This window comes from Squalius cephalus, assembly GCF_949319135.1.
Source record: "Squalius cephalus genome assembly, chromosome: 24".
Taxonomy (NCBI): domain Eukaryota; kingdom Metazoa; phylum Chordata; class Actinopteri; order Cypriniformes; family Leuciscidae; genus Squalius; species Squalius cephalus.
The window spans coordinates 19,397,568-19,498,782 of NC_137145.1; the positions used below are offsets into that span (position 1 = coordinate 19,397,568).

Consider the following 101,215-nt stretch of genomic DNA (forward strand, 5'->3'; position numbering starts at 1 on the left):
TTTACAATCCCTTTGGGAATGAAGCTCAACTCATTAGCATAAACAAACATTCACCATTATGTCCATTCAGACACCGGCTGTCATTTCAGGTCTTCTCTTTTCATACAATCAAGATGCTATAATAATTGATTATAATAAAAGTTGACACTTTATTTTACAGTATGTTACACGTGCTGTCAATTATGCATAATTACATGCAACAATCCCTAAACCAAACCCTATTGCAATTAAAAAAATATCCTTTAGTATTATTATTGCATCTTGATTATACATGAACTGAAAGATTTTCCACTATTCCTTCGTGAGAGTTCATGACACAAACTGACTTCATGCAATCATAATTTCACAGTCTTAATTTTGTATAATTCTGTTAGATGTGAACTTAATGTATACTATATAACAACAATGTACATAATCAAGATGGAATCATAGTAGTGGTATTGACTAAGACATACACTTTTTCCCTTAAAATAATAATATAAAAAGACTCTACAAGTACATGCAGTTTTGAAGAAGAGAGTTCAAATTACACAAACTGACTTCATAAATTCATAATTTCTCAGTTCCAAATCTGTATAATTTTCTGTCACACTACACTTACAGCCTGTGAACTTAATTTACCTCTGTTATGAATTTCTCATATTTCTAGGCATATCTCAATATGCACCTGTTCTCACTCCTCAATATTATGAGTGTTACCAAAACTTAAGGTCAACTTGAAACGAACTGAATAACCTTTAAATAATTTGGCCTCTTTTCTTGCTGCAATTTAATATAGTGAAAAAAGATTAATTGCAACAGATCAACTGACATTCCTCCAGCAATATACTCACATGCTGCGCTCTCTTAAAAAGGATATAGCCTGTCTTTACTTATTTATATGCAGTACCAATTCATTCTACGAACCCTTTGCAAGCAGTCAGGATCTCAGCAAGTTATCAGAGGAGCGTCTGGATCTGCTAGATGTATATGTGATGCAGTTTCTGTATTCCTGTGAATCAAATAGTCATTGAATAAGGTTTGTTATCATCAGAAACAGACGGACTGTCATTCTCCAACCCTATTTAATCAGCCAAGCCACAGGATACCAGGACCCGGATGCCCCATACTGGGAGCCAATCTTTTCCAGCTTTAGCTCTACAAAACTCGGCAAGGAGAATATTGACATGGAAGTAACTATATTTGGATTTATAGAGGCAGTTTCACAGACTTCCGCAAGTCTGGCTCTTGACCAAAGAGTTACAATAGAGTCGCACTGCAAAGTTCTTCACAGTCTTGAAATAAACTTCACGTAAGTATGCAAGGAAATTATGCCTCAAGATATTCATAGCTGTTCATCTGTTCATATTTCACTCAACATAATCAACATGACGACGCACTTACAGTACAGAGGCAGCTCTGCATGAAAAGTGAATAAAAATAAACGAATATAACAGAATGTTAATTCACACCGCTCAGACTATATTTTATGTCCTACAATATACCATATGCATACTTGACACAAGGTGATTTAGAAAAGACCCAAGGCAGCTCTGAAAAGAATAATTACAATGAGCCATATGGCGACCGGTTCTACACCTCGGCGAACACTTTCACAAAGGCATTTTCTCTGCTGGAAAATGGAGAGACAGCAAGAGATTTTTCCAATAAATATGTTTCATGAAGGTCTGACCTGAATTCACTGCTGCGGTAGCAACATACCTGACAGCTTTTAAGAATGATTGACATAATCACACTTAGCTGTCTCAGTCAATCAAACGATCTGTCTGGAGACATCATACTAAGTGGTACAATTCAAGCTTTTTGTTCCTGTTTCTAATTTGGTCTCTTTGCTTATGAAGTCAGGAGGTATGTCAAGATCAATGGAATGGATTTGGCTGGAACGTTATTACGTTTTAAGGCAAGTGTGCTAGATATTCACCAGGATTATCATATTTAACTAAAACTATTTTTAAAATAAAGAAATAAAGGTACATTATGTAACTTTTGGCCATCTAGCGGTTAAAAAAAACTGCATGCATTGCGAAAAATACATTGTTTTGGTTGTGCTTTGGCTCTGCGTGACTGTGTGGATGAATATGGTTATTAAACATTCAATATTGGCTTAGGAGATTGTAGCTGCGTCCCAAATCAGAGGCTGCATCCTTCGAAGGCAGCATTTGAAGGCAGATTGTGTGACAGTGGCGCGACGAAGGCTGTCCCAATTCGAAGGCTCCTTCAAATGCGACAAGAACAATCCTCCGTAGGCTAGACCATCCGACTAAACCACGCTCGGTCCGACCTTCGCAGCCTTTGAAGTCCACGTCTTTCATCTCCTTCTTCCACATCCTTCAAAGCCAATCCAATGTTGATTCTTGTTTTATTACGAGCTCTGTCGCGTTCTCTTTTTCTCAACAGACTCTCCTCTGTTTCAGTGATTTTAAACAGACGATTCCCAGGAGGTTTGAGATTTAGCCTGCATGGTCCATGTCAACCTTTCTCGCTAACTAACCTATGCCCCTCCCACACCATACACACGTCAAAGTAGACGGAGCAACTTCTCTCTATATACAGATATGACGAGACACGCACGGGAGAGCAATGGAAACACATACACCTAGTACAGGGGAAGGAAGAAATAAAAAAATAAATAAAAATAATGGAGAAAGGCAGAGATGAACACAGGATGGATATGACAGTATAACGTCTCTGTTACGTCTTCGAGTAGTAAGTGGGTGTGGTTACCAACATGCTGGCCACAATTTCTCCAGCACTTGTCTGAGCAGGATGGATTCCATTTTGCAATTATCTGTGGAGTTCGAAAAAAATCTGGTTATTATCTTCCATTTGAATTTCCTCCATTATCTGTGGAGTTCGAAAAAATCTGGTTATTATCTTCCATTTGAATTTCCTCCATTATCTGTGGAGTTCGAAAAAATCTGGTATTATCTTCCATTTGAATTCCCTCCAGACATTAGAGTTGGTCACGAGATGTACCTTTCCACAAGCTTCCTCCCAAGTTTCAAGAGGGACTGTTTCATTAATTTCGGCCTCCCATTTTCCCTTGATCTTTAATGTGTTGTTTGAATTCTTCCTCCCATACTTGAAGCTATGAGCTTCCCATACTTGAGAATTAGCTTTTTTAAATATGGAATTGTTGTCTCAGGTTGTGTTAGGAAAAGTAGGGCATCATCGGTGTATAACGACAACTTATGTTCCTCTCCTTCAATTACAATTCCCTTAATTGCACAGTCGTCCAACAAGGGCGACAATGGACATCCTTGTCTGCATCCACATTCTAGAGTAAAGCGTCCAGATCTACAACCGTTAACTCTCACTGAGGCGAGTGGATTTGTGTAGAGTGTTTGAACCCACTTTATGAAATTGGGGTCAAATTTAAACCCTTTAAGAGTTTGGATCAGATACTGCCAAGATACCCAATCAAATGCCTTATGAGCATCAAGTGATAAGCATACTGCCTTTGTAGATTTTGTATAGCTCATAATATTTAACGCTCTACGAAGGTTATCTCCATATCTCTCTGGGATAAATCCGGTTTGGTCCGGATGTATAATTTGACTAATTACTTTATTTATTTATTTTTATTTAATTAAATTAATTTTGCCAGAATATTATCATCAGAGCAAGTATCAGAATTTTCAGTGATTTGCAGAAATCTGCAAAGGATTCTGCAATTTCATCAGGCTTATATTTATTTTTTGCACGATGTTTGAAGATCTTTGCTTTCTTAATCTAATTGCTAACAATCTGCTAGCTCTATTGCCATGTTCATAATATTTTTGGTTAATAAATCTTAGATTGCCTTTGATTTTATCAGCGATTAAGCTATTGTATTCTCTTCACGCATCCTTTATTTTATTTAGTAGTTATGGGTTTGAGGTTTGTTTATTTTGTTTCTTTACATTTTTAATAGTATGTTCTAATTCTTGTTGTTTAGCTACTCTCTCTCTTTTCTTGGCACTTGTGAATGAAATAATCCAACCTCTGAGATATGTTTTTGCACAATCCCATACTATGAGTGGTGATACCTCTGTAGAGTCAAAATACTTAGATATAATTGAAGTTCTGTTGTGACAAAGGAAATAAATCCTTTATCATTAGGGAGCGAGGCATTTCATCTCCATTGTTTGGAAGTTTGTCTATGTCCTATGCTCCACAGTAGTTCCACTGGTGAATGGTCCAAAATTGTCATTTGTAATATATATCTTCATATCTACTATTCTATATAGCTCTTCTTTGGGAGTGAAAAAATAATCTATCCTAGAATAAGATGCATGTCTATAAGAGTAAAATGTAAAATCTCTACAATTTGGACATTGACTTCTCCACACATCTACAAGTCCAAATTCAGAAGACTGGTATTTTAACATCTTACCCATTCGGGAGAGTGAAGTAGTAGAGCTGGGTTGTCTATCCAAATGTTGTAATATAATACAATTGAATCTCCTCCCATTAAAGGGATACTTCACCTCTGGGAAGATGAATGTGTATTTAAAATAGGTCATTTAAGTATAAGAAATGTGAAGTAATTTTTTTATTTGGAGCTTTCTAGACTGAGAAAACCCAGAAAATGTATTTTTGGCTTATGTGGATGAAAGACAACAACTCCCAGAATGCACTTGCATCGCTGCCTTAGGAGGCCACGCCTACCGGTAAGGGAGCGCAGTTGAAAACAAACAACAAGGCTAGCCTACGTGATGAGTTTGCCAGGGATTTAGAGATAGCCCAAAATGTCCGGGATTCGGCTTTTGCGTTCTACAGTCGCCATTCATTCATTATGTTTACTGTGGCGAGCAGGACGAGGCTGACGGCCGCGGGAGAACGGCGCGAGCCCGGTGGCGTCATTACTGAGACGCGTCGGGTCTCGCATCTCTCACGGAGGAGCGGGAATTTTCTTAGCAATGGTAAAACGCACATCAACCGATCACTTGTTAAGCGTTCATGTAAACACTACATTCAGATTCACCAATCGGAATGAATTCAGTTAGATTGAAACAAAAGCTGTGCATGTAAACAATGAATGGCGACCGCAGAACGCAAAAGCTGAATCCCGTAACGTTACATTTTGAACGATCTCGACGGCCGGGCAAGTCCGGGAAAAGGAGGATGGTAACTTACTCAGCTTTCTCCTACTATTCAGCTTTCTCCACAGAACAAGAGCCTGATAGCTTAGGCCCTGTTTACACGAGAACGCTCGCGGGTGAAAACGTAAAAATATTTTATCAGATGTGCCTTTCGTTTAGACGGCGACGGCGTTTTTGGGGCTTAAAAACGCAAAAAAGTGAAACCACCCTCCAGAGTGGAAATCTTAAAAACGCTCCACCGTCGCGTTCCCGTCTAAACGGTAAAAACGCAAAAGTCTGCTAGACAGTGAAGGCACCGACCAGTACTTCACATTGCCACCTAGCCGCCTGGAGAGCACACTAACTTACATTGAATTTCACACACTTTTGCGTCACCATATGCACGCAGATTTCCCCCACATAACGCTCGTCTAAATGCAGAATAAAAAGTGATCACTTTTGCGTTTTCTCTTCAGATCGTTTCCGTGTAAACGTAGCCTTAGCTTCCAAAGAAAGACGGCTGATACTGTGTACATTCTGTGAGTGAGATCCAACCCTCTATGGGCGGGCTGAAAACATGCGGAACAACGCCTTCTACTGGCTGTAGTCTTTAGCCTCTGGCCAGAAAATCCTCGAATGACGATTTTTGCGTCATCGGAGGATTTTTTCCAGACAAAAAATACATAAATCTCTCCTCTCAGGGGGATATGAGGGTGGAAAGCATGGTATTTCGAAAATACTACAGGTTTTCTACTAATACAAAGCTTAATGCTAAATCCTGAAGTATCCCTTTAATAATATTCCAGCGCTATACTTTGAAATTACATTAAAAAACTTTTTTAATAAAAGCAGGCCTGTCCTCATTTGGTGCATACACGTTCATAAGTGAAACATTAATGCCATCTATGGAGCCATTTACTAAAATTAATCTTCCCTCTGTGTCCTTATGAGTCTTTGCTAAGGTAAAATTTACCTGCCAATGTATTAGGATAGACACTCCTTTCTTTCTCCCATGATGAATGAGAGGAAAAGCACACTTTATCTGCCCATGAACTCTTTAATTTCTCATGTTCTGCGTCAGAGAGATGAGTTTCTTGCAAGAAAGCTATTTGACAGTTAGTTTGTTTTAGCTGATGCAGAATCATTTTTCTCTTCATAAGAGTATGAAGGCCCTTAACATTATAGCTTATAACCTTTATAGATCGGGTCCACAACGCGCTTACACTCTGCTTATTACACACACAGGGACACACAGCAGCACACAAACTAGCCAAATACTAAAAGATTACAAAGATTACAATGTAAAAGATTATTATAGTGTAAAACTAAGATATGGTGGAATCCGGCTTGTCCCGTAGATGGTCTGCATGCTCGCTTTAACCTCGCGCATGAGCAGATCCGTTTCCTCTCTGGAGACGCGTTCAGTCTTTCTGCTTGCAAATTCTGCCATGTAAATAGCGAATCCGCCATGACGCGAACACAACTGGCTTTTAAAGGGAATGGGAGACGAGACTCGGATTGGTTTATTGCACGTTAAGCCCAAAACACACCCATTACTCATTAAGAGAATAGGGACTACCCTTTTAGACCATGAGAGATCATTTTTCCCGTTGTTAAACTAGCAAAAGTGGATTCGGACACGCCCTAAGTGCTTTAGACCATGCGCTTAGATCATTAAAACAGGGTCCAAAATATTAAAGAACTTTAACTTTAAAAATGAATTAAAAAAAAACTATATAGAAACTACTAAAAACTAATTTATTATTTATTATCTTAATGATACTAAAGTAACACTGCTATTTACTAGCATAACTGTATAATCTGCTCAGTTAGAGAATACACTAAAGTGCACATAAAAATAAAACAAATTGCTTTTTATGTTAGTCAGATAGTCTTTTCCTGTCTAAGTGGGCAGTTCATGGCCAAAAGAAGCCGTAAAGTGGACTAAACTATGCCTTAGGTCTAAAGTCTGGCTGCGCAGAACTTTTCTTGGATATGACCCAACACAATGTCGCCACAGTAATTTATTCTGCACGGGATCGATATATGAATGGCCAGAGGGAAAGAAACAACTTCCTGAACACCTTGATTGCTATCTCTTTTTTTCCTGATGCAGGCAGAAAGAACCACTCTAGAACTACTTACAGTCTGCCTATGAATGATGTGTCACAATGTGATTGGATAATCAGTAAGGGCTATAGGGCACAGAGAAGAAATGGCAAATGGTCACTTTAGTGACATATTGCATTTAGGTCAACATGACCGCAAAAGGCCAGGGTCAGAACAGATCAAATCTCACATAAGAATTTGTGAAATGAAACTGAAGTCAATGCGTCATCTCACAGGAAGGATCTCTGAAGGAGATGATCTTTGAAACTTGAAAATAATGCAGCATTTTAAAGGGATAGTTCACCCAAAAACAAAAACTCTGTGCACTCGCATCATGTTGTTCCAAACACGTACAGTATAACTTTAGTTTTTTTGCAGGACAACAAAAATACATTTTTGAAGACGATTTTTTATTCTCTTATCCATGGAATAACAATGAGGACACCAAAGGAAAGGAACCAAAAGTTCCACTAAAAACACTACTAAATTAGACTTTATTTACTGATTCTCAGTGAACAGAGACTATAAAGGGATAGTTCCCCCAAAAATGAAAATTCTGTCATTATTTACTCACCCTCATGTTGTTCCAACCTTGTTCTAAATTTCTTTCTTCTGCTGAACATAAAAGAAGATATTTTGAAGAATATGGGTAACCAAACAGTTAATGAGCCCCATTGACTTCCATAGTATGGTAAAGAAAAAAAAAAATACTATGGAAGTCAATGGGGTCCATTAACTGTTTGGTTATCAACATTCTTCAAAATATCTTCTGTGTTCAGCAGAAGAAAGAAATTCATAGAGGTTTGGAACAACTTGAGGGTGAGTAGATGATGACAGAATTTACATTTTTGGGTGAACTATCCCTTTATTTCATACTATTCCTCTTGGAAAACCTTGACTTCAGAAGACTTGAAATACAATATAACAGTTCATATGGAACATTTTAAGATACTTTTATGACTTTTTTTGCATCATTTGTGAAGATTGAAAGCTTCAGTCCCCATTTATTGTAATTGCACAGAAAATATCGATCAGCACAGAATGTGTCCTTTTTGTGTTTCACTGAAGAAAGTCAAAGTGGTTTAACAACGTGAGGGTGAGTAAATATTGACTGAATTTTTATATTTGGGTGATGTAGTGCAATATGCATGTGTGAATACGAGAAATGGTAAAGTATTCCTTTCACAATTAATCTTTTTAGATGGTGTTTCTGGCACACGTTTGAAGGAGAGGTCTTTAGTCATTTTGTGTGTGGTTAATTATTAATGTTATATACAAGTCATGCATACTAATTATGAGTGCCATTTTACACTGAATTTAGAAAAAGATGGACTAGAAGAAGTGGAAAACTGTTTGAGAGAAATGCAGTATGCATGTTTTTTTTTTGACACATCTCTGCTTTTCACCTCAGCTGTGATTAATGCAGCATGTGGCATTGCTGGAAGCTTTAGATAATGATGGAGGCTGTGCACCTTATGTTCAGTACACACGCTATTGTGACCGCCTGTAACCTGTCAGGATTTCACAGTCCACTCAATCACTAAAAGAGAGTTCACAAATAGAAAAAAGTGCATATCTTGCTGCTCAATGGAAGAAGAAAAAAATAGAGAGAAAAATAAAGCGATTTGGCTTCCACAGCTCACAACATTCAGATGAAACATTGTGATCAGAATTGTCAATAATGGCAATAACTCTTCCTTTATTCCTTTCCTTAAATATCAGAATTTCCTTCAGAGGCTTATATATATATTATATATTTAATATATATTATATATGCATTGCTTTCAAGTTTTTTAATTCAGAAAAAAAGGAGGCTATTTGTGAAAGTGCAGCACATCCTAGTGGATTTAGAGGAACTCAACTCACTTTTGGCTTTGTACTATCTACACACCAACAAAACAATATATCTTTTGTTGTCTTTAATCAATATATAAATCCACATACATGAAATAAAACACATAATTTGATAAAGTAACAAAAATGCAAGTACAAATTGTTTCCAAAAACATAATAGGGTTGCAAACAATTGGAACAATCCTCATTTTCTACAAAGAAAAGGACCTTTCTTTGTACAGTCTTGTTTGAATAGGCTTTGATTAAAAAGCTAAAAGATAACAATTAATTACATATAGACATATTTGCAAAGATACCATATTCAATGAATTTTCTCAGTTGGCAGTAGATGCAAAGACATTTCATACTGGCAGAAAATTAAGACTAGTGGAATTTATGTCAGTGCAATTACTGTATAGTGTTTTCTAGCATTCTGACCAATAAAAGGATATAAAGTAGAATTGAATTGCTCTGAAATGTTTTGATTATTAAAATAAATTGGAGCTGTGAAATGTTTGGTTAAACTGTAAACAGTTTAGCTCTGTTCGTTAATGTAACTTTGTATAGGCAGACTCATTAGCGGCCAGACTACAGGGCACAGTGATACGTAATTAACTCATGTGACATGCAGTGAACTTAATCATTTCTTCAGTTGCACTCTGAAAGAGAATCCGTTTATTAGGTTCCTCCATATATGAGGTAGGTACGAGTGGGTGGAGTATGGACCAACGATTGTCAATAAAACTGAAGTTTCTGCCAAAGCATTACTCCAATCACATTTAAATGCATCTCCAATTTGCTTGACAACTTGAAGGTATAGCTAAAAATTATACTTTTTTTAGCATCCTGTTTCACATGATAAAATATTCCTATAACCGTGCATAAAAGGGCTTTGATGAGGTTTCTAAATCATAATGTGCTCTTACTGTCAAAATAGGAATTAAAGAACAATCAAACGGCACTCCAAAAATCAAATTTGAAAGGTGCTCATTGTAACAGCTTTAACATTTTTATTTCAAATTCAGTTTCATCAGCAACAGCAGGGTGCAGAGAGCAATGTCCTGTATTATTTATTTCCCCTTTGATTTGCAACTCCAGCACATACTATAAGATTTTTAGACTACAGTTCTCTTCACTGAGGTCTGGCCCATCCATCAGATAATGTAATTTCCATTAGTTGGACAGATGAGTGTGCGTTCTTAGGTTCCAGTGTGCTTGAGTGGTCCTGAGACGTCCAATTAATTGTGACACCCAGTGTCCCCTTTTATTCTGACCATTAAGATCTGTGTTGAGGGGAACCATGCTGTGTCCAATCCAGATTCGAGAACATACAAACATTTGGCTACAGTTTTGACAAACAAATCGAAACATTTTAAGTGTATCAACACAATTTCAGACTCCTTAAGAGTCTAGGGGCTAAAATGAAAAGAGTGCAGGCTGATCAGCGTGAATGGTGTACCTACTATTAGTAATCAGAAAAGCACAGTGTCGGGCTCTGGGTTTGGGAATGATGTGAAGCTCTTCCGAATCTCATGAGAAAGGAGTGATTCTTGCTCACAGTGAGGAGGAAGAATACTGGGAAGTTCAAAGACTGGAACAGATTCCGTCAAACCAGCCGGAGGGTAGAGACCTTGGGTCAAAAAGACAATTGAGATGAATGAAACTAGAAAGAGCAAGCTGCCTTGAATGCATTTAAGTTCAGATTTTTTGAACTGGTCTTCATAATTTGACTTTCACAGTCAAAAAGAGCTGCATTATTTCCAAGGTACAGTTATGCTGTATTATATTATTTGTCCTTATATTTCCTTATATTATATTATTAGGATTAGCATTCATATACCATTGTATTTGCATGGTACCCCAAGGTATGTTAAAGAACACCATGGTAGTGCCATGGTACATGCCGACAAAACCATGGTATTGCCAATGTAACATGTCTAACAAAAATGTAGTTAGTGAAGGAACAACTTTTTGCTGAGTTACAAAATACAAAGCAAGCTCTCTCTTAAATTTCTCTTACTTTTTTGTTTCAGGTCTAAATCTGGCCTGCCATCATCTTTGGTAGTTCTGCCCAGCTTCCCTTGACCTTGAAGATCTCTTCGTAGACCTGCCTTGCTCATTGACACTTTGGGGTCCACAGGATGCATTTGGACGTAAGTAGAGTCCCACTCATAAATCTCATCCACAGAGCCTCTTCTAGATCTAAAGTCAGAAGATAAAGTAATGTGCGATGTCGTTGAGTCTAATGTGACACATGGATTCCCTTACATAAATCCACAGGGGCATTGGGACATGTATATGGTACCATGTCAAAAAACATATTATTACTATTGAAACCCCCCCCCATGGTATTACCATGGTCTTGTGTTCAAAAAAACTTTTATCATTGCAGATGCCCATGGTACTTTTTGTAAGAGAATTAACCATAATAATCTATTTAAATCCTTCAAAACCACTTTTAAGATAAATATATAAAGAAAGACAAAGAAAAGCCAGTATTACCTTTCAGGCCCCTGTAGAGCTGCCTCATCTCTGTCACTGTCCTCTGTGGTCTCTGGTGAGCTGGTGAGAGGGGGGCTGAGAGAAAACTGCCTGCTGTTAGGGGCATCCATGCTGCCTCTTCCACTGCTTTGGCTTGCATAACTTCTATAACTCCCCTCGGTCTCTGAACTCTTCCTGTATCTGTTAATTTCTACATCCACCTCCTGGCCATTTACAACTTCCTCCCCTCTTTCCACCTCTTGGCTCTGGCTCTGTCTTCCAGATGGCAAGGCTGACAGAGAGGGGCCATAAGACAGAGGCCAGCTAGAACCTCCTGGAGATAATAAAGCAGTATGGGTGCTATGTCCTGACACTAGGTTTTTGCTGGATTGTGAGTCATTGATTGAGCCATCATGGGATTTAGAGGCCTGAAGATGGTGATCTTGCGTTTGACTTTCTGAAGGCACAGATGAATCTGTTTGTAATTTGGGACTACTTTTAGGCTTATCTGCCACAGAGTTGGGTCTGCACGGAAAGGGGGACATTGTAGAATCTCGATTAAGTGTCAGCGAATCTACCCAGGCATCAGGGGTCAAAAAATGGTCCTTGAATAATTTAGAGTCTAAACTATGCATACTCTTGTGCCGATTCCAATTGTTTGGCCCAGGACTCTTTGTCTTCCTTGGCATTGTTCCAGAGACATTCATTGTAGATACAGTTTTGCTTGACCAATTGTTCAACTTCTCCTGTTTTCTTGTTCTCACATGTCCTGACTCTTCTGATCTGTCCTTTTCAAGCTCTGATAACCTGGGTCTGTCATAGTCTAGAGTCTCATAACTGTGGTCCAAGCCCAGTATAGACCTTGAATAAGGAGACTGGCTCTCAAGATCAGGTCCATCCACACTCATCTCTGAATAATCAGTAATTGGAATCATCTGTCTAGTGCTTCTTTCTATGGCCCGCTCCTGCTGATCATCTAAGGATGAACTAAAATATGTGTCAAAATATTGTTGACTTCTACTAGAGGTCCTATGGGCTCTATGTTCTACAGCAGTTTGGGTCTTTTCCAAATTGTAGTTTAAGGGTTCATCCTTTACACGACCAAAACTTGAATCAACAGGCGTCCTGCTTCGTCTTCGGTCCCATGTTTGAGATTTTTGGCGTTCCCCTCTGTCTAGACTTCGAGACCGTTGGTAGTTGGATCTCTGGATGGAATGATAACCTTGTTGATTCTGCCTATACTTGCTATCCTTTCCATAAGAGGTATGTAGGGGCACCAAGCTTGCAGAAGAAATCCTGTGTCTTTCTTCCCATGGAATGCAAGAGGCAGCTCTTCCCTTCAACATGCTGGTTTTCTCAGATAAAATGCCTTGTCTTATGGCTTGGTAGTTAATCTGAGGTGTTGAAGTTTCTTGAGTTTTCCAGATTTTTCCATACTCATCATCTGTCTCATTATCAGATGGATTTCGATCAAAAGTGAACTTGCGCAGTTCTCTTTCAAGCTCCTCTCTCTCACGAGCCAAAGTCAAACAGCGACTTAGGTTTCCTTGTTCCCTCTCATGCTCCATCTGCAAAACGAGGGTACTGGCCGCAGAGTGGTTGGTACCTTGTTTCAGGGACCGCTGACCCAGAGTACTTTCTGAATGGGGATAGAGAAAAGAGCCACTGCTATCTGACGAAAGACTTGTCTGGTCTGGTCCATTCAAGATCTCTTGCTCCTGAATGGGCATGTACTGGCCATTTAACGAAAGGTGCTTAGCCATAGCTCGTGTTCTGCTGGAAGAAGGAATATCTGATCTAAAAGGTGGAAGATCCACCGAAAGGACAAAGGGTGGCTTTTTTCTTTCATCTATGTAGGATCTCAAAGACTGTGATTTCTGGATTCTGAAGCTCCTGTTTCCATCTGATGACCGATGGGAGTTTTGACTTGGGTTTCTCTTAATCTGAGAACTGACAATGTTGTCATCTTCAAGAGCATGCACAATAAAGCGTCCATCTGGGCCTCTGTGGATGAAATCCACAGAGGACACAGGGGCAAGCGATGCCCGTTGGAAGTGGCTCTCAGGGAGGGAATGGTGGGATGGAGGGTTAGCTTGAGGCAGGAGATGTTGGCGCTGGGCATGACAATCACTGCGACTGGACTTGTCTAGAGAGGAGTGATTGGAAGAGGAGGAAGTGGAGGAGAGTGGAGGAGCTGGTAGGAGCCTTTGCTTCAGGGTGTTGTCAGGGCTGCTAAGGTCACGGATAAGAATTTAGTACATTCTACAATGAATGGAAACATTTTGGACAAAGAAAAAAGGTTTTGAGAGGTGATGGTGGTGCACTTACTTTACAGATGGGTTGTCTTTTATTGCAGGAGGGAGATCTGATAAGGGAACCAATTTTACAATGGAATGAGTGTCAGGATAATTGAACATGCAGGAAAGGTAATTTCAGGAGTGAGAGCATCCTCTAAGGAGGATACATTGAGGCAGACTTTAAAAACAGTTCTAAGCGGTTCAAAGTGTTGTTTCTTTACCCTTGATATTCTGCCTGCGCCTTCGGCCCCTTTTGTGAAAAATGAAACAAACTATTGCCAGGGTCAGGATAAGAGCAAGGCAAAGGAGTCCCACTCCACCCATGACACCAGCCATTAGCCTATCAGGAAAGTCTAGGAGGCGGGAACTGGCTGGGTGCATATTCATTCCTGTGGAGCCCAAAGAAAGTGTTACATTTAATGGTTGGATGGGTTTAAAGAGTTCCAGGTTTTCTTGAAAATAGTTTGTGTAAATAGTGTTGTGTAAATTGCAATTATTAAATTCTAACAATTTCTTTAGAAAATATTACAGACCAGGGAACAAAACATGGGAATGTATGAAGCACTGACCGATGGTGGAGACACTGATTGATGGACTGGGCATGCTCAGCTGATCTCCATGCTGAGAAAGAAGCCTCAGTTCATACTTGCAGTCCTTCAGAGAGTAATACACCATGAGGAAATGACAAAATAAGAATGAAAGAAATAGAAGGAAGGGTTGCATTTATCAAAAATGACAAGCTGACTGATTCATGAAAATGTCTTTGAGAATATTTACCTTACATAACCCCTGAAGAAAGATCTGACTCTCAACTGGGCTAATATCCTCTTTCAGATTAACCCATTCCCCACCCTCAAGACGTGACTGTATGATAAAACTGTCAATGGGTGGAGACGGGGACTGGGGTGCTGACCACCACAGAAGAATTCCCTCTGTACTCATATTGACTGAGAGATTTGTAGGGGGTTCCAGCTTGGCCACAACAGGAAGTGTATCTGTAGAAAAATATTAAATAAGGGAGAGATTGAAATGAATAGCTTGTTTTTATTCAAATATCCACAGTGCGTAACATAAACACAGATGGTGAATTAATTTAAGTCGCCATGAGGTAGACAAACCACAGACTAATTGTTTTAAAGATGAATAAAATCAAAAATAGATTTTTTTGGCTTTTATACCATATCTATTAGCTTTGATTAAACTAATGTACTCCTAAAAGTTGACTAAATTAATAAAAAATTAGGAGGTATTCATATTCAAATTTACAGGCTTTCTCTTCTTTCTTTAAACAATATTTGTCCAACAAAATGCCATCCCCCTAATGCCACATGCCACCTAATAGCAACATAATTTAGCAAATCATGGTCATGAAAAGTAGGCTGGTAAACTAATTTCATAGGGTTTTTAGAGTTTCTTATGCACAGCTAATGTTTACCCATAGTTGTGATGGTGGTGATCTCACTGAAGGGTCCAGTGCCAATTTTATTTTGAGCCATGACACTGAACTGGTATTCAGTGGCAGGAAGAAGATTGGTGACCAACAGACTATTTTCAGTAGAGAGGTCTGAGAAAGACAACCACTCTTGCTTTTCCTCTATCCTTACTGCTGACACCTGCTTATACCTGGAAAAAGAATGTTCTTATGAGTTTTTAAAAACTGACTTATGAAGTCAGTAACCATCCAGTGAAAACTTGGCTACTAACTTAGCTAAAAAAAAACATATCAGAAGCATGGAATTATCTCAACTATTTTTACAGTACAAACAAATAGCAATGTATCATGACAAAATGCTACATTACTTTTTTTTTCTTTTTGACTTTGTATTGTGCATGCAGCTTTGCAACTTTGCATTGTATAAATGTATCAGACAAATACTGCTCTTATTACAATATTATCTGAAAGACTACATTTCAAAATTGCTTCCCAACATTTACAATGAAAAACAGACACCAACCAGACAGTGAATTTCTGGGTATATCCTCCATCAAAGCCAGCCACCCAGGAGACATTGGCCTGGTTAATTCCTGGGATCACAGATACTGACGACACTGCATGAGGACTTGTACCTGTGAAACAGAACGATGAGCAGAAAACAAGATATGTGTGACATGAAGAGTGACAAATGTGTGACACATGACAACAACTAATCAGCTACAAGGCAAGATTCCCTTTAGGGCTTTTACTTGTCTGAAATGTAAAGCTTTGTATGCCTCTTAACCATGTAATAATTCCTGTGTTTTAATATTTCTTGTGATGTAAACACTTTATTTTTTTTAACAATTAGAAGAAGTCTGTGAGTAATTATTGCTGTTACAGTAAACATCGCACGAACATAAGAATGGCCTAAGGGTTGCATGTGGTAGTGCTGACCCAGATGCTTCTAGACTTACCAAGCACAAAGACCATTGTTCTGATGGATACAGTAGCCACTCGGTTGGTGGAGCTGCACTCCCACTCCCCCTGGTGGTCTTTACTGAGAGGATGTAAAATGAGGGAGCCATTCGCTGCTACAGTGAACAGTGAACGAGATGCTGCACCAACCTAAGAAATCAAGCATATAATAAGATTAAACACCCATTTTAATTGAAAATGATTTCCAGCTGTAATGGGGTGCAGTATAATATTTTGAGAAAATTTCAATTCTCAGTTTTTGTGCATATGATTAATGCTATGATTTTACATGTTAATCAACACAGTTTCATATAAGCAATTGTAATATATTGATGCTGAACATATACCTTTTAACATGACAAATGTTTTGGGTTAAATAAGTGTTTAGCTCAGTCAACAACATCTGTGGTTTGTTGATAAACACACAGTATTTCTACTGATTAGAAATGATCACATATGTACTTATTTTACTTTAATTACACATATAATATAAATAACTGAAAAAGGGTAACATTTGTTTACCATAAATACAGTTCTTTTGTGTGTGATAAAAAAATATGTTATCATATCTTCACTCTGATAGGCGATGACCATGGGATTTGTGCTAGAGAAGATTGTATTGACATTCACCTTTTTCCAGCTGACTTTTGGAGCAGGGCTACCATCCATCTGGCATGGAATAACAAGCATTCTCCCCACATCCTGTCTGTACTCCTTACGAGGTGAAACTTTAAATGACGGAGGATCCTAAAAGATAAAACACAAAGTTTAAGCCTCCTAAATTATAGCTCAAAAACTCACACTGACCATATTTAATTTTATTTCCATAGCATTCCACCACTGTTTTTGTACAACAATGTAAGACAGCTGTCTAATTTGTATTTGTACAATTATATATATATATATATATATACATATATATAAACACTAGATTTAAATAAAAACGTGTTTTGACCAATTTATAAGCCTTTCTATTTTCACTTATAAAGTGAAATTTTATGACAACCAACTAGTGAGGAAATTTTACTGGTCCTCACTAGTTGGTTGTGGTTAGGACCACAATATTTCACTACATAAGGGAGGACATTCGGCCCTCACAAGTATAGCCATTCCTGTACACACACACACACACAAACAAACAAACGTGTGAGTGGTTCAGGTATACCCTACATTATGGGGATAAAATGTCAAAGATGGTGATAGCTATTTGAAAATAGAAAAAATGACAACACTCTGTAAAGCCCCACCTGTAGTATAACAGTGCTGGGCTTAGACTGGCCCATTGTCCCAAAGCTATTGTAGGGTGTACACGCGTATACACCTGCAGCGTCATCATTAGCTGTTGCTATGACGATAGAGCCTTCTGAGGTCAGTGTCCATCCAGGATACTGTTGAAAGAGTATCACAGAGTATTTTTTTTATATAATGTTCTGGAGAGATGTGAGGTCTTTCTAAAGTGCGTCATCAAGAGAGGGGTAAGTGTAAGCACAGCATGGTGTCACCTAATCAAAATCAATAATGTCAAGCATTAGTAGTTCTGAGAGAAAAAGCACTTTGCGAAGCACTTAGAAGTAGCAGTGTGCTTATACAAATGTACATATAAAAGGTTAAAAAGTTTTTTTTATGTATAGTGAAAAAAGCAACTAACAGTTACTCACCATGTCTAAATCGAGCGGTTTGCCATCTTTGATCCAGTCTACATGTGATAATGGTGGTTCAGCTCTGACGGGGCACGCAATGACACCCCTCAAGCCAGTGGGGAGGAAGGTCAGATTGGGCATCTGCGTCACCTGTGCTGGGTCTGTTAAACAAGAACAGTTATCAATAAGAATTACTATAGGGTCATATGTACCCAAGTATTCATATATATATATATATATATATATATATATATATATATATATATATATATATATATATATTAATTTATATATATTTTATATATATTATTTTTAAGAATGTGGTTGGTAAGATTGATTAATGCTTTTGAAAGAAGCACCAAGGAGGCACGTGGTTGTGGTTTAAATTAAATTTTAGTTTTCATTTTCATTTTCATTTTGCACAAAATATTGCACATATGGTATGTGAAATGAAGATGAAAATTCAAATTCAACAACATCACCTGGATGTGCTACATCTCATGTATACATCATTTTGAACATAATCGTTGAAATCAGTGTACTTTATAGTTAAATTAGGGTTAAACTAGTGTAGGAAATCTTATACAAGTGCAGGCAAATCCACATTCATTATTCTCATTTTGCAGCATGATATGTGAAACACTTACGCTGCACAGTGAGTATGGCTGAGGCAGAGGGGGACACATGAAGTCCATTAGTGGGCATGCAGGTGTAGTTCCCTGAATCCTCTGGAGTCAAACGTGATATGAGTAGTGTACCGTCCACTATGATCTTAACACGAGACTTCAGAGACCTAAAACAAACACACAGATGAATAGTACATAAGCTACCTGTTTCCGTAAATATTAAGAGGAATGTTGACAGCTTTAGAACAGAGCTCACTCAATGTGGTGAATGTCTTCTCCTTGTCTTTGCCACACATAGGTCATGTTGGGTGGGTCAGCCTCAGCCTGACACTTCAACTTGGCATCCTGGGACATGTTGAGAACAGTGTCGGTTGGGGGGATTACGATCACCGGAGGGCCTGTTGTTAGAAAAATACATAACATCCCATAATGCGATATGTAAAAAAAAAATACTTTCACCTGCTTCTCCTTGTGAAAAAAGTACACTTTAGCATGCTTTTAAAAAGAGTCTTTAATATTGAAATAATAAACTTTAAAAAATATATACTTAAGTGTGAACTGAATGTAATGTTTTCAGACAATAAATTGCATGTTATTTAGAATTAAATTAAAATGTATGACCCACTAATGTAGGATTTACGTATATCTCTATATGTAATTCAATAATTACTTCTATTGACTTTGAAATATGGTTAAATTATACTGCTGAATGTACTAACAAGCATCTATGGTGAACTAAAAGATGCCATTTCTATTGAAATTATTACTTTATGTAATTAAATAGATTTGTAATTACACGTGATGAAGTTGTAATTGGTTACACTTTATTTTAAGGTGTCAGTGTTACAGTGTAATTATATATTTAAGTACTGAGTAATATTAAGCAACTACATGTACTTACTATAGGGTTAGGGTAGGATTAGGATTTGGTTGAGGGTTAGTTGCATGTAATTATGCATAATTTACTGTTATTACTATGGTAAGTACATGTAGCATATGTGTTACCTTGTAATTTAGTACTTGTATTTGTATTAGTATTTAAAATATATTAACGTTAAACACACTACAGTTAAAATTATAATCAAATACTTTACATGTGCTTTATTATGTTAGTCAACATATCCCAATAAATGTACTCCTGTAAGGCATTTCTGATTTGGCATTATTTGAAAAGTGGAAATGTGATTAAGTGTGTTAAGAAAGTCATAAGAGTGTACTTTCTTTAAGTACATTTAAGTGGCCTTTTATTTCTTTATTATTATATTATCTACAAGTACAGTTTTTTTTTTTTTTTTAAATATATACTTTAAGATTTGAAGTACACTACAAGTGCACATTCAATACAAATAAGCATTCGGCAAACTTGCATTACTGCATTACTTTTTTAAGCATATGTTTTATCACTTAATTTACTGGTAATTAAACCCATGACTTGGCACCATACTACACTCTTTGAGCTACAGACCCTTGTGACAGAGAAGTGCACTTAAATGTAATATAATGCAACGGCACCACTAGATGGCGCCATTCATTTAGAAAAGCTTATAGTTGACATTTACAACATACTGGCATGAGCCAAGGGGCTTAGAAACCATTACAACTAAGGAGAAACTAACCCCCTTCCTTTTTTTTTGGAAAATAGTCATATTTTTAAATGCCCCAAACAAACCTCTGCCAATCAGTTACATGGCAGTCGATCAAATAAATGTACGATCTGTAAGAAGTAATCCTATCATGGCTTGCGTTCACGTACCTGATTTCCTCCAAATCAGTTCCTATTACTGGGCAAATGTTACGCCACCTAATCAGTATTAATATTAACGATAAAGATTGATGACAAAGATTTATTCTGGTCTACCCAACACTTTTCAGATTGTTCAAATCAAACATCAATGCTGACTTACCAATGACTTTGACCTTTGTGATGTGAATTACATTTCCTTCAGTGTTGGAGGCGTGACACTGATACTGGCCTGATGTTTCTCTGCTTACAGCCTGGAAAGATACACTTCCATTCATGATCTGTAGGATTAAAATGAGAGATATGAGAGAGTTTGTGAAAGCCTGGAAGAGAGTGTAATCGTACTCTAGATTTGATCCATTGCATTTGGGAATTTAAGCCAATGAAATCAAAATGTAGGTTTTGTGGTTCTTAATCCATGTCCGTTAAAAAAGGTCAAAGTGAATATAGTTTTAAAAGTTGACAAAACAAACTTCTTTCTTTTCCAGGAAAATAGATGACAAATGCAGATGACTCATGTTGTTTGCAGGGGTGTATACATGTTTGTCCAATCAACTGCACTTTAGAATGAGCAATAGCAAGTAGCGAATTATAATTTTTTTCAGGCTGTTATGTGAAGTAAAGGTTATAGGCAATTTCTAAAAAAAAAAAAGGACAGGCATTTTCATATGTCCCCACCCCAGCTTTCAGTAGGAAATACATCAACACAGGGAAGAAAACTGCATTCATGTCAACCTTTTTCATGGACATTTTTAAGTGCAAAGTCAGTAGATGTGATCATACTAACTAGTTATAAATTCCCACCTTTACTTTGTTTTGAGGTTTTATTGGTCCTCCATCTTTAGACCAGGTTATTGTAGGCCGTGGATTCCCCCGGGCAGCACACTTCAGGGTTACTGATCTTCCTACAAATACTTCAATGGCAGGAGGTGAGGTTTCCGTAAGCACAGGAGGTGCTAGACATGAAAGTAAGCAAAGGAAAAAGTCACAATCATTCAAAGGATGGCAAAGATTGATTAACGATCAAATGTGATGCTATGAAGAGCGAATATATTCTCCATGAGAGAATATCTTAAAATGTAATTAATTCCTGTGATCAGAGGTGAATTTTCAGCATCATTACTCCAGTCTTCAGTGGCACATGATCCTACAGAAATAATTCTAATATTCTGAGTTGATGCTCAAGAAACATTTCTTATTAGTATCAATGTTAAAATCAGTTGTGCTTCCAATTATTATTATTTTTTTTTGTAGAAACCATGATCATTTTTTTCGGGATTCTTTGATCAATAGAAAGTTAAAAACAAAATGATTTATTTAAAAATAGAAATCTGCTGTAACATTCTAAATATGTTAAATATTTTAAGAAGAAAATAAATTACCCCTTTTTATTAGCAGTTTGTAGCTAAGTACTAATTCAAAATGCTAATCTGAATAAACTAATTCAAATGATGAGTAGCTTGTAGCTTTGAAAGGTTTTAAAGTACTGTCCTCAGCGCTAGTCGTACTTTATCAACTTTTTCTTTTTTTGCTTTAACGAAAGGCACAGTGGAGTCAAGCCAGGCCTGCAAGATGCTCTTTCTGCTTGGCGTCCTGTGGCTCAAACAATTGACAAGTTGAAAACCGAGCCGAATATGAGCACGGGCCTCAGGTGGCTTGTTTAATCTGGCCAACACCGCGTCTGAGTGTCAGAGAACGACCTTAAGGTGTGGCGACAGAGAACGAGCTGCTTCTGGAACAGGTGCACAGAGCACTGTCTGTAACAGGTGCATGAAAACAGGCTGGGTTGTGTATTCATTCATTGTTCACTGTATGTTTGAATGAAGTCATGGGATGAGCATAATGGCATTGTGTCACTGGTCTGACATAAAGAGAAATGCTTTGATGGTTCAGATTCAGACTGCTTGTAAAATTGGATATCCTTTCTTACAATAAATAATTCAGCCCTTCTCATTGGATATGGTGAGTCTCACCTGTAACGAAGAGTAGAGTCCAGCTCCCGTTGCTTCCAGCCTCATCTGTGGTTTTGTCTAGCTGGAGGATCCGGCACTCATACCAGCCTTCATCCTCTGGTAAAAGCCCCGTAATCTGCAGTGATGTTCCCCTGATGAGTGACACTCGACCTGGGCATGATCAGGAGAGGGAAGGGTCGGAGAACCAATGACAAACTTGTTGTTGCAGACACATTTTCTACAATTCACAATTCACAAATATTATTTCAATTATCAACAAGCTACAAGGAAAGCTAAATATAAAATTACAATTAAAAACAAAATTAAAGTGATTGCATTTGTGCATTACTGTTTGATTTTTTTTTTTTTAATGAGTATTATTAGTTTTTATATTATTATTATTATTAGTTATATTAAAAATAAATTGAAATTAAGTTTGCAATAAAAAAAAAAATTAAATACACTTGCTATTTTGAGTTTGTACAAAAATGCAAAGCGTATACGCTGAAGATATAATATTATACACTATTTTAATAATTCAGCAAGCTAGAAAACAAGCTAAATATAAAATAGGTACATTTAAACTGAGTACATTTTAATGATGTTTATATCTGAGTATTATTAGTTTTTATGTTAGTATTATTTTTATTCATATTCATTATAAGTAAAAGTAAATTTAAATTAAGTTCACAATTTTATTATCAATTTAAATGAAACATGTAACATACACTTAGTATTTGTGAGTTTGTACAAAACAAATGCAACGCGTATATATTCTGTAGTAGACACATGTAAATGCTTTTGCTTTTAACTAAAAGTTTGAATATTTTATTATTTTGTTGTAGTCCATTTAAATTGTTTACAATTTAATTTTCAATTTAAATATATATATATATACAGTGGTGGTCAAAATTGATGGCACCCCTGATAAATATGATAAAAAATGGCTGTAAAAAATAAATCTGCATTGTTTATCCTTTTGATCTTTCCTTCAAAAAAATCGCAAAAATCTAACCTTTCATTGAAGTAAAAGAATTGAAATTGGGGGGTAAATCACATTATGAAATAAATGTTTTTCTCCAAAACACGCTGGCCATAATTGTTGGCACCCCTAGAATTTTTTATGAGAAAAATATCTCTGAAGTATATTCCCATTAATATTTACCTTTTTTAGCACACCAGGGTGACTAGGAACATGAAATTGTCCAGCTATGACTTCTTGTTTCACAGGAGTTTATATATGAGGAAACACAAAGGCCAAATCCCCTGAATCATCAATCACAATGAGGAAAACCAAAGAATATAGTTCTGATGTGCAGCAAAAGATTGTTGAGCATCACAAAATAGAAAGTGGCTGTAAGAAAATATCTAAAGAATTGAAAATCCCCATTTTGACCATCAGGGCAATAATTAAGAAGTTATAATCAACTAAAGATGTTACGAATCTGCCAGGAAGTGGACGTGTGTCTATATTGTCTTAATGGACGGTGAGGAGGAAAGTTTGAGTGGCCAAAGACTCTTCAAGGATCACAGATGGAGAATTGCAGAGATTAGTTGAGTCTTGGGGGTCAGAAAGCCTAAAAAAATTTTTATCAAACAACCCCTACATCCCCACATGTTGTTTGGGAGGGTTTCAAGAAAAATCCTCCTCGCTCCTCCAAAAATAAACTCCAGCATATTCAGTTGTCAGACACGACTGGATCTTCAAAAGGGACCAGATTCTGTGGTCAGATGAAACAAAAAAAATGGGCTTTTTGGCAGCAAACCCAGCAGATGTGTTTGGTGCAAACAGGGATGAAGAGTACCCCATGCCTACGTTTAAATATATTGCTGGATCTTATATGTTGTGGGCCTCTTTATTTGCTGGAGGTCCTGGACATCTTGTTCAGATACATGGTATTGTGGATTCTAGCAAATACAAACAGATAAAAAATCAAAACCTGACAGCCTCTGCTAGAAATCTTATAATGGGCCGTGGCTGGATCTTCCATCAGGACAACGGTCCAAAACAAACATCAAAATCAACACAAAAATGGGTAACTGAGCACAAAATGAAGCTTCTGCCATGACCGTCCCAGTTCCCTGACCTGATGAGTGGGCTGAACTGAAGAGAAGAAGCACCAACATGAACTTCTGAATCTGAAGGATCTGGAGAGATTCTGTATGGACGAATGGTCTCTGATCTCTGGTCAGGTGTTCTCCAAACTCATCAGGCATTATAGAAGAAAACTCAGAGCTGTTATCTTGGCAAAAGGAGGTTGCAAAAAGTATTTAATAACAGGGTGCCAACAATTATGGCCAGCGTGTTTTGGAGATAAACATTTATTTTATAATGTGATTTACCCCCACTTTCAATTCTTTTACTTCAATGAAAGGTTAGATTTTTGTTAATTTTTTGAATGAAAGATCAAAAGGATAAACAATGCAGATTTATTTTTTTACAGCCATTTTTTATCATATTTATCAGGGGTGCCATCAATTTCGACCACCACTGTATATATATATATATATATATATATATATATATATATATATATATATATATATACAACAATTAAAAACAGAAGTCATTGAGAGTTTGAACAAATGAAGTATATTGGTTTCAGACTTAAGATTTTTAAATTAAATCAAATTTATTTCAATAAAATATAATAGTTTTACAGAAATTTTAATTTAAATGTATTCTAATAAATTAATTAAAAATCTAAAATACCCATTGAACATTTAAGTGTTTAATATATCATCTATTTCAGTTGCACAAGGCTCAGATAGACTGAGTGTTTAATCTAGATCATTTTAGTTTGAAACTCTATCTCTCAGTTGCCAGGTGACTGCGCCCCATAGCGACGGTGTTTGCTGACTCACCCCTCCCTCCCTCCTCTTTCTTCTCTCTCTCTTTATCTCGCTTTCATTCAACCAAATGAGCTTTTCAAAGACTCGTTTGTTTCTCAAAGTCTATAGTCATTTAAAGAGACCAGCGGTCAAAATCTTCACCACAGAAGCCACATCAAAGATAAAACTGACTTAAACTGAAAATCCATCATCTGCAAACACGTGTGCGGTGGTGTACAGCTATGAGGTATTTATGAAAACAGGCGGTGACAGCGATCATTAACTGAGCTCCCAAGAGGAGAGACTGTGGAAACAGAACTGGGCATGAGATAACAGCTGAGAGCATCATCGTCCATCCGCGCCTGTTTATTTTACCCGCATGGAAGACAGAGGTCACAGAAAAAGGGACACGGACACCATCCCAAGGGATTTGGGATATATAACCTGTTCCTGTCCAGCCCAAACACCCACAATCCGGCCCTAAAAAGCTGCCACGGTACCTGCTGCCAGTGGTGTGGATTTGAATTTAGTTGCTGTGGTGACAGGGATTAAAATTAGTTCGGGGGCGGAGCTTAGGAGGAGTTTAAATTCTCAAGTTACTCGATACTACTGAAAAAAAAAGCTGAGGAGAAAGTAAACTGTTGTTGAAACTCAAAATTTAAGACAACAATATGACGAAAAACAGCTATAATAGTATGTAATTCCAAAGATGCCAAAATAATAAATAAATACATAAAAATATATATATAATAACATATTTATTGATAATAAAATTGATAATAACATATTTATATGTTCTTTTTTATTTCTACATATATTTATGTATTTATTTATTTATTATTTTGGCAGCTTCCATATAGTAGCAGGGAAATCACAAATGGAAAGACAAAATAACTTGAATGAGATCATTTTAGTATCTCCCTATTTCTCCAAGAGAGCAAAGAGGTTAGATGGAGAGCAAACTGAGACGTCTGTTGAAGTCTCTTGCTTCACAGATTTGTCTCCTGAGAAAAAGATCCCGGGTAAACACTCCTTCTCTCTTGAGTTTCTGAAGAGATCTCAATAATGTCTCACACTCAGATTTGCAAAACTTTGCATTCGAAAAAAGATTTCAATATGAACTCCTCAGATTCTTTCCAGATCAAATGATCAGTTATGCTATCCATATATATGTTATAGCGCGCTACACTTTTTAATGTCAATTTATGTCATTTTTATTTCTCCTAAGCAACTAATGAGGGTTAATCTGATATTTACATAAAAAGAGAAAAGGCAATCTCTATGGGTAAAATAACCTTAGAGAGCACAGAGTTTATGCCCATTTATGAATAATAAAAACAGGACTGGGAAGTATCTTTTAACAACCATCTACTATATATATTCATTGCATTACAAAAAATATCATCTGTGTGTTTTCACCTGTTTCCTGGTTCAGCAAAGATTCATTTGAAGTTTCACATGCAAGTATTAACTCACTTGTTTACTTATGACTTACTAACCATTTACCACTGAGCAGATCACAGCCGAACAAACACACTCTCGTTGCTTAGTCGACGCAGAGTCAAATCTCAGGAGAAACTAATATTAGACTTGGAGCAACATATGCTGTCATTTGTATCTATATGCTTTATCATCTGAAACCAATGTTAGAACAGGTTTATGCTGTAGAAATACAATTATTTTAATGTTTAAAAAGGAATGCGCTGGAAGTATGACCTTTAAAAAAGTCTATTTGAGTAACACTAGTCACCACTTCCACCTATTCAAATTTAAAAAGGATTGCTAGTTGCAGGTTTAATTCAACCAGTCTAATGACTTGAGGCTATGAAACTTGGAGTCTAAATCCTATCCGCTGCCTTGTATCCCAGAGACATTGTGTCACCTCTTGGCACAGGTTTTCCAGGTAGGGACTCTCCAGTTTCAGCTCAGGAAAGCAAGGGTCGGGTTTCACAGTATAGTCATCGTCTGTTTTCTTTTTATTGTGTTTCAAGACACTGTTATCTTTTGAAATTTGAATCATCATGACAGGCTACTGGGAAGCTGCTTGGTTTGATCCGACCAATGGGCTTTGAAAGTAGCGTGCTGCTCATTAGGAAGGTTTCTGAATGCTAGTAGACGAGGGGGATGGGTGGTCATTTGGAATAGAGAGCCTCACTCTTCACTGCAATCTGTAGATCTCGTCTACTTTGTGAAGTAATCTTATGATATCACAAATTCCACCACTGCAAGAAGCCAACGCAATTTTAGGTTTCTAGAAAGATGAGTGTTTTGCTGAGTGTGACAATTTTACACACACACGAGACACTATCCCAGCCAACAAAAACATGTTCTAAGAACGCTTTGCTAAGGTCTGTTATTTCTGTTCTCTGAACGTTTAAAACGTCTTGTTTTTTCTTGGTTATACGCACATTAAGGGAACATTCCATTTTATCATTCTGCAAACATTATGGGAACGTTACATTTGAACGTTCTCTGAACATTCTGTAACATTTAAAAGATGTTAGATGAATGTCCAACTAAATGCTCCATGAATGATGTATAAATAATGATTTTGTGCTTAAGATTTGAGAACATTATTAAAGACCAGATAACTTTCTATTAACGTTACTGGAAGAACGTTTGTTTAGAACTTTGGGAGAACTTTGCAGGAATGATCTCTGTTAGCTGGGATATAGCCTAAGGCAATGAAATTCACACCAAGCTCACCCTTCACCTCTTCCCATGCTTCCCTTCAACCCCACCTGCGGTTTGGCACCGCTCAAAAAGTCCCGGCTTTACACCTTTTGTTTCTTTTCTTTGTTGCACATCACATATAGCGACATTTGTGACGCCCTCTAACCTTTATCCAGCTGTTGGTATACATGAAGCCATTCATTCCCGCCTTTAGTTTACTTGAACAAATGTGAATAAATTGATATTCAGTGGCGTTCAGTCTCATATGAGCTACAAAACAATAAAACATGCTAAAAATGTGTAGCCGGTAAGCCAATAGCTTGTTTTTTGTTGTTGCTTAAAATTAGATACAATTTGCTTACAAATCATTGCTTGTCACACAAGAAAATTTATTTGAAACAAATCTCTTTGTAATCCATTGCTTGTCACATAATTGATTGTCGCAAGAGCAAATTCATGTATCAAAACTACTGCTTGTTAAATTTGCTTATTGTCACAGTCACGTTCAGTTTGTTTTGTTTTCATTCAGTCACATGTGTTTCCTTTGTCTAGTTTCCCGCCACTTTTTAGTTGTCATGGTTACTGATATGATTAGTCCTCTTAGTTCAGCTGTGTCTCCTTATTAACCTTGTTTGTACCACTACTTAAGCTCCTTTGGTCCCTTTGTCCCATTGTCGGTTGTTGTCTGTGCACTAGCACTCTGTTTTTCGTATTGGCTTGTTATTCTCAGTTCATAACAAATCTTATGTTCTTTTATGGCCCCGTTTACACGTACATGGTTATTTTGAAAAACGGAGACATTTCCCTTCGTTTGTGCTCTTCGTCTACGCGCAAACGAAGAATTCACCTCTGAAAACGATTCTTTCTAAAAACTCTGGCCAGAGTGGAGATTTTGGAAAACTTCTTTAGCACGTTTGCATGTAAACTGAGAAAAACTGAGTTTTAGGCAGCCGATGTCACAGTATGCGACAGAACTTACACTTGCATCAAAAGTGCGACCAGAAAGAGGAAGTGATTGGTTGCTGTTGTTGCTGTTTTCGAAATTCTGATTGGCTAACGTGGGCTTGAGCTTCTTGTTACACTGCCACCTACAGGTTTGGCATGCTCTTAACGGCATATATAGACGGGTTCGTGTAAACGAAAACTGTTCTGAAAACTGACAGGTGTGCACAATGTTATTTTTGAAAACGGTGAAATGAGAGGGTGAAATGAAAATAGCCGGCCACCTGTAAACGTAGCCTATAATCATATTCGTCTTCTGTGGATCTAAGCATTACACTTATAAAGCGTTGCAAATTCATTTAAAAGATGTTGTGTGTTGTACATGTAAACAAATCTCTGCATGAACTGTTACATGTCGCACAAGTAAACAAATTTACTTACAAACTGTTGCTTGTCGCACAAATAAAAAATCACTTATAAACTGTTGCTTGTCGCAAAAGTAAACAAAATCACTTATAAACTGTTGATTATTGTACAAATAAAAAATCACTTATGAACTGTTGCTTGTCATACAAGTACACAAATTTACTTATGAATTGTTGCTTTTCACACATGTAAACTAATTCACAATTCTTTATACATTAGCATATAATCCATCGCTTGTTGCATAGGTAAATTAATTTGGTTATAAACCAAGTTATAAGTTGACTTTTTCAGTTTTTGCTGATGCTCAATAAGTTTGCATTCCATCGCCCGGGCAACATCGCGATGAACAGGTGCAATGCTGTCTTCGAGAATTTGTTTAATTGCAAAGGGACACGCTGCATTCATGCATAAACTGCAGGGTTGAACCTGGCTGTGTGGAAGGTGAGTACTAATCCAAACACAGAAACTTGCAGTGTTACCGAGGCAGCCTCTGTCTTTCTATGTTACAGCCATTGTCTTTTTAAGAACAGGGGGAAAAAAGGTATTTTCAGCCATTGAAAGACTTTTCCCTGTAGACACCCTTTGTATTCCAGCTCCCAAAGACACAATAGGGACTTCTGCAATGAGAGGGGGAGAAACTAGCAGGTCCCACAGAGCACACAAAAGAGCAGAGTTACTGTAAGATGAGACACGCTATGACCGAAGTGGCACTCAGGAATACAAATTACGAAAGAAGTGAGAGATACCGCATTGTGGATAGTAGGATGTGGTTTACAATACAGCAAGTCCGGTTCAGCAGCCGTTTCGAAATGAAGTGCCATTTTTAACTTTTCAACGATATTTAACCACTGTTCCATACCTGTCCCAACTCAGAGGTCTTAACCTTTTTGATTAACAACATGGAAATGAAAATCTAACCTCAAAATGTCAATAAAATCAGTTGAACTGATATTCAATTAATTATAGAAATTAATCCGAGTCCAGTAGATATATTTATATACATTTTTGTACAATAAGACTTCTAGGGCCAGATTTACTAAACTGGGCAAATTAGCGTGAGAGCACAATTCCAAAACAGCGCCGATGGGAGTGGAAAGTTCTGCGCGTGATCTACTGACGGCACGCAAATTAAAGAACACAGACGCAGCCAGACCATTTCCATGATGAACACAATCTACCAGTTAGCGTCTGGTTTAAGACATGCTTTTTTGGGGGGTGTTAAATAATGGTGCAAATACCAGTTCATTGATGAGCGCAAACCTTAGTAAATCACCTTGCATGATTCATTTAAATACTCTCCTCCCATAAATTCTGCGTCTGACTGGGAAACTCCTACAAATGCATATGCCATGAGGTCAGCTGCAAAAAAAAACCCTGTCCACACCTTTTCATCGCTAATTTTTCACTGCGTGTCTTTAGTTAATCCTGACAGTAGTTTTTAATGCCGAAAGAGGACCATAGAGTATTTAAGGTGTCTATCACTAGCAAAGCATAGTGACTATCCTAAGACAACATGTTAAAACATGCTAGCAACATGCTAATTCATGTTAGCAATGTGATCAAACATGCAAGCAATGTGTTAAAACTAGTGTGGTCAATCAATTAAAAAATTAGCAAATTAATCGCACATTGTCTCACAGTTACAGTATAATTGAAAGCTATAATTTTTTAACATTTATTAGGCTTTAAATAATATAACATTTTTTTAAGTGAACTTAAAACAATCTTCACATAAACCCATTACAATAAATTTCACATTTACCAGCCCTCCAATATATCAGGGCAAATTTTTTTCTATTGACCCAGTCAGACCAGTTCAGATATTTACTTACCCAGTCAAAATGCACTAAAAGTTATTGTTTTCATTGTTTTTGACCCATGTAACCTTGTAAATAGTGCTTTAAGATTTTCAGGCAGGTCTAACAGGTAGGATATATACAGAAATTGAATAAAACTATCAAACACTTCACCGTCTTCACTGCATAAATTATAAATTAAATATAGATTAATCCTGATAGGTTTATTAGGCTGCTGTCACTTTATGACCTGAAGCACATGATGTGGATCTGACGCACATCCTATTTTCTCACAATTATTAGCATACATTTAACCCGTTTAACTGTGCTTGCGGGGATACATTTTTGCATAATTATGTGTTTTTGTCCATTCAACCGCTGCCTGAAGCTTTCTGTGCACACGAGTATGTGTGTGTTTCACACAGATAGGAGATTCACAGACGTGCACCAGTGGTAACGCACTGCGTTCTCTTTTGCGTCTTGTCGTGAATAGTTTAAAAGCATTTGCTTGAATAGAGTGTGATCATACTGTAACACCAGCCAAAGGGGGGAAAAAACTGATTCTGCGTTAATTGCGTAAAATATTTTTAACTTGTTAAACTAAAAAAAAATGATCGCGCGTTGACACGACAATTTTGACAGCACTAGTTAAAACATGCTAGCGACATGATAAAACATGTTAGCAATGTTTTAATTGATGCTAGCAACATACTAAAACATGCTAATTCATGTTAGTAACTTTCTAAAACATGCAATCAAAATGTAAAATAATGCTAGACACATGCTGAGACATGCTAACAACATGATAAGTCTGACTTTCAGACAAGGCTTTGTCAAGCCACCAACATCAATATATATCTTTATATCTCATTATTTGGACTTTTCTTCTCAAAATTACGAAAAGAAAAATCTGTATTATGAGCAACTGTGAGGAAAAAAGTTGCAATTACCCTTTTATTTTCTTTTACAAGCTTAGAAATATTTTTGATGCATGGTTGCAAAAATTCCAACCTTTTTCAAGTGCCTAAGGTTGCTGAACCCTGCAATAAGCTCACAGTGTTGAGGCACTTACCCTCATAGCTGGGATGCACTCGAAGATTGTTCACTCCAAAGTGCATGAGGATGGGGATATCGTAGTCCTGACGCACCCACTCTATGACGTGCTGAGGGGCAGTGCTGCCCTTGTCCGGGGCTGGTAGACTGCATGTCAACACAGCAGTGTCCCCTTTCTTGGCACGGACGTGGGCTTCAGCTGCACTTGTGTGAACTAAAATGAGAAATGTTTTATAAAATGTTTTTTTTCAATGAAATGAATGTACTATATTTTATTTCAGTGATGTTTATATTTAATATTTTGTATTTTTAGGGGATTTTATGGTACTAAATTATATTTACGCTGTATTTACAATACATTTATTCACTTTTTAAGAATAGACCTGAAAATTAAATTTGTACCCGTCATAAATCTTTAATGCTTTAGAGCACAGACTGAAGTTTGATCTCTTTTTAAAGACAACACTTTGCAGATTATTACTGAAGTGAAAAAAGTTTTTAAAAAGTGAACATAAAAAAGTTGCAGAATTTTACATTTTTTGTTATGGAGAATGCACAAAAATACTATTTTCAGAAGGAGATTTTTAGAAGGAACTTTACTTTATTTGTTAAATATATATATATATATATATATATATATATATATACATATATGTGTGTGTGTGTGTGTGTGTGTGTGTGTGTGTGTGTGTGTGTGTGTGTGTGTATGTGATCATGTAAGGGATTAATAAATGGACAATATCTTATGCTCTACTGTTTTTCCTATTCTGTACTGTCACAGAAAACCAATAAACCAACTATTTTATGATATCTATATTTTCCAAAACACGTTTTACTATAAAACTGCAAGAAAATCAAAGCCATAAATCAAAACAAGTTGTGTTCCATATTTGATTTTATTTGGCCACAGTACCAAAAGTTTTCACTATATGAAATTTGTCTCCCATTAATTTCCAATGCGGCCATTTTTGACCGCGAGGAGTACAAGTGTGACTATTTTATTCAGGCCCATTTAACCTTTTTGAATCATGTCCATGATTTTTGTTTTGTGTGTGTGTGTGTGTGTGTGTGTGTGTGTGTGTGTGTGTGTGTGTGTGTGTGTGTGTGTGTGTGTGTGTGTGTGTGTGTGTGTTTACATACTAAGTGTCAAAACCTTTACCAAGTTTCGTACCACTCCGATGAAGTAAAAATTTCTAAAATAGAAAATGACCAAAGAACACCAGAGGTTTAAACCAGTGACTTTTATCCTGCATGTTTGTGCGTATATCAGTTGTAAAGTTGTTACTGTAAAATACTCACTGAATAGGGACAGTACTGCAACAATGACTTCCAACAGAGGAAGATTCTTCAGTAGCATGATGGGTATTCATACAGATTCACATACCTGCAAAGCATCAAACATACAAGATCAGACAACAGGCAAACCACAGTGAAAGGAAAGCATACAGTATGTCACAAAAATAACCACACCTCTTTTGCTATGCCTGTTTCTATAATCTCAGAGCACACAGGAGGATTATGGGATCTTATGTACGGATTATATTGTAACCACAGTAAGTTAGCGCAACAAAACATCTGCATTGAACTAATTAATACAGTACATGAATAAACTTAAACTGTAAAATGAGATCCAATGACTCAATCTCCAGCACGACATGTGATGCCTTCAACTCAAGAGAGATTAAATACACTGTAACTACTGAAACAGCCTCTCGTTTATTACCAATCTATGCAAAATTAATAATTTGCATTATAATGTAATTCCACTCAAAAGCCTTTTCTTTAAAAATATTATTTATGTCATAAATATATCAATCGGACTGTGGCAACAATTGAGCAGATGGAGCTAAAAACCACTTTGAATCTTTGAAACTATTCGGCAATCTTAATGAATTTATTAATGAATTAAAGTAAATGTATAGTTATAATACATTTTTGACACATTCTTTTTTTTATCTGATGATTTGTAAACATGCAAATGCATGTCACACAGCAGGAAACTGGTGTCACTGCTTGACACGTCATGTCAACTTATATATATATATATATATATATACATACACAACTGCAGCCGAATGTCACAGAGTCATCAGTCTAACATTGCGGTCTTTGGTAAATCATTAACACATCAGGAAGCATTAGGTCTTTAGCCGCTGTAAATACTAAAGCGTGTGATTCGTACGAAGGGTAAAGCTAGCTCTCCACTTAGCTCACTGTGAGCCTGTGCTACGCACCAGCGCACAATGCAAACTCCCGCTCATTACCCCCCGTGTGCAATGAGCGAGAGCCATTCTTAAAGACTGCTGAATGGGGTCCAAAGACAATCCCACAGGTCACACGTTTCTCACCGCACACTCAGCTACCAGTCTGTTCACTATTCAGCGTCTATTCAGCGATTCAGAAACCTTGTGGTACAAAAATCTGAGAACTTGAGTAATTAAGTAGTATGTTTTTGTGCATTGTAAAATGTACCGCAGAAGAAGCAAAGCTCTATGGGATGCTGATAAACCAGTTCTTCTCTGACAAAAGCTGGTAGGTCAGCGCTCTTCTATGGTTTGCTGCCTTCTAAGGGTAGACACCCAGCTAACAGGGAACGGTTCTCACAACTTAGGCTAATGTCCTAGCAAGGTTCTCTCAAAGTTATGAACGTTCTTCTAGTAATGTTAATAGAACATTTGTTCAAAGTTATCTGGCCTTTAATATCATTCTCAAAACATAAGCGCAAATGTTGTTCATGGGACGTTTTTTCTGAAATATTTTAGTTGAACGTTCATCTAAGATATTTGTCTAAATATTAAATACATGTTGCTACTTACTACTTGTTTCAGAACGTTCAGAAACGTTCCCATAATGTTTGAAAAATGATAAAATGGAACATTCCCATTCATGTTTTCTCTAAGGTTCACATAACCAAGAAAATACTTTTTTTAAATATCGTTTTGAACATTCAGAAAACACTTTGAAATACCGTTTTCATATCTTCATGGGAGCATTAGCAACACCTTCTAAGAACATATTTTTGTTAGCTGGGCAACACCATCCCAGCTAGATCAAAGTCCTACATAAATTACCAAGCACACAAAAGCTGTCTTTTTGATTTACTGTTTTACTGTAGTTTCAATAACCAACAGTAAAATTCTATTTATTAACCTTTGGGGGCAAGGGTTAGAGTACTTGGCCATTAAAAATAACCAGGAAACAAACGTTGTATTATACTGTTTTATGTCTATAAAGACACCAAACTGGGACCATATTGTGGGTTATGCTAATTCCAGGCACTGAAAGAGTTGAGTCGTCCTTTCATTCTTGGCTTTTACAAAGGACGGGTTAAACTCAAGTCACAAATTTCTCTCAGTCAATAAATCTGGCTGTGTTGTGAAGGAACTGGGCCAAATCGAGCGTGAAAGCTAAATATAGTCCACTCATTCTAAGCTTAACCTTAATGTGAAAGGATCAGCAGTCATTCGATTATTCATATCTGACCTATTCTGCATACAAGTAAATGAAGATGACAATAACACTCAGAAATTTAGTTTAATCAAGTTGGCTGTAAATATGTTATAACGTCAGATAAAGGAGTGTTAGGCTAAATTTGTATTGTATGACTGGGGTCAATTTGATCTTAAGTCAACAAGAAATCAAAATGGACACTTTTGTAACTTGTTTTCCAGTCTAATTGTGTAAAGTTTATTGGTCTAAGTTATTACAAATTAATAACACAAGTGTTTTTTTTATGGGTTTTTGGTTAAATTACTGAAATAAGGTTTGTGGTGAGCACAAGTTCAAGATATTTTCACACTTTATTCTACAACATAAAAATACATCAGTAATACCTCTTTGTTTTGTTTTTTTAAAGCTTTTACTTGTCTTGTAAAATAAGGCTGATGAGTAGTTAAATTAGATTGTCAGAACATTAAACGTCATCAGGACGAACAGGTAAACTCATCTACACACTATAGTCCGCTTTCATAGCCTCATTGTGTTTATAATCACACTCTTACAATTTACTTTAACTTTCAGTGAAAATGCTTTTAAACCAAGAGCGAAAGAGTTGTCAGAAACTTAGTGGTGGTGACGTCATGCGACCGTGGTGTAGTTCGTTTATAGTCAACGTTTAGCTTTTGACGTCTGCTGATTTGTGTTATCATAATGAACAAAACATGTAAGAATCATAAACTTTTGTTGGTCGCAGAGCTCATTTTCTGCAATAATCCAAAATCCTGTGGAAAACTCTTATTGGGTTTTTGTCGTGGGAATCAGGTTGATGCGAACTTCAAGGTTGGTCTATTGTCATCACTGTAGCGCTCTACATAACGCCCAATTTTGACATTTAAATTCCCAATATATATCCCATATTCTGAAAGTAAAATGAGATTCAAAGGGTGATTCATGACTTTAAATGAGGCCAAAGATGCAACAAAACCTCACATGATTGTGCTCCTTTGAGATGTGGCAAAGCAATAAACTAACTTGAGCTTCAAAGAAGCAAAGCAAACATTGTAAAGGACGAAACAAACAAGAGACGTTCACACTAGTAACCTGCAAGAGAACTACTTACTCTTTAAAAACAGTAGTCATGCCATACTGTGAAAGTGAGCTCTATATTTACAAAAGCATTTGTTCATTAGAGCAAATAAACAGATCAGCTGTAGCAGCTGGACCTGAAACTCCGAGGCTCAGAGCAGATTCCCTGATGACGAACTCACGGATTTAATCAGACAAATGGACCAACATCGATTTGTAGAGGTCAGAAACGTTAACCCACTTTCCTTATTTTACAAAGCTACCAACAATACCCCTTTTTATAAACCGAACAGATGATGTAGCCAGATGTGCACTTTAAAAACAATTGCAAACTCATTTTAGAAAGATAATAGAGATTTAGCTGCTATAGATGGATTGTTTTGGTTGTATTATAAACCAGTTAAAATGATCTAAAAATGAAAGAAATGAGATCATAAGGAAACATTTTCAGTGAAGCCAAAAGTCGACCATGAATTTGTCAGTCACCAACATGCAAATGTCCTACCGTGGCGCCATCACAAACAAAACCTTTCCAGTGACAGGAAAAAAGCACGCACAGATTGTTAAAGTGTCAAGCAATCAGCCATTTGGTGAAGAGAAAGCGCCATATCCATGACAGTGTTGATTACAGATTATCCATTTTCAAAAAAGGTGATAATCATTTACAACACTGTGTATGCAAGCATCATAATCCATACATTGCATGGTGCTGTGCATGAAAGCTCAGTGATTCACGAGAACTGGGATCAGAGTGTAATCCAGGATAATCTGCCTGCAGTGAACCTGGGAAAAAGTGACTGATTAATATCACAGTAAATAAGAGCGATGCCTCTGACCGGGTTACACTCTGTGGTATACTGGTGAATTTGACTACATTAAGCATGTGACTCACCCTGAATCTACGCGTGAGTCACACTGGGCTAACTCTGACAAAAAGGAAAATCCATTGTCACAACCTGTTTATACTCGATTGTTTACACTCAGAAAGGTTTGATCAATAGACGCTTAATGAACTTCAGTAATGGCAATTCAATAAGTTATATAAGAGGGGAAAATGATTAAATGTCTAAATGTAGTATGGTGTGTTGTAGAAGAACAGGTCAGAAATGGAAGGTTCATTAGATTTACAGATTTCTAGCCTAAGCCTGTATTGGATTTTGTAAAACTCCTTGTTGGGTAGATGATGGCATTTTGTTTGCCCTAACTTGACCTGCCCCCACAGATACACTTGGACCCTTTCAGGGGCAACAAACCACTTTAATTCCTCCACACTGAACTGCAACTGGCAGTCAAATGCTAGATAAATACCCCACTTTTTAAACAAACACACAAATAACATAGCCAATGCAGTATAAAAATATTGCTGGCAATGTACACACATCTTAAATTTGGCAAATGAACATGATCCTGTGCCTAAGGCTATATAAAAACAGACAGACAGACAGACAGACAGACAGATAGATAGATAGATAGATAGATAGATAGATAGATAGATAGATAGATGTTCATCTGTTTTACTTGTTATTTTTGAATGATATCTTAACATTCTGAAACGTTCCCATAATGTTGAATGTTCCTTTAACGTTCGCATAACCAAGAAAAAAATATTGGACGTTTTAAACGTTCAGGGAACATTAAAAAATAACGCTTTTAAAACTTATTGGGAACATAAGCAAAACTTTCGTTGACTAACATTTTTGTTAGCTGTGTAAGCGCTTAAAGAAACAAGCGATTTAAACTTAGCCTACTCTGAATTAAACAACGCTGTTACCGCTTATTACACAAACCCCACAATTAAATGTCAATTACATTTTAATCTATAAATGTTTCTTCTTTCCTATCTATCTTAGAAAATTAAAGTTGTAACAGACTAAACTGTGTTTTGTGTATACTCACCTGTATCACTTCATGTATCAGCTGCAGTAGGCTAAGCAGCGCTGTTTTGCCTTGATGACGGAAAATACCACGAAGACAATTATTCCAAAAGTAAGAAATTGTATTCTCTCATGCGTTAATTCCACATCACAATCAATTCTCAAGGGCAACTTCAGAAACTCTGCCAGTAGTATATTATTTTCCTCTTATTTCTATGAATGAGGTGAAGAAAACAAGAGCATAAACTTTGTCTCTATGGAGCTCGCGCATCAGCGCACCTCTCGCGTTGAGTTCACTCCTCCTGCTGCTGTTTAATCAAACTAATGCTGTGCGCATGCGCAGAGAGCAAGCGGTCCAACAGGAACGAAAAAAAAATGGGAACAGGGAAAATATCGTTTAAATTGCAGATTAATACTTCAAATGTTTTTAACTTTTAGTACAGAAAAAATACTAGTGACGTGTGCAATTATTCATCAGCCCTACATTTATACTGGCATAGCCTAAGGCATTTCACTACAGATAGCCTAACTCTCATAATACCGAGGTGTGTCTTGTACTTTGGTCAAGATTCTGATATTGTGTGTCATCTAGGCACACGTAAATCACTCCTGAGCCTGCATGCACCCAGTAAACTGATGAATAATGACGATGACAATGAACGATGTGTTTGTTGTGGGTTGGATAAAATATGGCCTAAGTGAAAAAAATGCAATGTGTGTTGCCATGAATTTCAGTGCTGATTTAATTATTACTATTATTACTCATCATCACCTCAATATTAATGATAGGCTCATCTTTATTCTTTTTGTTATTAATATTATTATAATTATTATTACTATTAGATAATGTCAAATTTCTTAAAGGCAGAGGGCCTATTAACTGTTTGGTTACCGACACTCTTCAAAATATCTTCTTATGTGTTCAGCAGGAGAAAGAAACTCTTTCTGGTTTGGAACAACTTGACGAACTCACTCACTACCCCAAGGGCCTTTAAATTTGACCAGAGCAAATTCTCCTTGTTACATAAAACAAAAAATTAGTATAAAAAATTGTGGTTTTTAAACCTGGTATTTTAAACCGTATATTGGGGAGAGCGGGAAAAAGTTGCAACATGGCTTATTTCTCCAATCAGGAATGACATAAAAAGATAATATTAATATTACACATGCTCAGTTAGCCTCTTCCTTCCTGGAAGAAAGCTGCCACATGTGACCATTCCTTCTGCAAAAAATAAATAAAAATACATTTACAGTTAAAATGATCAGAATTTTTTGTCCATACTGTCTAAACTGTTTGCGTAAAGCATTATAAAGTCATTTTTTAATCTGTGTTTTCTTAGCTTCTAAACTGGATAGCTAGCATGTGTCAAAGCTATTGTGTCAAGCTAACATAGCAAGTTTTATCATGGCTGTCAGTATAGCAACATCAATGTAAAACCTTGCCATAACATACAATTTTAATTTTATGTATTAATAAAGAACCCCTTTTAATTGTCAGGTATCTCCCCCTTTTATTTTAGCAAAGTTTTTATTTAAGTACCAATGTTTCGGCACAAGTAGCCTTTGTCAAAGTCTGTTTTCAGTGACACAAGTGAGGAAATGCACAACAGAGTGTCCCTCTGTTCTGGTGTTATAGCAGCAAACACAGTGAAGTAAAAAGGCACAACACTAGGACTTTACCATTTGTCACAATTTTTGTTTACCATGTTGTCACAACAGAATTTTCTTTTATTATTTATTTTTTACTGGTGTTTTACCTGTTTTTGACTTTTGAACTTCATTGCGTTGTATTATAGGGTTAACAGAAATTGGATGAATATATTCCAAATATATATATATATATATATATATATATATATTCCACCATGCACTTAAACACACAGTTCACAAACTTACACAGTATTGTTAAATGTCAATGTTAATTTTGATTTAATATATATAATGTAGTTCAAATGTATTGTAATAATTTACCAAAACCTGATTGTTACTTTTCACTATTCACCCTTTACTAGTTTTTGTTTTTATACAGCCAATTTAACTTAGTGAAGACCCTGTATGTGCACAAGTAAAATAAATACATTTTTAAATGATGTTAAAGAAAGATTTTTACATTTTAATGAATGTTGCAACTGCCCCTATGGGTGTGCTGCAACCTGTTATTGGGTCAGTTTCAGCAATTTCCCTTAGTCTATTCAAGTAGGCTATAAATTGTACATATATATATATTGAGAAACTCAAATCCACACTCTACGCTTTATGAGATGAAACACTATTAAGGCCCCCTAGCGGTAGACAGCTTGATATGCCGTGGGTAAAAACACTTGAACCTATTTACCAGTAGAGGACAGTACAGTTCTTCAGTTTTTTCTCTTCAGGACAGTGCAAAGACATTCGGAAAGAAACTACTACATAAACGTTTTAATATTAGTACGCAACAACGTTTCGAACAGTAGTATTCATTGATGTCCCCATTACATTGTTGAATTCAGCAAGTCACAGAACCGAAAGTACAGCTCATTTCATTGTGGGATATACAGGCAGCACCCAGTTCCTTGACTTCTGTTAGCCTACTTCACATTGTGGCAAATGCAGAATGTCATCCATATTCTGTGGATAGAAAAAAAACTATATACTGCAAGAATACAAGAAGACAAAAAGGTAAAGTATACACCACAGGGTTATTAAAGTTAACAAACTAAAACTAAAACAATTAAATGTAAATAAATTCAATGTTAACTGAAATAAATTATTTTAAAAAAATGAACTGATTTTATTTCAGCTGTTTTCAAAATGTCTCATTTTTATTTACTTGATGTTCTAAAATAACTGAAATAAAAAATAATTAAAAGAATATATAGACGTTTTTAAAATGTATGACAAAAACAATAATAATTACTAATACCATAATTAAAATTAAATTTTTTTGAAAATGAAATGAAAAAGTGTAAAAATAAAAAAACGAATTCATTATAGTAATAAAAATACAATAATGACACTAAAATAACACTGGTAACCTACACCATTCTAAACAACCTACTCATGGACTCCTATATACCTATGAGCCAAAACATTATGACCACCTGCCTAAAATGCTGTTGGTCTTCTGCATGCTGCCAAAACCACGCCGACCCGCCGAGACGGACCCTACAAGATCCCTGAAGGTGTATCACACCAGCAGATCCTTCAAGTCCTGTAGGTTGCGAGGTGGAGCCGTTGTGGATCAAACTTGTTGGCCTTGTTAAGAGATGATCAATGATTCCCGGTCAAAAGTTTGGATTTGGTTTTAATGTTTTTGAAAGAAGTCTTTTATGCTCATCCAGGCTGTATTTATTTGATCAAAAATACAGAAAAAAAAGTAATATTGTGAAATATTAGTACAATTTAAAATAATGGTTTTCTATTTTAATATACTATAAAATATAATTTATATATATATATATTTATATTATTTTTTATTTTATTTTATTTTTAATGGGGCCGTACAAGCCAAAATCCATTCTTCTACTCTCACACACATACATTCTCCTTTCACATACATACATTTCTACTCTCACACACTGAAAGGAGAATGTATGTGTGTGTGAGAGTAGAAATGTATGTATGTCAAAGGAAAATGTATGTGTGTGTTTGTGTGTGAGAAAGTACATTAGTCTGTATAGATTTAATTTATACTTAATCTAATTAACCTTCTGTGGTTCTCAAAATACAACACTTTTTGCTCCCTCAAAATAAAGCAGCTGTCACACAAGAAGGTGATCATCAATACTTCATTCAGTCATTTTCAAACCAAATAGATGGCTGAATAAAACCAGTTTATTCCACAAAACAATACTGCCACAGCAACTTAACTACACTACCAGTAAAACTTTGGACACATTACCTCAGTCTTTATTTTTTACTATTATCCATATTTCAAAATAATGGCAAAGTAGTTAAAACTACAAATTAACACGTGGAAGTATGGGAACACAAATAGAAAAATGTAAACAAAAAAGTGAAACAAATCATAATTATCTTAAGTTGCCCCCCTTTGCCTAACGCAGCTACTACACTGTTTTACATTGTGAAGAATTTCACATGTATATTAGATGCTTTTTGACTGCCTTTCTTCACTTTCCAGGCTAACTTATCCAGGTAAAAAAAAAAAAAAAAAAAAAAGTGATATTTTTATCAATTTACATTTGTGTACAAAATTATCTCATTTAAAATATAAATTGTGTCCAAACGTTTCACTGATAGTGTATATACAGTAAATAACAGATTCTCTATTACAGGAAACATACATTTCCTTTTTTTAAAATGATACAGTTGTACAAAAGCTAGGAAAATATCAGCATATTTCTTGTTGGCCTTTTACGTGTTTAGCTAAATAAATACTCTTAATATTGCACTCCATAGTTTCTTTTGGTAAAATAAAGGTATTCAGCTCAATAAAGCTCAGCCAAGCCACTGTGTGCCACGGTTTCTCTCCTAGAGAGACTAATAGTAAACAGAGAATGAATGTCTGAAGGCAAATCATGCGTAACAGCAGCAGAAAAACACACAGAAGTAACAGCATTTAGAATGACTAGATCCGTTCAGTTATCAAAGTCTGGGATGTCATCGTAAGAATAACCACGGTAACCCTTGGAAGCATAATAAGCAATCCGCAAATGATAGAATCCAGGAAGAAAGATCAGTACGCCGATGATGAGGACTGGAATTGTGCGATCTGGGTGCTACAACAAGACCATAAATTACTGTCAAACATAGTGACAGATACTATTCATCTTTTTCAATTACAATACCACAGTTTTGTCTACTCACCGTGACATTAATGTATCCCGCCAAAAGAAGTGATCCAATAATTATCAAAACAGAGCCAATCAGAAATAGGAACGTTGCCAGGGCAATGGCCTTGTAGGGTACTTTAGGTGGGGTTTTCTTGAACTATAAAACAGTGTTTAATTGAACACATTACACAATAGATACATATGTAATACCATTTACAGTCATCTATGGTTTTACAAATCAGGACAGAATGCAAATCATCTGGTGGATAGCAGGTCTTAAAATTAGGTATACAACCCTAGATTAACAACAACATGAGTCATGACATACACCGTGGCATTATTTATTTAACAAAAACTAGGCCAAAATGGTGAAGCAATGTATGACAAACTAAGTACACCCTTACAGCTTCCATAGGAATTAAGAGTGTAAGTAGCAGTCAGGAGCTGATAATAATGTCTTTGATTTATTGATCATGAGCAAGTGTGATCAACTCTATAAAACCAGACGTTTTTGCAGTTTGCTGGTCTGGAGCCTCTAGGTGTGTGTTAAAACAATGCCAAGCAGGAAAGACATCAGCAATGATCTTAGAGAAGCTATTGTTGCTGCCATCAGTCTGGGAAGGGTTATACGCCCATTTCCAAACAATTTGAAGTCCATTATTCTACAGTTAAGGAAGATAATTCACAAGTGGAAAACATTCAAGACAGTTGCCAATCTTCCCTGGAGTGGACGTCCCAGCAAATTCACCCCAGGGTCAGACAGTGCAATGCTCAGAGAAACTGCAAAAAACTCAAGAGCTACATCTCAGACTCTACAGACCTCAATTGACATGTTAAATGTTAAAGTTCATTACAGTGTAAATAGAAAATGACTTAGCCTGACCAAAACCACAGGACTTGTGAAACAATGTCCTTTGAACAGACGACACCAAAGTGGAGATGTTTAGCCATAATGCACAGCAAATACCAAACACAGCATATCAGCAAAAACACCTCGTTCCAACTGTCCATCATGCTGATGGAGGGATGATGATTTTTGGCTTGTTTTGGAGCCACAGGACCAGGGCACTTTGCAGTCATTTGAGAGTTGACCACGAACTCCTCTGTATGCCAAACACCAAAGTATTCTAGAGCCAAATGTGAGGCCATCTGTCCGACAGACAGCTAAAGCTTGGCTGATATTGGGTCCTGCAAAAGGACCACGATACAAAGCACACTAGCAGAATGGCTAAAAAAGAAAAGAATCAAGGTGTTTCAATGGACCAGTCAAAGTCCAGACCTCAACTCGACTGAAATGCTGTGGCGAGACCGTAAGAGAGCTGTGCATAAACACATAACCACAAACCTAAATGAACTGAGGCAACTTTGTAAAGAAGAGTAGGCAAAAACTCCACAACGATGTGGGAGAAAGCGATTACTTCAAGTCATTGTATGGAAGTAAAATAATGTCAAATGTTTTTGAAACAAAAAGCCTGTTGAATTGCACTACTTGAAAAAAAAATAGGCATTGCATTAACCATGCTTGCATTTTAATGCATTGTATTTTTAGGGCTTGCATTTTTATGGCCTGAAATTCAGCATGGTTGAATATTTAAGCTGTGAATATTTCAATTAAAAACATTTCAAACACATTTTCATTATTAAAAATTCAATAATCCATATTCACCTTTCATATTTCACTTCCAAAATATTCAAACTGTTTAAAAATACAACCTATAATATTCAACAGGCAATTTTCGGTCCATTTTATTTCGCTTTGCAAATTCGCTTCCACAAATTCAGTGGTTCAAATTCGACAGTAAATTCAAAGGAACTGCAGGAAAAGCAGTAGATTACCGAGATACTCTCCATCTGCTGTTAGTCAACCTCACCAGCAGGTGGTGCAAAAGCGCTTGTTGTGACGAAGACAGAGCAACAGTTAGAGCAAGCCATTCATTCATAAAATGAAAATGATTATCTGTGTCAGATATGCTGAAAAGATGATAAAGACACAAAAGCTGTGTTTATGTTTCATTCAATAACTTCATTGTTACTTTCCCTGTGTAGCCTACATGCCATCAGCTTTCTCTACCTACATGAACAGGATTATAATCGGTTTCCGTCAATACCTCATACTTAAGGATTCCCCTTCCGTCGGGACAAAACGCTTAACGTAGCTTATGGACTAATACAGTGATATGAAAGACCAAAATCGCACCTTATTGGGGATGTAGGCTACTATATAGGCTAGATGGACTAAGAATATGAACGTAACGCGCAAAGTTTCATGCAGAGCGTTTCGTGATATACTGGCATAAAATCAACACTTGATCAATACTAACACTTTCTCTTCTCTTTTTTTTCTCTCTCTCTCTCTCTCTCTCTCTCTCTCTCTCTCTCTCTCTCTCTCTCTCTCTCTCTCTCTCTCTATATATATATATATATATATATATATATATATATATATATATATATATATATATATATATATATATATATATACTATATATATAGCCTATATATAGTATAGTATAGTATAGGCCTATAGTAGGCTATGACGTGTATTGCATTAGCTTAAACTGGGAAGAGTCATAGCACTTGCATATTGTTGTCCTCCTATTGTTAGTTTAACTGTAAATCGCTTTGGATAAAAGCGTCTGCTAAATAAATGACTAAATGTAGCCTAATAAATGTAAAATTGGCTTGACATTCGCACATTTAGGGACCGTCTCAAAAGTTGCATACAACATTGGCATACACGTTTGTAACTTCAATAGCAAACTTTAATTTATTTGAATAAATATCAAAAATCCAAAGGGTGCGCATTATGCCTGACACATGAACACTTTACAGTTGGTTTTATGACTGTAAGTCGTTCTAGAAAATGCTATTGAAATTAGAAACGTGTATACCAAAGTCGTATACACTTTAGAGACGGTCCCTAAATGTGCGAATGTCCAACGTCAAGCCAACTTTATGCCAGTCTATCACTGGGAAACGCTCATCATTAAACTTTGCGCGTTATTCTGAGTTCATCTGCTTGCCTGCGAGTTTGGTCTTTTATATCACTGTAATTAGTCCATTAGCTACGTTAAAGCTGGGGTAGGTAAGAATGGTCTAAAAAACGTATTTTTCAAATTTGTTTAAACTTTATGTATATATCAATACATAATTAAAATGCAAGTATTCTGAAAAAGAAAGTATAAAAATCGAGTGTATGTAGACCTCTAACGACTGTTTTAAAGACAGCTCATTATTTCCATTCACTCCACTCTCTCCCTTCTGGGCTCCTTCCAAAGCCACGCCCCCAAAACACATGAACGCGCGACTCAGACCGCTGAGCTGGAAGACACATTATTTACCTGAGACGAGCGGAGAGGAAGGAGTGCAGTGCATGTAGCATCATGTCAGAATCACATGTAATAAAAAAATCTAACTTTATCATTATGAATATAAACAAATAAGATGTATTTTAGTAGCCTACTCACTATCAAGCTATCATATCGATATTGGTAAAGTTTAAAATATATATTTTTTGATTCGCTAACGAGCTAGTTATAACTATAAGGCAAAGCTAAAAACAGGTTGCATTGATACACGTTTTTCCATTTCCATTAGTTGCACTGTGATGAAGATGAATTTCGTGTAAGATTCATAACATATAACGTTAGGCCTACGAGCTGTTAAACTTGTATTTTGTTATGTAAAGTTCCCCCCACAGCGGAGCCTGCCGTGAACGCGCAGGCTAGTAAACATGCAGGGTCACCGATGACGACGGATAAACAGTTATGGCACATTCACTGGTAGGGACGAAATGCTTTACATTGACTGGCCTGCCCATACTTTGACTACAAACTTGGTCCTCAAATCATTACGTATTATGCAATACATGTAATGTAACTTTATAACGTTGCACTCTTTCTATGAGTTATAAATAGCTAGTAAGATAATATAACGGTAACTAACGTTGCAGTAGGCTATGTAAATAATTATTCTAGCGATATGTAATGCTAAATAAGGTTTGCTAGTACATTATTTTAGCAACATGACAAGCCAGTGAATTAGCAGGTTTCAATTGTTGCTTTGCACAGTGCGTGACATTTTATCTGTATGTTATGCGGGTAGAGTTTTAACACTGAGTCAATGGGCTCCGACGGGCTTGTTTATCGTCATCGGTCTTTTTCCGTTTACCTGTGTTTGTTGTATGAGCAGGTTCCACTCGAGAAATTGGCAGTTTTGGTTGTTTGTCCGCCATTAGCACAGCTGCTCGGCACACCGGCAATCTTGATTTTGAATGACAGTACGCGCTGTGCAAGAGAGGGGCGATCAGCGCGTACACGAACTTGATTGACACTGCTAAGACACTCCTCCTGGCTCTGAAGGCATCTGATTGGTTCTTTACACTCGGACCGAGTGGCAGTGATTGGTCAGAGTTTTTACTGTCCTGCAGCTGCTACAGAGGTCTGATTGTTTTCATTCCTTTTTCTGAACACATAATGTATTGACTACTCTCTGGATGGAAGGACCATTTCACCCAGTATAAAAAAAAGTGTTTCTGAACAGGATTACCTACCCTAGCTTTAAGCGTTTATGTCCAGCAGGGGAATCCTGAAGGAAGGGGGGGGGGGGATGGGGGGTTTTGTTTGGGGTAGTCCTACTATGATATTAGACTACATAGCCTATAGTAAAATGAATTTTCAAACCTGAACCAAACATATTTTTATTCAAAGATCAACAGTCTGTCATTAATATTTAGTCTGCCACAAAAAAACAACATTAAAATCATGAACTCAAATGTCATTGTGAACAAAAAAAAAAAAAAAAGACTGTTGTAACAGTGCGTAAATCAGACACTTCAGGCTATAGTCTAACGCTAATAAGCCTTACGCAAAAAGTATTATTATGACGAAATTGTCGGTCATTAAATAAGAAAACTAAATAATTGTGTAGATGATTTGCTTTGTGTAACCCAACATCAGACATTAGGCCGAAGTTTTTTTTTGCACACAGTGCCGCGACCAATCAAACATTCCTTTACGACTGGCTGCCTGCACATTCACTGTACTCGCGGCTGCGACAACTCGCGCTCGCTTATCAATGCATTTTAATTCGCGCCTACGGTATCTTTGTAGAACTTCAAAAAAAGAAAAAAAAAGATGCTGCAGCCAATGAGCAGCCGGCGGGGGCTGGCTGCAGGACGAGTCAACCTCCACGGACAGTTTTTAATGTTTTATCAAACAATAACTACTCAAGAATTTGCTTTAGTATAATTTTCGGGACAATTAGGGCCGGATTCGGGATTCGGGACAACAGCTTAGATTTCGGGACTGTCCCGAATTTTTCGGGACGTCTGGTCACCCTACCACAATATAAAGTTAAGGCCACTAAACAACCAAGAGAAATATATGTCAACCTCAAAAATGTAACATTGGATCTGTATATCCGCATCGGGAATAACATTATAATCTTGTTCACGGTAGAGAAAGATGCTTGTAGGCTACAGGGAAAGTAACCGTGAAGACACTGAATTTAACATAAAACAGCCGTCATAATAATCACAAATACACTTACATTGCTGTAAATGAGTTTTATGAATGAATGACTTGTTCTAACTGTTGCTGGTCTTCGTCAACAACACGCGCTTTTGCACCTCCTGCTGGTGAGATTGACTAACAGCAGATGGAGAGTATCTCGGTAATCTACTGCTTTTCCTGCAGTTCCCGTTGAATTTACTGTCGAATTTGAACCACTGAATTTGTGGAAGCGAATTTGTAAAGCGAAATAAAATGGACCGAAAATTGCCTGTTGAATATTTTCGGTTGTATTGCCGGTTGTATTTTTAAACAGTTTGAATATTTTGGAAGTGAAATATGAAAGATGAATATGGATTATTGAATTTTTAATAATGAAAATGTGTTTGAAATGTTTTTAATTGAAATATTCACAGCTTAAATATTCAACCATGTTGAATTTCAGGCCATAAAAATGCAAGCCCTAAAAATACAATGCATTAAAATGCAAGCATGGTTAATGCAATGCCTATTTTTTTTTCCAAGTAGTGCAATTCAACAGGCTTTTTGTTTCAAAAACATTTGACATTATTTTACTTCCATATCATTGCTGCTAAAGCTGGTTCTACAAGCTATTAAATCAAGGGGTGTACTTAGTTTTTCACACATGGTTAAATAAATAATGACACAGTGTAATATGTCATGTGTTATTGTTGTTCATCTGAGGCTGTATTTACCTAATTTTAAGACCTGCTAACGATCAGATGATTTTTTCTTTTTTTTATGTCCTAATACATAAAACCAAAAATTCAAAGAGGGTGTACTTTCTTTTTCACATGACTGTAGATATTTTCTGCATTAAATTTTCTCACCTGTAGATCAATGTAGCCTTCATCACTATCTGCCAGCCTGGAGTATTTCACCTTATTGTTCGGAGCAGCACTGGCTGTGTTGTTTCGTGTCGCGATCATGATGGATAGATTTGTTGGCACTTGAGGATGATGATGAAGAGGTTGAAAAGCAGCAAACTATATCTGAGAGTGCATCCACTCCTGGCGTGGTTATTCTGGGAGACCAGAAAGAACGTTCTAAAGGTGATGATACACAGGGCAACTTTTTGAGCAATGTTGCTGGGCAATCTTGCAGAGCGATTGTTGCTTGGGCACTTTCCCATTGAAAATGGGCAATACATTTCTACCTGGATAATTTAGATCGGTCGTGGGCCCGTTGACGGCAACATTTCCCAGCAACATTGCTCAAAATGTTGCCCTGTGTATCATCACCTTAACTCTCATAACAAATGCAACACATTTAGTTCAGCATAAAAGTCATGTTGGATTAGCTTCCTATCATTTGAAATTACAGATAAATTCAAATACACAACAGTCATTTGATAGCATCCTGGTGATATAGGCTAGTCTATTAAGATAGATAATTATTTAATAGCAGCAATTATATGATTATTTAATAAACCAAAAGGGTTATTTATGCAGTCTGTGTAATCTTGTATTGTGGTTTCAGACTTCATCTGCGTTATACACTGAAATAAATAATAATGTGTAGGATTTACTTTAAAACAATTCTTACAAAAAAAAATTAAAAAAAATGCTAGTAAATTTCACAAACAAACAGCAAGTAACACGTTGACTTAAACGTGAATTTTTTAAGTATAAAGACTGAAATTGCATTTTCTTGTAAAATGTACTCCAATAATCCTTGTTGCATGTACAACTTCAAAAAAACATTTTTTACAGTGTAAGTTAGTTGGTCAGTTTGTAGAAGCGTTCATGTACTCACCAGCTAATACAAAGTCGTGCCTTTTTGCATATATTATTTCACTAGAGACAAAATAACCAAAGACGCGGCGTTGTTTGGTGTCGTTTCGAGCAGACGACCTGAATTTTGATCTGCTACTGCTACAGAACTACAGAAACTTAGTTGTTTCCCTTGAACACACTACTTGTCCCTCTATGGACAGGACATTGTTTACTTCCTTATTACTCCCATTCCAACCTGCGCGCGCGCAGGAAAGAAGACCAGCGGCAGCCAATAGCAACTGCTCTTCTGCAAATGACAGAATATCACAGAGTAAAATAATTAAACGAAAGACTTTGCCGTTTACGTTAAAAGAACGACATATGAAATCGATTTTAAACATTGCATTATTGAAATAAATAATTACAATGAATAAATATGCATGCACCAGAGGTGAAATAAATAAACGAATGAAAGAATAGGATAAATTACTAAATTAATTTAAATTTGAATACAGTGCATCAGTAAAACAACTAAATTTAAAACCAGTCAATAAATGTGCATTAATTATATTTATTTTGACTGTTAAAATACTTCAAAGACAAATGTACACCACAAATAAATACATAAATAAAATAAAAAAGGACTCAGTTATTACTCAAAATGACCTGTTTTTTATCTAGATTAGATTTAATGATAGTAATATATTAATAATAATAATAATAATAATAATAATAATAAATTACATTGATCAAATTAAATTTACCACACTGCTGGTCAGATTAAATTAATTGAAATTTGAAGAACTTTGAAAATCAGTGCAGTTCTCCACAAACACCAGATCCCAGTACACTAAATTACCAATAAGTCACGCTTTTTTGTCCATTTGGAATAATTTGACATTACCTGCTGGTTCAGAATGATATTGCTGAGCAGAGTGAGTTCAGTGACTTTTATGATATTAATACAGTGAGAATAAGCACTATGATTTTTTTTTTTTTTTTTTTTTTTTTTTTATTCTAATATTCTGTAATGGATCCGTTGGATTGGATTTGTGTTCTACAGGCCAATACACTTTTCAAGTGCTAAACCTCATTCATCTGATCTGTTGGTTGCTGTAGCTTCCTTCTTCCCTCCAAATTCTTTATGGTTTGTGCAACTGCTGACGTTGGCTGGCTTCCAGAGTAACCCTACAACAAAACAATGAAGAACCCTTTACATTCGCAGCACGTCTTCAGACTGCAGCTTTGAGGCAAGTGCTTCAATAGCTTAAAGTGACAACAAAGGAGGATGTGAATGCCAACATATTTAAATTCAGTGCAAGCAATCCGTCATGCTTGCATTAAACTTCTGCATAAAGTTCTGTTTTTGATGCACGACAAGGGGGGATATGAAGAACATAAGAAAGAAAACAAACAATAGATTCATGCTATTGATCAAAAGCTTATGGACATTAGATGAATAAGAGTTGCTCTATGATGCAAGTAGCCAATAAATAAATAAATAAAACTCATTCTTCTGAAGTTCTGAGAAAGAAGGTGCATATGTTCATTTCTTTTTTTTTTTTTTTGGAGAGAAATATTAAATTAAAATTGTGTTCTTATTTACTCTTTCTCCCATGTCATTCTAAACCATGATATTCTGTCTTTTGTGGAACACAAAAGTAGATGATTTGAAGAATGTTCATGCTGTCCTTTTGCAATCAATGAAAGTGGATGTGGACCAGGAGCTGTCAATGGACAGTTAGAGAAATGCGGAGCGACATTCACAGCCACATGGACATGCCATTTTAAAGCCACAGAAATCACACTGTTTTTTTTTTTTTTTTTTTTTTTGTTTTTTAACATTCTGTAACATTCACTTTCATTACCAATGCTGATGAATTACACCTTCAAAAATTGCTCAGTTTCATATCAAACCAACATCCAGTCTTAAAGGCACACAAAAAAGTTTTTTTTATTTATTCTTTTTTTTTGTCAGTTCAGATTGTAAACCCGTTATCGGTCCAATGGCAGTTTTCCAATAATACGGGTGAAGGTCTTTGCGCGTTACTGTCTTTCCTTTTACGCAACACAACAAGATTAAAGGGCCCCTATTATGGATTTTTGAAAGTGACCTTTCATATAGTGTGTAACTAGCTCTAAGTGAATGAAAACATCCTGCAAAGTTTTAAATCTGAAAGTGCACCGTATATAAAACGAGTCATATGCTGTTTCGTTGTGACGTCAAGACGAAACATTAGTATATTGCTCGCCCACTTATTGCACACGTAGACACCAGGGAAAACTTGAACCTCAAACAAACCAACAGCTGATTTCTGTGGATACTGGAAAGCATCATGTCGAGAAGAAGCTGTGCTCTACAATGTGAAGGTAAAGCCAGTTTTTTTTTTTTTTTTTTTTTTTTCACTGCCCAAGGACGAGCATGTGAAGAATCAGTGGTTAAAGTTAATCTTTACCATGATATCACAGCAGAATAATCCTAAACTTTTGCTGTTGCCTTTATTTCACTGACGACTGCTTTTCAAATCTCGGAGTTCAATGCAGGATTCACAAACCGTTTTTACTCTTGAAAGATGGTGTTCAAAATACTTAGTTTTGAGTTTTATATTGTGTAGGTCTCCTGCTAACTCACGTTATCACTGTCTTACTGAAATACTTCTGCTAATCAGTTGTGTGCCACTATTACCTATAACTGTGTCTATTAATGCAGATTGTCTGTCATTCTCACTAACGTTACTTTGAGGAAATATTTGTTTTACGTCTATGTTACATCAGATCATTCACTCTAGAGCTCGGCTATTGCATACATGCATTGTTATTGATACAGTTTCCACGAATTCACCGCAATATATTAGAAAAATACTCAGTAAATAAATTAGTACAAGTAAAATAATCGGTTTGTTGATGGACATGCACTTAATGCTGATGGTGAGGAATTACAGTTGCAACATCTCATACAGTGTACCTCAAACTGTGTATCACTTAGAAACACTGAGTCCTGCTCGAGTCGTCCTTGTGATGGAGGTTCGGGTTGAATAACAGTTCTTCCAATGTTTCATCATCGGACTCGCACTCGCATTGATATGGTCAAATCGACGTAATTGTTCGTCTCTGTGTTTAGTTTACGGTGTAGGAAGCCTCAGAGAGCTGACGTTGTTATGGCAATGGGCGTTTTTGTTTTCGACGCGTTGTACATGATAGGGCCAATCACAACAGACTGAGCTGTCTGGCCAATCAGAGCAGAGTATATCGCGGAAAGGAGGGATTTAGAGAGATTGATTCATCTGACGAGTCGTTTGAGAATCATTGAAAATGTGATGATGTGCAAATGTATATTATGAGGAAATTTTTTTTTTTTTTTTAACTTTGATGCATGTAAACCTGTTGTAGGAGACTCCAAAACAACATTAGGGAACTTTAAAATAGCATAATAGGGGCCCTTTAAATGAAATACATTTTCTCATATTAGGCTACCTCGTTATTTCATCTGACTCCATACATGAAAAAGGTTTAATGATATCTGAGCATCATTAAAAATGATTTGATTATTCTTTTTAACTCTTTAAGTATATTTTATCCATTCCAGATTAGGAAACTATGTCACTCAGAGGTCTTCACATCTTCTGTTTACACAAGCTCATCAGCTTCGGTCACTAAACAGAGGTAATTGCTATATACCTCAGATCGGTCACATTCACGTTTACACAATCAAAGATACTTTGGTATAGCCCCCGTGATTGCATACACTTTTTACAATTTAACGTAACGTTTACTTCAGTAGAGGTGTGGCCACTACTACAGAAATAAGTCAACCAACTTTACTTGTCTTATAATAGCTTTGGATTGGCATGCCATGGTTTCCCACATACACTTATCTGAAGTAACATTAAATTAAAACAGAGGTAAGACACACCCAGATTTAGGTTGGTCAAGCAGCATTTGCTGTTCTAAACGGAAATTAACTTCTTGTCTTTGCAAACCAAGTACACTTGAATTGATGTCAAATATTAGTAGTCAGATGCAAAACTTGCGGTAACATACAAAACCATTTTAAACTCTTAAATACCTTATTACCTTTTGGTTTACTTCTTTGGGAATGAGACCTTTGTACCAGTCACACTGAGACATTTCAAATGATACCAAACATGTGTAATACTGTATGATAATTATTCACATTAAACATATAGATTCTTGGGTGAATTTTGGTGATCTCAGCATGAGAGAGAAGGAATGAGGGAAGAGGGAAAGAGATGTAGATTAGGGTAATTCTGAGGTGAGACTTGCGTCTCGAATGGTGCACAAGAATGAGTTCAAATGTTAATTTCCTTTGTTCTCTCAGAGAGTTGCCCTCTCTTCCAGTTTTCCAGTCTTACAAGATCTATTGTTATTCAAAAATAAATGAACGTATTTTTCTGCAATGCACTTTTTTGTAAGTCAAAAATACTTTGACTTAGTGAGAAATGTCTGAGTAGAAAGCTAAAAAACCAAAAAAAGTCATAATTAGTACATTTATTATTATTTAATAAAAACATTTTTATAGTAGCTTGAAAATAAAATAATAATTAAATAATGATTGTATAGTACTTTGTAATTGATGTTTACACCATATGAAGTTTTTAGAATCATTAAATCTAAATTTGTGAGGAAAATAGTAAGCAAGCCTATAGATGTTTTTTCCAAACATTTTTAAAACAACGATACAGAGAGTTCATTAAGGGTACATTCCTCCATTTTACCATCTGTGAATGAGAGAGAGAGAGAGAGAGAGAGAGAGAGAGAGAGGGGGAGGGGGGGGGGGGGGGGGGTATGGTTGAAGTGAGTAGCCTATGGGATGTTGGCACAAACAGTATTGCATCCCATCAGATTCCTCATCAGACTCGTGTTATTTGTTTTCTCAAAGATCACGAACGAATGGAAATACAACTCAATCTCTTTTACAGATGTTGCTCTGGATGATGGTGAGTGTGTACATTTTTTTAAAGGATGTTTAATCGTAATGATGAAACCTCAGCAATAAAAAAAAAAGTTAATTTATTGATTATGATAGCGAACGCAGCATGCGATTGTTACAGACGCGATTATTATTATGGAATCATAAGAACCTGTTTCTCTTACCGAATAGCTTTTAATTAATCGATTTCAAAGTGAAATTGTAGACTATTAAGCTATTTAATGTAGCAGTGTGTTCTAATTTGCCAAATTTCCGAGACAATTAGTAGCCTAGAAGTTTCTATAGTCTAATTACACAAATGCTGTAATTTTATAGGCTATATCAAACTTCTCGTTCAAACGGTCTTACTCATGTAATCCCCATATTTTCTCAGATTAGTGAGAGAACATGTATTTCACTCGTTAAATAGGCGAAGTTTATTCCTGGTCATAATTTTAAAAAGTTGCCCAATAAATAAAGTTTCAAACAACAAAGAAATAATTTAATAGTTGCCTATCAGACATATAAGAAACCAAAATTAATTAATATTTAATTTTTCATTTCATTTAGCTATTTAATGATTTTATAGCGTGTCAATCCATTATTCAAAATGGGTCTTGTGATCATGAGCAGTGCAACTTATTTTATTCAATATTATACATATGTATTAAATTTATGGTATTGTGTGTGTGTGTGTGTGTGTGTGTGTGTGTGTGTGTGTGTGTGTATGTGTGTGTGTGTGTGTGTGTAGCCTATAATATTGTGTTTTATGGAGCTTTAACACAGACATCGTCTTTCAGAGGCGCCAAAATCATGCAGCTCTGGTCATGTGATTTTACAGCAGTCATGTACAAATGTTGACATGAAAGCAAGTCAATCTGAATTTTGTTACCATATTTTTTAGCTTTTGTGTAACAACTGAACACACACACACACACACACACACACACACACACACACACACACACACACACACACACACACACACACACACACACACACACACACAAAAACCTTACATACATTTAGACAAGGGTCAACTGCAACAACTTACCTTTTACAGTTATGTTGTTCTTGTTCCATGAATTATTTTTAAATTTAGCTGAAACGCCTATAATAGACTCTTCAGTGTCAGTTTCCATTGTGACAACTTACCCCCTTAAATGTCTTTGATTATAACAAAAATACAGGAAGCGGTTTGGTCCAGTTAAATAATTTGTCATTCATTACACTGTATAATAATAAAACCATTGTCCATAAGATTTTTGGGCACTGTATATTTTGGCCCATTACCAGTGGCTCACCAGATGATATGCAGACTCTGAGTCAGCACACACCCAAATGAAAATAAAACAAAACTACCTTGAGTCTTTTGTTTTATCATACATTTATAGTTTTAATGTATGTGTCTAGGTTTTGTTTGTACGCACAAGACATATTTATTTCCAGCATGTCATGGGTTGTTGAAATATTGCTCTTGCCAAGATATGGATGTCAGTATTGCAGTGTCTATAAATCTATCCATAAATTTCCTCAAGCTTTACTTAATCAACTTGAAAGCCTTTTTTATATAAATTTTGGCATCTCACCTTGAATTTCATTTCTTAAGGTTTTTTGAACAGGAAACGAATCACTGCAGCATGAAATGCTTTTGAGACTTCTTAGCTCTACTTCAGTGAAAGATTTGGCCTGTATGTGAGCTTCTGCAGTTATAGCTCACTAGACCAAATTGACAAATAGATGAGACCTAAAAGGCTTTTGTGAATTGAGTCTGCAATGTGGCAAAACTACTACACCAAAACAATTCACAGAATACTAACTTGAAGAAGCAAGCACTTTTCCATCTCATAACATAATGCATTACTTGCCGTAAGTGGTTCACAGCCAGATACTGAGATATGTTTTATGATAACATTTATTTAAGCTGAATTGTGAGGCCATGCAGCTGAATTGTGATCTCCTCACTGACTGCATGCAAAAGCAAACATACCATGCACAATCTGCCCCAGTCAATCTATATGGTTCATTTAAATGAGTCAGTGAATCAGTCTGAACAGAACATACATCTAATTCTGTTATATTAAGATATCGAACCATAAGAACCATATTTACTCATTAAGAATTGCAAATTTGCAAACAATAAAACTGAAGTGTGGTTCTTATGAATCAATCAGTCAAACTGAACTGAATCATTAAAACTGACTGTTGAACCTGAATAGAACACAAAGTTATTGGTCTCAATCTTGGACTGAATCATTCACCCTGATTGGTGAATAATTCTGAATGAATCATGTCTGAAGCTGTGTGCGAAATCGCATAGTTACTGTCCGAGTAGGGACTTCATTTGAATAAAAATGTCTTCTTCAGGTTATTCTGCCTGACTCAAGCCAAGAACCATTACTGTTTTATTTGTACTTTTGGAAAGCAATGCTAAAATGCTAATTCATAACAAGAATTTATAACTTAAATTACTTCAGTTACTTATTGACTTGTATATATAAACACGTATGCACAACAGGGTTGCATAAAAATGATGGAAACATTAAAAGAGGAGGAAAATAGCATTGTTTTTTGGTTTAGCATGTAAGCACTGAAAAAATGTATTGGTTAGGCTTGGTGCAAAAACTAAATCCTGCCAGAAACACAGACTCATGGACTGAATCATTCAGACAATTCACTTTCCAACTGAATTGGATTACTAGCTTTGCTCACTGAACCGTAGGTTATTCTGCCTGACTCGAGCCAAGAACTGTTGCTGATTTATTTGTACTTTTGGAAAGCAATGCTAAAATGCTAATTCATAAGGTTAGAGACACTTTATTCACTTTAGTTATACATATGGGTTGTTAATATCAACTTGTAGTTAGGTATGCATAAAAAATGGTGGAGATAAAAATGGTAAAAAATGATGGAGATAAAAATACCATTGGTTTAAGATGGGTTAGCATACGTCAGATTGCTTGCTGGGGCTGGTGCAAAAACAAAATCATGTCAGAAACACTGCTTATAATCTGTTTGCTTTTTCTTTTTAAGGTTGCAAGATCTTCAAAAAATATGGCTGATATCAAAAGTCATACCTGAGAAACTTAAATGGCACACGAATGTCCTCAAGTGTGACTGCTATGGCTACTGAAGCATGTTGGAGTTGAAACCACAAAACATGTTAAAAGTCATGGATGGTTATCATCTGCACAACATGTTACTGCAGTTTGCTACTCAATCTTAACTTCGTAACTTGCATAGAGACGTCATGACCAACGTGTTTCCAGCAGAAGATAACATAAGTTCAACCTTTTTTCCTGAGAACTGTCCCAACTGCACTGCGATACCTGCGTTTGAAATAGATCTCACAAAGACACTGGCTTTGGGCCTGGTGCTGATGCTCTTCATAATATTCGGTGTGATGGGTAACATCCTGGTCATCCTCTCCGTGGCCTGCCATCGCAACTTTCGTTCCGTGACGCATTATTTTATCGCCAATCTGGCCGTTGCAGACCTGCTTCTGAGCTCTGTGGTGCTCCCGTTCTCCGCTGCATCTGAAGCCTTGGGACGCTGGGTATTCGGCCGCCATTTATGTAATGCCTGGACCGCGCTTGACGTGCTTTGCTGCACGGCGTCCATCCTCAGCCTCTGCGTGATCTCTGTGGATCGCTGCATCGCCGTCAGTTACCCGCTGCAGTACCCTTCCTTGGCTACGAGTCGAAGGGCACTGGCGGCAGTGGCGGCTCTCTGGGCCCTTTCGGCTGCCATCTCTGTAGGCCCACTGTTTGGATGGAGGGATCCGATGCCGGAGGACGAGTCCGTGTGCAGAGTTAACGAAGAGCCGGGGTACGCCATCTTCTCCGCTGCATGCTCTTTCTACGTGCCGTTGGCGGTGATTTTGTCAATGTACTGTAGGGTGTACGTGGTGGCCCGGCGGAAGACTCGTTCCATGAGTAAGAGCGGGCAGAAGAATGGGTTGAAGGAGCACGGAGTAACCCTGCGGGTTCACTGTCGTAAGGAGGAAGCCGTCCGCTTGAAGCACTCGCACTTCACCTTCATGATTAAGTTCTTCCAGGAGAAGAAGGCGGCCAAGACTCTGGGGATTGTAGTGGGCTGTTTCGTGCTCTGCTGGCTGCCTTTTTTCCTAGTGTTGCCCATAGGTGAGTACTTGACATGTATGTGAACACACAGCAAAGCCCATCCCAAAAATAATAATGATCTTAAATATATTTTAAATTAGAATGTCCAAATTATGCATTTTCAAAGGTTTCTAAATTTGCTTTGGAAATCTCCTACAACAGCATTCAAGTTCAAAAAACACTTTCATTTTCTCATAATATACACTGTGTTTCTCACAGTGTCTGAAAAGGTTTGATAAAGGATTCAGTCTCTCTAAACCCCTCCTTTCCGAGAGCTTCCTCTGCTCTGATTGGTCAGATGGCCCAGTCTGTTGTTATTGGTCTACCGCTTACAATGGAATCAGAAACAAAACATCTAATTACCATATCTAAATTTCAGCTCCAGAGCTTCCTCAGCACTTGATGCACAGAGTTACGTACAACAATGGTGTCGGTTTTACCATATCAATTTAAGCCCTGGCCCTCATCCTTTGGAAGTGCATGCAAAGTGGAAAACTGCATGCTTTAACATGTCGACAACACGAACCAAACTCTTCGAGGCCTCAGCTACAACTACAGCGTTTGAGGGAGGGTCTATGTAGATGATTTTCCCGGGCTGTTAGTGAAGACCATAGGCGAGCATTATGCAAATTTGTTACAAACCTACAGTATGTAGGTTAGACTAAAGGTCCTTGCACACTGAGTCCGAAAATCTCATCTGAAATTTTCGCACGTTAAAAAATATCAATCACGTTTACACACTGCCTCCGAAACTATTGTCCGTCAAAAAAAAAAAAATCGAAAAGGGTCTGATTTTCTGCGTTTTTCACATTTGTTGCAAGCATTTTGAGAGGTGTTTGGATTGACATGGGGGAAAAATCATGAGAAAAAGCATAATAGGGGCACTTTAAGGTAAAAGGATCTTGTTTTTTTTTTTTTTTTGCATTTTGGTCACAACACACAACTTAATATGTTTTGTTGAAATAATTTGTTTTACTTTGAAATAATGATAAAAGATTATGTCAAACTACTTCATTGAATGTGCCAATTTGAATATGTGAAAGTGCGAATGAGATTTGAGAGCTACTGCAGAGGGGAGATTACCGTAAATAATATACACGGCCGAAAATGAGATTATTTGAATAACTTAAGTCTTGGTCTATTCCTCACACAAATGTGTTGTATGGCTTCAGCAGAAATGCAGTACAAGTGTAATTTTTAGTGCTCGGCTGCTTCATCCTCATTCATTTTCATTACTCTGAAAAGAAAAGTTGGTCCCATATTTGTAACAACATAAGGGGGAGAAACGGTGACAGAACTTTTGGGTGAACCCAACTTGCAATAACTCAGAGAACATAATGTGCTAAGTAATGCTCTGAATAAGGCATGTGTAACAAGCGCGTAGACGCGTTGTTTTCAAGCGAAACACATTTTAGATGTCATGCTTTAATTTATATTTTGTTATTCTCACACATTTCAAAACAACCCAAGGTTCTCCCACACTATGACTCTATCCGTAAACAACATTAACATAATTCTTGCTGGTCCCTTTGAGATTGCTTTTAAATGAGCTTGTTTACAACGAAAGAATGAATTATGAAAGAAAGAGAAAGTATTGCAGACTGTTTTAACCCTGCTAGTCATAGAACACACTTAGAATAGAGGCTTTTATGCTAAACAGCAGTTCAGAAAACTAAATATTTTGAATGTATTCCAAATGTATTTGCAGGCGAATCTGTATCATTTGTTCTTACATTTAATGTTTTATGGAAATACAGCTTATTTATCTGCCTTTCTGCTTAGTAATTGGACAGCTAAGATGCTATTATCATTTGTGCGTCTGGTTCAAAGCTTGCAGTACTAAGAAATGCGCACATCAAAGCAAAGCCTTTGAAAATATGAAACATCCAAAACCATTTGACCTGCCGTCTTGGAGTGACCTTATGAAGCTGGAGGTCTCTTGCCGCATATAGTAATTTTGTCTTTTCTTTCTTACCGTGTCCCCAAAGGCTCAATTTTCCCATCTCACAGACCCCCGGACACTGTCTTCAAAATTACTTTCTGGCTGGGCTACTTCAACAGCTGCCTCAACCCCATCATCTACCCGTGTTTCAGCCAGGAGTTCAAGAAGGCATTCCAGAACATTCTCCATGGCCGCTGCCTCAGCAGAACGCACAGGACCTGGAGCCCTCCGGCCTCTTGTCGAGACCCTACGAACCTGCATGGACCCAAATCTCCACAAGGTTTACCATCTAGATTTACTGACTCCTGGAGGGCTACTAATGAATCGCCTTCTGCTGTGATACTGAACGAGTGCTCATTTACTGCACATGCACATAGCAACAGTGCTCTGAATTCACCTGACACTTCTCTGACTCTGAAAGTTCATCAAGTTTCCATTTGCAAGATGGAAGGTGAGGCTCTATGAAATATTTCTGAAAGAGTGAAAGACTTCAAAGGCAACCTTTGTATGGTATTTTGCAAAGACGTTACTGTGGAATTGAACAAGAAATGACCAAGGATCTGGCAAGATTTTGTATACAGGAGCGCCACCTTGTGGCAACATCTGTAATATGCATCTGCACTTTTGTTAAGTGTAAAACTGTGAGGATTCATACATTTGGAGTGTAAAAATCCAGCTTGGTAATGCAATGATTGTTGACAGAGCCATTTGAAACAGCTTATTTTTGTTGTTGTTAAGGATTTTGTTTTCCACAGACCTTTTTTTTTTTGTAAGGTCTTCAAAACTTGTGCTTTTAAAAATACAAATACACATACAGTGGAGTGAAAGAAATGTGAAAAATGTTTGGATTTTGCATTGCTTTTCATATAATCTTTAAACTGAAAATTTAAATCTAAAAAAAAAAAGTTCATAAAGTCTTAAACGTTTCTTCAAATGGTTGGTTAACACTTTACAATAAGGTTTAATTTGTTAGCATTAGTTAACAACATTAGTTAGCATGAACTATCTTTAAATATGATACTTATACAGAATTGTTAAACCTTTCATGTGTTTTCAGGTGTTTTCAAATCTCATCTAAGTGAGCAGTGTGTAGTAGCACATTACAAGTAACATGCACTACTTGATCAGATTGTCAGAGCTCTGCCCTGGCAGATTTGTCTGTTCTGTCTTTGTTAAATGTTTCCATGTGTTTTGTGTTTGAGCACATGGCTTAGTCTTTGTTTATGTTGCCATGTGCTCCTCTTGTCTTGCCTCCTTGTTTCCTTTTACCATGCACACTCGTTTAGTCCTTGTCTAGTCCTCATTTCTCTAATTGTACTCACCAGGTCCTCGTGTGCTCGACTCTCTTTATATTGTGCTTCCTTGCTTCATGTATTTGCTGGATTGTGTTGAGTTTATGTCATAGACTTGTCTCAATTCTTATCCGGGTGTTAGTGTCTCGAGTTCTTAGTATTACTGGTATCCTTGCAGTTCTTGCTTTTGCTTAACTTTTTAGTTAGTTACTTTGGCTTTTTCTTTGATTATATTATTTAGCCTGGGTTTACACTCACTCAAAAAAATAAGCTGTTGAACGAACTTGATTAAATTAAGGAAAACTTTTCCATGAAAATGAATTACATTTTTCCAACAAAATCTAATTTGTTGGAAATGATTTGTTGTAATTTTGTTGTATGAACTTAAATTCATTTAGTCATTCCTGCTAGATACAGTTTTGTCAGGTTAACTACTATTAATCTTTGGCCGACCTAAAATCACCAACATTATAATTTTAGTTAATTTGACGCTACAGTTATTTTCAATGATAGTCACTAGTGTTCAATTTAATTAAAACCTCTTTTTACATAGTAATATTGAATATACCTTATACAAGTGTGCGAGTGAGGTTTAATGCATATGTAATGTATACTGAGTGCCCACAGCCCTAAACTAAACACAGTCGCCACTCTTCTGCATAATGGTAACCAAAATTCAACAACATTACAGAAAGTCCTCCAAATTTCTAACATAACTGAATATTAAACACTAACATTAACTGACAACATCTTTCCATTTATAGAAAAACACATAAAATAACACTGTAATCCCTAAATTTACCCTCCTAATGCCTTGCAAAGCATGCTGGGAAATACAGATCCACTGCCCAGTTAGTTGTCAACAAAAATGATTCATGTAGTTTTCACACAAATGAATTAAGTAAACTTCAGTTTTAAATATATTAGGTTGATTGAACACAATTAAATTAAGTTGTGACAAAATATTAAACAATCGTGTTACTTTAGCTTATTTTAATTCATTGAATTTAACAAGAGGCAAAAAAATCATTTTTTGAGTGCTGTTTTATGCTTAGCTTTCTCTAGTTATTTGTTTTGGCTGTTGTTTTGTTCTTTCCCTTAGATTTTATAGGTGTAGTTTATCAGTTACTTTATTCTAGTTTTTTTGCTCTGCCTTATACTTATTTGATGTTTGAGTGTCTTGATTTGTTCTTGTTGTGTCTTGTTTCTCCCCTGTTGTGTGTTGGAGTCCCGTCCCGCCCAGCCCGAGACTCCACTGACTGCTGTTATCCTGGCTTGCTGGCTGCTTAATCTTGTGCCCATCTCCTTTCCAAACAGTTGTTGTGGGACTGTTCACCTGTTGCACATTGATCCCCGTTTTGTCAAATAAACATTCACTGCTCATCTCTGTGCGTGGTTCCTATTATTTCCAGTGACTCCCTGACACTTACTTTTTTGATGGAACGAGTAAAGTAACGCAATACAAGTCTTGCGCATTATGTAATCATATCACTTTTTGATGATATGAGCTAAGTAACGAACTTCAAGTATTGTGCATTATGTAATCAGATTACTTTCTGATGATGTGAGTAAATTAACGCATTACAAGTAATATGCATTATGTAATCAGATTACTTTTCGTTGCTATGAATAAAGTAATGCATTACAAGTAACATGCATTATGCAATCGGATTACTTTTCGATGTAACTGCAAATTACAATCTAATGAAACAATACATTTATTTACAGCCAAAAAAAAGTTACTGCAGATTAAGTATTTTCTAACCCTAACCCTAACCCTAACCGTCACAGTAATAGTAGAAATTGTAGCTGAAATATAGCTAGTGATGCATGATATCCAATTTAGTGGACATATGATCAATCAGAATTTTCTCCCAAACTTGATGTTACACTTTTTTTTGTTACCTGCATGAGTCTCAGAATGGATGGATATTCCGTAGCAACTTGGCATTTCTGACTGGAAGTCGGCCATCTCACATACAAAGGCTTTCCACTTGGTGATAGTGTGTAGGATGATGCACTAGTGTCCACTACAGAGGTTGATGTGCAACTATGCCATCAAAACCCATGCATATGCAAAAAATGGCTTTTTAATTGGCTGTCCACTGTAGTGACCTCTATGCGTGAAAGGGTTAATCTTAGGTGCATTTATATTTTTACTAATACATTATTAAAATAAAAGTTGTATCTGTTAACATTAATTAATGCACTGTGAGCTAACATGAACAAACAATAATCAAAAACAAAACAAAAAAAATGTATTTTAACTAACATCAAAAAAGAACACCCTGCTATTTTGCAAGTTCTCCCACTTGGAAATCATGGAGGGGTCTGAAATTGTCATCGTAGGTGCATGTCCACTGTGAGAGACATAATCTATAAAAACAAATCCAGAAATCACAATATATGATTTTTTAACTATTTATTTGTATGATACAGCTGCAAATAAGTATTTGAACACCTGTCTATCAGCTAGAATTCTGACCCTCAAATACCTGTTAGTCTGCCTTTAAAATGTCCACCTCCACTCCATTTATTATCCTAAATTAGATGCACCTGTTTGAGGTCGTTAGCTGCATAAAGACACCTGTCCACCCCATACAATCAGTAATAATCCAACTACTAACATGGTCAAGACCAAAGAGCTGTCCAAAGACACTAGAGACAAAATTGTACACCTCCACAAGGCTGGAAAGGGCTACGGGGAAATTGCCAAGCAGCTTGGTGAAAAAAGGTCCACTGTTGGAGCAATCATTAGAAAATGGAAGAAGCTAAACATGACTGTCGGTCTCCCTCGGACTGGGGCTCCATGCAAGATCTCACCTCGTGGGGTCTCAATGATCCTAAGAAAGGTGAGAAATCAGCCCAGATCTACACGGGAGGAGCTGGTCAATGACCTGAAAAGAGCTGGGACCACCATTTCCAAGGTTACTGTTGGTAATACACTAAGACGTCATGGTTTGAAATCATGCATGGCACGGATTGGAAGGTTCCCCTGCTTAAACCAGCACATGTCAAGGCCCGTCTTAAGTTTGCCAATGACCATTTGGATGATCCAGAGGAGTCATGGGAGAAAGTCATGTGGTCAGATGAGACCAAAATAGAACTTTTTGGTCATAATTCCACTAAACGTGTTCCCTCCTGCACAAAATCCCTCCTGCAGTGTGTGCAAACCTGGTGAAAAACTACAGGAAACATTTGACCTCTGTAATTGCAAACAAAGGCTACTGTACCAAATATTAACATTGATTTTCTCAGGTGTTCAAATACTTATTTGCAGCTGTATCATACAAATAAATAGTTAAAAAATCATACATTGTGATTTCTGGATTTTTTTTATTTTAGATTATGTCTCTCACAGTGGACATGCACCTACGATGACAATTTCAGACCCCTCCATGATTTCTAAGTGGGAGAACTTGCAAAATAGCAAGGTGTTCAAATACTTATTTTCCTCACTGTATATATATATATATATATATATATATATGACGATGATGTTGAATCACTAGTAGTGTTTCTGTAGTTTACAACAGGATTGAAATATTATGTCTTTGGTCATATTGATGATAATAGACTATTAAAAGACTCAGTAATGTCAGATTCATTTGTCTGCTTCAACATGGTCTTTGCTGGTTTCCTGATACTTTTCATATTGTGCATATTGCTGAAAATCAAAGAAAGAGTAGAGAAAATATTTCCATTCTCCCCCTTTTATTAATTTTCCATTTTTGTAACATCACTATCCAAGGGATTAGACACTTTTCAGCGCAAGCGAACATCCTCAAACAGCACAGCCAACAGTATAAACACCAGCACACAACAGGTTCACTTCTGGACTGGGGTTAATGGGGAAAGAGAGGGGCGGGACTAGAAATCATTGGCAACCTCAGACTGAACCATCTTTCAGTTCCCATCTGCATTTACATAGATTACATACCACGCATAGAAGAACATTCAAGGATACATAGCAAAGTGTGTGTGTGTGTGTGTGTGTGTGTTAGTGCCAACAGCTGCTCTGGGATCAGAGGAAATGCTTATGGCATGTTTTATTTGAACTCTTGCATATGCTCATATGTCTCAAGGAAAAGATTTGGAAAACTCACATAGGACAATTCTGTTCTCAATTTATGCCATATTTCCGCACCAGCTTAAATAATAATAAAAAAGAATTAGCTTAATATGTTTGTCTTGTTTTTTAATAATCATTATTAATTAAACTAACCATAAAGTTTAATTGAGAAGCAAAATTGTAAAAAAAAAAAAAAAAAAAAAAAAAAAAATTAAATAAAATTGAGTTTATTTTCTTATCTCACTGGCAAACCATACACATAAAATTGTTCAGGTTAAAAATGAAAGAAAATAATTCAACACTCCCTTATAACTTTAGCCTAACTCCGTTTTTCTTCTCAGTATTTTGCTCTTGTTTTACAGATGTTTAACAAGACAAAAATACCAAATAAGGTTTTTTTTTTTTTCTCTATCAATGTGTGTCAAACTATCAATCCACAGTTCAGAGGAAAACGTGCCACCAAGAAAGGCATTTAAAACAGATTCTGTCTGCTTCTCTTTTGGAAAGATGGGTACTACTGTACATAGATGGTTTGTGTTGCACTGTAATCACAACGTAGTTGAAATGATCCAGCCATTCGATGTTGTTTTAATATAGCACCAAGCCCAGAAGGGTTGCTAGGGCATATGCTTCCGATGTGTAATGTGTTGCCATCACAAATAAAAGAGTCGTCATAGTAACAGTAGAAAGGCAATGAGGTCAGCAAGACACGAACAAGAAACAGGAAGAGCGAAAACAATAATAACAGTCATGAGGTGATAACAAGCAGATACAATTTATGAGGTCAGTGACCCCTCTCACCGCCGTCATTAATACATCAGTCCATGCGAACAGAATGAATCATTATAACCTCGCGTCACCCTCTATTTGAGATACACATTCATTCCAACAGAAAGCGCGCACAAAGACAGTCTCGCGGTGCTATAGTAACGTTTTTTCCCCCTCCCGCAGCGGTTTCGCTTAATGAACGTACGATTTGCGTAACAAACCATAAACACATTATTAAAATTTAAAACGAGTCAAAATGGACATTTTAGTGAGGAGAGCATAATGTCCTGACTCCTGATAACTTGGAGAACTGGAAGAAAAACGTAATTTTCTTAATCTGTAGGCTATTTGTGTCGTGCTTTCTAGTAAAAAGATTAACATTGTTAAAACAAGACAAATTTACATTGGATGCAAAACTGCATAAGATATGAAGACTTATTGTATTTTGAATTAAATATTTTTTTTATTATTACATATTTTTGACATATTTACTGGAAAACGATTTTGTTTAAGTTTCCTATGGAACCCCTTAAGGGGGATATCGGAGGAATAATTATTAATTATATATATATATGTATATATATAACATTTGTGTTGTTTCGTAAAAAAGTATTGTATTCCCATAGAAACTTTGCGTTCACAGGAACAACCTTTGCATGTTCCCCTAGAAGCGTTTTGTGTGTGAACTTAAATTTTCTTGGGGGAACGCAAAATATTTGAGAGAGAGCTCAAATATTGAAATACAGTTTTCCCTCGTAGTTTTCCCATACGTCCCTACTTCATATTATTAATTTTACTTAGTTTTCTCTGAAGAACAAAAGTTTTGCGAAAATGAATGCAGAAGCATTGAAAATATTTTTCCACCCCATGTCCCTTTAGGGGCTCTGTAGTTTCCTCACTTTGGAACAAACAATTGTGTGTCTTTGAGTAGGCTACACACTAAGCATACAACAACTAAGCAGCAGTGAATATGCAAGGTTAGACCTTGCCAGTGCTGGAATGAACTGGAGACTGTGTGTGTTTGTGTGTGTTTCTCTGTGTTGAGTCATAGAGGAAAAGGCAAGCAATGGAGAATGATGATACAGGCCAAGATTTTGCTGATGTGCATGAGGGAAAAGAAAACAGCTGGAGGACAGGTTTAGTAAATGAAAAACAGATTATACAAGAAAAGTTCCGCCATCAGATGTCAAGATTTAAGGAAGGCACATTAAACCCAGTTAAAGCCTTTTATAACTGTGTTTTACTTTTATACTATGCCTCCTTCGTCTGGGCTGAACATAAGGTTTAGCACCATCTACAAAACGTGGATTATCGTTACGGTTTAAAACCCCATAAAATTAAAATGACAGTTTTGTGGCGTTAAGTGAATGTATATTATTGTCTAATGTACTCATATGTTAGCAAATAAACACATTTAAAATGTACAGTCTTTCTCTTCAGGAAAAAATGAACCAGAAATATTGATGACTCATCTTGTACAACACATTTGTGTCCAATCAAATGCACTCTAGAATGAGAATGTCCCTCCCACAATACCACACGGCACACGCAACCGACTAGCATTAGCAAATACCAAATCATAATTAATGGCTGTGATGTACCCAAAAGCCATTTAAAATAAAATAAAAACATGATCTTTCCATGTGTTTAGCCAAACTTCATGTTTCAATAGGAAATGTCAAACACAGGAAAAGAAAACTGATAACGCACTAAAGGCTATATCAGCTAACCTAGCGAGCTAGCTGCTCAGTGCATTGCCCTTTGTGCTTTTAGGGCATGTTTTTCATGTTTTCAGACCAACTTGGATGAAAAACAAACAGATTAACAGAAAATCTCTTTCATTCTTTGATTAAAACAACAACAACACTAAAACATGGAGCTGCCATGTTGCCATGTTCAACACAGCTATTGAAAATCACTTACTCGGTTTTATTTTTATGATATTATGACAGTATGTAGCATTTTACTGTACTGGATGTCAGATGGAAAAATGGATGTCGACATTAAGAATGGCACTGACAACTCATACTCAGAAAAGCCTTTCAAAAGCACCATGACGAGTTAAGAGAAAAAATATGGCACCTTTGTATCGGTTAACCGGCTATTTTACATTTAAGAGTTAAGAGAAAAATCTGGCACCTTTATATCGGTTAACCGGCTATTTTACATGATTTAACAGCCTTTCAGTTGTTTCAAACAAAAAACACAAACAAGCTCTTGCAGCAATACTCAGCGTTATAAGTCCATCTCCGGCACAGCTTGGAGTTAAAGATACAAAAAAAGACACATTAGCGTAAGGTCTGCGATATCACATTTGTTGATATAGAAATTTGCGGTATAACCACTCAATATCGTAAAATCTAACGACTCACAAGGCTTATTCGTACTGCGCAGCAACCAAATCTACAGAAACCCGTCTGGGTTTTTTTTGGCCCTCAAGCCAAAAGTATACTTCGGTTTTTACGCATAAGCATAAGGTAAATATCATCACGTCAATGTCAGCAGCATAATACGCGAGCAGCCGGATTTTTGTAAACTAGTGTACTCTATAAGCTCAGCTAGCACATGGGTTTTGATTAAAAAAATATGATTAATTTGTCCACAAGGTGGCCCTCGTCGTTGTTTCATAGAGGAAAAAGAAACGTGGGGATTAAGCGTTTGTGTGAGAGATTAATAAATTCACGCGACTACTTTGAACGAGTAAAAAAATCTTTTTTTTTTTTGATAACATTTACGGTCATAACTTCGATGAGAAATAACGCAGACACAGGACAAGGATGAAACATTCTAAGTGACCGTTCACACAGAACGTGTTTTTCCATTCCACTGTGCAACTTTTTCTTAGTTTTTCTATGTAAACAAGCGTTAGACAGATGTGTTTGCCGCGTCTCGCACACGACACTGCGTTTAAAAAAAAAACCCACACCACTCAAGTTAAAAGTTCAACTTAAAAAAAAAAAAAAAGTCTTGAGACCTTGTTTTTTTGTACCATTCAACTGCCCGCGTCTTGCGTTTTTCAAAGCAAAAACACGTTCTGTGTGAACCGGCCCTAATGCACATGTTCGGCTGTACGCATGTCAAAAATGTAAGTAGGCCTATACTTTAGGCTCTAGTGCATTAGGAAATTGTTACTAATTTCACAGCGCCACATCCACTTTGCTCTTTATAAGAGATGTAACAGCCTTAACCCTAACACCTTTAGCTAACATGTCTGCTAAATTCTCAATAATCCTCACAGAAACAGCCCTCTGTTTCTTCACAGCCAAAAACAACCTGGACTTTCTCCTATTCTTAAACTTTAGAATTAAAGCAGCTTGTGCAGAAAAAAAAAAAAAAAAAGAATAGATCAAGTTTCTTTTGGAATGAGGAACAAGGAACATTTCCAGCTAGAATCACTTGTGGTCCTCTCATATTTTCTCTAACGTTGCTAAGCTGCTTGTTTTTACATGCGGTTTCTTCTGCAATAACATTAACATTGTTAATTAAATATCTCTGGTTGTGAAACAAAACATGTTTTTTAATTAGCAACCACTGGAAAAGCTTTCTTTTATTGACTGTTACAGAAATTATCGCATTGAATGCCACGGAAAGGGCCGGAATACGGTCAGGGGTTCATTGATGTAAACTGATTGTTTGAGTAAAAAATAAAAAATAAAAAACGTAATAAAAAAAGCCTAAAAATATAGACATTCCTAATGTAATAAAAGTCCTAATAGACTTTTTGCCACAAACAATGACACAAGAAACCCAGTACTCTAACCCTTGCCTTGTTAATAAGTAACAATGATGAACAGCTTCTCTAGTACACACACTTGATCCCTCCGATTTCAAAAAGCAAATAAAGTTAAATACAAAAATAATAACATGACTCATGGTGGGTAGAAAGTACAGTATAAAAATCATACAATCAGAAGTGCTCAAATGTGGATGTTACATTTTTCCTTTCTTCACATGAGGCAAATACTTTTTTTTTTTTTTGTCTAGATGTCTTCTTTAGGAAGTGGTGTTGGGTTGGGAAAAGAAAAACAAGGGAAAAAGGCGAGAGCTCGGGGGTTGGGAGAGTAGGGAGTGAAGAATCATAGGCCCTGTGGAGGGTTCGGTTCTTGATTTGACACGGTGGTTTCAGCAAACCCCTCCGTTTATAGACACCCCTCCCCCCAAACCCACTGTTCTCCTGTCGGCTGGAGGACAGGGGTCTAGCCCAGGCTGGTGATGTTGGCCCTGCCACCAGGGGGCGCAACGATGCGCTGGGTGTTGCGGCGGGGGATGTTGTCGTCAACCTGAGCACCTGAAACCGATAAATCAAAAGGAAATCACCTTATGATGCATATATTTTTTACATGATGACACTCTTCCAGTGAAAAAGTGGATAATTCATTTAAGTCAATTATATAAAACAACAAGTATCTCGCTAATATTAAAATTCTGGCTGGTACAGATGAGCCGACAAATAAAATAAAGTAAAATAATAAAACTTAAAATAAAATACTACAAGTGAATTTAGGTACTGATATGTCATGCATCTCAATTGATTTCTAATTGATTTCCTTGCAATGCTCACCAGAGAGACTGAAGCCAGACTGGTGCAGGTTGCGGACCGGTTGAGCGGGCTGCTTGGCAGGAGAGGTCTTGGCAGAGGAAGCAGGGGTCACAGCTTTGGGCGTCACTGAGACTTCACAGACCGGCCCGTCGTAGAGACCCCGTGGGACGCCCCTCAGTTCTGCAAGCTAAGAAACAATGGTGCATGATAATATTAGTAAAACACTGATAACCTAAAACATTTAGAAAACCACAAACAGTTCACCTTTAATAAGCATTAAGTGACATTTATATTAAAAGGCAAAATATACTCATTTATGAATAAGTATATTTATAACAGAATAAGCATATATGAGCAGTATCACATGAGTAGCAGTGCGATATGACTGTATATCAGCACAGCTGTGATTCGGATGTAGGTAATCACTGCGTGCTGATATATGCCATATATATATATATGGTTACGAGTGTGATGTTGCGTTTATACAACAGTTTGATGGCACAAGTGAGTAAATAATTAAGAAACAACAACGGAGTGTCTTCAAAAACCCTCTTTTGTGCAGAACTACTTCCTTCCGCCACGGATTCAAATCTCAAAAATTCAGCTTTGCATCACAGGAATAAATGACATTTTAAAATATATTCAAATAGAAAAATCAGTCATTTTAAATTGTAAAAATATTTCACGATAGTCCTTTTAAATAAATGCATAATGCATAGATGCACTATATACACGTATACTGTATATGCCATTCAGTATATACACCCACTGCGGGTCAAAACTTAGAAATAATTACAACATTTTTACAAAGAAGTCTTTTATGATAACCAAGGGTGTATTTAATTGATCAAAAAGACAGTAAACCATTCATATTGTGAAAATCAATGTTGAAAACACCAACGCTAGAATATTTGTTATGGTATTATATTCTATAAAAATTATATTGTAATATTTAAAAAAATCCTATAATAATAATAATAATAGTAATAAAAAAAAAATATATATATATACACACACACACACACACACACACACACACACACACACACACACACAGACAATGAATACTTATAATAATATATACAATTAATAACAAGTAATAATAATAATAAACCGGTATGATAATAAATAATATGGTCAGCGGCAGATTGTGTATCTCTAGATTTCGTTGAAAAACGTTGATCTATAACTCACCCTGCTGCGAGCCTTTATCCTCTTGTAGACATAGTCAGGGAAAGGCTTACGGCTCACGTAGCGTCCAGATCCCTCTGTGGTGTGGAGATTTCCATCCTCCAGTACGATCTTTCCCTGGCTGATGACCACCAGGGGCACCCCGCGCACCTCGGTACCCTCGAAGATGTTGTACTCCACTGCCTGGAAAACAAGAAGCAACGGCATGACACTGCATGTTGAAACTCCGTTTCGGGATCAGGATCAGTACACAACACAAAACCATACTGATGATTTGCAGACATTCCCGACGTCATTTGCACAAACTCTGCTCTCCTTGAGAGATAGTTATTTTGCATTGCTCTAAAATTCCTTCCACATACTGAAGCATGATATTCCGGTGAAAATGGAGGTGATGATGATATCCCATGTTGGAAATCATTATTGATCCTTTCAGAAAGCTATTTAAACAATATGTTGAGGACAAGATGTCAGAACAGACCATATTTGCAGCCCACCTGTTTAGAACGGTTGTAGAAATACAGTACAAAGAAAAATTGTGGAAATGGGAGGGAGTGAATGAGGGAGGAAGTATTGTATATTAAAGTTTACAGGGTGTGTGTGTGCTGGCACGTGTGAACACCCTTCTGAAGGCTACTGGCGCTTTGCTAAAAGCAATACAGAACATCCCACATGACCTAAAAACAGCATGAGGTTATTCAGTGAATCTGATAATCAACACACACACATGCTCAAACACCTACAGTCCTGAATACACACACACACTCAGGACTTTTGTCTTGTTTTCCAGTACTGTCCCTGAGAAGCAAAACTGTGTAAATATTAAGCAGTCACCACCATTCAAAAGTTTGGGGTCTGTAAGATTTTAAAAGTTTTAAGAACTTAAAGAAATCTCTAATGCTCACCAAGGCTGTGTTTATTTTAAAACGTTCAAGATTCTTTGGGATGAATAGAAAGTTCAAAAGGGATAATTCTTTAAATATTGAGTGAGGTTTAGGCTTAAAACAAGAAAAAAATTTATCTATTTGCAAATGAAAATCAAGATTTTTTTTCTTCTAAAACAAGTATATTTTATATTATTAAATATTATATATTATATTAGATATTGCTAATTTATTAATAATATAAAATAAATATATTAAAACATTAAATGTATTAATATATTATTAATGTTATTATTAATTATACCTATAATGTATATAAATGTAATATATTTAAATATTTAACACAAATCTTTATTTTAGGATGTTTAGATATATTGTTAAATATAAAATCCACTAGACAAAAGAACACAACCCTCTAAGGCCAATGTGTTTTAAGCTCATGAACACAAATAGAAGACATGGCATCCTGCACAGTGTTACGCCTCCAAACCAGGAGGGAGACATCAATTACCCAGGCAGAGCTCCGAATGACATCACTCGCATGAGTAACATGCCCACGCCCAACATTTGGTCAGCACAACCAATGTTCTATGGTCAGGAAAGCAAACCACGTCCTTAAAAACACAACTTTGCTCACTGGTTAACTATACTGAGGGACATAAATTTGATGGCATGAATACATGTCAAATCACATAAACACAATCAATCAATAATGTGCATTAATGAGTCACAGTAAGACCAGGAACATGTGTTAGGAAAGTATTAGGGTCTATTTTGATGTCTAAAACTTTCTGAGTGTTTGACATGGAAATGGATATGACAATGTTGTTCTGTTTGGTCTTGGCGGAATAGATCTGCTACGCTGCTGCTGTTATTGCTGCTGCTGTTCAATATAGCATCGATGAATTACCCGTAGCAGATTTATGCAGGTGGAGCGTTTCAGAAAGCACGCTGTAACTGCTACAGCAAATGCTGACCAAGTATTTGAAGGTTGAGCAGTGAGTTCATTGGCTACTGATGCGGCAGGAACCAATCATCTGTGCCCTATAGAATGATGTGATTGCAAGCAAATTGAGTTAAGGACCTATCAGCCTGCGCCACCTAGCGTTTCATGACCGAACTTTGTATTTCACGTTGGTTTTAAACACACATGACATTGCTGACAGCAGAACTCACCAGATTGTGGCTCTTCGCTGAGATGATCTTTGTAACATCAGGCTCCCACAGAACCAGATCAGCATCTGAGCCCACGGCAATGCGGCCCTTACGTGGGTACAAGTTGAAGATTTTAGCGGCGTTTGTGCTGGTGACGGCCACAAACTGATTTTCATCCATTTTTCCAGTTACCTACGAATGACAGGGACCACAGGGAGAGATTTGTCTTGTTTGTGTTTGTGTCCACTTGAGTGTGCTTGTCTGTTCAGCTCGGACTGTTTAGACTGATTTTGTTTATATGATGGAAGGAAGAGTAGATGCTGCACTGTGGAAACTTGTAACTCCTTACTGTTTGCAGACTAGTATTTCTGTCTCACCACACATTTGTCCCAGATGATGGACATCCTTTCCTCAGTGCCATTGGTTCCTTCAGGGATGAGGGTGAAGTCATCTTTACCCACAGCTCTCTGGGCGGTGTTAAAGGTGCAGTGAGCGCTTCCTGTTACCTGCAGATCCCCACTATAAGAAAACACATATAATGTTAGGACAAAACAAATGGGTCAAACAGTTCCATTTATATACTCAGCAAACCCTTTTCACGTTTGAGTCGTCTTTAAAGACCCCCTGTGGTGAAAATCAAGTTTTTAAGGTTGTTTATATGTCTATGTGGTGTTTTTAATATGCTTTAAAGCAAGGTTGTCAAACTCAGTTCCTGGAGGGCCACAACCCTGCAGAGTTTAGCTTCAACCCTAATCAAACACACCTGATCCAGCTAATCAAGGTCTTCAGGATTACTAGAAACTTCCAGGCAGGTGATTTTGGAGCTGGTTGGAGCTAAACTCTGCAGGACAGTGGCCCTCCAGGAACTGAGTTTGACACCCCTGCTTTAAAGGGTCATGAAACCCTAAACAAACTTTTCTGAGATTTTAACAGAGAGGTATGTGTGTTGAACATCATTGAAGACAATGTTAGCATCTGTTAGATTTAATTAGATTAAATAGATTTCATCTTCCAGGTTTAAAATGTACATTGTGTCCACGTCACAGGTTGTAACTGGCAGTGCACTATAGTACTTTGATGACACATCGGTGTCTCAATTATTCATGAGACTGAGTTTTGTGAGGAAGACTTGAGCTGAAAGAGGGGGGTTTCATGACTCTTTAAGACAAACCATGTGAAAAGTCATAAGTCCACACAAGAGTATTTGCTCCTTAATACTGCAGTGATCTAAAATCTCAAAAACGCGGTTTGAAATCGCCAGTGTTTCTGACGTCACAAACTACCTTGTAAACCAAACACGTTAAAGTGCCGACGGGCTTTAGCATATCATCATTACTATGCTCTGATGCAGGGGAGTCTCAAGAGAAGCCAGGTTTATCCAGGTATATTTTCTGTTGATATGAATAATTGTTCTCAGTCGGAAAAGGGTGTCTTGCTCACTTCAGGCTGGTGCAGATTTCCTGCCTCATGTGGAGGAGTTCAAGTATCTTGGGGTCTTGTTCACGAGTGAGGGAAGGATGGAACGGGAGATCGACAGACGGATCGGTGCAGCTTCTGCAGTATTGCGGTCCATGTACTGTTCTGCCGTGGTGAAGAAGGAGCTGAGCTGTAAGGCGAAGCTCTCGATTTACCGGTCGATCTACGTTCCTACTCTCACCTACGGTCATCATGAGCTGTGGGTCATGACCGAAAGGACACAAAATCTCTTTCTCGGACCTTTTCCTTGACTGTTCCCTGCTGGTGGAATGATCTGCCTAACTCAACCAGAGCCATTTTCAAGAAACGGCTGAAGACACATCTTTTTCGGCAGCACTTGATCCATTAATACTAACACTTTCTCTTCTATTCTATATCTATTTATACAAAAATAAAAATAAAATACATGTACTGCGTTAGATTAAACTGGGAAGGTCATAGCACTTGCATATTGTTGTCCTATTGTTAGTTTAACTGCTTCTATTGTTCTCATTTGTAAGTTGCTTTGGATAAAAGCGTCTGTTAAAAGAATAAATGTAAATGTTAATGCTGACTGTTATTATTATTTTAATAAATATTTAAAATTATAAATTTTTATGATCACTTTGAATAACTTGTAATTATATTTTGTATATTCAATTTAATAATTCAAAATAATAATAATGATAATGGTAACACTTTACAATAAGGTTCATTATTTAACATTAGTTAATGTATTAACTAACAATGAGCAATACATTTGTTACTGTATTTGTTAATCTTTGTTAATGTTAGTTAATAAAAATACAGCTGTTCATTGTTTGTTCATGTTAGTTCACAGTGCATTAACTAATGTTAACAAATGCAACCTTTGATTTTAATAACGTATTAGTAAATGTTGAAATTAATATTAACTAAGATTAATAAATGCTGAAGAAGTATTGTTCATTCTTAGTTCATGTTAACTAAGGTAGTTAACTAATGTTAGCTAATGAACCTCATTGTAAAGTGTTACCATGATAATTATAATAATGTAAGAATTTTATTATTATTTCTTAAATTTGATGCAGCATTAAAAGTAAACTACACGGCAGACTTAAACTGAACTGGGTTCAATTCGCTTAATTTGGAACTTACACACATTAGCCAAAGTTTTATGAACCGCTCTCAGACCACATAAAATAAGTTAATTTCTCAAGGTACACTTAGGGCTTCACAACCAAAACAAATCAAATCATAAATGCATCCTAAAAATGAACAGACATAAAGTGATCTTACCATGACAGCAGCGAGTTGAGATAGTCCGGTGTGGTGGGATCTGGACTCAAGGGTGGGGACGTGACGTAGGCGGCGGCCTTGGCCCAGTTCTTGCTCCAATAGTGTGAGCCGTCCGTGCCAAGACTTGCTGTGATTGGCTCTCCATAGACTACAGTGCCTAAATGGTTCAAAGATACTGAATTAGGAACAGCATATATAATTTCACTCTAATTCCCTTGCCTAATTCTGGAGCCTAACCACTATGATGTCATTTCTTGCGCTCTAGCCAAGAACAGCTGAGTCATAGCATGCTGATTTCTTTTTTTCTTTTTTTTATTGCACTACTGCAGTGCATCCCTGCTCATAAAACCTGCCTTGCTTGTCCAGTCTAATAATACCTCATTTTAATGGCGCGGACAGAGTGGGATTAGATCAAACCACCTCAGAATGTTCTTCCATTTTGGTAATTCAACCTTGAATGTTTCAGAATGGGTCAGTTGATAACTTGATTAAATCAAAGGCAGACCAATCCTAGAGTCGCCATATTTAGTTTTATATTGCGATATATTATTTTGCATCACACCTTTTTTCCTGGCCTGGGCGATGACATCAGCAGCACTTTTGCTCATCACCTTGGTGACGTAAAGAGGGCAGTTGGTCTGATTGGCCACTGTTACAGAGCGGTTGACTGCTTCCGCCTCCACCTAAATGATCCATAAAACCAATTCAATACAAAGGTTTTCTTCTACGAAACTATGTTTCCTTCTGATGAGAAAATGGAAAATATCTGTTCCCAGTATTCACTGCCATTCACCTCCTCTGGACGACTGAGGACATGTCCCTCTGGTCCAGTGATCCCCAACTCGAAAATCCTGCGCTGCTCCTATTGAAAGAAAGAAAGAAAGAAAGAAAGAAAGAGAGCGGGATGGGGAGATAAGAGTAGCATGAGATCACCGCATCTTTAAATAATCATGTCATGGTCTCAATATATACTGTATACATTAAAAACAATACATTTTATCTCCACAACCAAACTTTGTCCTCATTACAAAGAGTTTTCTTATCTTCATAATGATAAATACACACAACCCTGAGCCAAAAGTCATCTGCAATTAATTATATCGACCTCATGTAGGAATATTTCCTTTGGGTTAGCTCGCCAATATAAAGTCTGAGTGTTCATTGTGGAACATATGTTTTGATTTAACATCTCCAAACAGTTTATTGTTGATATTAACTCTGAGTAATGGAGCTCAGTGCTGGACTCTCTGAAGATCTCACCTCGGCTATGATGTCTCCGTTCTCAGCATGGACCTGAGCGATGGCCCCGAGGTCCCGAATTACACTCAACACTTCGTAGATCTGCACAGAAACACACATTTGACCTCACTCAAGAAGGAACGCCAAATATGACAGAAGCATGCTTAAAACAAATGCAATGGTCACCGCCAGACTATTAAAGCATCATTTGTTTATAAATTGCCAAGGGACTCTATTTAGATATACTCAATGAGAATTAGAACATAAACACCCAACCCCAAGAAACTTGGCACTGTACCCCCTAAAACTGTGATGGTAACAGATGGAAGACTTTTTTTTTTTAATTTTTAAAAACATTTTAAGTGCATGATTCCATGATTTATCAATCCTGAGAGAAATCATGGCATCTGTGGCACATCATGCTTCAACGTACTTCAAAAAATACCATGGTTTTACTATGGTCCATGTCCAAAATCATGGTAATACCTAGTGCATAGTTAGGGTTAAACTGCAAAAGTCACATTAAACAGCAAAATAAACGAATAAAATCCAATGTAATTCAAAACCTTAGTAATACCATGGTATTTTTGTAAATGTAGTCAGGATTTTCCAAAAAAACTAAAAGTCACATTAAACTGAATGAATGAATGAATGAATGAACTTTAAAATAAAATACCATGGTTTATGGTAAGTTTAAGGTATGTCCAAAACCATAGAAATAGTAATACCATGGTCACATTAAACTGCAAACTTAAAAATAAATGAAATTAATAAATGAACAAACAAATATGCTTCAAAAAATACTATGGTTTGACCATGGTACATGTACATTTTTAATGCATAGTCAGGCTTTTTATCCAGAAAAGAAAAGTCATGTTAAAATGCACACTCAAAAAACAAACAAACAAATAAATAAATGAACCAATGTACTTCAAAAAAATACCATGATACCATAGTATATTTCCAAAACAATGCTAATACCATCCTTTCTTTGGGCCATTAAGGTGTTTTGCATTGTGAAAACGTTCATGACAATTTAGCAACATGGTCTTTATGTTTCTGTATCTTATTGGTCCAAAAAAATAAACTTTCTTATCTTTAAATTTTCTCTTTTGATTTCGTGGTTATATATGACCTGGGTGTGTTTTTGACAGGTTTCATGAGATCCTAGAAGACAAGTAAGAATGTGCAACTCACGGAGGAAGTCATACCTGGGAATCAGTGAGCTGGAAAACGTCTTTGTAAGCCAGGTAGACGAGGAAAGAGTTAATGCCTGCACACAAAGACGGGATATGAAATTACAGAGGGAAATGTCGGTGAGACATTAGATGAAACAGCGCAGCAGCAGAATTCCTGACCGATGGAGTAAACGCTAACTCTGGTGGGTTTGTACAGCAGATACAGATGTTCACATAAGGGAATGCTGGCAGTGCTTTACCGTGATCTTTGACGAGCGTCTCCATGTCCTCTTGAACACCCTTGTGCCATTCGGTGATGTCCACGTGAAGGGAATAGTCGCAGCACGCTTTGCTGTCCGCCCATTCCCGCCACTGATTGAAGGCTGAGATCAAACTCGTCCCGGGTTCAGGCACCACATGATCGACTGTTCACAAACACACAGTGGTTAGGCAGATATTAAAGAGACTCCTACAGATTAAAAAGCACTTCAATCAGTTAAGTAATGCCGCTCAAAGCTGAAATGAGGACAAACAGAGACATGAAAACAGTCTCTTGTACTATTTTAAGCACACTGTCTCCATCCGGTCTGCCATATACTGACACACACTAAATGATGGCTGCATCATAAAGGATACAGCGACTCAGCCAAACATAGCAGGTCTAACCAAAGCTTAACTGTGTTATCTGTATTAAGACCATAGGAACCACAGGCAAATTGGAGAAAGTGTGAGTGGTTACTAGATGGTCGCTATGGCACTGTCATGGTTGCTAGGGTGTTGCTTACTGGCCCAAGTTTCTGCGATTTTCTGGTCCCTGAATATTAGCAGTTGCTAAGGTGTTATAAGCAGTGTTTAAAGGATTACTATGCATTTGCTCAGGGGTTGTGGGTGGTTGCCAGGGTGTTGCTAGGTGGTTGCTATGGTTATGTTGGTGGTTTCTTAAGTATTGTTAGGTGGTTGTGGGTGGTTGCTATTGTATTGTTGGTGGCTTCAAGGGCAGTGATAAGGTATTACTATACATTTGCTCAGGTGTTATGGGTGGTTGCCAGGGTGTTGCTATGGGGTTGTGGGTGATTACTAGCAGAGACAATTTATATGAGACATGCCACTTCCTCAATCCTCAATACAACTATATAAGGAAAACCCGTAACGGCAAAGATGGCGGTTGTATGCACATGTCCCGCCCCTCCCGCTGGAAAGCCAATCATCTGCTTTTAACAGTCAGCAGCTGACCACTAAGGAGCGAATGTACAGTGACGTGACATAACTGCCATATTCAACCTGTGCTTTCGCGCTGTGGCTGGCGCTGAGCCAAAGACGGACGCGCTCAGCGCTTGTCATAGGCTATATCACAACTGTTCAGTGTTTTAACCACATAATGTTTATTTTAGGTTTCAGACATTTAAATACATTGTTTAAGTGCTTGGCACAACACCGGCATTCTGGATAGAGACGTAAATGAAGTTTGGTGTCCTGAACGTGAACCCTTGCGCATGCGTAGTAAAGGTATAACCTGTGGGGGAAAAAGGCATTTTAAACCTTATTTTGGGGCAAAGTCATCAAACTTTTTCAGCGATTTTTATCATATTTTACTGCTGTTTCTATACATGCAGTTTTTATGTCCCAGTGACCAGTGAAAGTGCAGTTCTGACTCTCTGCCCATTCATTTAGATAGGAGCCTGGTCTTGTTAGTCCGAAATAGCTGCCCGGAGGCGTTGCCAAGATGGCGGCCGAGTGGCACGACTTGCCTAAAAGGACTTTGTTACTAGGCAGTTGTTGGTGGTTGCTATGGGATTGGGCCTTATAATATTCTTTTCCCTAGATATTAGCAGTTGCTAAGGTGTTTTGAGTAGTGTTTAAATCATTACTATGCATTTGCTCAGGAGCTGTGGGTGGTTACCAGGGTGTTGCTAGGTGGTTGCTATGGTAAGGTTATGTTGGTGGTTGCTAAAGTATTAATATGTGGTTGCTAGGTGTTTGCTATTGGATTGTTGGGGGCTTCCAGGGCAATGATAGGGCATTCCTATGCATTTGCTCAGGTGTTGTGGGTGATTGCCAGGGTATTGCTATGGTTATGTTGGTGGTTGCTAAAGTATTGCTATGTGGTTGCTAGGTGGTTGTGGGTGGTTGCTTTTGGATTGTTGTTGGCTTTCAGGGCAGTGATAGGGCATTCCTATGCATTTGCTCAGGTGTTGTGGGTGGTTTCCAGTATGGTGTATTGTGGTTACTGTGGTATTGTGGGTGGTTGCCGGGGCGCTGCTAAGTGGTTACTTTAGTGTTGTGGGTGGTTTCTAGAGTGTTTCTAGGTCATTGAGGGTGGTTGCTTTAGGGCATTGTTTACTAGCCCAAGTCGCTGTTTGTCTGGTCCATAGATATTAGTGGTTGCTAAGGTATTTTGAGTAGTGCTAAAAGTGTTACTATTTGTTTGCTCGCGTGTTGTGGGTGGTCGCCAGGGCATTGCTAATGAATTACTACATGGTTGTTATGATATTGTGGGCAGTAATGTGTTACTAGTAACACGTTACAATAATAACATTACAATAAGTATTAATATTACTTTTAAAAAAGGGTAATGAGAAATAAATGAAGTTTTTGAGTAACAAGCCCAACAATGGTTGCGGGTTGTTGTTGGGGCATTTCTAGGTGGTTGCAAAGGCATTGTTAAGTGGTTGCTATGATGTTCTATGCAGACAGTGTGCAGACTGATCTCAAGTCAGTTTCTCAGCATACTGAGGCCAGTTTGACACATACTGATCATGGTGGTTCCTCCAGCCAGCGCAGCGCGGGTGCCTTGGTAGAAGTCATCTGCAGAAGTCATGCCCCTGTCAGGCATCTGGAAGCGTGTGTGCACATCAATGCCACCTGGCATCACCATACGCCCATGGGCATCGATGGTTTTCACCCCACCGGGCACTATCAGATTTTCTCCAATTTGCCTGAGAGTGAGATATGAAAAATGCAATACTAGTTATACAATTGGATGAATCTTAATTTAATTTCAAAAGCCAAATTTAAAGGGCTATTTCATTATCTCATTATGTGTCATGTGATATAAAGGCACATTTTGTACACACTAACCTCATAACCGAAGACTGCTGAGAGACAGATCTATCTATCTATCTATCTATCTATCTATCTATCTATCTATCTATCTATCTATCTATCTATCTATCTATCTATCTATCTATCTATCTATCTATCTATATCTCTCTGTCTCCATCTATCTATCTATCTATCTATCTATCTATCTATCTATCTATCTATCTATCTATCTATCTATCTATCTATCTATCTATATCTCTATATCTCTATATCTCTATATCTCTGTCTCCATCTATCCATCTATCCGTCTATCTATCTATCCATCTATCTATCCATCTATCCATCTATCCATCTATCTATCTATCTGTCTATCTGTCTGTCTGTCTGTCTGTCTGTCTGTCTGCCTGTCTTCCTCTCATTTGATTAGCAATCTGTTACATATTAATTTAAGAATCTCTCATACTCACTTGATCAGGCCATCCTCTATATAGATGTCGGCACAGAACGACTGATCATCATTCACAATCTTAGCCCCTTTAATCAAGAGACGGTCACTCTGTAAAGACAGATAAAATTCGCCTTAGTATCCCATCGAATTGTGTAAACGGTCTATTCACCTTGGCACAGCACTGAAGAACACTGCTGCAAGGTGAAGATGGTGTTAGAAGCATTCATTAAATATATACTCAACATCAGTCAGGAGAACTGATGAGTATAAAACATAATATACTACAAAACTACTAATTTAACAGGAGCCAGTAAATCAAAGCTTATAAGGAACCAGTATAGTGTCGCTCGCATTCTTTATAAGGAGCATCACTCAATTCTGTGGCCCTCACAATTATAAACACATGTTCACCATGGAACATTTATCTGTCACTGTGCTACAATGTGCTCTGTTAAACATTGAAGACTGAGCTGAAACTGACATTTCTAATCTAGTGTGTACTGATTCAGTACTGGGGATTTTTAATTTTCTAATCTAGTGTGTACTGATTCAGTACTGGGGATTTTTAATTAATCTCAGTGACTCAAATCTTTGAAGCCATTCACCAAAATGATTAGTTCCTATTCACTCACTGATTCGTTTAGTGGCCTTTCAACAGGTTATATAGTTACACTAGTAGGTTTTTGAGTGTTATCAATAGTCTTTTGAGTGTTATGAGTGAGTCAATTAATAATTCACTCAACCAATTTGATAAAAACTCTAGACTTAAAAAATGCTAGAAGAAGTCTTATTACAATATGCATGTCAACAAAACTACATTTAGGTTTATATCAAAACTGTGTATGGTACACATTTATACCCATTCATAATTAATCACATTTATCTCCTTTTAGTGAACAAGACTGAGTCCCACACAGAGCTGAAGGAACTACAAGCAGAAACTCATTCTCAATGTTTCAATTGTTCAGTTTGTTTACGAGCGAGATGTCCCAGTTCATTCAGCAGTCTCGATCAGACTAAAAACACGGACTCATTCTGTGAAGGGGGCGTGTTCGTTCAGCAGCTAAACCAATGAAATGCTCCTTCACAGCCTGCACTCGAATTCTATTGGTTTGCACTTTAGGTCAGTCTTTTACGCTTTAGTGAATGAAAAATATGAGACAGTACAAGAAAGTGAACAAGAATGAATTTTTCCTTATTTACGAAAATTTATTTAACAAACACAGATAATGTTTTTATAGTATATACGTTTTTGTAGTAATTCAATAAATAATTACTTGAATGAAGACACATTTATAAATAAATAAGAAAAAAAACTTTATTTAGTAAATAAATAATGAAAAAACAAATGTTGAAGCAAATAAATAAATATATAAAAATGATTTATTGACTCCCTAATGTATTTATTTTTTGTCTTTTACAGTCGGGTCTATAGAAACTGCAAACAACAATGTAACTGAACTACCGACCGTCAAGTCAGTTATTAATAAGTGATTATGCAATAATTGTAGTAACTGATTAACATGAAAATAAGTGAATTTAACTGATATTTTATTTTTACAAATATTTATTTACTTAAGTAATTATTTATGTAAGCGCTACACAAAGATTATTTAAAAAAACATCTTTCTGTATTGATTACATAAATAATTGCTTGAGTAATGTAAAAATAAATATATACATAAATATTAACATAAAACTATCATCTTTATAAAGCATAAACACTGACTCATTCATTGAAAGGGGAATGTTTGTTCATTTGGTCCAACCAATAAAATGCTGCAGTCCTGCATTAAACAAAACAAACAAACCAAAAATTACACAGTACAATAAAGTGAACGAGAATGAATTGTTCATTACAAAGATTTGTTCGCTCGAGTCATCTTAATGTCAAAAAGTGTCCCAAATGTGTACTTTATACATTTCCCAAGCAATGAATGGATAACAGCATCATGCCTCCCAACGAAGGGTTAAGTTTGGCTCGACACCCCGGTACGGACAACGCCACCCAGGATTCTCTTTACATTCAGAGCCCCAGAAGAACGTTCATTTTTCTGAAAGGGGAGCAATGGAACAATTCCAGTCACAAGGCCCTCGGCATCGTACGGGGACAAAGGCGACTCTGTCTGCGTTTCTGCCTCTTTGCGTGCTTGTTGGCAACCCAGCAACATGAGGCCCTCAGTGGCTTCCCAAGCCCTGCCCTGATTCACTTAGTGATGAAAGAAAATACTCCACTGACCTGACATCTCCTACTATACATATCTCAGAGCACCATTAAAGAGGAAAACAACGCCAGATACAGTACTTTAACCAACTCTGTAAACCCTAACGCTCAAAATAATTAATTGGTTTGAGTAGGGAAAACTTAAACAAATTAGTTCAATCCAATCAACTTTTATGAGTTTTTAGAACTTTCTTTTTCTTCTGAGTTCACAAAACTGACACATTTTTAAAGGTGCCCTAGAATGTGAAATTGAATTTATCTTGGCATAGTTAAATAACAAGAGTTCAGTACATGGACATGACATACAGTGAGTCTCAAGTATAGTAGTTTTCTCTTTCTTATTTAAATCTCGTTTTTGAAAAACACCCCTGAAAAACAGACGAATCTCCACATAACACCGACTGTGACGCAACAGTCGGGATCATTAATATGTACGCCTCCAAAAATTTGCATATGCCAGCCCATGTTCAATGCCAGGCGAAACTGCACAGCCAAATCATCGGAAGTTCTGCAGGTGAAGAAACAAGCAGGAGGAGGATCATAGGGAAAATGGCAGATCTATCTATCTATCTATAATCGGATACCGCTACAGTTTAATTCGAAGTTGTTAGTTTGCTCTGCCCATTTCACCACGGACTGTTTTTCTAACCTGGAACAATATCAAGCAGCCAGGCTTCTCTCAGCGTATCATACTGACGAAGGGGGCAATTTCAACTAACGTTATATTCCCGCAAGCGGTAAGTAGTGATTTTATTAACGATAATTTACACTGTGTTATCTAGATCCAGCGCGATATTGTTTTTTCCTCGAGAGACATCGTGGCTTGCAAACGAGCGAACGAAGCATGGCAGTTGCTCAGTGTTTGGATGTACAAATGAACACAAAAATATTTTTTTCATCCGAGCCTCTGGAGAACCAGTGGGTTATGTGAATTTCTGATGTGTAATTGTTCAAGTTCAGACAAATAATCTTTCTCTCAAAGTCGTTCAACACTGTTTATGCATCAGTAAATCGCGTTGCAGTGATAAGATCTTCATTCACGCGATCAACAGGCTGTCATCTGCTCAATGCTCATCACTGCAACCTTTTATGTGATGGGAATAGATCTAAATACTTAAAAAACTTCTCACAATTCGTTAATCCCGATAGCTGTAATAGTAAAAACGTATAAAAGCTGTAATAGTAAAAGTTTTCCAGATAGCTCTACATGTAATGCCAGATATTTCATATGCAAGCATGTCAGCCAATCACAGCAGAGGGCGTTTACTCTGAAGTCTCACAGCAGACACGCCCCTTCAAACAGAGTGTTCAAATCAGAGGATGAAATCAGGCTAGGAAATATGCCTATTATTTCTAAATTATAACAAATTTTGATCTAAAAAACATACTAACATTATAAGGCCACCCCAGGAAACATTATAAAATAATAAAATAATCCATTCTAGGGCACCTTTAAGTAATTTGAATTGTTTCATTGTTTTGAGTTTTATGAACTTGTTTCTTTTAATTTAGACAAACTTGCATTTAACTGAACCTGGGTTGGGATTTATGTTTCCTAGCATGCTTTGCCATGGCACTCGAAAAGGATATAGGAATAGTAAATGCTAAAATTAAGTGTTATATAATGTTTTTTGTGCAAGATTAATGTTAAGTGGGAGATTTAGTAGTGTTTAATCCTTTGCTATGCTAATTTAGAAGAGTTTCTGTTATGTTGCGTTTTTTGGAGTTACCATCATGGCGACAAGTGGAGCATGAGTCTGGTATGTTAAATGTTCTATATCACCATACTCATTCAGCAATTGTTATGCTATGCTAATGCTATCAAAACATTTTATTACCATTTAGCAAGTTAGCATTTATTGAATTAGCTACTTAAAGCTAGAGAAGTTTCCTCTATTAAACATATTTAAATTTAGATTACGTGATAATTTTAAGTTAAATTAATGAATTAGCCTACTCAAATATTTCAAGTTAAGAGCAATTAAAATGTCAGAGTACAAAATAAAAGTTCTGATTAAACTTTTCTTAACGTAAAACATTTGATGTAACTGATGTGATTACCTCAAATTCTTTGTGTTTTGCCAACTTATTCAGGTTTACAGTGAAACAGAGCTTCATTTCCTTTAGTATTTAGTGAGTTTAATTTTTACAAACCACCAGTGTCTAAGAATGCCTTCTCCTCTGAATGTCCAGATCTTCGCAGAGGGGCTTCAGGGACCATGCAAGTGGCTTTGGCGGTCAGCCACACTGAACAGCTGCTTCATAACATGCATTACATAACCACGACAATCACTGCAATCCATTTCCTCAGTCTCTGTGCACAAATCAACCAATCACAGCCGCCAATGCACAAATCAACGTCACAGCCGTCAACCAATCACAGCCGTCAATTCCGATGACATCATCAGAAAGGTCATAATGTTAATTAGAGGAAGTCTGAAAAAAAGAAAAAAAAAAGAAACGGGGACTTTATGAGCTGACCTGGTGCTTGTTTTGGACCTTTTCCAGAGTCACAGTGCTAGATATTTAGTGCATGAGAACGCTCACAGGAAGTCTTCTGGTCTGCATGTTTATAATAATGACCACTGCTTGCCATAAATGATAGCGTGAGTTTGAACAGACATGCTAACATAACATTATAATGTCACATGAACACCAAAAGTATGGTATGAACTATAAAGGACATTACATTTTAGACCAGAAGACGACTGATTTAGTTAGTTGACTGACTTCCAGACTCAGGGTTTAACTTGAAGTTCCATCCCTCACTTATTTAGAAACAGATTTAGCTGAGTCAAAATCTAGTTGCCAGCTTAATCCGCATATGATCCTCTTTAAAAGAAAACTGAAAGTGTGCCTTGCATGTTTGCGTACATGGGGCCTTTTCCCCCTCTGAAGTCATTATGAATGAGAAATCCTCTATGTTATTTGGCAGGTACGATTCAGAGTCGAGACTGTGCTTTGTGCTGGGGACACAACAGCAGAGCATTCTGGGACAGATCACTGGGTTGCACTGGAGCTGCTGCGGTTGCCATGGTAACCAGATGACTGGGCTCCGGAGGGTTTTTATTGGAATCACTGCATTTTACACTGTATTAGATTTAAACTACATAATTCAACTACATGCAAGAAATATGATATAGTCTTATTTTTAATATCTATTTAATTCCTTATACATTTATTTACATAAGAATGTATTTGTTTATATACATTTCTTATACATGTTCATTCATACAGTATTTTTTGACTTATGCATTTCTTGATTTACTAAATACAGATAATAGCTTTGTTTTAAAATATTTACTTATTTATTTACCAAATAAAATATTTTATTTTAATAAATGTGTATTTATTTCCTTTACTAAAGTACATTATTTAATTACTACAGAACAATCATAAATATTTGAAATAAAACTATCACCTTTATTTAGTAAATAAATGGATGAATATGGTAAATACATTACTTATGTACTTACATGTTTAGTTACTAAATACAGATCATAGACTTTTTTTAAATAAAAAATCAATTTATTTACTAAATAGTTAGTTTTTGTTTATTATTTACTACTACTAATATTTAAAACAAGACTTATCTTTCTGTATAGTAATTAAATACATATGCAAAAAGTAAATAAATAAATAATACAATAAACTATCATCTTTATTTAGTAAATAAATATTGTAAATGCATTGCTTATTTACAAAATATTTATGCATTTACTTACAGGTAGTTTTATTTTATACTAAAAATATATATTTTATTGTAATATTTATTTCTATATTTACTTTATAAATAATTGAGTAAAGCAAAACCAAGTACATACTAAAATATCAAACTTTCATCTTTAGTAAATAAAAGAATAACTATTGAAGCAAATATTGAATATAAATATTTACTCACACTATTTATTTTTGTCTGATGCTGAAAAATCTAGAAATGGCAAACAACAATGTAACAGAACTATCATCCATCCATAAGTTAATAATATGTGATTATGTAACAACGCCAGTAAAGTTATTACAATGAAAATAAGTGAATTTGCAGTCAATGAATTTATGAATATAAAAATGCTTTGACGTCTGACCTCATAACTACGGCTAAAAGTGAGCAGGCATGTGGTGAATTAAAGCTAACATTCATCTTTAATAAGGCACAAGAAGATGTCCGCCTGTCTGCGCAGCTGACCAATGCAGCTGGTCCTCCCAGTCCCAGACCCACCCGTCAACCATTCCAGCCAGCACACATCACATATGCCCGTGTGTCAAATATGTGTGCATCAAACCACGCCTGTGGCTATTTCTGACAGGAAATACAGATCTAATAAGGTCAATCTGAGTTTGCGTCTGTCATTTGCATGGCCATTTCAACTGCTTTTAAATATCCGCTCTACAACTTGCACCAGAACGATTCACCCAGTTGTGCTGAAGCTTTTATGAGGACAATATTTATGCACAGGGTTTTGTGTCACAGTGTGCTTGGGAGGTCCGCAGTGAGCAAATTTCGGGTCGAGAGACAGCACATGAATTCCACTACAGTACAGGGGAAACAAGAGGTGATGACTGATGGGGCCGAGCTGTGACTACAGTTAACCGACGCAACAAGTAAAAATCCAAACCGAGAGCCCTTTGCACTAGAGAGGCATTTGATGTCACTCGACAGATCTGTTTTAAAGCGTTTAATTCCCATACTTTCCGATGTGCCATAGACGCAACACTAAAAGACTGTATAGGGGTGTGGCACAGACAGCTTTAAGCAACTCCACAAGCATTTCTCTCCATGAGGCTTCAGATAGGACATTCTTCTCGCAACATTTCCCCTTGTTTCTTATCTGAATACATTCCTATCTGCATATTTGAATCTTTTTTTGCATGCATGCAATCCCACTGCACGTGCTATAGGGATGGAGTCTCGGACTGGCTGTTCTCCAACCTCTTAGATCTTAGTAAGAGCTGGATGTGGTTTCTCTAACATGCTGGATGGAAACCACAGCCCACCTACTTCTCATTCAGCATAGCTAAGAGAATCTAAAAGGGTGTCCTAAAGCTCTCCCCCAAAACCTCAGCTGAAAGTGCTTCCTTTGAAAAGAAACAAAGGCACACCCGCCACCAGCCGAGCCGAGTTGGAGCTCCATTCGACCGCCTCCGAACAGCTATTTGCAGCATGTTTTACAATAAGACAGATCAAATTAGGTGCATTGTGATGTCATAAATATATGTTATAATCAGAGGGGTGGGGATGCATGATAATGTCTATCCTTTTGTGACTCTACAGACAATTATTTCAATGCATGGCTTGTCCAAATGCAAAAATGCAGAGACATGGGTCATGAAGTGCACCTATTATATATCAAGCCCACTTTACTGAGGAAGGAAATATGATAATTTCCTCCCGGTTTGCCATGCGTTTTTCCATTATCCTGTACCGCTCCCTCAAACACGTTTGTGTGCGTTTTGTTAGCGTAAAAGTCACATTGATCATTGCAATTTTTAGATACACCGTGGAATGCTATGCTCGTTACACATTGTAGCAGTTTGCGTAGTAACGCTACGCAAAGTTAACGGCGCAAACAGCTTCATTAATTATAAAGGGAACGTTTCTGTTTTGCGTCGTGTAGATGGGGTGTGAATCACAAAACCAGTCCTAGAAATGCTGCAGTAGCCTACTGCTTCAAGAGCTATGCTATAGACTTTGACAGCTGAATTTCGCTTTAAAAAAATCACAAGTTAACCGGCTACAAGCACCTGAGTAACGTAGCATAATGTAGCGGAGCAGGAGATCAGCGGTCGCGAGCGTTGCGTTTAGTTCGGATCAGCGTTCATTAGCATTGCAAATCAAAAACATTCATTCTCACAGGATTTTAAATATTCCTAAACATGCTTTATACTTAGTAATAATTAAAGAAGATATTCCATAACTCACGGTTATGCGGGGAATATTCTTCTTGCCCTGATAGCCAGACATCTTCGTTCTGCTCTATTCCCTTTGATGAACCGTTATCACTGTAATAATGGATGCAACGATCTGTTTGGGAGGGGAAATGGCTTGGTTTAGGACAATTTTTGTAGTCCTCGAGAAATTAAGAGGCGAACGGAGGAGGCAAAAGCGCTAGAAATGTAAAGGACAAAAGACCTGTGCCCAATATCTCCTCTCCACTGATGCACCAAGTCCACCCAGACTGTCTGAGACAAAACGAGAGATTTTCATAGCGGAGAGCAGCGCGCATGCGCACAACCCCGCCCTGGATAGCCGGCAGCTCCTCCTCTGAGTCCAGAGAGGGTGACCAGCGTTTCAGACAATGGTGTTTTACATAATCTCATCGAAACTGATGGAAAAAATAAAACTGTTTTAGAAATGAATATTAAATATGATTGTATGCTAACGATTATGCAGTTTATTATGCCATTTGTTTGATAGTTATTAAAAAAAATATTTAAAAAAAATAAATTGATGAGGATAATGATTTGAATACACCTCAACAATGTGTACATAAAAATAAATAAATAAATAAAAACCAATGTCTGATTTAGAATTCATGCTGACCCTAGATAATGTTGTGAAGCTGAAGTCCAAAAAGGTCTAATTGGTGTAACTGTCTGGAAATCGAAATAATAATGACAAAAAATATCTTATTAGAAGGCAGAATATTAGTTTTATATCAGAATATTAGAAATTTAGTATAGAAAAAAGAGAAATATTGGCATATGAAGAAAAACAGCAGTAAAACATTTTTCATATTATTAATTAATTGTATTCATTGTTCGTGATATAGGCCTAATATATATTATATATATATATATATACACACACACATTTTTTTATATTTTAAATATGATTCATTATTTTGATCAGTTTTGATCTTGAAATTTCTTGACCATTTTATGAAAAGGCTTGTTTTATTCATGTCAAACCCCTAAAATGACTATTCATGACTCAAACATTCATGATTTTTTAAAAATGAATATTTTGTACTTGAATACTATGTTTGAAAATGCTTTGAAAATAAATGGTTTGATAATAAAGTTGTGTGCACAGTAAGCAAATAAAATAAATGTGATTGCCTTAGATTGCCAAAGTAGCAAAACGATATGCAGTTTCAGTTCAGGCAATTCAGAACTTAATAACACCACAATTAATGCCTTCTTAACATTCTCTTTTGCCTCAAATCTAGTGTATGTGCAAAGTCTATAGCTCAACATCCGGGTCCATCAGGCTACTTTGGTCTCAATGCAGTAGATTTAAACATGCTATTGATCTCTGCGGTCATTCAGGCCTGTCATGAGGGGGAAAAGCATGGGAGTGGCTTTAAATCACACTTGCCAAACAGAACAATTTCCTGTTCGGTATGGGTGACATAGCGCTTTTTGTATAGTATCATGTACAACAGTAACAGCATTCAGTGAAACAGCCATACAGTTTTCTCTTCCATGGTTTATGTGAATAAGAAGGGTAATTCTGAATATAAAGAGGGAAAACAGGCATATGAGCTTTAACAGTTCCCAAGTTATTGCTCTTAAAGCCCAATCGGGGCATACTTCAATCATCGTTCAGCATCATCATTGTATCTGTAGCTATGGTTACCACATCCAGATACCAAGGCCCACACATACTTGAATTATTAAGCTCTTGGGAACAAGAGCTGGACTTCAATAAAGTCATCTTATTTTGTAGGGGTTGAACATTTTCTTATTAAAAATATAAACTAGAAGGGCTCCACCTTATTTCTAAATGCACGAACCTTTGCGAGGTATATAGACCTTATGCACCAGATAAACAAGCATTCAGACATATTTAGAATTTTGTATTTGAACTTCCATTTTTGCAATAGCTCTGTATATTTCAGCAAGAGTAATTAACTGATTAAGTGGATTTCCTTATTGTAGAGTTAACAAAAGTTATCATCAGGATTGTGATGTTTGAAGCGGATGTCATTATATCCAGGGAGATTTTAAAACGAGCGGTTCATTCACAAATCCGTAAGATCTTACCTTCATGCTGTGGAAATACAAACTGGAAGACTGAAAAAAGGGGCGGGGCTACATAAGCTCTATAATAACCACTGAAGGTGTATGCATCCTTGACCTTTTTTACTGTGAGAACAACAGAAAATATTCAAGCCTTAAAAGAATTCATGGTTTTATTCACCCGTAACAACCTTAAAAATGAGTAGTGGATATTGTACAGGCAGCTGGTTGTTAGCGCAAGTCAAACCCAGACAGGGTGATAAGAGTTTGCATCATCCTGAAGGAATGCATTTTACAATATTGCATATTACTTCTTGCTAAATAAGTAAATCAATGGACATTGAGCTGAAATTATTTTGTCATATAGGAATAGTAGTGTAGCAGACTGGTTGCCAGGGAAAATGTCAAAAATACTGTTTAAAGGTTATTATACAAAAATATCTGACAACAGGATGCTGCAATTGACCAATCAGAATCAAGTATTCCAGAGAAAAGTGTAATAAAGTGCAACAGTCCCCGCCCACTTTCTCAGCCATGCTGGTTCCGGAAGTATTTTTCCATTCATTTCTCCCATAGGGATTGTGAAAGCGTTATAAGCCATGAACCAAGCCAACCAGCTACGAGGTGAATCACATCATCAAATATACAAAGGTACAACACTGGCTTTAGTGAGGGAAAGAACTACAATCCCATGAGGCATTGTGAACAGCATAATAGAATTAAAAACAATCAGAAATATATTGTATGTATGTAGGGAGATTGACTCGATTATGTCATTTGCAGTGCTTCATGGGAGTGGGCGGAGCTAAAGAGTTCTTTTAGCTTGTTTGATTGGTGTAATTTTCTGTACAGCATCATGGGTAATGTAGTTTTTCACCATGAATTCTGCTGTAAAACGAAAATGTGAAAACTAAGTTTAAATAACGTGGGCTGACGGCTTCAGCAGAAGCAAATACTATCAATTAACAACCTCGTAGCTCAGAGTAAGGCTGTCTTTAAAGGTTGATAAGTTATCGCTTAAAATTAATTTCCCTATGGAGGAAATGAATTGAGTTTTTACTCCTGGAACCCGACTGTTGCACTCCATAGAGTGGTGCAGGGATGACGTCACAAACCAATATGGGTGTGTGTAATTTACACTGTACAGCAAAACGTCCAAACGTTGTGGAGCAAAAAGTATCAAGTTATGTTTACCACAGGCTTTATTTTACTCATAAACCGAAAACCCATAGGAAAATCTTGAGGGACCCAGTGACAAATTAGTCTTCCAGGTTTTGATGTCATCCTTGCACCATGCTATAAGTTCACATATGGACTGCAAATTAATAGATCTGTATCAAAAATCATGTAATAAAAAAAGGAATTTTACGTTTTACAAACCGTACACAAACCACTTAGGGTGTTGACATATTTCAATTGTTTTAATGATTTTAAACAGCATTCATAATTAATTGGATTCTACAGAACCATCTTACCTTATTAGCTACAATATGGAAACACTTTTCATAAACTGGTTGATTGTTATTATAAGCAAAGCTTCATTAATGAAAGATATATGTAATCAGACTGATTCCCCCACATGCACAATCCCTGCAGCTCTTACCTCATCCTTCAGGTTCTGCAGATTCTCTTTCCCGGCACTTCTTCTGATCTCCACCTTTCGTGGTTTGGAGACGTCCTTCTGCCTCTCGATCACCCGACCTTTCCCTGAGGACAGCGAGTCAAAGTCCAGCGTCTTGTTCTCGGACGAACCCTCCACCGGGCAGAACATGCCACAGAATTTCTGCCGTGGCTGGTTGGGGCTGGAGCTTCCCATGTTCTGGAAGAACGAAGTCGCATCTCCGACAGCAGACATTTCTCTCAGTGAATACTGTCAGATGGATGCAAAGGCATGTAAACCTCCGGTTAGAGAGCAGGAGGTTGCTCTGTGGACACTAAATGTTAGTTTTTTCCATTGGGAGGTGAGAAACAGCATCACATGTGAGGCGAGGAGGTTCCTACAAATCCTAAAGGAATGCTAATGGATGTTTTTTTTTTTCTCATGAGATAATAAAGATTCCTCTAAGAACAAAATAAAAAACCCACTGCGTTAAAAATCAGTAATTAAATAAAAATGAGCATTTCTTCAGGATATTTGACTAAATGAGTTGTCAAAACAATGAATTTCATTATCCACACCATTCAGCCCTGCATATAACATGCAATTGATCGGGATGAAAATCCCTTTAGAAAAGATGCCTACTCATCATGAACAATCTGTTGAACAATACAAAACATGTAGAATGTATGCAAATAACTGTAAACCATGCAAATGATGTTATGTCATGTTATTTAACGCAACACATCAAGCATTATATCGCGAAGACACAGTTAGAGAAAAATCCAGGGATGTTACCGTACAGTAGACGCGAGACCGACGGAGGATGAGGTGACGCTCTGCTGGAGAGATGAGAGGAGGAACAGCGGAAGCGACGCGGGGTTTTGAGGGTTAAATATGTAATGTGTCCATATCTGAGGGCTCTTTCCCCGGATGACTTGTCACTTAATGCCCATTGTGTGGTAGCTTACCATTGTTAGCGTTCACGCCGTTTGTTTGGTGGACACGCGTGTGATGTGGTAAATAAAGAGAAATGTATGTTAGGTTTAGTCATAGAATGGATAATGACTCTTAATGTTTCTTATTTTCTTCTGAAGAGTCGTTGCTCCGTTGATAGTTGAAGCGCCACGCCCATGCAGGTTAAAGTTAAGGGCGCTGTCCTTTCAGCACCACGCGACGAATCACGGAGGGTGTAATTCACTCTTTATATGACTTTCTGTTCGGTTCTGTCTGAGCTGTTCTTATGCACACATGTGTCAGATTGGTCGTTGTGTTATGTATCGCGAAATGTATAAGAATTATATAAGATTTAACTTCCATTTCAGTTATTTTGAGGAATAAATATTTGGGGAAAAATGTAGGCCTAATTCCTATTGCTTGTAGTAGGCTACTGTCTGTGGCCACAGGATGAGATCATTTCAGATTCCAGCTAAATAATTATAAATACAAAAAATAATAATAATAATTGTATTAAACACGTTTTTTTCCCTCCGAATAAAGGTATATTGGTCCTCTATATAGCACTTATGACAAAAATTCTGAATTAACAAAAATCTGCTAATTTATTAAATTATTAATTTCTTTTTTTATAAAATACCACTGGTTATAACAAAACTCAATGTCTAATTAATCTATATCTACTGTCATTTACAAAAAAAATACATTTACAATCTGCCAATCACTATTCTGATTTAAATCTCAGCTTTAAGACAATAATGTCCGGTTTCACAAACAGGATTTAGATTAAGCCAGGATTACACCTTAGTTCAATTATAGTGTATCTTGAGACAAAACAATGGCACTGACATATTTTAAGATATGAAAACAGCTCAAACATGCTTTTTAGTCTGGGACTAGCTTAAGCCTTATCTGTGAAACTTATCGATTGTAATAGTACATCGATTGTCGATTACAAACTAGTAATCGATTGTCGAGTTCACACGCATTGGTTTAGTACCTATGATCATGCGCGTGAACTCGACAATCGATTACTATGGACTTTGACCGAAAACAGGATGTAAATACAGGTATGTGCGCTGGCTGAATAAACATCATTTTTATTCATATCTTTCACATCTACTGCAGTCAGATTGACCCGCGTTCACTCCGAAGGAATCATCTAACATGACCTGTGCACTTGTAATGACACATCAAGGATGTTAAGAGGCTAAAAGCAGGTTTAAAACTTGCCCCATTGAAGTCAACAGGGTGCAAATTTTAAAAAGAGGATAACACGGTGTAGGCAACACCGATTTTTGTCGTTGTTCTCTGTAAAAAATGAGCTCAATGTTAAAATTGACCGGAGTTCTTCTTTAATTTTGAGTTGGACGACATTACGCTATGAAATAATAATATTCGGTTCAGAATTGAACAGAAACTGATACATGGAGGTTTTGAGTAGCTAGAAAGAACCGGCTCATAAGAGTCAATCGTTCAGAAATCGGAATCCACTGTTCGTGTTGTATGTTTTAAATCACTAAAAAGATCTGACTCATTAGTCTGGGAATCGGACTGCACACACGAGTCATTCGTACGGGACGGGACTGCGCTGTAATTGTTCACCCAAAAATGAAAATTCTTTCATTATTCCTCACCCTCATGTCGTTCCAAAACCGTAAGACTTTCGTTCATCTTCATAACACAAATTAAGATCTTTTTGATTTGTGTCCCTCCATTGACAGCTATGCAAATACCACTTTGACACTTCAAAAAGTTCATAAAGAGATCGTAAAACTCATCTATATGACTTGAGCAGTTTAGTCCAAACTTTCTGAAGAGACACGGCCACTTTATATGGAGAACAGATTGAATTTAGGCTTTTATTCACATATAAACATTCATCAACTCACACATCAGTTGCGGTAAACAGAAGCTCAAGTGTGTTCCCTTGACGTGCGAGAACCAATGAGGTTCATTCTCGTGTTTCGCAGCACGTTTTAGCTTCAGCAAGAACCAATGAGGTTCATTCTCGTGCATCAAGAAGGTTCGGTTGAGCTTCTGTTTATGTTCGCTGATCAATGTTTATAATAAAAGCCTAAATTAAATCTGTTCATCATATAAAGCGATCATGTCTCTTCAGAAAATTTGGATTTAACCGCTCAATTCATATGGATTAGTTTTTCGATCTCTTTTGAAGCGTCAAAGTGGTATTTGCGTAGCTGTCAATGGAGTGAGAAAGCTCTCAGATTTTATAAAAAAAAATACGGACTTAGAACAACAACATGAGGGTGAGTAATTAATGACAGAATTTTCATTTTTGGGTGAACTATCCCTTTAAGCCATTAAAAAGAACCACATCACAAGGGCCCTCATGCGTTCGAGAATTGAACTATTCTGATCTGTATTTTTTTCGCGCTGTATTCACAGCAGCCACAGCGAAATTAAAGAAAGTCTGTGATGGATAGAAGTCCATCGCTTCAGTGGGTTCTACTGTTATTTAATGTGTTTTTAGATTGTGCTGTCGAAAATCAGAAAAAATATCTTTCCAAGAAAGTTCAGTAGACACAAAAACTCTTTTTTATAAGTGATCTAGGAGCTTTATAGCTTTTTACAGCGGACGCCATTGAAAACATCTCAGCCTCACTTTCATTACTCACCATGACGCTGCTCTGAATAAGGTCTATAGCAACACATAGTAGCCTAATTATTTATGATTTCAAGTAACACAAGCCAATATATTTTGCTCACACATTTCTCTTTTTGCCGATTTTGCTGAGTATGTTGGCCAGTGGAACAATTTGGTGGAGAGTCGCTCATTGGAGACACATTCTCTTCTGCCCTCACAATAATAGCTCCGAGAGCCCAGTTTCCATAACAACAACAGGCTACCCGCTCAAAAGAGTTGCTGCATTAGCTACTGTCTTTGCAGGCTGTTGGACTGAGGGGGGAAGAGTGAGACAGTTTGTGTGACACAAAAGGAACAAAGGATCAACTCTTTTCATTTAATCCCCCCAAATCAAACATCAGACATGCATGCATAAAACTGATGCTGCAAAGAGAAAAAAAAAACTTCATAGACTTTTCCAAAACACTCCTCTGGTTAACAGGAGTCATTAAATGGGTCAGATAATGAACACGAGCATGCATACTTCAGTCATCATTCATTACGGAACCTCACAACACCTGTTTCGGCCAATCACAAGACTGGGAATTTAATTACAGCCCCTCCCCCTACATCCTATGCGGTTGCCATGGGTTACTGCGAGGAACACTAGACTAATTCAAACAGGAATACACAGGAACTAATTTTTTTTTAACCAATTATTTTAAGGACATAACTTATTTAATAGCATAAAATACAAAAAGTCATTATTCAGTAAATTTAATCTCAAATCATTCTGCAGTGTGAATGCGGCACTAATAACAAAATAATGCAATTATGTCGAAGCCACAATAATTAGCGATTCATGTCGACTTCACTGAATGTAACGTATCAGCTGTATTCTGAATTGTTTTGTGTTGTGCTGAAGAAAACGCCCAGCAGGTCCAGCAAATGCTGACTCATCAATCATTTGGCAGAGGCAAACTGTGAAAAAAAAAAAAAGATCTGTAGTTGCAACTGTATCCATAAGAAAGAGATTGGAATACAGATATGATATCCTGCTCGGTTAGAATGAGGCACACCCTTAATTTCCCATCTGCGCCACTAGAGGGCAGTTGAGTAGCGCTTTAGATTGCAACTCCATCTAGACTGATTTATGTTTAATTCAATTTAAACCAGGTGAACTCACAAAGGCAGTTTGGGAAAATTGGTTTTAGCCTCTTAACTGTGGGCAAATGCACGTAGCACCCCTCGAGATTATAGAACACATGAATTCGTGTAGCATTTCACACAAAATCAATGGATAAAATTGATTCAGTGCTAATAGCTTTTCCGAATCTGCACACTGCTGTAAAACCAATCAAAGGACAGATGAAGCATTTCGACAACAGATATCATATAAGTGGCCCCCACTGTGGGGCTCTTTCAACCCTGGGTGATCCATAAGGAACTGTGAAAGCCCACATTATCTCAGACAGAAAAAAATTACAGAGCAAAAATATGACAGGCATTTCGTATCACAGTTAGGATGAGGGCATGAACTTGAAGGCTACAAGAAACATGAGTCAGATGTAAGATGTGCCGGGCAGACTCATGTTTAGGTTGAACTGGGTTTGGTTAACCGATCCTAACATCTCAGCGAGAAAATAAGCCACACTGATGATGTAGTGAGATCATAAAACAACTGAGAGCTGCATGTAGCATGACATATAATTGATGAAAGACGTCACTCTATCTGTCTCTGGTCTGGTCTTTCTCCAAAGTAATCATCTCACAGAAGTATCAACAACTGGCTCGGTGTTCGGTGTGAGAGCCGAAGGAGATCTGACCTCAGGTCGAATTCCCAGACGTGTGCTTCAGAGCTCGAATAGCCTACGGGCTAATTCTGTGTTCTGAGTGGTTGCTAGCATTGCTGGGTGGCTACATTCAAAAGAGATTCAAGAAAAGCATGGTTATTTATCTGATCCATTAGGAAATTATGATAGGCTAACAATATTTTGAGGGGACGGGTCGGATTTGGCGCGAAATGTCCATGGAACTAAACGGGTAACTAAATTCTTCTTATTATCGGTGGATCTTTAAGG

General features: G+C 36.9%; 4 protein-coding genes and 1 long non-coding RNA gene across 13 annotated transcripts; 2 read left to right on the top strand and 3 right to left on the bottom strand.

Annotated features, from left to right (window-relative positions):
- Window positions 1–9,077: 9,077 nt before the first annotated feature.
- Window positions 9,078–38,505, bottom strand: igsf9a (immunoglobulin superfamily, member 9a). Of its 2 annotated transcripts, none has more exons than XM_079861674.1 (21): window positions 38,277–38,505; window positions 33,156–33,240; window positions 31,876–32,070; window positions 22,156–22,305; window positions 20,987–21,138; window positions 20,346–20,463; window positions 18,698–18,839; window positions 18,463–18,608; window positions 17,834–17,976; window positions 17,423–17,563; window positions 16,806–16,922; window positions 16,175–16,325; window positions 15,739–15,850; window positions 15,219–15,406; window positions 14,561–14,778; window positions 14,353–14,437; window positions 14,005–14,172; window positions 13,815–13,851; window positions 11,508–13,715; window positions 11,026–11,207; window positions 9,078–10,635 (listed from the first exon to the last, which is right to left on the bottom strand). In XM_079861674.1, the coding sequence occupies exons 2-21, from the start codon at window positions 33,211–33,213 to the stop codon at window positions 10,478–10,480; spliced, it is 4,869 nt and encodes a 1,622-aa protein (XP_079717800.1). In that variant the 5' UTR covers window positions 33,214–33,240; window positions 38,277–38,505; the 3' UTR covers window positions 9,078–10,477. The 2 variants fall into 2 exon arrangements, with proteins under 2 accessions (XP_079717800.1, XP_079717799.1); XM_079861673.1 differs by having other exon boundaries at window positions 11,508–13,718.
- A 3,330-nt stretch (window positions 38,506–41,835) lies between these two features.
- tmem230a (transmembrane protein 230a) lies at window positions 41,836–50,535 on the bottom strand. 2 transcript variants are annotated; one of them, XM_079862123.1, is made up of 4 exons: window positions 50,313–50,535; window positions 49,388–49,581; window positions 43,061–43,183; window positions 41,836–42,972 (listed from the first exon to the last, which is right to left on the bottom strand). In XM_079862123.1, exons 2-4 carry the CDS (start codon window positions 49,484–49,486, stop codon window positions 42,832–42,834), a joined length of 363 nt encoding a protein of 120 aa, XP_079718249.1. In that variant the 5' UTR covers window positions 49,487–49,581; window positions 50,313–50,535; the 3' UTR covers window positions 41,836–42,831. The 2 variants fall into 2 exon arrangements, with proteins under 2 accessions (XP_079718249.1, XP_079718250.1); XM_079862124.1 differs by having other exon boundaries at window positions 49,388–49,506; window positions 50,313–50,533.
- Window positions 50,536–52,400: 1,865 nt separating this feature from the next.
- adra1ab (adrenoceptor alpha 1Ab) lies at window positions 52,401–63,971 on the top strand. Of its 3 annotated transcripts, none has more exons than XM_079862125.1 (3): window positions 52,401–52,642; window positions 58,236–59,344; window positions 61,312–63,971. In XM_079862125.1, the coding sequence occupies exons 2-3, from the start codon at window positions 58,453–58,455 to the stop codon at window positions 61,728–61,730; spliced, it is 1,311 nt and encodes a 436-aa protein (XP_079718251.1). In that variant the 5' UTR covers window positions 52,401–52,642; window positions 58,236–58,452; the 3' UTR covers window positions 61,731–63,971. The 3 variants fall into 3 exon arrangements, with proteins under 3 accessions (XP_079718251.1, XP_079718253.1, XP_079718252.1); XM_079862127.1 differs by having other exon boundaries at window positions 52,546–52,642; window positions 61,334–63,971; XM_079862126.1 differs by lacking the exon at window positions 52,401–52,642 and adding an exon at window positions 55,112–55,230.
- Window positions 63,972–67,945: 3,974 nt separating this feature from the next.
- Window positions 67,946–71,078, top strand: LOC307152339. Its single transcript, XR_013819994.1, has 2 exons — window positions 67,946–68,155; window positions 68,211–71,078. It is a non-coding gene; the product is annotated as an uncharacterized lncRNA (long non-coding RNA).
- dpysl2b (dihydropyrimidinase like 2b) lies at window positions 69,052–99,293 on the bottom strand. 5 transcript variants are annotated; one of them, XR_013819993.1, is made up of 16 exons: window positions 96,394–96,753; window positions 95,597–95,863; window positions 83,827–83,915; window positions 83,069–83,253; window positions 80,578–80,742; window positions 80,351–80,412; window positions 79,161–79,241; window positions 78,694–78,762; window positions 78,463–78,583; window positions 77,901–78,057; window positions 75,545–75,686; window positions 75,189–75,359; window positions 73,132–73,311; window positions 71,959–72,124; window positions 69,537–71,685; window positions 69,428–69,479 (listed from the first exon to the last, which is right to left on the bottom strand). XR_013819993.1 is itself a non-coding variant. In XM_079860884.1 (15 exons), the coding sequence occupies exons 2-15, from the start codon at window positions 95,846–95,848 to the stop codon at window positions 71,594–71,596; spliced, it is 1,932 nt and encodes a 643-aa protein (XP_079717010.1). In that variant the 5' UTR covers window positions 95,849–95,863; window positions 99,278–99,293; the 3' UTR covers window positions 69,052–71,593. The 5 variants fall into 5 exon arrangements, 4 of the variants coding, with proteins under 4 accessions (XP_079717010.1, XP_079717008.1, XP_079717009.1 ...); XM_079860884.1 differs by lacking the exon at window positions 96,394–96,753 and adding an exon at window positions 99,278–99,293 and having other exon boundaries at window positions 69,052–71,685; XM_079860882.1 differs by having other exon boundaries at window positions 69,052–71,685.
- Window positions 99,294–101,215: the final 1,922 nt, after the last annotated feature.

What these genes read in the sequence shown, in the direction of transcription:
- igsf9a (XM_079861673.1), bottom strand. Translation starts at nt 33,213, where the DNA reads ATGCTACTGAAGAATCTTCCTCTGTTGGAAGTCATTGTTGCAGTACTG. An exon ending in ACCCAGAAATTCACTGTCTG is followed by an intron (nt 15,407 to 15,738) that starts GTTGGTGTCTGT and finishes TTCTTTTTCCAG; the next exon opens with GTATAAGCAGGTGTCAGCAG. An exon ending in GCTCTACAGGGGCCTGAAAG is followed by an intron (nt 11,208 to 11,507) that starts GTAATACTGGCT and finishes TTCTGACTTTAG; the next exon opens with ATCTAGAAGAGGCTCTGTGG.
- tmem230a (XM_079862123.1), bottom strand. Translation starts at nt 49,486, where the DNA reads ATGATCGCGACACGAAACAACACAGCCAGTGCTGCTCCGAACAATAAG. An exon ending in AAGGCTACATTGATCTACAG is followed by an intron (nt 43,184 to 49,387) that starts GTGAGAAAATTT and finishes ACTGTTTTATAG; the next exon opens with TTCAAGAAAACCCCACCTAA. An exon ending in CGGGATACATTAATGTCACG is followed by an intron (nt 42,973 to 43,060) that starts GTGAGTAGACAA and finishes GTCTTGTTGTAG; the next exon opens with CACCCAGATCGCACAATTCC.
- adra1ab (XM_079862125.1), top strand. Translation starts at nt 58,453, where the DNA reads ATGACCAACGTGTTTCCAGCAGAAGATAACATAAGTTCAACCTTTTTT. An exon ending in TTTCCTAGTGTTGCCCATAG is followed by an intron (nt 59,345 to 61,311) that starts GTGAGTACTTGA and finishes GTGTCCCCAAAG; the next exon opens with GCTCAATTTTCCCATCTCAC.
- dpysl2b (XM_079860884.1), bottom strand. Translation starts at nt 95,848, where the DNA reads ATGTCTGCTGTCGGAGATGCGACTTCGTTCTTCCAGAACATGGGAAGC. An exon ending in TGGAGGAACCACCATGATCA is followed by an intron (nt 80,743 to 83,068) that starts GTATGTGTCAAA and finishes GTTTGTGAACAG; the next exon opens with TCGATCATGTGGTGCCTGAA. An exon ending in GACGCTCGTCAAAGATCACG is followed by an intron (nt 80,413 to 80,577) that starts GTAAAGCACTGC and finishes CTTTGTGTGCAG; the next exon opens with GCATTAACTCTTTCCTCGTC.